We start from the raw sequence: 144,179 nt of genomic DNA on the forward strand, positions 1-144,179 counted from the left end.
CAGACAGGACTCGATGTCTCTCTCTCATCATGATCAGATTCAGATCGTCCTGCACATGTTCTCCTGCTCGTGTTCAGGATCTTCATCCTGGTCTTCCTCATCCTCTCTGTGCTCTCAGACAGGACTCGATGTCTCTCTCTCATCATGATCAGATTCAGATCGTCCTGCACATGTTCTCCTGCTCGTGTTCAGGATCTTCATCCTGGTCTTCCTCATCCTCTCTGTGCTCTCAGACAGGACTCGATGTCTCTCTCTCATCATGATCAGATTCAGATCGTCCTGCACATGTTCTCCTGCTCGTGTTCAGGATCTTCATCCTGGTCTTCCTCATCCTCTCTGTTCACTCAGACAGGACTCGATGTCTCTCTCTCATCATGATCAGATTCAGATCGTCCTGCACATGTTCTCCTGCTCATGTTCAGGGTCTTCATCATGGTCCTCCTCATCCTCTCTGTGCTCTCAGACAGGACTCGATGTCTCTCTCTCATCAGATCAGATTCAGGACCTGATGGACAGATGTGGGGTCACCGTCTGTTCACTTTCATAAACAGAACAGTGTTTGAATAAAGCTTTGTTTCATCTGTTGTTGACTTGTATTTATTCTTTTACTCATTTATTAATGTCTTCTGTTGTTGTCAGTAAATAAAATATAGTCTAATTGTTTCATTAACACATGCATTCATTCATTACTTGACTGAATATTTAGATGTATTCATCTTAGCTGCATTTGTCCAGTGTGAAGTCATAAAGCATATGAAAAAAGATAAATAAATAAATATATAATTATTAGTCACCATTTATGATTATTATTGTTGATAAGTGTGGGGGTGGGCTAGAAATGCGTTCTGGGGTAATCTTAATTTCTAATAATAATACTTGTTCAATTGTAAAATCAACAGTTTTCTCTAAAGAAGAGATCAAGCAGCTGATCGATGTGTCCTTTGTGCAGATATTATAACTTGCTGCCATCTACTGGAGACTTTATTAATCCATGACAGGTTTAAACCTGTTTTTATAGTCTATGGTTATACTACAATCACAATAAGGTGCAGACTTGCTGCCATCTACTGGAAACTCTAGTGTTATATCTATTTATCCATGACCGGTTTAAACCAGCCAAGGTGCTGATCTCACAAACACACTCTGCAAAATAAGGTCATCACTGTATATATTTTACTTGCATCAGACTTGTGTCTTCACACACAAATAGAATGTTTAATTCCTACGTTATTTTTCATTGCATTTCATTTTGTATCTTCTTTACAAAAGAACACAAACATTTTTTTTCTCGCCAATGTGAGCTGTTGACAGAGAATGGAGCTTACAATCAGCAAAACTGTTCGATGTGCTGAGTGTTTTGAGTCTGGTGTCAGTGACGTCACACAGCTTGGGTTCACAGGTCACGTGACAGCCGCAGAACGCTTTCATCTTTGAGCTCTGCTCCGCTTCATCAGTTTCATGTTTGTAAACAAAACAAGTAGGCTACAATCAAAACCCTAACTATTCATTTAATAATGAGAACATTTCATGTTTTTTTTTTCAGCCAAGATTTTTAAAAAGCCTGAAATGTGCGGTGTTTGTGTTGTTCACCTGTTGTTTTCATAATGATTGTAAGCTTGTTTGACCAATAGCATGCCACTAATTTTTTTTTAAAGATGCATGGGAAAGCTATTAATATTATCCATATCTTCTCTCAAGTTTCAGGCCTTCATTTGAATATTAATAAGCGTGAATTAATGTCTCTTAACTTTCTGATAACAGAGATGCAATGTGTTTGCTTCTGAATATAGATACATATAATACTAGATATGCCAGTAGTATTTCCCAATCAAACTTTTTTACAATTAATAAACATAAATGACGCTGAGCGTTCAGTGTAATCTTCCTCCACATGATCTTAAACACAAATCTCCAATTCAGTAACCTGCTACCAACAAATCATTTGATTACAATCAGTAAACAGTGAAGAATTACATGAATAATTCACTAATAAAAATCATCATCATAATGATAAACACACATATCCTTAGCATTATTAGCAGGCAACTCTTTCCCCAAATAAAACACAAGTATTAGTATAATAACACAAAAACAAAAGCTTTATAGGCAGAAGGATAAAAACTTACATTGTTAAAGTTCTGCGTGAGTTTTATATTCTGTCTGTCTAAATTTCATAAACCACAGCGTTTAGAGATTGAAGTAAAAACGAAAGTGAAAGTATAATTCACACACAGCTGAGAGCTTTCAGAGAGAAAATGGTTGAGTCTCGAGGTGTTTATTGTCCTCTGCTGGTTATTCTGTCAAAACAGATTGAGCTGAAGATGTGTGCTCTATCAGCTTTAATTCATACAAACCAATAAAACAAGAACTACAAAAATCTGTCTTAAAAATGCTTTTTTTAATATAGTTTTTCCCAATAAATACTGTTTCAAAGCAGATTTACCAAGAATAATGTGAATTCTCTATTAAACAAAAAAACTTTAAAACATATAGATTTAAATAGAAACTGTAAAAATATACATATTTACATGCACACTGTCTAATAGTAAATGCAGATACAGTTAACAAACAGAGATAGGCCCCAGCCCAAATGTGCATAAACACTAAAATTAAAAACATACTGCAGAAATATGTTGAGAGAATCTTCTGCAGATCTGTTGACTCTGAGGACAAATGACAAATAAGAGCTGAATAAATGTCATAATGTTGAGATGAAGTTATTTTCCTTCAGTCAGTGTGTGCTGCTAGACTTTGCTCAGATCTGACAGATTTACCAGAAAATCCTGAACTGTGTGATGAACACATGATTTCTTTAGTTTCAGACTTTGATTTCATCGAGTCTGAGGGATTCACACACGTCTGATATTTGAAGCCAGTTCTTGAACACATATTGTTTCTAACCGTTTCTACTGATGTTTCTGCTTCTTTACACATCTGTTGAAGTGTTGGTGAGTTCAGTGTTCAGCAGTGAGGTCACTAATGTCCTGCACACCTCTCCAGTTTAATCAGAGTCTGTGGGGCCCTCAGCAGACATCATTATGGGCCCTCAGTGCTTCTGGGGCTCTTGTCCTCCTCGAGAGACACCGCAGGTCACCTCTGAGCAGACGCTTGTGTAACGTGACAGCAGTCAGAATCAGAGCCAGCAGAAGCACAACCACAGTCAGTGCAATCCAAGAGACGACAGCTGAAGAGAAAAGTAGAGACAGAGCACTTCTTTTAGTTTCACATTCACTCTTTAACAGATTTGTAAGTAAGTAAGTAAAGTTTATTTCTAAAGCGCTTTTCACAGATAAAATCACAAAGTGCTGTACACAAGAAAAGTAGAACAAAACAATAAAAATGTATATACATAAGTCAAATCAAAGTAACACTACTGAAAAAACCCATCAACCAAAAGCTTTCTTAAATAAACAAGTCTTCAAATCTTTTTTAAAAGAGACAACAGAGTCTGCCAGACGCAGAGACAGAGGCAGGGCATTCCACAGTCTGGGGGCAACAGACTGAAAAGACAGGTCCCCTCGGGTCTTATAGCGAGTTTTTGGGACCATAAGCAGGTTCTGGCCAGAGGACCGAAGAGTGCGGCTTGAGGAGTACGGGGTCAAAAGGTCCTTGATGTATTGTGGGGCCTGACTGTTTAATGCCCTATAAGTCAACACTAAAATCTTAAAATCAATCCTGAATTTTACAGGGAGCCAATGGAGAGCTAATAAAACGGGAGTGATATGAGACCTTCTGGGGGCACCAGTTAGAAGTCTAGCAGCAGAATTTTGAACCATTTGCAGTTTGTTCAAGGCTGACTTATTCAAGAAGGTAAAAACAGAGTTGCAATAATCAAGTCTAGTTGATATAAAAGCATGAATAATAATTTCCAGATCCTTCTTTGACAACATTTTGCGTATTTTAGAGATATTCCTAAGGTGATAAAAGCAGTTTCGGACAAGCTGTTTTGAGTGTATCTCCAAAGACATGGCCTGGTCAAACACAACCCCCAGGTTTCTGAGACTGGATTTAACAGAAGAGCCAAGAGAGCCAAGGTGCTGTTTGATCAGCGGGATCTTGTGGTCTGGAGCAAAGATCAGTGTTTCAGTTTTACTTGCATTTATCTGCAGAAAGTTAGAGGCCAGCCAGTCTTTAATGGAGGACACACACTCTAAAAACAGTGATAAACGATGGAACTCAGCATCATTGAAAGAACAGTACAACTGGACATCGTCGGCATAGAGATGATATGAAACATCCTTAAAACAACCCATAATATGACCAAGTGGCAAAATGTACAGTAAAAACAAAATAGGGCCCAAAACTGACCCTTGTGCCACTCCGCAGGTCAAATTGGTCACATCTGACTGTACATTGTTTATAGCGACATTAAAGGTTCTGTCATGAATATAGGAAGAGAACCACTGGAGGACAGATCCAGATAGTCCCATCTCATTGTGAAGCCGTTTGATCAGTATACTGTGATCTACCGTGTCAAAAGCGGAAGTCAAATCGAGAAGTACAAGTACAGTGTAGCGGCCAGTGTCCGCTGCCATCATCACATCACTAGAGACTTTAATAAGAGCTGTTTCAGTGGAGTGCAATTTTCTAAAACCAGATTGAAAAATAACAAACAAGTTGTGCTGCTCCATAAAGGAGGTCAGCTGGCTTGCCACCACTTTTTCCAAAATTTTTGAAATAAATGGAAGTTTTGATATGGGCCTATAGTTATGAGGTTCTGAGGGGTCAAGATTCGGCTTTTTAAGGATCGGGTTTACCACAGCGTGTTTGAAGTAGTTGGGGACTGAGCCAGATGCAAGTGACAGGTTAATTATTTTTACCATACAGGGGCCAACAATATCAAACATTTTCAACAATAGAGGTGTTGGGACAATATCAGCAGGGCTTGAAGACGGTTTCATATTTCCTATTAAGGTCTTCACCTCCTGTAGGCTGACAGGAGTGAAGGACGACCAAGACAACACCATTGAAAATTCAGTAGAACACACAGTGATTATGGGAACTTTAACACTAATTAGAAAATCCTCCACACTCAGTTTATCAATGGTTAGGCCACAAGAGAAGACCAAATCTAATGTGTGGCCTTTTTTATGGGTGGGGGCAGAAACGTGCTGTACAAAATTAAACGAGTCCATGGTAGTCAACAATTCAGCTGCATTCAAACAATTGCATTGTGAAGCTCTCAATGCCTCCTGTTTCACTCACGATCATATTTAGTGTCAACAGTGTGCTCCAGTTTTTCCTTTGATTCTGTACAGAATATTGAAAGGTTAGTCTCACAGTTTAGTCTGAATTTGCTGTTTAAAGATAATATTTCTACACATCACTGAGCTTCTCTCACCTCTGACTGTGACTGTGATCAAGGTTTCTCCTGAAGGCTCCAGAACTCTGTATGATCCTGTGTCTCTGGCTGTAAAGTTACTAATGATCAGATTTCCATCAGTATCATCATTCATTCGGTCGCTCTGAACCCCGTGACCTCTCGTCCAAACCTCCTTCCACTCTCCACTAGAGTTTGTCTTCACTTTATCAGCATTAAACACCAGAACAGACATCTTTAGCTCCTCGCCTGTTTTCACAGAAATCTCATCTGAGGAGAAACAGAAAGATATTAATCATTATTATAATGCTGTCAATCAATCAAGACCATAAACACAGATTTATGATTGGTGACCAAATGTAATCATTTAAAGAAGCAGATGCTGATGTTTGATCAGTTTAGTCTTCACCATGAATATGAAGATGGTACGTCCACTGCTTTCGTTCCTTCGGCACTATCTGATCATTATTTGACTTCAGCTCTGTCTGATCATTATTGTAATCGATTCTCAAAGTGTATTTCCCAGCGTCACTGAAGATCAGATTCTTGATGACGACGTCACAGTTTCCTTCTTTAAACACTCGTCCTCTACATTCTTCAGTCTGACACACAGATATGATTTCTGACGGAGTGAATAACTTAATCTGAACAATATTACTGTCCTCATGTTCACATTTGAGTGTGACGTTTCCTCTGTTTTCTCCTGACACAGATATAGTGGAGGTTTCTGCAAATAAAGACAATAAGAATATTAATTTAATACAATACAAAGTTCAATACAAAGTATAAATATAGAAATAAATGTTGTTTCTCTCTTTTCTCTGTCATGAAGGTCATAAAATATTCTAGTAGTTATTTTAGTCAACAGAATATATGTGTGCGTGTGTGTGTGTGTATATGTGCTTCTATATGTGTGTGCGTGTGTATATGTGCTTATATATATGTGTGTGTGTGTGTGTGTGTATATGTGCATATATATGTGTGTGTGTGTGTTTGTGTGTGTGTATATGTGCTTCTATATGTGTGTGCGTGTGTATATGTGCTTATATATATATGTGTGTGTGTGTGTATATGTGCTTCTATATGTGTGTGTGTGTGTATATGTGCTTATATATATGTGTGTGTGTGTGTGTGTATATGTGCATATATATGTGTGTGTGTGTGTGTGTTTGTGTGTGTGTATATGTGCTTCTATATGTGTGTGCGTGTGTATATGTGCTTATATATATGTGTGTGTGTGTGTGTGTGTATATGTGCTTCTATATGTGTGTGTGTGTGTATATGTGCTTATATATATGTGTGTGTGTGTGTGTGTGTATATGTGCATATATATGTGTGTGTGTGTGTGTGTTTGTGTGTGTGTATATGTGCTTCTATATGTGTTTGTTTTTATTACATAGTGGGGTCCTCAACACGTTAGCACACTCACATAGTGGGGACCGAAAACATAGTGGGGACCAAATCCCCGGTCCCCACAATGTTTTGCTTGTAATCGGCTCAGGAGGCGGTGCTGATATGGCTAGTACAGTTTTTTTCTTGATCCCCTCCATGAACAAAAACCGGATTTCTGTGTGTGAGTGTGTGTGGCTGCGCTGCTCTACAGCGCCCCTGTAGCCGGGTCGCGGAACTGCACCTCTACACACACACATGACGTAATATATGAAGGTACACATTTTTTTCAACTGCTCTTGCGCAAGTCGCTTAATTAAACGACAAAACCAACTTTAAACAGTGTCTGTCAACGGGAAAAGTACATTCTTACAGGTAATTAACCTACTTATTGAATTATGTAATATAATATTAACAAATAAACATCACAAATTCGAATTATTTTAAGTATGTTTATGTGATGGAGTTTTCTAATGCGATTAATTAACGTTAAAGGTTTTATCAGAATCAGAATCTTTGAATGTGGCGAATGAACTATTGATAAACTTAAATTTCACGTCGTTATATAATTGAAAGTGTTTACTTGTGCGTGTAACTGGTATTGTAAAGTGTTATAAAGTGCGGCGTGGCGGGAGATTGTGAGACCGCGTGACCTCTCTGAGTCACTGGAACCGGAGGAGCGACTTGAGGCAGCCTGTTGAGATGAGACCGAGAAGAATAAAACCGTTAAAAGAAGCGGAAGATCATGTTCTCCGTTGCATTGACAAGACCGACGCACTGGAGGCCAAACACATAAACGATTATAAAGGTAGGTTTGTAAAGAACTTAGATGTTGTCGTGACTGATTGTGATTAGCACTATGGCGCTCCCCACATGATGCGGGAAATATAAATATATTTCATGGCCATGAATAGGAAGTCTTCCACGAATGAATTGTGAAACTGCTAACACCAGGGAATAAAACAGCAAATCGTGGCCACGAATAAACAAGGCAGCGAATGATTTCTTATTTTTGTTACCACGATATAGCAAAGAGCCTATAAGTTAGTACTGAATAGTAAGGCCTAGGTAACGTATTGCTAGCAAGACTGGGTTTCTGAATTGGCAACGTTATGAGTGGTACATTTACAGTAATCACATACGTTTTAACTATGATTTAAGTGGTTTAAAAACACTAAATATTGATTATATGAACCATGATTATTTTATGGGATCTGGGTCCATTGGGATATAAAGGATATTGTGTTTGTTTGTTTGTTTTAGCAGTTTTAAATTGCTCTTTGTGATAGTATCTAAATTAATGAAAGAAATAAGCATGAACTATGAAAGAATGTTGAATACATTGGTTAAACTATTAAAAAGCATAAAAGTTGTTTACAGTTGGCTAACCATCAATTTATTAGTTACAGGTCTACAAGGAATTGTATCAACAATTGTATTTACCCCCTTTTTTCAGGTCGTGGAGTGTTTGCCTTAATTCCTTTTATTAAAGGAGATTTTGTTGTCGAATATAGGGGTGAAATGATCACCTTAATTGAAGCCGAACAAAGAAGAGAGGCCAATCAAGAATTTTTTTTTATGTTTGACTTCATCTGGCAGAACAAGAAGTGGAGGTAGTTGTTTTTTGTTTGAATACATTTGAAAATTTACAGAAAAAAAAAGTAATTTTCATTTTGTTCAAATCCAAATTTTTCTTGTTGTAGTTTGTTAGGCTAAACGATCAATTTTTGTTTCCTGAAGCATTGATGCAACTCATGAGGATGGCACCCTTGGCCGCCTTATAAATGATGATCACATAAACCCAAATTGTACAATGAAAAGGATTATCGTTGAGGGAAAACCCTGTTTGTGCCTATTCGCTGCAAGAGATATCATTCCTGGAGAGGAACTCACATATGACTATGGAGGAAGTCACTGGCCTTGGAGAAAGGTTTGGCAAAATTTATTTTACTACTTTTATAATTTGTACAGTAGAGGAAATGGAAAGTTTCTAATTAAAGACCCAGTATGTGCATTTTTTTTTAGATTAAAATATATAAATAAATTACTAGAACAATGCTATATATTTTTGTTGACCTCCATACATTATCCCTAATGTTTCCAAGAATGTTTGAAACCAAAAGAAATCAGTTATTTTAACCAGTGTAGTGGTGTCATTGCATCACCTGTCAACAATGTCATACCTGCATGGAAACGTCAAATGAATAACTTTTTTTTTTCTTTTTGTGGTAATACAAATTTATCTAAGGGAATAAAAGCCTTTACAAAGGCTTAAAATACATATATAACAGCAATGAGGCAATAAAAATTTTGGTTCAATCAAGGATCAAAGCAAGTTATATAGTTTTATTGAACAAAAATGTTAGAATACATAATGTAATATTTAAAAAATATATAATCATAACTTAAAGGGATACTCCACCCCAAAATGAAATTTTTGTCATTACCATTGGTACAATGTTGTTCCAAACCTTTAAAAGCTCTGTTCATCTTCAGAAAATAATTTAAGATACATTTTATAATAAATCCGGGAGTCTTGTGACTGTCCCATTGACTGCCTGGTAAATAACAGCATCAGGGTCCAGAAAAGTTTGAAAGACATCGTCAGAGTACTCCATCTGCTATCAGTGGTTCAACCTGAATGCTAGGAAGTGACAAGGATTTCCTCTAAAATGTCTTAAATTGTGTTCCAAAGACGAAAAAAGCTTTTATAAGTCTGGAACGGCATGGGGGTAATTGATTAATTACTAAATTTTCATTTTGGGTTGGAGCATCCCTTTAAGTGTACTATCCCCTAGTTTCACAGACAAGGTTTAAGCCTATAGTAACAGAAATAAGATAAGGAAATCCTTTAAAGTACTTGTTTTGCGAGTACATGTTCGGTGCTATATGCACGGCTTGCAGCCAAAGTCCTTTAATAGTCTTTGTTGCAGCGCTTAAGTTAAAATACTGAATGTGATTTAATAAAATGATATGTTAAAATGTGTGCTTATTCTGTGGACATAACCCCGGTAACGCTCATCTGTTTTCAATGCAGCTGTAATAAAAGTATACAGAATATGTAACTTAATCAAATAAATGAATATATAGGCTACAACCAACTGTATTTGGTGTTTTGTGCCCAATAATTTTTTTTTATTTTTTTTAAGGTCATTACATTTTGGGCACAAAAAAAACAAATACAGTTGGTAAATAATAAAATAAATAATAGTATCAGAATACATTTTAACTGATAAGAGGAACACACATTTAACTCATGACTCATAGACTGCTTTTGATTTACAGTTAGTGCTGTCATAAAATTACGATTATGTGTGCACATTAAATTATCCTGACTCATTGAGCCTGGCTCAAATTAGTGAGACTGCGTGAGCTTAAATTGTCGTTTATGAAACAGCTTTAGTCCCAATTGATTTGTTAGGTTATTTCAAGTCAGATTTTGGACTTTAATCACCACTTTTCTTAGCATCTTTTATAAAACAGCCCCCCCCCCCGCATTGTCTTTTCTGTTGATGTGTTGTCAGTTTTCTCTTTGCTTTGCGATTGTATTTTTTTACTGCTTGAGAACGTGTGTAGTGTGAGGGGCATTGTTTGTCATCCATAGCAACAGTAACTAAGGGTGGGCAGGTATTGCGAGTGGTCAATTGAACTGTGGCCTAATTCTGGTTTAGTCTAAGCTCTGTCTGTGAAACTGGCCTAAGTTTTATCCAATCCTTATTTAATATTGTCTAACAACAATTAATTCAAATGTTCACTTGATCATTAACATTTGGCTATTTCTTTACAATAGAATTGCTACAGCTACTGTCACTTCTTGAACAAGAACATGTGGACATCAAAACATGCAAACTGCTTTAATTTAGTTTTTTTCAACGTGATGAATTTTCTATGAGCAGAATATTTAGGAAGATAATGTATTGTCCTGTGTTAGTGTAGGTTTAATTTATCTTTTATTTAATGGAATAGCAGCCTTAGTGAATTCACAATAGCACTTTGCTAAAGTAAGAGTTTTAAATGGTTTAAATGCATAGTGCAGCCTTAGGAAGTGGTTTAAAGCGTTTCATGGATTCTCATCCATGGAATGCACCACTTCGGATATTTTGCCAGTTAATCAACAGTTAAAATAGTAATCATACATTTTTAAAATGGAGTACTCCTTATGTAATCATGACATCCCTTCTGCCTATCAGTCTTTCTTTTCTTTTGTCTGTCTCTGTCGGTCGGTCTGTCTAGTAATTTATTACATGTGGTTTTGACTTGGGAAAGTCTTGCACACTGTTTCCAGTGTAATGTACGTAGTGGGGACCTGTAGTTTTAGGAAAGCCATACAAACCCTATGGTACCAAATACACACATTTCACAGGTTTAGCATAGTGGGGACCTTGTCTAATAAGTGATGACTTGTAACTATTTTTTAAACAACTTTAGCCTCCATGCAATGATGATGACAACATGACAGCCATAGAGAACTGCTCTGAGGATTCTGTAACTACTGCAGGCACTTCACGATTCACAGCTGAGGTATGTGTATTTATTATCTCTCTCTGTGTCTTTGTCTCTTTATCTGTCTGTGTCTGTCCGTCTGTGTCGGTCTCTTTATCTGTCTGTATTTCTGTCAGTCTCTCTATCTGTCTGTCTGTGCCTGTCTCTGTCTGTGTTGGTCTCTTTTATCTGTTTGTCAGTCTCTTTATCTGTCTGTCTGTTTCTCTGTCTGTCAGTCTCTTTATCTGTCTGTGCCTGTCTCTGTCTGTGTCGGTCTCTTTTATCTGTCTGTATTTCTGTCAGTCTCTCTGTCTGTCTGTGCCTGTCTCTGTCTGTGTTGGTCTCTTTTATCTGTCTGTCAGTCTCTTTATCTGTCTGTCTGTCTGTCTGTGTCGGTCTCTTTTATCTGTCTGTCTGTATGTCTGTGTCAGTCTCTTTATCTGTCTGTGCCTGTCTGTGTCGGTCTCTTTTATCTGTCTGTATTTCTGTCAGTCTCTCTGTCTGTCTGTGCCTGTCTCTGTCTGTGTCGGTCTCTTTTATCTGTCTGTGCCTGTCTCTGTCTGTCCGTCGGTCTGTCTATTAATTTATTATATGTGGTTTTGACTTGGGAAAGTCTTGCACACTGTTTCCAGTGTAATGTACGTAGTGGGGACCTGTAGTTTTAGGAAAGCCATACAAAACCTATGGTACCAAATACACACATTTCACAGGTTTAGCATAGTGGGGACCTTGTCTAATAAGTGATGACTTGTAACTATTTTTTAAACAACTTTAGCCTCCATGCAATGATGATGACAACATGACAGCCATAGAGAACTGCTCTGAGGATTCTGTAACTACTGCAGGCACTTCACGATTCACAGCTGAGGTATGTGTATTTATTATCTCTCTCTGTGTCTTTGTCTCTTTATCTGTCTGTGTCTGTCCGTCTGTGTCGGTCTCTTTATCTGTCTGTATTTCTGTCAGTCTCTCTATCTGTCTGTCTGTGCCTGTCTCTGTCTGTGTTGGTCTCTTTTATCTGTCTGTCAGTCTCTTTATCTGTCTGTCTGTTTCTCTGTCTGTCAGTCTCTTTATCTGTCTGTGTCGGTCTCTTTTATCTGTCTGTATTTCTGTCAGTCTCTCTGTCTGTCTGTGCCTGTCTCTGTCTGTGTTGGTCTCTTTATCTGTCTGTCTGTCTGTCTGTCTGTGTCGGTCTCTTTTATCTGTCTGTCTGTATGTCTGTGTCAGTCTCTTTATCTGTCTGTGCCTGTCTGTGTCGGTCTCTTTTATCTGTCTGTATTTCTGTCAGTCTCTCTGTCTGTCTGTGCCTGTCTCTGTCTGTGTTGGTCTCTTTTATCTGTCTGTCAGTCTCTTTATCTGTCTGTCTGTCTGTCTGTGTCGGTCTCTTTTATCTGTCTGTGCCTGTCTCTGTCTGTCCGTCGGTCTGTCTATTAATTTATTATATGTGGTTTTGACTTGGGAAAGTCTTGCACACTGTTTCCAGTGTAATGTACGTAGTGGGGACCTGTAGTTTTAGGAAAGCCATACAAAACCTATGGTACCAAATACACACATTTCACAGGTTTAGCATAGTGGGGACCTTGTCTAATAAGTGATGACTTGTAACTATTTTTTAAACAACTTTATTATAGCCTCCATGCAATGATAATGACAACATGACAGCCATAGAGAACTGCTCTGAGGATTCTGTAACTACTGCAGGCACTTCACGATTCACAGCTGAGGTATGTGTATTTATTATCTGTGTCTGTCTTTGTCTCTTTATTTGTCTGTGTCTGTTTGTTTTTCTGTCTGTTTAGTCTCTTTTATCTGTCTGTCTGTATGTCTGTGTCAGTCTCTTTGTTTGTCTGTGTCTGTCTGTCTGTTTTTCTGTCTGTCTGTATGTCTGTGTCAGTCTCTTTATCTGTCTGTGCCTGTCTCCGTTTGTCTATTATTTATTATGTGGTTTTGACTTGGGGAAAGTCTTACACACCGTTTCCAGTGTTATTATCTCTGTCTGTATCTTTGTCTCTTTATTTGTCTGTGTCTGTCTGTCTGTGTCGGTCTCTTTATCTGTCTGTGCCTGTCTGTCTCTGTCTGTCAGTCTCTTTATCTGTCTGTGCCTGTCTCTGTCTGTGTCGGTCTCTTTATCTGTCTGTGCCTGTCTCTGTCTGTGTCGGTCTCTTTTAGCCGTCTGTATGTCTGTGTCAGTCTCTTTATCTTTCTGTGCCTGCCTGTCTCTGTCTGTTAGTCTCTTTATCTGTCTGTGCCTGTCTCTGTCTGTCAGTCTCTTTATCTGTCTGTGCCTGTCTCTGTCTGTGTCAGTCTCTTTATCTGTCTCTGTCTGTCTTTGTCAGTCTCTTTATCTGTCTGTGCCTGTCTCTGTATGTGTCGGTCTATTTATCTGTCTGTGTCTGTCTCTGTCTGTTTCAGTCACTTTATCTGTCTGTGTCTGTCTCTGTCTGTCCCAGTCACTTTATCTGTCTGTGTCTGTCTCTGACTGTCCGTCGGTCTGTCTATTAATTTATTATATGTGGTTTTGACTTGGGAAAGTCTTGCACACTGTTTCCAGTGTAATGTACGTAGTGGGGACCTGTAGTTTTAGGAAAGCCATACAAACCCTATGGTACCAAATACACACATTTCACAGGTGTAGCATAGTGGGGACCTTGTCTAATAAGTGATGCCTTGTAACTATTTTTTAAACAACTTTATTATAGCCTCCATGCAATGATGATGACAACATGACAGCCATAGAGAACTGCTCTGAGGATTCTGTAACTACTGCAGGCACTTCACGATTCACAGCTGAGGTATGTGTATTTATTATCTCTCTCTGTGTCTTTGTCTCTTTATCTGTCTGTGTCTGTCCGTCTGTGTCTGTCTCTTTATCTGTCTGTATTTCTGTCAGTCTCTCTATCTGTCTCTGTCTGTCTGTCTGTGCCTGTCTGTCAGTCTCTATCTGTCTGTGTCTGTGTCGTCTCTTTATCTGTCTGTGCCTGTCTCTGTCTGTCCGTCGGTCTGTCTATTAATTTATTATATGTGGTTTTGACTTGGGAAAGTCTTGCACACTGTTTCCAGTGTAATGTACGTAGTGGGGACCTGCAGTTTCTTCATTTGTCTGTGTCTGTCTGTCTGTTTTTCTATCTGTCTGTATGTCTCTGTCAGTCTCTTTATCTGTCTGTGCCTGTCTCTGTTTGTCTATTAATTTATTATGTGGTTTTGACTTGGGGAAAGTCTTACACACCGTTTCCAGTGTTATTATCTCTGTCTGTATATTTGTCTCTTTATTTGTCTGTGTCTGTCTGTCTGTGTCGGTCTCTTTATCTGTCTGTGCCTATCTGTCTCTGTCTGTGTCGGTCTCTTTTATCTGTCTGTATGTCTGTGTCAGTCTCTTTATCTGTCTCTGTCTGTCTGTGTCCGTCTTTTTATCTGTCTGTGCCTGTCTGTGTCAGTCTCTTTATCTGTCTGTGCCTGTCTATGTCTGTCTGTCTATTAATTTATTATATGTGGTTTTGACTTGGGAAAGTCTTGCACACTGTTTCCAGTGTAATGTACGTAGTGGGGACCTGTAGTTTTAGGAAAGCCATACAAACCCTTTGGTACCAAATACACACATTTCACAGGTTTAGCATAGTGGGGACCTTGTCTAATAAGTGATGCCTTGTAACTATTTTTTAAACAACTTTATTATAGCCTCCATGCAATGATAATGACAACATGACAGCCATAGAGAACTGCTCTGAGGATTCTGTAACTACTGCAGGCACTTCACGATTCACAGCTGAGGTATGTGTATTTATTATCTCTGTCTGTCTTTGTCTCTTTATCTGTCTGTGCCTGTCCGTCTGTGTCTGTCTCTTTATCTGTCTGTATTTCTGTCAGTCTCTCTATCTGTCTCTGTCTGTCTGTCTGTGCCTGTCTGTCTGTTTCTCTGTCTGTCAGTCTGTCTCTGTCTGTGTCGTCTCTTTATCTGTCTGTGCCTGTCTCTGTCTGTCCGTCGGTCTGTCTATTAATTTATTATATGTGGTTTTGACTTGGGAAAGTCTTGCACACTGTTTCCAGTGTAATGTACGTAGTGGGGACCTGCAGTTTTAGGAAAGCCATACAAACCCTTTGGTAACAAATACACACATTTCACAGGTTTAGCATAGTGGGGACCTTGTCTAATAAGTGATGACTTGTAACTATTTTTTAAACAACTTTATTATAGCCTCCATGCAATGATGATGACAACATGACAGCCATAGAGAACTGCTCTGAGGATTCTGTAACTACTGCAGGCACTTCACGATTCACAGCTGAGGTATGTGTATTTATTATCTCTCTCTGTGTCAGTCACTTTATCTGTCTGTGTCTGTTTGTTTCTCTGTCTTTCAGTATCTTTTATCTGTCTGTATGTCTGTGTCAGTCTCTTTATCTGTCTGTGTCTGTTTGTTTTTCTGTCTGTTAGTCTCTTTTATCTGTCTGTGTCTTTCTGTCTGTGTCAGTCTCTTTATCTGTTTGTTTTTCTGTCTGTTAGTCTCTTTTATCTGTCTGTCTGTATGTCTGTGTCAGTCTCTTTATTTGTCTGTGTCTGTCTGTCTGTTTTTCTATCTGTCTGTATGTCTCTGTCAGTCTCTTTATCTGTCTGTGCCTGTCTATGTTTGTCTATTAATTTATTATGTGGTTTTGACTTGGGGAAAGTCTTACACACCGTTTCCAGTGTTATTATCTCTGTCTGTATATTTGTCTCTTTATTTGTCTGTGTCTATCTGTCTGTGTCTGTCTCTTTTATCTGTCTGTATGTCTGTGTCAGTCTCTTTATCTGTCTCTGTCTGTCTGTGTCGGTCTCTTTATCTGTCTGTGCCTGTCTGTGTCGGTCTCTTTATCTGTCTGTGCCTGTCTATTTCTGTCTGTCTATTAATTTATTATATGTGGTTTTGACTTGGGAAAGTCTTGCACACTGTTTCCAGTGTAATGTACGTAGTGGGGACCTGTAGTTTTAGGAAAGCCATACAAACCCTATGGTACCAAATACACACATTTCACAGGTTTAGCATAGTGGGGACCTTGTCTAATAAGTGATGCCTTGTAACTATTTTTTAAACAACTTTATTATAGCCTCCATGCAATGATGATGACAACATGACAGCCATAGAGAACTGCTCTGAGGATTCTGTAACTACTGCAGGCACTTCACGATTCACAGCTGAGGTATGTGTATTTATTATCTGTGTCTGTGTCTTTGTCTCTTTATCTGTCTGTGTCTGTCTGTTTCTCTGTCTGTCAGTATCTTTTATCTGTCTGTATGTCTGTGTCAGTCTCTTTATCTGTCTGTGTCTGTTTGTTTTTTCTGTCTGTTAGTCTCTTTTATCTGTCTTTCTGTCTGTGTCAGTCTATTTATCTGTCTGTGTCTGTTTGTTTTTCTGTCTGTTAGTCTCTTTTATCTGTCTGTCTGTATGTCTGTGTCAGTCTCTTTATTTGTCTGTGTCTGTCTGTTTTTCTATCTGTCTGTATGTCTGTGTCAGTCTCTTTATTTGTCTGTCTGTCTGTCTGTCTGTGTCAGTCTCTTTATTTGTCTGTGTCTGTGTCGGTCTCTTTATCTGTCTGTGCCTATCTGTCTCTGTCTGTCAGTCTCTTTATCTGTCTGTGCCTGTCTCTGTCTGTGTCGGTCTCTTTTATCTGTCTGTATGTCTGTGTCAGTCTCTTTATCTGTCTCTGTCGGTCTTTTTATCTGTCTGTGCCTGTCTGTGTTGGTCTCTTTATCTGTCTGTGCCTGTCTATGTCTGTCTGTCTATTAATTTATTATATGTGGTTTTGACTTGGGAAAGTCTTGCACACTGTTTCCAGTGTAATGTACGTAGTGGGGACCTGTAGTTTTAGGAAAGCCATACAAACCCTATGGTACCAAATACACACATTTCACAGGTGTAGCATAGTGGGGACCTTGTCTAATAAGTGATGCCTTGTAACTATTTTTTAAGCAACTTTATTATAGCCTCCATGCAATAATGATGACAACATGACAGCCATAGAGAACTGCTCTGAGGATTCTGTAACTACTGCAGGCACTTCACGATTCACAGCTGAGGTATGTGTATTTATTATCTCTCTCTGTGTCTTTGTCTCTTTATCTGTCTGTGCTTGTCTGTGTCTGTATGTCTGTGTCAGTCTCTTTTATCTGTATGTGCCTGTCTTTCTCTGTATCAGTCTCTTTATTTGTCTGTCTGTCTGTTTTTCTGTCTCTGTATCTTTTATCTGTCTGTATGTCTGTGTCAGTCTCTTTATCTGTCTGTGTCTGTTTGTTTTTCTGTCTGTTAGTCTCTTTTATCTGTCTGTATGTCTGTGTCAGTCTCTTTATTTGTCTGTGTCTGTCTGTCTGTTTTTCTGTCTGTCTGTCTGTATGTCTCTGTCAGTCTCTTTATCTGTCTGTGCCTGTCTCTGTTTGTCTATTAATTTATTATGTGGTTTTGACTTGGGGAAAGTCTTACACACCGTTTCCAGTGTTATTATCTCTGTCTGTATCTTTGTCTCTTTTATTTGTCTGTGTCTGTCTGTGTCGGTCTCTTTATCTGTCTGTGCCTGTCTCTGTCTGTGTCAGTCTATTTATCTGTCTGTGTCGGTCTCTTTATCTGTCTGTGCCTGTCGGTGTCGGTCTATTTATCTGTCTGTGTCTGTCTGTCTGTGTCAGTCTCTTTATCTGTCTGTGTCGGTCTCTTTATCTGTCTGTGCCTGTCTCTGTCGGTGTCGGTCTATTTATCTGTCTGTGTCTGTCTGTCTGTGTCAGTCTCTTTATCTGTCTGTGTCTGTCTGTGCCTGTCTCTGTCTGTCTATTAATTTATTATATGTGGTTTTGACTTGGGAAAGTCTTGCACACTGTTTCCAGTGTAATGTACGTAGTGGGGACCTGTAGTTTTAGGAAAGCCATACAAACCCTTTGGTAACAAATACACACATTTCACAGGTTTAGCATAGTGGGGACCTTGTCTAATAAGTGATGACTTGTAACTATTTTTTAAACAACTTTATTATAGCCTCCATGCAATGATAATGACAACATGACAGCCATAGAGAACTGCTCTGAGGATTCTGTAACTACTGCAGGCACTTCACGATTCACAGCTGAGGTATGTGTATTTATTATCTCTCTCTGTGTCTTTGTCTCTTTATTTGTCTGTCCGTCTGTGTCGGTCTCTTTATCTGTCTGTATTTCTGTCAGTCTCTCTATCTGTCTCTGTCTGTCTGTCTCTTTATCTGTCTGTGCCTGTCTCTGTCTGTGTCGGTCTCTTTATCTGTCTGTGCCTGTCTCTGTCTGTGTCAGTCTATTTATCTGTCTGTGTCGGTCTCTTTATCTGTCTGTGCCTGTCGGTGTCGGTCTATTTATCTGTCTCTGTCTGTCTGTCTGTGCCTGTCTGTCTGTTTCTCTGTCTGTCAGTCTCTATATCTGTCTGTGCCTGTCTCTGTCTGTGTCAGTCTCTTTTATCTGTCTGTGCCTGTCTCTGTCTGTGTTGGTTTCTTTTATCTGTCTGTCTGTGTCGGTCTCTTTATCTGTCTGTGCCTGTCTCTGTCTGTGTTGGTTTCTTTTATCTGTCTGTATTTCTGTCAGTCTCTCTGTCTGTCTGTGCCTGTCTCTGTCTGTGTTGGTTTCTTTTATCTGTCTGTCTGTGTCGGTCTCTTTATCTGTCTGTGCCTGTCTCTGTCTGTCTATTAATTTATTATATGTGGTTTTGACTTGGGAAAGTCTTGCACACTGTTTCCAGTGTAATGTACGTAGTGGGGACCTGTAGTTTTAGGAAAGCCATACAAACCCTTTGGTACCAAATACACACATTTCACAGGTGTAGCATAGTGGGGACCTTGTCTAATAAGTGATGACTTGTAACTATTTTTTAAACAACTTTTTTATAGCCTCCATGCAATGATGATGACAACATGACAGCCATAGAGAACTGCTCTGAGGATTCTGTAACTACTGCAGGCACTTCACGATTCACAGCTGAGGTATGTGTATTTATTATCTCTGTCTGTCTTTGTCTCTTTATGTGTCTGTGTCTTTCTGTCTGTGTCAGTCTCTTTATCTGTCTGTGCCTGTCTCTGTCTGTGTCAGTCTCTTTATCTGTCTGTGCCTGTCTCTGTGTCTGTCTGTCTATTATTATATGTGGTTTTGACTTGGGAAAGTCTTACACACCGTTTCCAGTGTTATTATCTCTGTCTGTGTATTTGTCTCTTTATATGTCTGTTTTTCTGTCTGTGTCAGTCTCTTTATCTGTCTGTGCCTATCTGTCTCTGTCTGTCAGTCTCTTTATCTGTCTGTGCCTGTCTCTGTCTTTGTCGGTCTCTTTTATCTGTCTGTATGTCTGTGTCAGTCTCTTTATCGGTCTTTGTCTGTCTGTGTCGGTCTCTTTATCTATCTGTGCCTGTCTGTGTCGGTCTCTTTATCTGTCTGTGCCTGTCTATTTCTGTCTGTCTATTAATTTATTACATGTGGTTTTGACTTGGGAAAGTCTTGCACACTGTTTCCAGTGTAATGTACGTAGTGGGGACCTGTAGTTTTAGGAAAGCCATACAAACCCTTTGGTAACAAATACACACATTTCACAGGTTTAGCATAGTGGGGACCTTGTCTAATAAGTGATGACTTGTAACTATTTTTTAAACAACTTTATTATAGCCTCCATGCAATGATGATGACAACATGACAGCCATAGAGAACTGCTCTGAGGATTCTGTAACTACTGCAGGCACTTCACGATTCACAGCTGAGGTATGTGTATTTATTATCTCTCTCTGTGTCTTTGTCTCGGTCTCTGTCTGACAGGGATTTTCTCCCTTCCACTTCATTTTCATATTTTTCTTTCTTTTTTGTCCTTAACAGCCTTTGGTTGATTATTCGGACAGCGAAGATGAGGTTTTGTGTTCTAAAATTATGACATCTTTTGAAAAGGTATTTATTTGTATATTTTCTTCCGTTTGTTTTTACCTGCCCCATACCTAAATTGCACTATTTTTAGCTCAATAATGTGAAGTAAATTTAAAAGGACAAATAAAAATTGAAAGAGGACCATCTTTTGGACCTTCTTAAAATCTGTTTTCTAAATGCAAGTTACTATTATGAATATCGTTTCACACCCATAAGACATTTGTTAATCTTCAGAACACTAATTAAAATATTTTTGATGAAATCCAAGTGCTTTCTTTCCCTCCATCTGAAGTTCGAATGGCAGGCAAAAGGTCATATTTCATAAAAATTATTATAATCTGTTTTCTGAAGATGAATAAGGGTCTTATGGGGATGAGTAATGTTAATGATAGAATTTTCATTTTTGGGGGAACTATCCCTTTAAATTGATAGACATGGATCGAGCATTTAACAAATGTTGATTTAATAGATACAGATTTTACACATTAATTATAAAGTGTAAAAAAGGCAACAGTTATTTTTCATTATATGATAAACATACTTTTTTCTAGATCATTTAAAACTTGTCATTCTGATGTTTTTTGTTTGTTTTTTTAGAGATCTGTGATTTGTGATGATTCGGATGATCTCTTTGAAAAGTCCAGTGTAAACAGTAAAGATGACCATACAGACATTAAAGATGACATCAGACAGAATCATGCATCATTTGCAATGAGTGAACAACATTCCGCTTGTACCACAGCATCCAAAAGAGCAAAAAACACCAGAGTAAGTGTTAATTACTTTAATAGCTTGGATAGAATAGAGTAGAGAATAGCCTATGATGGAGGATTAAATGAACTGAATGGTCATTGTCTTTCAAGGCTAGAGGGAAGATTGCTGAGTACTCAGATGGTTCGAGTGAAGATGAGTTATCTGTTAGTGAGGAGGAGTATATTCCTGACACATCAGAGAGTTACACATCAGATAGTAGCATGAGCTTTATTGCTTCACCAAAAGGTAAAGGAAAAAAGTTACAGACTTTGCCAGTCCGGACCAGTTCAGCTGTGAACAGAATCAAAAAGTTCAGCATTAAAAGCAGCGGTGACTTAGGGAGCTCCCAGAACCACGACATAGCCAAAGTTCCTGACACATCTTCCATTCTTGACAGCGCAGCATCAGTAGTTATCCCAGCTATAATTAAAAAGAGAGGTGGATTGAGAATGTACAGCAAAAAACAACAGTGCTTTTTTTGTGACGGTGCTTTTACAAAAATTTCTAGACACCTGGAACGAAAGCATAGAAATGAGGTAGAGGTAGCGAAAGCATTAAGTCATCCAAAGGGCTCAAAAGAAAGGAGGATGCAACTGGAGTATCTACGTAACAAAGGGAACTTTGCTTACAATAGTACTGTTATTAATACAGGTGCAGGACTGATGATTCCGCGGAAACTGCCCAAAAAGAACCTGGATGGGGAAAGTTTTATGCACTGCATTTACTGCAAAGGACTCTTCTTAAAGAAAACTCTGTGGCGACATGTCAAGGTTTGCAAATTCAAGCCTGGTGACGAGAAGCCGAAACCTGGAAAAACCCGTGTCCAGGTTCTTTGTGGCTTTGCACAACCTCCCCCACCAGGAGTAACTCATGGTGTTTGGAAGCTGTTAAATTCAATGAACCAGGACCGAGTGGCCCTTGAAACTAGAAATGACTGGTGCATTTTAGAGTTAGGAAAGCATCTTTACAACAAGTATGGATCAAGAGTTAAAATGCATGAACACATCCGCCAAAAGATGAGGGAGCTTGGAAGACTCCTAATATGTGCGAGAGAGGTTTCCCCACTTACATCTATTAAAGAGCTCATTCATCCCACAAACTTCATGCATACCATCAATGCAGTTAAAAGGGCTGCTGGCTACAATGAAGAGACCAATGTATTTGAAAAGGCTAGTGTGGCTGTGAAACTTGGACAGAGTCTGAACAAAATCGCAATGCTCATTGAGAGCCACTCTACTATTAGTGGAGATGAAGAGACAGGAAAAATTGCGAACAGCTTTATCAGTCTAGATGGCCTGAATACATTTCTTCAACAGCCTGGCGAACACTGGAGGAAGCAAAGTGGAATTCCCCACAATTACTTCCATTCACTGAAGATGTTAAACTCCTTCATATATATCTTGACGAGCAAGAGAAGACCTATCGCAAACTATTGTTAACACAGCCATCTTCTCAGCACTGGGCAAAACTGGCCAAGATCACGTTAACTCAGGTTATGCTTTTCAATCGTAGACGAGAAGGGGAAGTGTCACAAATGCCGTTGTCTGCATACATCTCCAGCAACCAATCGGAGGCTCATCCAGATATTAGCATGGCCCTCACAGATTTAGAAAATAAACTATGTCAGTACTTCAAGCGTGTAGAAATCAGAGGCAAAAGAGGCAGAAAGGTTCCTGTGCTTCTCACACCTTCCATGCAAGAATCAATCAGCCTGCTTATTGAAAATCGGAGTAGGTGTGGAATACCAAATGAAAATCCTTTCCTCTTTGCACGTCCATCTGCAATGACGTTTTTCAGAGGCTCTGATTGCATTCGAGAATTTGCTGTTGCATGCAGCGCAAAAAATCCTCAGACTCTTACTTCAACAAAGTTGAGGAAACAGATCGGGACACTTTCTGAAGTTCTTAATCTTAGCAACACAGAGCTAGATCAGTTGGCAGACTTTCTAGGCCATGACATTCGAGTTCATCGTCAATTTTACAGGTTACCCGAAGGCACCCTCCAACTGGCCAAAATTAGTAAAATTTTTCTGGCCCTCGAAAAAGGACGCTTGGCAGACTTCAAAGGGCGAAATCTTAATGAAATCAACATTGATCCAGAAGGTACTATACACTGTACACAACATGGGTTCAGATTTTGGGAATGCTTTGAATAACATTACCTTGTGTTTTAAATTATATATTTCTGTATTTTCTACCTTTAGAGGAAGTTACAGTGGACAGTGATTTGGAGGAGTCCCCTTCTAGTTTGAAAGGTAATGATTACATGTTGTCAGTTTGTTCCATTTATGTTTGCCCAATTAATGGGACATCGGTTGCCCATTTCTGAGTTCATGAGTTGGACTGATTCACGGAATGTCCGCAAAATACCCGTCTGCCGACTCTGAAACCCGGAAGCAGTTCAAGCGGATGATGTAGCACGTCGGCATTGTGTGATTATTGAGAGCGCAGAGAGAGAACAAAACAAAACGCTGTTTTGAAGCGAATTAGAAGCACAAAGCGAGGATTCAGCAGACGTGAGAAAGGCGTTTATAAAGCATATTGTGATGAGTGGGGCGGGGACCGAGGCGGGAACTGGCGGACAATCAAATAAAGACTTTAATTCCAAAATAAACACAAAACTCTTTTGTATCCTTCCAATCTCCTCCATGGGACTTGAGACCGGTGGGTTGAGCAAGTGTCGCTCATCTTCAATCACTCCACCGGCCTTGCTCCGTTCCCACGGCTCTCGGCCCCGCCCCACTCCTCACACATATTATATATATATATATACTTAGTGTTTATTGCTCTTTTGAAGCTGACAACTCAACCATCTGGAGTCTGTTGACGTACACTATATGCCGAAATTGTCACAGATGGGTCTGTTTCTTCCTCTTCTTATCACAGCACTCGCCCAAACCTGGCTCCTGATCAGGCACACCTGCACCCCATGAGCGCTCCAATTAACTCACTCATCAAGCCCCACATAAAAGCACACACCTCAGAATCATTCACCAACTGGTCTCGTAAACTCTACGTGGACTCTACCCTTGGTATCCTTATCCTAAGCAAGCTATTACCTACCTATGAATCTTACCACCTGTCTCCTTCCTCAGTGATCCCTTCCGTCTCCAGCTCAATTCTCCAGTCGAGGTGTCTGTTTCCCGTCAGTCCTGGTCTCCACTCTTCGTCTCTACGAGTCTCCTGTAAGGCAAGAAAGATCAAATTATTTCCTGGATCATCCTCTAGACGAATCTCAGTGCTGGCATACTCACCTGAACAATCTCCACTCAGCTCCTTTGCTGTCCTGTTGTTTAATAAACTTCGCTGTTGTTTACTTACCTCTTAGTCCGACCAGTGACCATTACAGAAGATCAAACCAATACAGAAGATGAGGCTTGAGCTGGCATCCATTAATGTGGACCCGAGGGATGGTGAGCATAGCCCTTCAGGAGCCACAATTTTTATCCTCCATGACGGCCAAGATCTAGAGGGTTTTGTGCAGGAGTTTGTGAATTATGGTCAACTCGCCGCATTAGGATGACCTTACCTTAATGGAGGGATTCTGGTGCAGGTTGAAGGAAGATATCCATCTCTTCATGCTGAGAGCTGATCCATGCTGGTCATTGAAGAATTACATTAACTTCGCGCTGTGGATCGCCAGATCAGACTTCACCGTGGACGAGGCGAATTCCCGTCCGCAGTCGTCACATGTGGCTGCCCCTCCGCTATCAGTTCCACCTGCTGTTCCCCAGCTGAGCTCGGATTTTCCAGCCGCCGGTGCCTCAAGTCCTGAATCACTGTCCGTGGCTCCGCTGTTCAGCCCGCACTCATGCCCGCCACCATCCATGGCCAACACGAGTCCGTAGCCGTCCACGGCTCTCTCAGGCTGGGTTCCATCTGTGGCAAAGTCTGTGCCGCTGACCAAAGCAAGATTAATGCCGCCAGAGGGTTCCATGGCAAGCCCCGTTAACATCAAGATGCCCGCACCTCGCAAGTCCCCTTTAAAGCCTGCTCCTCGGAAATAACCTCCCCTGTGGCCGATTCCCCAGAACTCACCCTAGTTTCTCCTGAGCACCCATCAGTTCCTGTAGGCAAACCAGGAGGGACACTTCTCCCGGAGTTCTCAGCTCCTCTCCTCCCCTCAGAGCCTTCATCTCCCTTGGCTCCACTGGTTCTGTCCAGCTCTCCTCCTCCAGAGCCTCCGCTGGTCCCGTCCAGCTCCGCTCCTCTAGAGTGTCCTTAAGTGCCAGCTTCTCCTGAGCGCCCACCAGAGCCCACTCCTCCTCAGCGCCCCCATGAACCTAAGACCCTGGACTTTCCCAAGAATATTTTTTTGGGGGGGGGGGGGGGGGGGCTATATAGCCATGGCTGAATTAAGGGTGGGTAGGCTATGGGCCAAGGTTATCATCCTTGAGCTGCCTGCTCCGCCATGGCCCCCCAGGTACCTGATCCGCCATGGCCTTCTGGATCTAGGCTATAGAATATGGATATAGGCTACATTATCCCATACATTTATTTATTTGTGGTGGTTGAAATTGCTAAATAAACACGAGCACTGCACATTTCAAAATTAATATTGATATCGGAATGATATCTTATAGACCGAAATTAAGAAATGTATTGTGATGTAAATTTTGGCCATATTGTCCTGCCCTGACCCTGACTGCACCTCAGGAACTTTGTATTCTTGAGATGACTGTCTTTTTGCTGCAGAGACTTGTCAATACTCAAGACTGGCTTAATTTTTACTTTCAGAATGCACCACAATATCATCACCGCAGCACACTGTTTGTGAGAACAGCACACTTCCAGAAGACCCAGTCTCCAAAAAAAAGAGAGGTATGATCATTTTACTTACACCTCACTTATTGCTGATTGTCCTGAAAAAAAATTTCCTTTTGCATCAGGATTCTATTTACAACATGTTTTTGACGCATTTTAGTATTCTAACTATGGGTGAGCCAATTAAAGGGATAGGTGCTGTTGATTTACTCTCCCTCAGTGCTCATGTATCCGCTGAGAGAGCAGCCTTAGCTCGGCTAGTGCTTCCCACATTTTCCGCTGACTCTGATGTCTGTGTAGTGATTAAGCAAGAGGTACACTTCGTTTTGGGTAGGCTATATCTAACATGCATTCGTGGTCTCATGAATCTATTAGTTGTTCCTGGTCGTCGTTTTGGCTGAGCACAAATTATGTTTAACTTTATATATTTATTCGGAATTTTACCAAATTAAAACTGACATTAACAAAAAGAGGCAGAGTTGTGCCTATGTCGTGCTTTCCCCCATACACCACGCCTACCAAGTAAGGGTACTATTGGCAGTGAAAGCACAAGCCTGATCAAGGTTACCTGTACCGAATCGAATTGAACTGTACTGAACTGTACTGTACCGTACCACTCATTTGCATAAGACCACTGGTTAATGCATTGTTGATGCAAGTGCTTCTCATGAGTAAAATGCTAATGTGTTCCCCCCACAGGTTACGTTAAGAAGACGGCCTGGAACAAACATGAGATACAGGCTGTGGAGAAGCATATGATGAGGTTTATTAACAACCGCAAAATTCCAGGAAAGGCGGACTGCATGAGGTGTAAAGAGGCGGAACCACTTGCACTTAAAAATAGAGAGTGGTCCACACTTAAATTTTACATCAAAAATCGAATCTCCGCTCTAAACAGAAAAGATCTGCCAAATTAATTGACACACTGGCAGATTTAATTGTTCACTGGTAGAAACAAGCTTTTATAGTTTTAAAACAAGCTTCCATAGTCACATGGTTATAACGCAATAGACCATCAGTTCCATATTATTGTATGGAAATGTAGATTGTTCTTTCGAAAATTAAGGTTTTAAATAACTTTTTTTCATCCTTGTCTGCTTCAAATGTATAATTGTTTTTCTATAAACGCAAGCATGGTAGACTTTCATGCTAAAGTTATTGTACTTGTTTTCAAAAACTTGAGAATGCAGTGTTTGTCATGAAGGGTTTTATTAATTAATATATTTTTTTAAACAACTAGTGTTTACTGTGAACATCTTCATGAAGGATTTATACTAATGTTTGTTGACGACTGAAACTTATGCTAATGTTTCTTGACTTGACTATTTTGACGTACTGATGTTATGAGTTTTGAAAATGTATGTCATATACTGTATAACACTTTTTTTACTAAACCTTTTAAAGTACTAACAGTTAATTTTGTTTCTACATATAAAACAAACATCGACAAAATCAATTAAAGCATGGAGCAAATTGTAGCTCCTGTTCTGTCTAAAGTACGCAGATTCTCTTTTGTGTGTGAGTTCGATCCCCACAATGACCAAAGACTGGTGTTGAGTGTGTTTAGATTCGATCCCCACAATGACCAAAGACTGGTGTTGAGTGTGTTTAGATGTGATCCCCACAATGACCAAAGACTGGTGTTGAGTGTGTGAGTCCAGTCCCCACAATGACCAAAGACTGGTGTTGAGTGTGTGAGTCCAGTCCCCACAATGACCAAAGACTGGTGTTGAGTGTGTGAGTCCAGTCCCCACAATGACCAAAGACTGGTGTTGAGTGTGTGAGTCCAGTCCCCACAATGACCAAAGACTGGTGTTGAGTGTGTGAGTCCAGTCCCCACAATGACCAAAGACTGGTGTTGAGTGTGTGAGTCCAGTCCCCACAATGACCAAAGACTGGTGTTGAGTGTGTGAGTCCAGTCCCCACAATGACCAAAGACTGGTGTTGAGTGTGTTTAGATGCGATCCCCACAATGACCAAAGACTGGTGTTGAGTGTGTTTAGATGTGATCCCCACAATGACCAAAGACTGGTGTTGAGTGTGTTTAGATGTGATCCCCACAATGACCAAAGACTGGTGTTGAGTGTGTTTAGATGCGATCCCCACAATGACCAAAGACTGGTGTTGAGTGTGTTTAGATGTGATCCCCACAATGACCAAAGACTGGTGTTGAGTGTGTTTAGATGTGATCCCCACAATGACCAAAGACTGGTGTTGAGTGTGTGAGTCCAGTCCCCACAATGACCAAAGACTGGTGTTGAGTGTGTTTAGATGCGATCCCCACAATGACCAAAGACTGGTGTTGAGTGTGTGAGTCCAGTCCCCACAATGACCAAAAACTGGTTGTGTGTTTGCCGGTCCCCAGATATACTCAATACCTGAAATGTCCCCACAAGTGACCACTGTGTCAGGTTTAGAATTTATTTAGTGAAATATTTGTAATCTGAAGAGATACTTTTAAAAAGGCTTTGTAGTTTTTGTCAAATATTTTTTTTTAGGTCTGTAGGATCATAGGAAAGGGTGGTCCCCACTATGTAGCAATCCTGACAGGTGACCCCCACAATGCACAAAAACAAGTGAGCGTGTGTGTGCGTGTGTATATGTGCTTATATATATGTGTGTGTGTGTATATGTGCTTATATATATGTGTGTGTGTGTGTGTATATGTGCTTCTATATGTGTGTGCGTGTGTATATGTGCTTATATATATATGTGTGTGTGTGTGTGTATATGTGCATATATATGTGTGTGTGTGTATATGTGCTTATATATATGTGTGTGTGTGTGTATATGTGCTTCTATATGTGTGTGCGTGTGTATATGTGCTTATATATATATGTGTGTGTGTGTGTGTATATGTGCATATATATGTGTGTGCGTGTATATATGTGCTTCTATATGTGTGTGCGTGTGTATATGTGCTTATATATATGTGTGTGCGTGTGTATATGTGCTTCTATATGTGTGTGCGTGTGTATATGTGCTTATATATATGTGTGTGTGTGTGTGTGTATATGTGCATATATATGTGTGTGTGTGTGTGTATATATATTTGTGCGTGTCTGTGTGTGTGTGTATATGTGCATATATATGTGTGTGTGTGTGTGTATATGTGCATATATTTGTGCGTGTGTGTGTGTATATGTGCATATATTTGTGCGTGTGTGTGTGTTTGTGTGTGTATATATATTTGTGCGTGTCTGTGTGTGTGTGTGTATATGTGCATATATATGTGTGTGTGTGTGTGTGTGTGTGTGTATATGTGCATATATATGTGTCTGTGTGTGCCTTGTGTCCGCGTGTGTGCACGTGTGCGTGTGTGTGTATACGTGCATAATATATAAATGTGTGTGTCTGTGTGTGTGTGTGTATATGTGCATATATATGTGTCTGTGTGTATATGTGCATATATATGCGTGTGTATGTGTGTGTTTGTGCACGTGTGTATATGTGAGTATATGTGCATATATACGTGTGTGTGTGTGTGTGTATATGTGCATATATATGTGTGAGTATGTGTGTGTGTGTACGTGTGTGTATATGTGCATTTATATGTGTGTGTGTGTGTGTGTATATGTGCTTATATATGTGCCTGTGTGTGTGTGCGCGTGTGTGTGTATATGTGTGTGTGTATATGTGCATAATATATATATGTGTGTGTGTGTATATGTGCATTTATATGTGTGCGCGTGTGTGTGTATATGTGTGTGTGTATATGTGCATAATATATATATGTGTGTGTGTGTGTATATGTGCATATATATGTGTCTGTGTGTGTGTGTGTGTATATGTGCTTATATATGTGTCTGTGTGTGTATATGTGCATATATGTGTGTGTGTGTTTGTATATATATATATATGTATATATGTGTGTGTGTGTGTGTATATGTGCATATGTATACGTGTGTTTGTGTGTAAATTAAGGCAACAGGTAGTCAATGATATCAGAAGAGACAAGATATAGTATAAATCTGAAGCAGATATATGAGTGCAGTTGTAGTGTTTAATGAATGAATGAACTGCACAGATACACCAGTGATGCAGTGTGTGTTATTTCTGTAATATGATTGTAGATTTCCATCATCAGTCACAAATACTCACTAAACTGAGCGCTGTAAGTGATCAAACCCAGCAGCAGCAGCAGATTCACCCTGATGAGAAACACAAGAGATGATGGAATGAGACAAACAGACTCTAGAAAGAGTTACAGCAAACTCTAAACATTCACTTTCACTTCACTTCAACATTTGTACATCTTAACTTAAATCTCACTAAACATGCTGTGGTTTAGGAAATTTAGACATACAGAATATAAAACTCGTGCAGAACTTATGATTTGGTTGTATTTGTGGTAAAACAATGTTTTTTTTGTAAAGGATATCTATGGAGGACGAGTGCAGTTAAACCAGGAAACGTGTTGGTAAAGTCAAGTGTTGCCAGGTCCACGGTTTTTCAGCGGAATTGAGCTACTTTAATTCTGTTACTTCGGGTTGAAGTGACCCCAATAACATGATATTTACCCCCGGAATGTGTTTTGGTCTCGTTTTGAGTGTTTTGGCAGAGTTTTTTTTTTTTGGGGGGGGGGGGGCGGGGGGGTCTTCCCTGAACAGCAAGAACTGATGAATCGTCGAGTGAAGACACGGTGTCAACATTCATCTTTCACATTAAGAACTAACATTTTTGAATAATACATTTTTATACATTACTAAAGTGTATCTAATCCTCAGATTGAGAATGGTCCAGATTCAGTCAAACCCAAAGTCCCAATACACAAGCAAGAGCTTTTAGAAGTTATTTTTCCTTCACCGATCCGAGTAATCATGGTAGAACAACTGAACATTTATATTAATAATCCCACTGTAAGATTATAATCATAATCATCATCGTATCCACATTAATGTTCATACAGCAGAGACAGACAATCCTTCACTAGCTTTAGTTTTACACAAACACAAAAACACTGCTATTACACAAAACACAAAAGTTGTCTCTCTATTAAAAAAAAACAACAACAACGAAAACGTACATGATAAATGTTCTGCATGTATGTTTCACAACTGTACCGCCAGGGATTTGTCGTTTACAAGATTGCGCCGACGAACCTGTGGTCTGCAACTTGCGCCGACGAACCTGTGGTTCTGCAACGAGGATGTGTGGGGCTGCACGAGGCTGTCTCCAGCTAGTCCATCGCCAGTTCCTTATTCGCCGAGCTATCCGTTCCACCTTAAAAATGCTGTAGTGACTTGTTCGCCATTGGTGGGAACGCTCACAAAAACGTCATATCTGTTTATGCAGTGGGGGGAAACAAACCATTCGAATTAACGCGCCGAGACCTTATATGGCGCTTGATCTTTGGGGGAAGTCGCGGCCTAGTGATTAGAGAGTATGACTCCTGACCCTAGGGCTAGGGTCCCGGGTTGGCGATACCACGACTTAGGTGCCCTTGAGCAAGGCCTTGAACCCCCAACTGCTCCCCGGGCACCACAGCATGAATGGCTGCCCGCTGCTCCGTGTGTGCGCGCGCACTTTTGGATGGGTTAAATGCAGAGCATGAATTCTGAGTAAGGGTCACCATACTTGGCTGAATGTGACGTCACTTATTTTACTTTTTGATTTTTGCTTGGTGTAGTAACAAAAAGTTGCTGTGTGGCGTTCTGTACCTCTAATAAGTAAAAAAAAAAAAAAACCTGAACTGAAGCTGTATATGACTGATAAACAGATGGGTACCACGGATAGACTACACTACTGTCATTAGTCCTGTCACCTGCACGGCTTACATCACCATCAAATAATCTCACTCCCTGATGATGTTGTAATCTATTAAAACATTTATTTCGTATTATTATATTCAATCCCTTACGAAAATTTGCCTTCATTGCTTTCAGTGGATAACTTTCTGCGTTAATATTCGGCCGCGAGGACACGAGATGTTTATCGTTATGAATTCACGTTCAAGAAGTCTCATTCGGCACACATCACGATACTTGCCATCAGTTCCACAGTTTGGGTGAGTAGTTGTAAATACGCCCTTTTATAACGCCGGTTATAAAATGTATTCTGTCTTCTTTATTAATCAGATGAGCGCCATATGTTTAATCGTTGTATTATATCGGTCATCCGCGGCTGTCTTTGAGTTTCATTGTGTTAACTAAATGAACACAGCTGCTAACTAGTGTGATTAAACTCTATCGGTCACGTGACGTGCCATAGACCTTCCATACGTTTAATATTAATTTCAGGTTCAATGATGTAAGTTGTATCTGTAGTAAAATCATGGTAATCACGACACTTACAATAGTAACAAATGAAATTTGAAGTTAAAACACAGTAAACGGGACATTTGCCATGTTTTTACCACAGTAACTGTAGTTTTACTATAGTATATTAATGGTACAATAATCACCAGACTATGTTTGTATCACTGTAATGTTAGTGTTTTTATGTGCTTTTATATGACAGATATCACAGTAATCATATGTACTGTACCATGCTTTTAATGTAAAAATAATTAAATAAAAAAAAAATTCATATCAGTTTATATCTTAAATATTTTGCTCACAGATCATTATTAACATTCTGTATATAATTCAATCTTATTTTCTCTCCCCTTTTTTATTATTTGTATTTTTATTTTAAGATGAAAAGACATGAAGGAAGCAGTCAGCCCAGTGGTGTTTCTGGAGAGGTATTCCTTCAGAAATGGAGAAGACAGAAAGCTGCAGAGGCAGACATTTGCAGCAGTAAGTTTGTGATATTTTTACCCTTTTATCAAAATTTCCTGCTGTTATTATTTGTCCAGCATTTGTTGTTTCTTAAACTGCTGCAGTGTCCAAATACCCACACATGCCATCTTTGCACTTGACCACATGATTACTTATTTGACGTATTTCCTGTATTTGGCCCAAGCGTTCTAGTGAGCATGATGACCACAAGTGTGTCGAACGTTTCATGACCTGATGACTGTGTTTCCCAATCCTGGTCCTGGAGATCCCCAACACTGCACGGTTTTGGTGTCTCTCTTATCTGACAAACACACTTTTGAGGTGTTGGAGACTTCACTGATGAGCTGATGAGCTGAATCAGGTGTGTTTGATCAGGGAGACATCTCAAACCAACAAATCTCTGTTGGGCAGAGATGGGACCAAGTCACACATGTGCAAGTCTCAAGTAAGTCTCAAGTCTTAACCTTCAAGTCTCAAGTAAGTCCCAAGTATTTTTTTCTTGGGCAAGTCAAGTCAAGTCACAAGTTATGTCAAGTCAAGTCAAGTCCTGTAGTAAGTCAAGTCAAGTCACCTTATTATTGTAATTTTACCTGCAGAATCTGATCTTAATAAAGTTAAAAGACAAGATATAAGTAACTGTCAGTAAATTAAAATAATTTGGATTTGCATCGTAAATACTCATGTTCAGTAAACATGGAATCAAACAAAATTGTAACTTCATAAAATTATTTATTTTTCACTTCTGCCAACAGTGTTTGAAATGTTTTCATGTACATTGAGTCCATAAAACAAATAACAGCTAAACATCCAACAGACTCCTCTCTGAACACCTCTCTCTCTCTCTCTCTCTCTCTGTAACACGACTGACATGACATTCAGCCAAGTATGGTGACCCATACTCAGAATTTGTGCTCTGCATTTAACCCATCCGAAGTGCACACACACAGAGCAGTGAACACACACACACACTGTGAGCACACACCCAGAGCAGTGAACACACACACACACTGTGAACACACACCCAGAGCAGTGAACACACACACACACACTGTGAACACACACCCGGAGCAGTGGGCAGCCATTTATGCTGCGGCGCCCGGGGAGCAGTTGGGGGTTCGATGCCTTGCTCAAGGGCACCTAAGTCGTGGTATTGAAGGTGGAGAGAGAACTGTACATGCACTCCCCCCACCTACAATTCCTGCCGGCCCGAGACTCAAACTCACAACCCTTCGATTGCAAGTCCGACTCTCTAACCATTAGGCCACAACTTCCCCTCAAACACAGTTTACATACAACATTAAACTTCCTTACATTTCTCCTCTCTCTCAAGTTCAAGTTGCTTTATTGGCATGACATTTGAGTTACAGTATTGCCAAAGCATTTAGATACAGAATAAAATATAAAATATGATTACAATAAAATACAATACAATCAAAATAGCAGCAGCAGATAATATTTCTAATATTAATAATAGTAATTATATACAATTAAGAATATCAAATAAAACAGTTGAATATAATAAATGATCCCTTTCGTATGGTGTGTATGGTGTATAAATATTTAGCAGCTATTGTGACTGCCGTCTCATTCTCTCCAAGTATATAGAGTAGTTTCTCTGAGTCATTTAGAGACAAGAATGAAGGATTCAAAGCTTCAAACTGTGGGAAGATTGTTTCTCTTGTAGTGCTGTATTTGGGAAGTGTTTCTCATCCTCTGTTTGATTCAGCTCACAGTGTTTGCACAGTCTCTCTTCTCTCGGTAGCCAGGATCTTTTATGTCTACCAATCTCTATTTCCAAATCATGATCACAGAGTCGATATTTTGAAAGGATTTGTCTTTCTTTTAATTGCTTGAGTGATAAGTAATTTGCCAGTTTTGTGGTTCTGTTTAGGGCCGAATAACACTGGAGTTTGGTTTGGAGCTCAAATTCATTTTTTCATTTTTCATCATAATTATACTTCAGATTTTTCTCAATTATTTTCTGAATGTTGGGGTTGTGATTGGAGTCAGACTCAGTTTGGGTTTCCTTCATCAGGTGAAGCACGAGTGTGTTTCTCTCTCTCTCTCACACACACAAACACACACACACACACACACACACACACACACACACTCTATCTCTCTCTCTCTCTCTCTCTCTCTCTCTCTCTCTCTCTCTCTCTCTCTCTCTCTCTCTCTCAGAGTATATCCGTAAGTCATTATCTCTATTACAAGGTATTGCACTTGCAAAATATAAGAATCGAGAGTCTTGTCTGCAAGCCGAGTATGATGTGGCCTATCCCACCATGTATGCGCCACCGGTATGCGCGCTCATAATGGAAGCAACGCGGTCGTGACGCACACGCGGTGCAACACACTCGTTTTTTCCAATCGCGTCCGCACCGCGTCGAGTTGAAAACATCTCAACTTTTCAGAGAGCCGCAAGCGCACCGCTAGTTATGTGACAAGAACCAACCAATCAGCTTCATCCTTTCCCGTAACAACGTTGAAAGCTCAGCCAAGATGAAGGAACAGTTGATCATAGCTGTATATGGATTGCCATTTTTAAATAAATTTAGTAGCAGAGCTACTGCAAGCGATTTTTAGTGCTGCAAATCCATTTATCCTTTGCTCGTCATGGAGAGAGCGCGTCATGGTTGCTTAGCAACAGCAGACACCTCAGGGGCGCAACTGCCCGAGCGCTTTGGAAACAAGGAGAAAGCGGCGCGCCTAGCGATTTCCACGCGTTTTTAGGCGCGAATTATTGACGACAAAAGCGATGACCCTCGGTACCCCTCAAGCTGAGATGTTGATGTGATGTGATATCTGATCTAAGTGGCCGTGGTGTGCGTAAGGTAGAGAGGGCATGACTGATGATAGTGTCCTGGTCCAGTCATGACAACGCGATTCTCAGCCTGCGCTCCAGCTGAGTAATCAATTTTATTTTTAAAAATAATTTATATATTTTATATTCAAACTGAAAACATGATGTGATTAACACTCAAGTCATTCAAGTCATCCTGTCTCAAGTCAAGTCAAGTCCTGAGTCTTTAACTTCCAAGTCCGAGTCAAGTCTCAAGTATTTTATTTTTTGTCAAGTCAAGTCACAAGTCCTAAAAATAGCGACTCGAGTCGACTCGAGTCCAAGTCACCAAGTCACAAGTCCCCATGTCTGGTGTTGGGGTTCTTCAGAATCAGGATTGGGAACCATTGCCTTATGGGACACACTTAAGTGTTTACAGAGATTTTTAATATCTAATTAGTATTATCAATATTTCACATACTGTACATTGGACAGCTTTCCGTGACCTCTTGTAAGATCTCGGCAAAAAGTCTGACGATTTATTCCAAAACATGATGCATGATGGGATACACTAAGCGTTGAATAGCGCTCCGGAGCAGTATTGGAGAGGTTTAATGTGTGTTAAGGACGCTGCGCTTTGGCATTATTAAGACTGAGAACAGTCTTGTGCACACACTCTCAAGTGGCCAAGACTGCAAGTATTTGGACAGGGTCAAAGTCTTAAAAATGAACCCTAAACACAGTCGCACATCACAGTCTTAATAATTCAGTTTAACACTTGTATGATATTGTACAAGCCCCAGGACTGTCTCAGACTGTCTCATCTGACACTATCAAAAAAATTCATATGAACATAGCTTGCTATTAATTACTTTCTTTTAATAATGGATGCATTTATCATTTAATGATACAGCATCTTTACAGAGGCTGCTTTTATGGTCTAAAAAACCCACAGTAATTTATAAGTTGCATGTAACGTAATATTTCCTTCCTTTCTGTCTTACAGGATTGTTTGCAGATAAAGCTGTCCTTCTTTTTCAGGTCTACAATATCGAGCTCAACAGCTCTTTTAAGAGCCATCCCTCACAAACGAAAATGTATAAAAGGCTCCATTACCTTGTATCTTACGTTGTGGCCCTGTAGAAGCAGTTTTTGTAAAAATAGGCTAACGATTGCATCATAACCAGCGACTCTCTGTTGCACAGTATAGAGATTACCATATGGACAGGAGGAGAAGCTCGCAGGCAATCTTTTACGGTCTATGAGGCTATCATGGGGACGTGGAGGCATGAAGTCAAGGGAGATAATTAATCAGAATACTTACCAAAATTTGCTCCTGTTCACGCTCGCTTTCTCTGCAAGATTCGGTGGGTGATTCAGATTTCTCTTGGCACAGTTGTCAGACAGGTTGCTCACGTGACCCACTTCACTTGTCTCTGTTGAATACAATGATGTCGCTGTGTCCTTTTCTTTTACTGTCTATGTATAAAATGGATAGAAGGTATATGGCACGTCACGTGATCGATAGAGCTTAATCACACTAGTTAGCAGCTGTGTTCATTTACTTAAAAACAATGAAACTCAAAGACAGCCGCGGATGACCGATATAATACAACGATTAAACATATGGCGCTAATCTGATTAATAAAGAAGACAGAATACATTTTATAACAGGCATTAAAAGGGCGTATTTACAACTACTCTGAATGAGTACTCTTCTCTGTGTGCTGAATAAGACTTTTTGAACGTGAATTCATAGCGATAAAACATCTCATGCCCTCGCGTCCGAATATTGACAACAAAAGTTTCCCACTGAAAGCAATGAAGGTCATAGTGCGTCGATATTGTGCCGCGGAGAGGCACATTTTGCATCTTCATATGACACTAGAGGCGCTTGACCATGCTTCAGGTTCCCTTTCATAGGTCACTTCGATGCTGCAATGAAGTCATCACCTTGAGAACACCTATGGTGTGACGAATGTCTGAAGCCCTTATATCATGACGGCAATTTATTGGCCGAATAGCGCTCAGCACCGCCCTAACACGCACGTGAGTGAGCTAAATCAGAGTGCTGCGCACTATTTCATCAGATTTTCATTCCTTCAGGAAGCGAATCATCTGTCACCCGTAGGAAAGCGTTTTTGTCATGTTCTCGGCTATCGTTATTACTTCTAAGAGCAGTTTACTCCTCTTCAGCGGACACGATGAGCTTCAGAAGATGCGTTGAGCCGTGTGACAGGTTCATCGCAGAAGGGGACACTCACGAAAGGGGCGTGCTATGTTTGGGCTTTCACCATGCTCAGGCAGCGCTTAGCGGCCTTTCTGACTGTCAACACTGCGATAGCCTATGGCTAAAAGTATTACGCTCGAGGCTCGCGGCCTTCTCTAGAGGAGTAGGCCCCGCGTCTAACCCCCTGCTACCCTGTTTCTACGGTTGCCGAGGCGCCGCATGAGACGGCTGCTTGGGGCGACGCATGCGAGCTGGCGCCCATGGTGAGTGGGACGACAGAGTTTTCTCCTTCTCTCTCACTCTCCCCAGGACGTGTGCAAGTGCTCGAAGAGCGTTTTAGAGAGCCCGTTGTCTTTATCAATGATGATATTAGGCCTACCCCAGAAGCTCGCGATGAGATGTCCTTCGGTTGTACACCATGTGATGAAGACATGCTCTCTACAGCGGCCTCCGATTCAGAGGGCTTTTTGGGCGAAGAGTGCAGATCTCTCCCTCCGAGCGGACAAGAGAAACGCACTTCCCCATCTTACAGCGAGCTTTTAGAAGTCGTGACACGTGCTGCGGATGAATTGGGGTTAGAGTTTGACTTTGATAGTTCACTTTTATTTTATATCCGTGAGTGCAGCACACCTGCAAAGCGTTAGCACTCGTTAGCTTGTCATTAGCGTTTTCATTCGAACCTATCGCTGTTTCCTTTTCTCCTCTCCCTCGCTCTAGTTTTTCACAAGTTCATCAAACAACCGCAGCAAGAATATTTCATCAAGCACAGTGAGTAATGGCTTCTCCCATCATTGTTACTTGCACCTCTTGCCACATGTACAGTTTATCTATCTCTGTCGCTGATGAGGGATTCACATGTGATAAATGTAGGGAAATAGTTAGGCTGACAGAGAAGATTTCAGAATTAGAGACACGCATCCAAACTTTAATTGAGGACAGTAAGAATGTTAGGGCTCTAGATACGGCTTTGGATGCGTCTAGCTCAGGGATTCCTGTACATTGTTCGGTTCCGGAAACAGAGCCCCTGCAGCAGGGCAACTGGGTGACGGTGAGGCAGCGTAGTCGTGGGTCAAAACACCGCTCTTCTGTTCCGATCAAAACATTAAACAGGTTCTCCCCACTCAGTGATGCACCCACTGAGAAACCTGATGAAAGTGCTCTAGTTATTGGTGATTCTATTGTACGGAACGTGAATATAGAGACACCAGCCACCATAGTCAAATGTTTACCGGGAGCCAGAGCGCCTGACATCTTGGCAAATTTAAAAGTGCTGGCTAATGCTAAACGTAAATACAGTAAGATTGTTATTCATGCCGGCGCTAATGATGTTCGACTTCGCCAGTCGGAGATCACTAAAAATAACATTAAAGAGGTGTGTGAACTTGCAAGCACGATGTCAGACACTGTAATATGCTCTGGTCCCCTCCCTGCTTACCGTGGTGATGAGATGCATAGCAGATTGTCATAACTCAATGGCTGGATGTCTAAGTGGTGCCCACAGAATAACATAGGTTTCATAGACAATTGGACGAGCTTTTGGGGCAGACCTGACCTGTTTAAAAGAGATGGTCTTCATCCCTCCTGGGGTGGCGCCACTCTTCTCTCTAGAAATATGGCAAATAGTCTTAGTGTTTATACTTGACTAACTGGGGCCCAGGTCAGGAAGCAGACAGACTGGCTAAACCGACCGTCTGCTAGCTGCCTCCCGTCACAGAGGTCAGTTAATTCTCAGCACATAGAGACTCTTTCACCTAGATATCACACTATAGAGACTGTGTCTGTTCCCCGAACTAGAAAATACAAAAAACGTCCAAACCAAGTTAAGATTAACAATTTAATTGAGGTTCAACAAATAAAAAACAGAAGCAATATGGATAAACAAATGATAAAGCTTGGCTTATTGAATATCAGATCCCTTTCTATGAAAACACTTTTTGTAAATAATATAATCACTGATCATAATATAGATGTACTCTGTTTGACAGAAACCTGGCTAAAACCTGATGATTACATTATTTTAAATGAGTCCACCCCCCAAGATTACTGTTATAAACATGAGCCACGTCTAAAAGGCAAAGGTGGAGGTGTTGCTTCAATTTATAACAACGTTTTCAGGATTTCTCAGAGGGCAGGCTTCAAGTATAACTCGTTTGAAGTAATGGTACTTCATATAACATTATCCAAAGAAACAAATGTTAATGATAAATCCCCTGTTATGTTTGTACTGGCTACTGTATACAGGCCACCAGGGCACCATACAGACTTTATTAAAGAGTTTGGTGATTTTACATCCGAGTTAGTTCTGGCTGCAGATAAAGTTTTAATAGTTGGTGATTTTAATATCCATGTTGATAATGAAAACGATGCATTGGGATCAGCATTTATAGACATTCTGAACTCTATTGGTGTTAGACAACACGTTTCAGGACCTACTCATTGTCGAAATCATACTCTAGATTTAATACTGTCACATGGAATTGATGTTGATGGTGTTGAAATTATTCAGCCAAGTGATGATATCTCAGATCATTATTTAGTTCTTTGCAAAATTCATATAGCCAAAATTGTAAATTCTACTTCTTGTTACAAGTATGGAAGAACCATCACTTCTAACACAAAAGACTGCTTTTTAAGTTATCTTCCTGATGTAACCAAATTCCTTAGCATATCCAAAACCTCAGAACAACTTGATGATGTAACAGAAACTATGGACTCTCTCTTTTCTAGCACTTTAAATAAAGTTGCTCCTTTACGCTTAAGGAAGGTTAAGGAAAACAGTTTGACACCATGGTATAATGAGCATACTCGCAGCCTAAAGAGAGCAGCCCCGAAAAATGGAGCGCAGCTGGAGGAAAACAAAACTAGAGGTATTTCGTATTGCTTGGCGGGAAAGTAACATATCCTACAGAAAAGCATTAAAAACTGCTAGATCTGATTACTTTTCTTCTCTTTTAGAAGAAAACAAACATAACCCCAGGTATTTATTCAATACAGTGGCTAAATTAACGAAAAATAAAGCCTCAACAAGTGTTGATATTTCCCAACACCACAGCAGTAATGACTTTATGAACTACTTTACTTCTAAAATCGATACTATTAGAGATAAAATTGCAACCATTCAGCCGTCAGCTACAGTATCACATCAGACAGTGCACTATAGACCCCCTGAGGAACAGTTCCACTCATTCTCTACTATAGGAGAGGAAGAATTGTATAAACTTGTTAAATCATCTAAACCAACAACATGTATGTTAGACCCTATACCATCTAAGCTCCTGAAAGAGGTGCTTCCAGAAGTCATAGATCCTCTTCTGACTATTATTAATTCCTCATTGTCATTAGGACATGTCCCCAAAACCTTCAAACTGGCTGTTATTAAGCCTCTCATCAAAAAACCACAACTTGACCCCAAAGAACTAGTTAATTATAGACCAATCTCGAATCTCCCTTTTCTGTCCAAGATACTAGAAAATGTGGTATCCACACAATTATATTCCTTCTTAGAGAAAAATGGTATATGTGAGGATTTCCAGTCAGGATTTAGACCGTATCATAGTACTGAGACAGCTCTCCTTAGAGTTACAAATGATCTGCTCTTATCATCTGATCGTGGGTGTATCTCTCTATTAGTTTTATTGGATCTTAGTGCTGCATTTGACACAATTGACCACAACATTCTTTTGCATAGACTTGAATACTTTGTTGGCATCAGTGGAAGTGCATTAGCATGGTTTAAATCGTACTTATATGACCGCCATCAGTTCGTAGCAGTGAATGAAGATGTATCCTATCGATCACAAGTGCAGTATGGAGTACCTCAAGGCTCAGTACTAGGGCCGCTACTCTTCACGCTTTATATGTTACCCTTGGGAGATATCATCAGGAAACATGGTGTTAGCTTTCACTGTTATGCTGATGATACTCAGCTCTATATTTCTTCGCAGCCCGGTGAAACACACCAATTTGAAAAACTAATGGATTGCATAGTCGATATAAAAAACTGGATGACGAGTAATTTCTTACTGCTAAATTCTGAAAAAACAGAGGTGTTAATTATAGGACCTAAAAACTCTGCTTGTAATAACCTAGAACACTGTCTAAGACTTGATGGTTGCTCTGTCAATTCTTCGTCATCAGTTAGGAACCTAGGTGTGCTACTTCATCGCAATCTTTCCTTAGAAAGCCACATTTCTAGCATTTGTAAAACGGCATTTTTCCATCTCAAAAATATATCTAAATTACGGCCTATGCTCTCAATGTCAAATGCAGAAATGTTAATCCATGCATTTATGACCTCAAGGTTAGATTATTGTAATGCTTTATTGGGTGGTTGTTCTGCACGCTTAGTAAACAAACTACAGCTAGTCCAAAATGCAGCAGCAAGAGTTCTTACTAGAACCAGGAAGTATGACCATATTAGCCCGGTCCTGTCAACACTGCACTGGCTCCCTATCAAGCATCGCATAGATTTTAAAATATTGCTTATTACTTATAAAGCCCTGAATGGTTTAGCACCTCAGTATTTGAATGAGCTCCTTTTACATTATAATCCTCTACGTCCGCTACGTTCTCAAAACTCAGGCAATTTGATAATACCTAGAATATCAAAATCAACTGCAGGCGGCAGATCCTTTTCCTATTTGGCGCCCAAACTCTGGAATAACCTACCTAACATTGTTCGGGAGGCAGACACACTCTTGCAGTTTAAATCTAGATTAAAGACCCATCTCTTTAACCTGGCATACACATAACATACTAATATGCTTTTATTATCCAAATCCGTTAAAGGATTTTTAGGCTGCATTAATTAGGTAAACCGGAAACACTTCCCATAACACCCTATGTACTTGCTACATCATTAGAAGAATGGCATCTACGCTAATATTTGTCTGTTTCTCTCTTGTTCCGAGGTCACCGTGGCCACCAGATCCAGTCTGTGTCCAGATCAGAGGGTCACTGCAGTCACCCGGATCCAGTACGTATCCAGACCAGATGGTGGATCAGCACCTAGAAAGGACCTCTACATCCCTGAAAGATCCCGCTGTCGCCTCTAGCTTGCTTAGTTGGGGACACTTCATCTACAGCGATATCGTTGACTTGATTGCAAATAAATGCACAGACACTATTTAACTGAACAGAGATGACATAACTGAATCCAATGATGAACTGCCTTTAACTATCATTTTTGCATTATTGACAAGGTTTTCCTAATGAATGTTGTTCAGTTGCTTTGACGCAATGTATTTTGTTTAAAGCGCTATATAAATAAAGGTGACATTGACATTTGTTAGTTTTGCTGCTGTTTATCATATCAGAACTTTTAACAATACATTTATCTATGAACTCCTCTTTATTTAATCAAGTTATGCCCCCCCCCCCATTTTTTTTTTTTTTTTTTACAAAAAATCTGTTATTTATTCCCCCGAAAAAGTGTTATACTTCAAGGTTATTTTATTAAGCATACTTAAGTAAAGTTCAAGTATATTTTTTTGTTTACTTTATATAGTAAATATACAAATATCAGTGTTCTAGTAGTATACTTGTAAGTGTACTGTTTCAATACTCCTTGGGACTAAATTGGCCCAATTTCTAGTATATAAAAGTATACCTTAAGTATAACAGTAGCAAACTTTGAGTACACAACTAGTTTACCTCTATGTTTGTAGTTTGTACTGCAGTTATACTAAAAGTTAACTTATAGGTACACTGATAGTTTACTAATTAAATACTTTGTACACTTTGAAGTATAGTCTAGTACTAGTTTAGTAGTTTTATATTGCAAGTATACTCATAAGTTTTCTTTAAGTGAACTTTACATCACACTTTAAGTATACTACTATACTTATTATATACTATTATATAATATACTATATTTAGGTATTAATATGTATATATATTCATATCTGAACATACAAAACATCCAAAAAAAACATGGTATCTGCTTTTAAACAAGAACATTTTATTCTAGCTTCATGTGTTATTTTTTAACTCTTTAATGTGTTTCATAAAAAAGAAAGAAAAATGTTTTTGAACAAAAGCTGAAATAAGACTATGAATTGAATTCAGAATGATAATCAAAACGTAGATGGAGTCGATCAACACCTGGGCTGAAAAAGCTGACACTTGTCAAAACAGTGTAAAAGTAGATCTGGCCAACAGGAAAAGCATTTAGGCATTTATTTTAGTTTGTAGTATAGTATTTCTGGTTTAGCTTGCAGTGCAAAGCTCAGACAGGAAAATAAAGCATACAAATGTGTCATTTAGCTGAATTGTGACGAATCAGAGATGAGCGTTTGGCTGCGCTCCATCCTTTCTGCCGGCCACGATAGTGAATGATTCCTCCAGCAATGACTGTAGCCAGAAAAAACACAGCAATCGCCAGACCAACACCACCAAACATCAACGCCCTCTCTTTCGTAGTCACTCCATCTACAGAGAGACAGAGAAGAATTGAAGAACCAGAAAGTGTTAACTGATAACTAGAATTAGTGTTGGATCTCCACAGCAGAGTTAGAAAATTAAATGAACGACAAAGATATCAACCAACGTGTTACCTGTGACATCAACCTCTTCTGGCACTTCTGTTATAAAAAGACCTATAAATATATGACCAAATTATTAAACACACACAAACACAAAACTGTTTTAGTTGTACATGGAAGAGTGGGTTAAGATGAGCTTCTGTAACTTTTTGTTCTTTATGCAACAGAGATTTTGCATAATGACATTTGAGGGTTTTTATCATTTGTTTTTCAGATCAAGAAGAAAACAATTCACTGCATCCAAACTTTTGTATTTTTGTGACTTAAAAATGTACTCTGATATCCAATTATATATACACACACATATACACTGAAATATCAAGAAAATATATAGAATAGCCTTTCTCTTGCCACCCATGTTCTGCTAATCTTTAGTTTGTTAAGACATGATTGAAGAACTGAAAAGTGTTACCCTCGATCTCTAGTCTGATGGGTTTGTCGAAGAACATCTCTGGAGCATCAGACTTTATTCCACAGAAATAAAGACCTGAATCTGACTCTGTTACTCCAGAAATCTCTAGAGAAACTGTGCTGATCCAGCTGTCTTTTGTAAGTTTTAGATGAGTATCATTTCGAACGTAGTTTATCAGGAGTTTTCTTCCCATTTTGTCCTTCTTCGCAGAAATCAGAAGAATGAGTCCTTCAGAACTGAGGTGATACCAGGCGATTTCATATCGTTCTGTCATGCTGCAGTTCAGACTGATTGTTTCTCCCTTCTGAACTCTTAACACGTCAAAAGACCCTTGCACTGATGCATCTGGAGTGGGATTATAAAAACAACAGGTTTCAGAGCAATGCAGAGACACTAAACCACAAAGTGTTTCCACTTCCTTTCTAGAGAATTACAAAGCATTTGACAGTCCAATATTTATTGCATCAAACCTCTGTGAGCTGTAATGAAAATCCTCATGATTTCCCAATGCAGTTTTCACTGGATGTGGTCTATATTAGATAGAGAGCTGGCTATCAAAACATGGTAAATTTATGAGAATAGATTTCTGAGTCTGTATTATAAAAATGGCAGGTACTTTATTTATTTATTTATTTATCTATCCATTGATTGATTCATAGATTGATTGATCGATTGCAATATTAGTTCTGTGAACAGCTGAACAGCTTCAGGGACTTGCATTTGATTAATTATTTATTTTGACCTAATTACAAAAAAAAAGTTATTTACAAAAATGAATATGGTTTGTTGAAGGAGGAAGTGTTTTTTTCAAAGGTAATGTGAGACAGGAAGCTGATGCTGCAATGTTGAACAAGTCACAGTCACTTTAGCTTTTAGCCCCATCACTGATAAATAAAAGATTTTCAAAACATTTAAAGCAGGTAAAAGTATTTATTAAGTTACACGTTTAAAAACAGAGATAAAAATGGAACAACATACTGTTTAAAAAGGGGTGGTGTTAGCGCAGTGGATAAGACGCATGCCTGTGGTGTGAGAGACCCGGGTTCGAATCCACTGTGAACCGCCAGTGTGTCCCTGAGCAAGACACTTAACCCCTAGTTGCTCCAGAGGCGTGCGACCTCTGACATATATAGCAATTGTAAGTCGCTTTGGATAAAAGCGTCAGCTAAATGAATAAATGTAATGTAAAAGAAAATAAAAATTCCTGTTATACCCTCAGCAAAACGATGTTAAACATGAGTGGGGTATAACTGAAACAAAACAGTCATTGATTACAATTGATTAATGCAGCAGATACTGTATGTAAATGGTGAAGAACATTGTCATATGTTTCATTCACATTCTATTAAAGGGATTACCGTAGTACCAGTCGGCCGTATAGAGTTTCACCCATATTCACTCATTCCCACAATAATCAACATTTAACAAATGTTATAGAGCTTGATTTGCAATATTGCTTCAATGCAACCAATTGCTAAACTCTCGAGGCTGTAACATTAGATCAAAAACTTCACAGCTTTTAGTGCCATATATACAGCTCAGAATAATGTTTAGAGCAGATGACGGTTTTTTGAATCCTGAATCATTTCAGATTGTTCTGTTATTTACATTGGGTAGAGGATAAAATTCATTATTATTTCTGATATAAATGGTTAAACCCAGTTAATAACACAAACACAGTGACATTACTTCATCATTAAAATCATTTAATCATTAAAAACAACAACACAAATTCTACATCAAAAGTGGTTTTAAAACATATAAAAAGCCATTGCATGTATCAGGGGTATGATTATTGCTTCAGGTGTGAGAGGACCCGGATTCAAATCCCCCAATTTATGTTATGATCCACTGTTTAGATCAGGGTTGGGCAGTGTTTATCTCCAACCCTAATCAAACACATACCTGTCTGTAGATTTCACTGATGAGCTTGTTCAGGTGTGTTTGATTAGGGTTGAAGCTAAACTCTGCAGGACAGGGGCCCTCCGGGGGTCCATTCATCGTACCTCACTTAAAGATGCCACATACTCGAAACCATGATCAGCAATGCTGCGACTGGCTGATTGCGGCGAGACAGCAACGTTATGACATCATATAAATAAAAAAGACACCTGACGAAAAACTTGAAATTCTGGACCTTCAAAATGAAACAGACAAGTGAATAAAACTACATAAATGTTAAAATTGATAAATTAAATGTGCACTGTTTTTATTTTATTAGCATATACTACTATATATATATATATATAATATATATATATTTATTTATTTTCTATTTTTATTTTTTCATGATTCCCAATTATTTATATTCACGATTTCTAGTATTTGTACAGGCTTTACATTTTTATTTCAGTGTTGTAACTAGCAATTCATGTAATTTTATCTTTAAAGCAGCATTAATTAAAGTTTCTTAAGGGTCAAAATGAAGTTATCTGCATCTCCTGCGTTCCATCAAGCCACTCCCATAATAATATCAGCACTCAAAATAATGCACAGCTCAGATTAACTGTATTTACTGTAAGACTCTAATACAATTATAAACACATTTTTATCACAAATGAATATTTTAGTAAGTAAAACTGGCAAAAATGTATATAGTATTATAGATTACACAACATTTTAATATTATTTTCAAATTAATTTTAAAATTATTATTATTTTAAATTATTGTCCCCGGATTAGTAGGATACTCTTGTAATAAAGTAGCAGTGGCTGGGACAGAATTCCACTTAAAAAGATGCAATCTAATCCTGTTTACATGAAATAAGCTGCTATTTCCTGAAAATAAATATTAAATCAATAAAAAGCAGTGGTGGACGAAGTACACAAATCAATTACTTGAGTAAAAGTACAGATATAGTAAAATATTACTCCAGTAAAAGTAAAAGTACTCCTTTTTCAATTTTACTCAAGTGAAAGTAAAAAAGTACTGAAAGATAATGTTTGCATTTTTATATAGGCTACTTAATTTAATTTTATATTAGCACATCGTTTTTTTATAATCCTAATGCTCAAAATACCTGGGATTTTTTCCAAAATAACCACTATATGGAGTCAAGATATATTTTTGTTGTTGATATGGACTATGTTGATGAGACTGATGTTAACTGTAAAGCTTACACTGTGATGTACTTGAGAGAAAACAGAGATGACCATCTTATCTTCACCAGTAAGTAAAAAGTATTTTAAAGTTTGTTGTTTTACAGAACATCACAGTTATATATGACACGATAATAAGGCCTGAAGTTAGGAAGAACATTTTAAGGAAAATATAATTATATTTTCATAATGATTTTTTCCTTCTCAAAACTTGTCTGTGGTGTAAAAACATCCCTGGCCAAACGGGGTGCATCGCAATCACTGTAGTTACCATGTTCTGAACATCACATCCTTTCTTTTCTCCCCAGATGTAATCTTTATATATATATATATATATATATATATATATATATATATATATATATATATATATATATATATATTTATATATATAGGTGGTTGAAAATAATATTTGGACATTATTTATAAAAATTACCTCAAGTTAGCACAAGCAAACTTGTTAGCTAGATAGTTAGCATCAGCTAGCAATATTTACTTATTTTCAGTACGGTTATGAATAAACATTTATGTCTGTCTACTCGTTTAGTTAATCCAAACAACGTTAATATAAAATAAAATAACGTTACTGTTGATAAACAATATAAAAACAGACGTCACATAGGACATGGTAGCATTTTAATAAAACTGTTAATATTACGGCAGCGGGGAATTTGAACATGCACGAGTTATTTTATTTAATTTTTACCTAAAACACAGAGACGCTGATTGATGTGTCTGCATCGTCTGCATTCGAGCATTTCAGTGGGCTTAAATAGATCACTCTTTTCAGCGGATTTAGTTCCCAAACAACTGACAATTTTGACCTAAATATGATTTTTAGTTACAATAATTAATCCTAAATTTCGACATTAATAACTTACTTTTAGCAACATCAGATGCACGCGCGCTCACAAGATCTCCCGGCCCTGCTGAAAAAAACAATAGAACCATAACAGAATTTGTAATTGTTTTAATGGTTCTAATTGGAATTCTAATGGTTTTAATGGACACTGTAATGGTCTCTGTGGGTTTCTATTGGTAATTTGCTTTCTTCTATTGGTGGCATGTGTTGTCTATTGGATACCATTAAGGACCAATAGAACACCTTTGGAAACTTCTGGTGGTATCTACTGGACACCAAATGTATTGTCTTGGATTGTCACCATACGTCATTTGGAAAGGTTATTTTTTATTTAATTATTTATTATGATTATTATTTATTATTATTATTATTATTATTATTATTTGTCTAAATCAACTCGGCTCGTCATGGACTTCAAAAATTGACGTTGAAAGTTGGTTCGTCGGATTTGGTCCAAATTTAGCCCCAAAATCAGCAATGGTCTTTGTTTTGTCTGTCCGATTTGTTCCAAATATAGCCCAAAAATAGATGTTGAAATAACAGTGAAATTCTGCGTGACTTCTACGTGCTGTAAAGGGCGCACGCGCTGAACTGGAGCGGAGGACGTCACCATGGAAACGAGGCGGCAGCCCAACCGTCAAGCAGCTGAACGCTGACACTCAATGTGGTTTCACTATTTTGTTTTAGGTAAGTTTATTCTATAAAATTACACAAATAGTACATTAAAGTGTTTCTGACACTTTATTTCATGTAAATTATACGCTTCCGTTTAATAATTACTTTATAGAAATGGTTTTAGTGTCGTCAGAAAAACTCCGTTAGCATCTCAACCGTAAGGCTAACTAACTTACAAGAGGTAATGATAGACATGAGCTCTTATTTATTAAGCAGTGTTTGGAATAACGGCGTTTAAAAGAACGGCGTTAGGTAACGACGTTATTTTTTCAGTAACGGGGTAATCTAACTAATTACTTTTCCAGTCGTTACAACGCCGTTAACGTTACTGAACGTTAAATGCGGTGCGTTACTATGCATTGATTTAATATGCAATCCGAACGCACCCCTGGCTCACACAGCGAGTGAGCAGGTGGGTTAATAACGAGATAAGCGATTATGATTGGCTAAGGCAGAGTCATGTGTTTCATGGTAGCCAATCAGAGCCAGTGTTTTTACACACACACGCGCCAGCGGCGCCAAACACACACAGTCACACACACGGAATAGCTACACAGAGATTCGCAGCAGCAGCAGAAATGGCGAGTCAGGAGCAATCCGATGAAAAGTTGGCATTTTCAAGGTGAAGATATAAGCACTACTTCAAATTCATTGTAGTCAAAGGCAAGAACGTGCATGTAATGTGTACATGTAATGTGTGACACACGCATCTACAAAGCTAGTGGCCAAAAACACTTTTCTTACAAAGAGTGCAGGATAAAACTCTTGCTGTCTGTTGACGTGCAATAAATCTCGAAAGTTATGTACGAACACCTGTCTATTCTACTTATTACTGTCTATTCTACTTATTTCAACTGACTTGTGAAAACTGCTAAAAAAACAAATTCTTTGACATATAGCAACTTTTTTTTTTTTTTTACAGTAATGCAAATAGTTACTTTCCCTGGTAACTAGTTACTTTTATTATAGAGTAATTTAGTTACTAACTCAGTTACTTTTTGGAACAAGTAGTGAGTAACTAACTAATAACTAATTACTTTTTTAAAGTAACGTTCCCAACAGTGTTATTAAGTTTGGGCTTTTAATGTCATCTTGTGTGTAGATGAGCTTTCTCTCTCTCTCTCTCTCTCTCTCTCTCTCTCCATATATATATATATATCAACGGATGAATAGAAGTAACCGAATTAAATTAACCCTAAAAGTATGCACTGTTTAATCCTAAAATGTGCACTAACATAACCGGATAACGTTACATCACTTACATAGAGCGTGAAAATAGGCTGAAACCTTCAGGTTTTGATCTTTCATGGTAAACACATAAATACATACACTTGTTCTGTGATTTCAGAAGTGCCAGAAAAAACCTCTATGACAGAGGAGAAGTTCCTGATTTTAACATTTCTGAAGGGAGCTGCTGACAGAGAGGATGAAAACACACACATTTTGATGTCCAAGCTGAAGGAGCATTACTAAATAAGTAAAACTAAAATGTTTATATATATATATATATATATATATATATATATATATATATATATATATAGTACAAACCAAAAGTTTGGACACACCTTCTCATTCAAAGAGTTTTCTTTATTTTCATGACTATGAAAATTGTAGAGTCACACTGAAGGCATCAAGGGCTATTTGACCAAGAAGGAGAGTGATGGGGTGCTGCACCAGATGACCTGGCCTACACAGTCACCGGACCTGAACCCAATCGAGATGGTTTAGGGGTGAGCTGGACCACAGACAGAAGGCAAAAGGGCCAACAAGTGCTAAGCATCTCTCGGGGAACTCCTTCAAGACTGTTGGAAGACCATTTCAGGTGACTACCTCTTGAAGCTCATCAAGAGAATGCCAAGAGTGTGCAAAGCAGTAATCAAAGCAAAAGGTGGCTACTTTGAAGAACCTAGAATAGGACATATTTTCAGTTGTTTCACACTTTTTTGTTATGTATATAGTTCCATATATAATTCCACATGTGTTAATTCATAGTTTTGATGCCTTCGATGTGACGAATGTCTAAAGCCCTATACCATCCCGCCAATCCTATTGGCCAAATAGCACTTGGCACCGCCCCACGCATGCGTAAGCATCGTATACCTGGGTGCCGTGCGCCATTTCGCTCAGATTTCATTCCTTCAGGAAAGCGAATCATCTGTGCCCTAGAATTCATCTCGCGTTCTCCAGCGGTTTTTACGAGCAATGTTAACTCCTCTTCGCGGACGCGATGAGTTTTCGAAAATGCAGGAGCCGTGTACCAGGTACATCACAAAGGGAGACACTCATGACAGGTGCGTAGTATGTCTGGGTTTACATCACGCACAGGCGGCGCTTAGCAGCCTTTCTTCCTGTCCCCATTGTGATAGCCTGCGGCTCAGAGTACTGCGCTCGAGGGTGGAAGTATTTTCCGATGTGGCCCCCGTGTCTAACCCCCGCCATGTCACTTCTGCGACTGCCGAGGCACTGCACGAGGTGATAGCTTGGGGTGACACATGCGACATGGATTTCGAGGACAGCGCAGCGCTGGAATATTCTCCACATCACTCGCTCTCCCCTACCTACCCTGGTGCAGAATAAGAGTTTTATTGAGCCTGTCGTCTTCTCTAACGAGGATTCACAGCCCACACCAGAGGCATGTAGTGCCATCTCCTTCGGTTGTGGACGCTATGAGGACGACGTTTTATCCACAGCGGCCTCGGGGTCTGAGGACTTCGCGGCCGACACTAGCCCTCTCCCTCCTAGCGGACAGGAGAGGCGTGTTTCCCCCTCCTACAGCGAGCTGTTGGATGGGGTTTCTCGTGCGGTGGGTAAATTGGGGCTGGATTGGGAGGTTGAGAAGGCCGAGGCCCAACCTTCCTCTAAGCTGGACGACCGTTTTTTAACCAGTCGTACACCTGCACAGCCCCGAAGGCCTTTATCTTTTTTCCCGGACCTCCACCAAGAGGTTTCGAGGTCCTGGAAACTGCCGTTCTCAGCTCGGATTACTAACGCTGCGGCTGAGGATTTCGCCACCATCTCTGACATGGCGAACCATGGCTATGCAGCAGGAAGTCTCGCCCCCTTCTTCCCTCTAAGGCGTGTCGAGTCACGTCTAGCCTAGTTGGGAAATCCTACATGGCCGCTGGCCAGGCAGCTGCTTCGCTCCACTCTATGGCGGTCCTCCAGGCCTACCAAGCGGAGCTATTAAAGGAACTAGACGAAGGGGAGGGTATCACACCCGAGGCAGTAAAGGAATTACGGCGAACAACGGATTTGGCGCTACGTGCTACCAAACATACCGCTCGTGCAGTGGGCCGTTCCATGGCCGGTTTGATTACGGTTGAGCGCCACCTCTGGCTTAATCTCACTGACATCAAGGAAAAGGACAAATCTTTCCTCATGGATGCCCCTGTTTCCAAGGACGGTTTGTTCGGAGAGGCTGTCACTTCAGTGGTGGAAAAATTCAGGGCAGTGAAAAAGCAATCAGCCGCTATCCGCCAGCTGATTCCCCGCAGACCCAGGGAGGTTGAACGCCGACACGCCTCGCAAGGACTGGGGCCCTAAGGTTTTCCCACCGGCTCACCAACGTCAGCGCAAGAGGTTAAACCTGAGTTTGACGGCTAATGCCTCTCGTTCTCGGGCACCGAATAGCAGCTCCTGATCTTTTCGCTGCTTGCCAGGGACTGTGCCCTCCGCTAGAGAGCGCTCTTGGACCGCTTTCGCGCATCCAACACTCTCATTGCAGTCCCCATGCTCAAACTCTGACTGTCTTGCCGCAAACAGCGCCTCGAGCAGCATTGGATCGAGCTGTAACGCCAAACACTCCCTCAGACACTCTGCGCAATCCTGCTTTCAGAATTCAAGGGGCGATTCAAGGGTCCCGCACAGACGACCCGTTTATGACGGCTCGCACAGCCGCCGCTTTTTCGCTAGCAGCAGAGCCCAATGTTCAATCTGTTGGCCTAATTCCTGCCATGGACACGTTTCAGGATTATACACAACGAGACGTAACGGCTCTTACGCATACACTTTCCCTGTGCACGAACGCCACAAGCTTTTCGGGCCCGGATGTTTTAACGTGTATGACACCGTTGCAGGAAACTGAAATTTTGAGACCGCTAATATTGTTTCGGGCCGCGTGGGAACGCTTGCCCGGCATTTCTCAATGGGTGTTACGCACAATTTGTCACGGATACACCATTCAGTTTCAAAGAGGCCTGCCTCCTTTCCGCGGAATTCTTTCCACGGGGGTGAAACCGATGGAAATAGCGGTGCTGCGACAGGAGATGTCAACTCTGCTGAGCAAAGGGGCTATAGAAGAAGTACACACCTCTCAGATGGAGTCAGGGTTTTACAGCCGTTATTTTGTGGTACCAAAAAAAAAGACTCTGGATTTACGCCGTCTGAATCTTGCACTCAGGCTGAGCAAATTCAAGATGTTGACGGTAAAGTCTATTTTGTCTCCGATTCAACCAAACGACTGGTTTGTCACGATCGATCTGAAGGATGCATACTTTAATATCCAGATCATCAAGAGACACAGGAAGTTCCTCAGATTCGCTTTAGAGGGCAAAGCGTATCAGTACCGCGTTCTTCCCTTTGGCTTAGCTCTGGCTCCCCGTACTTTCTCAAAATGCATGGACGCAGCTCTGGCCTCGTTGCGGCTCCAGGGCGTTCGTGTTTTAAACTACTTGGACGATTGGATGGTGTTAGCGCAATCGCAGACTCAAGCACACTCTCATCGGGATCTTGTGCTGAATCATTTAAGCAGCCTGGGCTTACGCACAAATTTCCAGAAAAGTGTTTTAATCCCCTCTCAACGGATAACCTTTCTGGGAATAGACTTGGACTCTCGCGCGATGACAGCAAAGCTTTCTCTCCCGCGCGCTCAGTCGATTGCGTCATGTGTGCGGCGCTTCAAAGCGGGTCGCGCAGTGACAGTGAGATTGTGCCTCAGACTTTTAGGTTTTATGGCAGCGGCATTTCCTGTAATTCGTCTGGGATTACTTCACATGCGCCCTTTTCAGTGGTGGACGAAAAGATGAAATATTTCACCCCGTTGTCTTCCGCATCGGACGATTTCGGTGACACGGAGGTGTGTGATGTCGTTAAAACTATGCATGTCAACCGAGTTTCTCCTAACCGGAGTTCGGCTGGGGATTTGTGCTTCCCGAGAGACTGTCACGACGGATGCGTCCTTGACCGGCGGGGGAGCTGTTTGTCAAGGGCGCCCAGCCCACGGAGTGTGGACAGCGGCGCAACGCAGTTGGCACATAAACAGGTTGGAATTACTGGCGGTTTTTCTGGATCTCCAGTATTTCTCGAACCTGCTGATCGGTCGTCATGTGCTGCTCAGGTCAGACAACACAGCGGTTGTGTCATACCTGAATCATCAGGGAGGATTATGCTCTCGCCCCCTGTGCAGGCTGGCGAGACATGTTCTTCTTTGGTCTCAGAACAAATTTCTGTCGATCCGAGCTGTTCATGTCCCCGGACGATTGAACTTCGGAGCAGATTTGCTATCCAGACAGACTCTGGAGCAAGGGGAATGGAGATTGCACCCCCAAATGGTGAATCTCTTATGGCAGATTTTCGGAGAAGCGAGAGTGGATTTATTCGTGTCGAACATGACTACGCATTGCCCGCTATGGTTCTCCCTATGCCCTCCATCACCCCTGGGCTTGAATGCGTTAGCTCACAGCTGGCCCAGGACCAGCTTGTATGCTTTTCCCCCTATTCGTATGATCCCAGCGGTATTAGGCAGAGTAAGGCTGGACAAAGTGAAACAGCTGCTGCTGGTGGCTCCGCGGTGGCACACGTGCGAGTTCCTTCATGGGATTTATCCATTGTGTTGCACGGTTTATCAGGGCATCCGTTTGAGCCCTTGGAAACTGTACCGGATAAAATCCTGACTCTGAAGACGATTCTTCTTATGGCTTTATCCTCTTTAAGAGAGTTGCGGATTTACAGGCTCTCTCTGTTTCACCTTCATGCATGGAATTTGCACCGGGCTCTGTGAAGGTGTTGTTGTGACCGAGGCCTAATTATGTCCCTAAGGTCGCATTTAATCCCTTTCACTTTCAGCAAGTGGTCCTGGAGGCTTTATCCCCTGCTGAGGCGGGGTCTGGAGATCTAAGTCTTTGCCCTGTGAGAGCTTTAAAGACTTATGTGGATCGTACTGCCCCATGGCGTGAGTCTGACCAGCTTTTTGTCTGTTTTGGACATAAGAATAAAGGCCATGCGGTTACAAAACAGCGCATGTCACATTGGCTGGTGGAGGCAATATCTTTAGCCTATGAGGCACGCGGACTCGCTTCGCCCTTAGGAGATAAAGCTCATTCCACGAGAGCAGTGGCTTCTTCTCGAGCTTTTCTCAGTGGATCTTCCTTGGATGGTATCTGTGCTGTGGCAGGTTGGTCCTCACCGAGCACTTTTATCAAGTCTTACAGTCTGGATGTGAGGATGGCTCCTGGCTCCCGGGTTCTCTCCGCTTGAGCAGATGCTTCCTTGGATCCCAGCTATCAGGTACGTCAGGCGTTATGGTATAGCGTTCCCATAGCAGGTGACGTCACCGCAGCATCGAAGTGACCTATGAAAGGGAACATCTCGGTTACGTATGTAACCATGGTTCCCTGAATAGGGAACGAGATGCTGCGGTCCTGGCCGTGCCGTACCTTGATAGCATTCTTCTTCTTCAGTCATGAAATCTGAGCGAAATGGCGTGCGACACCCAGGTATACGATGCGTACGCATGCTGGGCGGTGCCACGCGCTATTTGGCCAATAGGATTGGCGGGATGGTATAGGGCTTCAGACATTCGTCACACCGAAGGTGTTCCCATAGCAGGTGACGTCACCGCAGCATCTCGTTCCCTATTCAGGTAACCATGGTTACATATGTAACCGAGATGTTTTATTAAATGTAGAGAAGTTAAAAGTACGATCTTATGCTTTGGAATGTAGTGAAGTAAAAGTAAAAGTTACTCAAAATAAAACTACTCCAGTAAAGTACAGATACTTGAAAAATTTACTTAAGTACAGTAACGAAGTAAAGCTACTCCGTTACTGTCCACCACTGATAAAAAGTATCAATACCGAAAAATAAATAATAAAGCTCATCACTAAATATTTTATAGCTATTCATTTATATAATATTTTTTTAGTCAACTGTATTTTCCTTTGCTGAAGATTCATCAACTGATGGGGGAGTTTCTCTAATATTTAAGATCAGAAATGAATGTAAATATTAAGGATGTTCATTGCTCATCAGAGACATGATCTATTTTGTCTTTGTGCTCTTCATCTAGACTCTCAACCTCAGGTTACTTCATCGTCTCTACATGAAATAAAATCATTAAATGCTCGATCTCAAGCACTAATGACTAATGAGATCTGCTTCATGAATGAACAGAAAACAGCAGCTTCAGTCAGAATCTAAATGCAAAATACCAGATAGGATTTACCATGTAAACATAACTTGGTTTCACTTTATTTTGGTGTTTCTTTTGATACGATCTGTTGACTTTAACTAACATTGAACCTAATACCTCTGATTAGAATGTTAGTAGAATATTAGAGGGAGGGTTAGTGTAGAAATAAGTTGACATGAACTTTCAGAGTTACTTATAGTCAGTGAAATATCTGTTGGGAGACCACCGCAATAAAGAATAAGCTGATATTAAGCCGAAACTCTACTAATACTCTGATGAAAGTTAGTACACATCTAGGTGCGACATTAAAAAAAAAAAGACGAAGAAGAAAAACCACAACTGTTTATAATAAGGACAACATCATTAAAAAGTAACTTAAATAGCAGCAACTAGATATTTGTTTAAAATAATGAATTTAAAATATAAATGAGGGCAAAAAGAGCCAACAATATTTGCAGTTTCATATTTTAACATTTCAAATGTTGATAAAGCTGTAAAAGTATCTTCCTTTATCTCAAACTCAGATTTTAACAACGTACTGAATGAGACAGGATAAGACGAGATAGTTTGATACTTGACGTACCCCCCTCCCCCCTCATAGTTTGCATAAATTAACTATTGTTTAATCATGATTTGTGTATGCCTTGTATGCATGTTTTGTTGTGTCACTGCCTGAAATCACATAGCTGTTTTTTTTCTTACATTTCTTCTTTTTTTTCCCTCTTGTTTGTTGACACCTTTCAAATGTAAGACGATGTAACTACAATATTGTTGTATTACACTATTATAATTTTTTACATCTCAATAAACAGATGAAATAATAATAATAATATAAAGCTGTATCAGATGTAAGGTTCCAGCTGTAATGAATTCCTGAACAATGTTTATTTATAAATTAATTGGAGTGAACTGCAGATAAATCAGTGAAATGATTAATGTTAACAAAAGTCTTGGTTGAGTGACACACCAAAGAAATAATTCTGACACTGAACACCAAAAATAAATAGAGTTAATAAAAATAAAAGACACTGACCGCTGTGATAAACGAGGCAAAGAAGCAGCAACAGCAGATGGTTCAACCGGTTAAACCTGTTGAGAAATAATAAAGTGACTCTAAACCTTAACTTTCAGTTTTATTTACAGATATATCATATGGATCATATATGAAAAATTGCCCAAAAAGAAACATCTGAATATTTACTTTAATAAATGATTCCAGTATAAGACTCAAAATCACCAGTCAGACTCAAAGGCCCAATGAACACAAACAACGTTTACAAAATTATTTTTCCTCTCATCTGAGCTATCAATGTAGAACAATCAAATAATTATAATAAAAAATAACATTACAATCATCATCATGATAATCACAAACTTAGATACATTCCTAAATACATAAACGTTAATGAATTCCCTTAGTGTCACTAGAAGATTCAGTTTTCCACAAAAAGAAAACAAAACTGTTGATAGAGTAACACACACACACACACACACACACACAAACAAACATAGGTTGACTTTATATTTAAAAACACAAATACTTACATGGTAAAAGTTCAGCATGAATCTTTTGTTCTGGCGTAAATCACGGCACATTTAACCAGACAAAACTAAAGTGAAAGTATTTCACACAAGTGAGGACTTGCCAGGAAAAGTGTTTCTTCTCCCGTGGATATCTGAATTCAGATCAGCTGTTAGAGCTGAATAGGATATATGACTGGAATCACAACACAGATAAAATGTCATTCCTTCATTCTGCTTCTGTTCAAATATTAAAACATGTAGAAGTTTAAATTGTATAATAAGAACAAAATGCAGAGACACTAAACCACACAGTGTTTCCACTTCCTCTCCAGAGCAAAATAAAGCACTCAGTAATAGTTTCTTTATCAGATCAAGTGTTGCTTCCTTACTTTGATTTGTTATAAAACACTATAATGAAAATCCTCATCATTTCCTCTTGTAGTTTTTATTAAGATGTGCTCTATTAACTTGCATGGATACTTGGCCAAAATAAACTGTAGATTTGTGAGTCCAGATGTAAATATTTCAGGTTGGGACTTGCTTTTGATTAATACTTTTATATTTCATTTAAAATACTTTCCAAAATCTACAAATACAAATCATGTCTTCTTGTTTAGCATGTCATAACATGAGTTAAAAGAGTATATAACTTTACGCAGATTGCAATTTTATGATATTAGTCTGATGTTAACGTGTAATATTTAAGTGTTCTGATTCAGCTTTCATAAGAGTGATAAATAAAAAAATAATTTGCTGAAATAAGCTGTAAAGCAATTGCTGTATAAACCAGAACACAAAACATGAGACTATAAGATTATATCAGAAACTTCACATTCACAGTCAGGTAATCAGGACGACTAATAATAAGACAAGAAAGTCCATCAAACATTGTGCAGCTTCTGTCTGTTTGGTCCCACATAATGATGTTTGTCACATAATGATAATGATGATGTTTATCAGAATCTCTGATGATTTCAGTCTGATCTCAACAGTTTGAGCAGCAGATTTCAGCTCTGACTGTGTCTCAGTCTGTCATGCAGTTTTACATAATGGCTACTTAGTTTAGGAAATGCAGATCTAAATAGCAACATATGGATATCCATTTAAAAGATACTCATCATAATTCATACTTCATGTAAATCATACTTATGTAAAAAAGAAAAACCTAATACAAAACCTATACCACCAGAATGCTTCTTACAAAAGAGGTTCAAAAGTGGATTTGTTTAGTTTTTCACAGTATATAGTCTTTCAAGATTTACAAAACATTGATTCTTGAGAAGTGGGACAAAACGGTGCAATATTTAAAAAAATAAAACCTTGTACTCAGACAAATGAAACTATACATTTATGTGCCTTATATGTACCAGTGATGCGCGGGTCAATGTATTAATAACCCGCACCCGACCGACGTTTTCAACTAACCCGCCCGCAACTCGGACCGCAAAAAAAATACAAATACAATATTGTACCCGACCCGCTTCCTGACCCGCATTTTTTAAAAGCATTAAATGCTCATCGTAGCGTCATTGGGCCATAGGAACGTAGGCAAAACTAACCAGGCAAAAAAAAAAAAAAAAAAAATAGGCTACAACAAAACTTAATATATTATAATTTTGTCAAGATTTATAAAAAAAATCATAATTTGTACTAAAATATTCTAGTCTGGCTATGTCTATTTGTATGTTTCTGCAAGGTCAGCAGACATTAAGGCTCGGGTTTGTTCCGATCAGAGCTCGTGAGCGGAGAGCGCATTTCTCCATATATTACGCTCCGCTCGCTCATTCAATGGCCTGCTGGTTCCAAAATATGCAAGGAGACATTTAATTGTTTAGTAATAAACTGGTGTTTCTGTGTTGCTGCAAAGATGGCGTTGACGATGCAGACATGAACGCCAGAGAGAAATGCACATTTCATATGGATCACATCATCAGAGAGTAGCCCATTTATTTTGGTTTGAATATTTTCGTTTAAAAGAAGACATTTCAAGCTTTCTGTAATATATATCCTATATTTCTCAAATATGTGAGGCACACGTTGAGTTTAGTTCACATGCAATGCAAGTGATCGTGCCGGCACCTTGTTACATTGTCTGCTAGGCTATATTTGCTTCTTATTTATTAATTACAGGCAACCATAGGCGTCGATTTCGGGGGGGGACGGGGGGATGCGTCCCCCCCAGATTTCGTCATGAGTCATTTTGTACCCACCACTTTTTTTTTTTTTTTTTTTTTTTTTTTAAACCTCGAGCTCAATTTAGCCGTTCTGCTGCTGCGCTGGCTTCACGCTTTTCTGTTCATTAAAACTGCAACAACTGTAACATTGGGATACATTCTAGGTTGGGGGAGGGGGAGGGGGAGTCGTGTCACTGAGGCAGGTGCAGCTCAGCTGACTTGCCTGTTCACTTTCACTTCTTCTCCGGACTGGACCATTTTGTTCGTGGTGCTACTGGCCGCCTGCATGAACATGTGGAGGAGGTAACTTATTAATTTATTCTTGACAATCAGTAAAAACTCCTTTCTCGTAGTTTTGACAAAGAACAGCACGTTAGATTGATAGCTTTTAGCAGCTAAATTCTATCATTGACGTTAGCCGGCAACATCAGCTTCTAGAAGCCAAGTAGCTGCTAACTGTCACAGTAAAGTTGCAAACTCTGGTCACAAATAAAAAAGGAAATAAAAAAAAGAGTACAAAGGTCGGTAGAGCGGTTATCTATTCTTCTCACACTCACACATGCGCAGTTCTAATTTTTTTTTACCTCAGGTTAACATCAAAGCACAAAGTGAGTTCAAAATGAATTATCTATGCTACCCTCTGCCAGTCTTCCCATGTGTTGTATTTTTAACAAAGTAAAATTTATTTCCACTTGGTGAAACAGCCGTCTCACTTCTGGCACCATGGTCTTCAGGATCTGACTGACCTCCTGGCAAGAATGAAACTGGTAGCTTGCTTTCAGCATAGCCAGTTGCATTTGCAGCACCTCTTGGTCCAACTCTGGGTACAGCTCCACTACCTCACTCGACTCACCTGTCCGAAGGTGTTCCTCCAATTTGGCCAGGTGGCCAAGGCCCTCTTGGCTAAATCTGTCATCTAGCTGAGTGACAGCTGTATCGGTGGCACAGAAAAACTGTACTTGAAAGAACTCCTCTGCAGAAGATGTGATGTGACTGTTAGCTGGCCCACCATATCGGTTGGATGGTTTCCTAATATGTGGCAACTTTATTGCCTCGAGATCATAAGATAAGGCGAGTTCTACCGCTCTCGAGTAAAGACTCATAAATGACTCACTTGTTCTCTTCGCCAGGAAGGCTTTCTTGGTGCAATCCACAGCCTGTAACATCCCGCCAATTGATACTGCTCTCCCTTGCAAACTTTTATTGAGACCTTCCAGCTTCAGTAGGATATCCTGCCCCATTACAAGGCCAAGGACGGTGGTGCCTTTGTGAAAATGGCCAAGAAGGCCTCTTGCACGAGGAGCTGAGACACTCGCTTTGTCTGAAGCAATCTCCTCCAGTGCAGCCAGGACTACCTCATACTGTGTGAGGACCGACTTGATGGCTGGTGTGCACACAGTCCATCTTGTGGCACACAATGGCTTAATGGTGGTGAACGAGCCATTTTCAGATATGGCTATCTGTTTGAAGATGGACTTGAACTTCCCAGACTGGCCAAACAAACAACCCAGGTCATGGATCCATGTGAGGGCATCACTCACAACTGGTGCGGATGAGGAGACTGCCTGAGTGACCAGGTTCACACAATGCGGCCCACAGTGGACGAAAATGGCAAGCGGCTGTACTCTGCCGACCAAAGCTTTCATCCCAGCTATGTGCCCCGACATGTTTGCCGCTCCGTCATAAGTTTGGCCACGAAGACCTGAGAGTGGGAGGTTGAGGCGGAGCAGCACATCGGAGGCAATTTTCCAAAGATGTGTGCCAGTTGTGGAAGAGGCCTCGTACATCCCCACAAACTCCTCCCTTGGCTCCAGGTCTTTGTCGACATAGCGGAGGCAGATGGAGATCTGCTCCGTTCCACTGATGTCCTGGGTTCCATCCATTATGAGGGAGTACTGCAGTACAGGTAAGGCAGAAATTTCTTCAGCAACCCCCCTAATGATGGTGTTTCCCATAATGCTCAACATTTGGTTTTGTATTTCAGGGCTGGTGTAGGTGTGATGCTTCTGCAGCTAGCTTGCCAGGTTGGGGTCATCCTCTGCCGTATCCCTGAGATAAGTCTGGAAGTTTCCCTCTTCGTTTGAATGGCCTCTAAGAGCCAAGCCCTGTTTGGAGAGATACCTCAGAGCACCTACAATTTGTAAGAGAGCAGACCTGGCTGCCTCTTGAGCACTTGCTGATGGGCTGCATAATTGCATTCTTACAGAATTTTGTAGATGCGTATGTGTGTTGACAGCTATAATGTGTGCCTTGCTGATCTCATGCCTACTGAAAGCATCCCTACCCTTTTTCCAGTTTCTGAAGCCTGCCGATATAAAGGTTGGTTCAGCACTTTTGGCCAAGGTGGAGGTTTTCTGCGCAAAGGTATTCATGCAATGAATACACAAAACCCCCTTTATTTGATGGCTGTAGTGTAGCCAGGGGAACGCTTTGTACCAGCTGTCCTGGAACCTTAGCGTCCGGTTTGATTTGGTAAGTGGCTCAATATCCCTTGCACTGGGCTGGTGCGGGCAGTCTAAACGATGGAGGTGGATCCCCTCATTATGAGTAGCTGGCTGCTCCTGAAATGTAATTAGTTCATTGGATATGAATGAAGGAGTAACTGAGTAGTAGTTTAGTTAATGGCATCATTTTTGTAAATAGTTATTTGTGTAAATAATGTAGTAGTTTAGTAAGTGGAATCATTTTTGTCAAACAGTAATGTTGCTTGTTTTAAGATTATTGTTGCTGTCTGTTTATTTGAATTGTATAGGTTTTTTTCTCCAATTATATGCAGACCTCACCTTGTCATGCTCATCGGTCTGTTCCTGCCTGTCAGTCTTTCTTTCAGATGGACCTGGGACCTGTTCCTGATATAAACCATATGTAATGCAACTTGTTTTGCATTATTTTTGTTCATTAACCTGTACCTGTCATTTTTTTCAGTTGTGTGTTGACCTCACCTCTCTATTGTGCACCAGTTCCTGACGTTCAGTAAGTTCTTGTCCCTAATAATGTAAACAATACAGTGAAGATGGATGGTAACTTGACTGATTTTGCAGTCTCATTTTTATTGTGCTTTTTTAAACAAACACTTTTTTATAATGCCTGGATTTCTCCTTTTAGGACTTTGTTTCTGTTTTTGAATGTGCTACCTCACCTCGTCACTGTCTTCCACCAGTTCCTGGCTTTCACTTAGTTCCTGTTCCTAATAAAACAAATTTTAAAAGATTGATAACCCCATTGATTTTGGCCTGTGTCATTTTTATTGTGGTTTTATGTTGTGTACGCCCAACAGTCTACAGCAGTTCTTGTAATATCTTCTCTTCTTTTCTCCAAACCGTAAATGTAATAATTAATATTAAGTAATTGGAAATTGAAGGCATGATTCGAACAGGCTAAGTGGTCGTACAAAAAATTGTCACACTTTTGCTCTTCGAACCGACCATAGGAAATGAATGGGAAATTGACAAAAACACAAATATTCTCTACAAAAAGGCCTCGATGCAGAAAATAAAATGCTCCGCAATGAAGGGGTGACCCTTTAAAACATCAATAGTAAAAAACATAACATAATAATTATAATTAATATAATTATAAAATTAATATAATGTTTAATAATAATAATAATAATAATAATAAGCTGTGATAAAAGCATTGCTTTTTATTTTATTTTTATTGAATTGTAATTACCTGTAACAAAATGCTTTCTCTGTATTCAGGTTTGACTGTAGTAATAATGCAAAAAACGTGTACACTTCACATCAAATTTATTTAAAAAAAATGTATAAACCTTGGCAAAAGTATTATTTGGGAATTTATCTAAAAAAATACATTCAAATCCACATCTTAAAAGTAAGTAATTGGGTTCAAAAACAACTAGATTTCACAAAACTTTCCATAGAGAGCTATACAGGCATCTAGTGGTAAACCCATGAAATAACAAGTTTTATTTAATTTTCTATCAACAGATGGCACCGTTTTTAGGTGTGCGGTCACTTCTGACCGGGAAGTTAACAAGTGGTACACCCACATGAAGAGCAAAGCAAACTGTGCGCTGCAGTAACTGCATGGGTAACTGCTAGCTAGCTAGCTAGCTTATAAAATTGTTTGTCAAAAAGAGTGACAGAATGGGTTATTCATTTAGCCGATAAGATACCGGCACTTACTGTGCATGTCTGCTTGGCTTTAAAAAAAGCTCTGATGTCCTGTCCACTTCTTTTTGACATAATGCTGTTATTATTTTCTCTATATGACTATCGCGCTTCTTTTTTTTAAAGAATGTTTTCAAATGAGTTGACAGTTTGGAATGGACAGTGAACGAGCGGGAACGAGGCTACCTAGTCTTTGCTGGGATTGGCCAGAATTTCTGGCGAATGTATCATAGACGAGCAAGTCATTTAGCCTTCATACAATATCACAAGGTTGCATCCTAGTGCCATAGACTATAACATATCAAAGTGATAACTTGTAGAACAAATGGATGTTGTTGTACACACAGCATGGGTCTGCAGACCATTGACACAAAGGTAAGACGCGATAACTTATGTTTATTAAGATTTGCTGGTATTATGGCTAGGTCTTGTGCATTTGCACACAAGGGATCGGCTGTTTTAATTCTTCTTTTGCAATTAATGTTACGTTAGACTTCCTTAGCCACCAACTTAATTAGCTAGTTACGGTTTGCGTTCATACAGCAAGTATTGGGGGAGATGATTGTTGAGTAGTCAGTATCTTGTTTAATTATTGCTTGAATCTATTGCTGAATTATGGAATAGTTGTGATGATGATGATGATGATGAGGAATGGATCAAGTTTTAGTCAAAATGCCTGATGTAGATTGGATGGATGCATGTTGTTGTGAATTGAGAACAGTCAGATCATGGTGTGATAGTCAATAGTGTTCATCTGTGCTACACGTATTTTTGCTTTTTCAATCTTGATAAAATTTGTAGTGCTTAAGTTGTGTGTAAGTTAAGTGTTGTGTGTAGAAATGGTAAATTGTACTGGGAATTAAATCAAATTATTACATGGCTTGGTTGAATTCCACTGTAGAATGAAGTCTGTTATTTCTTGATAATAACACCGTTGCCATGAAAAACAGAGCGTTGCTATGGACGCGGCAGGATTCTAATCGTAGAGACGGAACTATTGTCTTTAGCGGAAGCAATACAATCGTGTTTAAATCAATAAACTCTTTTTTAAATCAATATTTTGTGTCAAATTATTGATTTATTTGGTGGGTAGCCATGTAATAAGCGGGATAATGTAGAGCGAGGCCCGATTTTGGGTTAGATTTTTTCCCCGTGTTCAGTGGTTATAACAAAGCAACATGAAAGAGAAATTTGGTAATCATTGTTTAGGTACATTAAACCACGTCATGGCCATGTCATATTGTCAACATGGTACTTATATGATGATATGAAGCAGATTAGTGGGTCATATATCATATGTCTAATGCTTTGTACGGCTTTCTTCTTCATAAAACGAGTCGGACATCATCACATTTTTGTATACATTTTTATTTATTTACATTAATAAGATACAGGACGTCTTTCAAAACATGACCTGCGCGAAAGAGAAAAAAAAATGCATCATTGTACCCAGCACTTCTGAAAATGCACTTCTGAATGCGTCTCTGTCCCCACCACATTTCAAACCAAACTGACGCCCATGCTCAAATGATTCGCGAACCAGCTCCGAAATCCCGAAATGACTCAAATGATTCAGGCTCCGAACTCCCAAACTAACTCAAATGATTCGCGAACCCGCTTTGAATTCCCGAACTGACTCAAATGATTCGCTAACCTGCTACGAACTACCAAACTGATTCAAATGATTCACGAACCCGCTCCGAACTTTCGAACTGACTCAAATGTATGGGGTTAGAATTGTTGCATTATTCCAAATAAATAGATTATGATCCACAAATAAATGTAACGAGATTCACAAAAATATATCAAATTCACAAATGAATATAAAGAGTTTCACAAAAAAATTTAAAACTCACAAATAAATAAAATGAGATTTGCAAATAAAAAAAATATATTTACAAATGTGTTTAATGTCACAAACACAACTCTACCTGGTATTTATTTGTGAACCGCTGTCTGTGCATTTGTAAATCACTGCACGCATTTGTGGATCGGTTCCTGTGCATTTGTGGATTTGAAACACTTCTAGCGTCGACGTGCAGATAAATCCACAAATAAGTGGACTCCACCCACCGTTTACTCAAGCCAATCAAATAACGGCCACATTGAGCTGACCAATCGTAGCACGTTATCGCTTCAACCAATCACGTTTTGGCTTACAGCCAGGGGAACTGCGGGAATAGACACCGAACTTGAGACCAACAACAGACAGTCAAGGGCATTTCTCAATACCAAGTTCGCAGAGTCTGGACTTCCGTCCTTCCGAGTTTGGACATGCCAAGTTGGACTCAGAAGAACGAACTCTCGAGGACGCGAGTCCAGTCATTCTACAAATGGAACGGCAGCGTACTTGATAGCTTCACTCAGCATGCATGTTTTACTGTTTAATGTTTAAAAACTAATATTTACCTACTCTGATTATTTTCACTTTATATTTATAATGAAATTGAATATAATATTAAACGACTGTCTCTTTTTTATTTTAAAAACTATTAAACATTAATATGTGGTTCAGGTAACATTAATACTGTGATTATATTTACGTCGTTCAAAATAAATAAAATATGTGGAAACAACTGCCTCTTTTCATTAAGAACAATCTAGCAATAAACCCACTCAGCTACAATTTAAATAATACGGTTGAAAAGTGTAAATCAATTGTAAATAAGTGTAAATCAAAATGGAACAGCTTAGGATTGCCATTGCAATTGCTATTTATCAAGATGCTGAAGAGGAGGCTGCCGAACGGAGGAGACAAATCCTTCAAAGAAAAGCCAGGATGCAGCGGAGGATGGCGAAGAGACGTGCCATATTAGCATGTCTCTCTAGCATTGTACGTTTTTCTAATTATTCTTTCTTCATAAACTGCCCATATACTTATGTGGACTTAGTTAGGTATATCCAAATGAAAAGTCATAATAAAAATTTATTATAATGTATCATATAGGCACCCTATCAACAGACTACAAAGTACTATCTCACAAAAAGTTATGTAAACTACTGCAGGGATGTAATGAGACTACATTAGATTTTTCAGTATACCAAATAAACTGACAAGTACAATAGGTTTGACAGTTGATAACATTTAAATTAACTAGCTTACACTTCACACACCTTTTATTTGTCTTTGTGGTGCTCAAATAAGTTTATAGTTTATCATCTTTATATAGCTAGGTGCACATCATATTACTGCATTAACACAAACAAACACACAGACAAAAAAAAAAAAAAATTACAGGACATTTACAAATTGGCAAATAAATAAGTGTATAAACAATTGTGCTATAAATGATAATGGAATAGGATTGAGTGAGATGCAGGAATGTTCTAGGATGGAGGGGTAACAAATAAATATAAGGATAAAAGGATTTAATATCTATAAGGATTTAATATCTATAATAATCATATAGGCTACAACTTTTAGACTCTGGGATGAATGTTGTGCTAGAGCTTATCAATAAATGAATGAAACCGAAATAGAGTATAAAGAAATACTTCACGAAAAGAGCAAATGTTAGAGGGAGATTTAATTATGGCAGATTTTAGTAAATTTTAGACAAAATCCTTAAAACAACGAGTATATAGCTTATATTAAATCCAAAAATATAATAAATACAATGCAACGACAGTACATATAGTAACAACTTTTTAAAAGCAATACATATAACAAATACATAATACAACAAAAGTAAAAACATTCTTAATATATTATCTATATATTTTAACAGGAACAAAGTCCCACTCGCAGGTATTCACAGATCAATGACCAGGTACCAATCCTGGTCAAGTTTTTTTCTGGAGAGGATTTAAAGCCAGCTTTCAGGCTCTCCAGGAACAGCATCAACATGCTGGTACAGATGCTGCCCCGTCAAAAAGCCCATGGATGGAGCCGTGAAATTGAAGTACTTGTTACGGTTTATTGGCTTGCCTGTTGAGCATCCTACAGGGTCACATCAGATGACTTCAGCATGCCACTTTCAACAGTTTGTAGGACTGTTCACAATGTTGTGGAGGAGATGATGACCATCCTCCACAAAATTATTCATTTTCCAAAAGCAGAGGAAATGGATGAGGTGGGGGGCCTTGCTGGCCATGAGGCATTCCTCTGTGCTGCTGGTGCCACATCAGGATTGTTCCTCCTGCAATGCCACAAAAAAGATGCTACATAAATAGAAAGATCTTCCCTTCCATCATTCTACAGGGCACCTGTGATGCTAAAGGCATATTTATAGATGTGTATATTGGCAATCCAGGCTCTGTACAGGATGCCCTTGTGCTGCGCAGATCACCAATGTACCAGCAGGCTTTGTATTCACCAGCTGGATACTATCTTTTGGGAGATGGGGGATACCCTTGCTTGCAGCATCCTATTGCAATCATGACCCCATACCGCCAGCCTGTCGCAAGTAAGAACACTTTTTATGTCAGACAGACAGACACACACACACACACACACGATAAACCAAATTTTTACTGTTATGAATTTGCAATACACTACAAATTTTCTACACGATTTTTGATTAACAGGCCAAGTTGAAGCCCGATACAACAGGCATTATGCACAAGCACGGAACATCATCGAGCGCACTTTTGGGATGTTAAAAACTCACTAGCGTGCAATTTTCTTGCGGGCCCTAGGGATCAGGCCACTGTTCGCCCCAAAGGTGATTGGTGCCTGTTGTATCCTCCACAACATCTGTGTGATGGGAGGTGATCTCTTGGAGGAGGAGGAGGAAAGCCAAGGACAAGAGACAGCGAGGATGGTGAGAATGCAGCAGTGGGTGAGAGGGACCTATCAGGGAACCATCTCAGAGGACGTCTGGCTGCTCAGCTTTCTTCTCCCGTGGAACTGCCTGGGTGTCTAACTGAACAGTACTACATCTAGACAGTAAACCTTTCCAGATGTTGTCATGTTCATTAAAAGAGCAACATAAACAGTTGAAATAGCTATGACATTAATTAGAAAGATAGGTATGAATAAATGTGCAAGTAGATGGGTATAGATACATTTATACGTTTTCTTAATGTTGGTATGTTCTTCTTGAGATTTAACTGCATGATTGTAAATAATTGTATACCACTATAGACATTGGATATTACATTATTTTATATTATTTGTGTTTTTGTTGTAAATATAAAGAATACACTGTTGCTATAACAATGATTTACCAGGGTTGAAATTGAAACATTCATTTTTATTTTTTTTTATTCAAATAATCTATATAAAATCATTTATCATTAAATACAACATTAATTTAGAATTTATTAAGTTTTTCAAAAAGAGACATATGTCTCTGCTCTGGCTGTTGCTGCCCTCTCTCTCTCCTCTTCTCTCGCCAATGCTTCTCTCTCCCTCTCCTCTTCCCTCTCTGCCTGTTCTTTTAGAAACTAAAGAAGAGCCTGGCTGTCCCGTCGCCTCTTTCTTGACTGCTGGCTACTCCTGGCTTCCACAGAAGGGGCTGAACCTGGTGTGCTGACTGAGCCACCTGTAGTGGCAGTGGGTTTGATGCAACAACTACGGGCATAGTAACTGAGTGCTGCCCCTGGAGTGCAGCATCCATTGCAGTGTACCACTGCCAGGTGGCAGCAGTCACACTACCGGCCTCTACCCCTTTTCCTGTGGGTGGGTCCCTAAGCTCCTGAAATAAAGCAAAATGCTGTCATGTTCTCACCTCACGTTGTTCCACACTTTTAGACATTTTTTATTTTTGCTCTACACAGAGGAAGATATTCTTAAGAATTTTTGTAACCTAACAGTTTGAGGCACCAAAAAATTACACATGTCAGTGGTGCCCCAGAACTCTTAGGTTACAAATATTCTTCCTTTGTGTAAAGCAAAAAAAAAAAAAAAAAGAATAAATAAATAGTGTATACAGGTGTGAAACAACTTAAAATTGTAGGTGAATGGCAGAATGTTCATTTTGGGGTGAACTATTCTTTTTACAGTCTCAGAGTAAACAATGTAAACGGAGTAAACTACATTTTACAAAATAAAATGTAAGGGCCAATGCATCTATGTTAGGTTTCAAATATGACCGGAAAGTCTTTACACACATCTTGGTAAGCCTCTTTCAGTAACAGAAAGTAGAGAAACAGGCAGATTACCTTGTATTTATCTTTTAGGTTATTCAATTTTTTCTTTGCCTGTTTGGCAGTTATGGCCAAACCAGAAGTGGAACAAAATGCCTATAGGCAAAACAAAACCATAAAGATTTACATGATTCCACTTCAATAACGTATTCATTTTTATGGATGAAGACTGTCCAAATCTAGCTCCAAACCTTCAGACATGCAGGGAATTATACAAGCACTCAAAATGAATACTCACTCCCATCAACTTTTGGAGGAATTGCGCCTCCCGGTGAAAAGCCTTTCGTTGGCCGCCCGCCACTCTATCAAGGCCCGAGTTTCCTCAGCAGTCCCTTGATAAAAAATAATGCTTAATTTAAGTTGATGAAAAATAATACAATTATAAAAGAATTTGTAAAAAAAATGTAAATAAAGACAAGCAAACTATTTGGTTAAAATGACAAGAGCACTCTAAAATAAGGTTTGCATTTGATATAAGTATCGTTAGGCAAACGTTAGTTAGGAAACTTTTCCCTCAGGCAAAACAATTGCCCATTAGATATACCCAAAGCAAAATATATCAAATGTTTATCCACTACAGAATCAACACAGGCAGCCCCATATTTTACAAAATGTTACAGGGCCTAGCTACTTTTTAGGAGGACTTGCCGAGGGTTAGGCTACTTTTCAACTCGTAACGAAATCGTCTGAGCAAATTTTCAAATAGTTCCTTAAAATTCGACGGTAGCTTTGAAGTTTAAACAACATTCTGGCATCAAAGCTCTTACAACTACGTTACATTTTGTGATAAAACAACAATAGTATTTCGAAATGTATAACTTACAGTTGTGAGTTTTCTCCTCCGCCATTGATGCTAACCTGGTTCGAGCTGAATTCTGGGTTATGGCCCGTATCAAGTCCGCACAAGTCACCTCTCCATGCATCCTCGGTAAAAGGAGCGGAGCAAGAACACATCCGGGGATTTGAACTGGACTTGGCTAGATGTGAACTTTGAAAAGGGAAACAGTACTTGGGCAGCGACTGATGACATTTCACAAGTCCACAAGTAACGTTACAGACAAGTACGCACAACATGGCCGATCAGGCAAGACGCCTCCCCCCGCCCCCCCGGATTTAAGCCAAAACGTGATTGGTTGAAGCGATAACGTGCTACGATTGGTCAGCTCAATGTGGCCGTTATTTGATTGGCTTGAGTAAACGGTGGGTGGAGTCCACTTATTTGTGGATTTATCTGCACGTCGACGCTAGAAGTGTTTCAAATCCACAAATGCACAGGAACCGATCCACAAATGCGTGCAGTGATTTACAAATGCACAGAAAGCGGTTCACAAATAAATACCAGGTAGAGTTGTGTTTGTGACATTAAACACATTTGTAAATATATATATTTTTATTTGCAAATCTCATTTTATTTATTTGTGAGTTTTATATTTTTTTGTGAAACTCTGTACATTTATTTGTGAATTTGATATATTTTTGTGAATCTTGTTACATTTATTTGTGGATCATAATCTATTTATTTGGAATAAAGCAACAATTCTAACCCCATAGTAAACCTGTTCCCTGAAAAGCATGAACGAGATGCTGAGAACGTTCTTTGTTCAACCGTTTGTTGAAGCATGTGTGTCAAACATGCCAAAGTTTGTCTTAATTAACCTCGATTAGGTGATGTCACTCGATTACGAACACCTGGAGGTTATAAATAGGCATGAAATGGAAACATCCTCAGGTCAGATTTTTGTCTGAAAGGACGTCCAGTCACGCTTTCAGTGTGGCATTGAGGAGCAGCATCTCGTTCCCACTATTTCAGGGGAAATGACCCGAGACATTCCCTTATCAAAAGCTACTCTCGATGCTGTGCTCAATAGCACTATTGGGAACGAGAATACCAATGTAGTCACACTGGAAGTGTTTGGATCCCCAGTGTTGTGTAGTGTGTGCGCACAAAGATTGAAGAGGTGTCAGATGTGACTTTGGGATGTTGACTGGAGGACACGTGAGACAGGAGTAGCATGGACATCCAAACTATAGAATCTGAAAAATGTGTGTGGAAAGGACCAACCTCCAACATCACACACTTGCTGTACGGGTGCACCTCTTGCTAAAGCCACTGAAGATGCAACTCCCCTAGTTGAATGTGCCCTAACTCCTAGAGACGAGGGTTTGACCAAGCACCTTGTAGGCTAGGGCAATAGCATCTGTCACCCAATGTGACATGGTTTGCTTAGTGGCAGTCGCCCCTGTTTACAGCCCCCATAGAATATAAAAAGCTGCTCCAACTTACGCCACTGGCAAGTGCGGTGGACGTTAATCTGAAGAGCATGTACTAGACACAGCAAGTGATCCTATTTATTAAGAATAGGAATTATTCTGAACACAACTCTGCGTATGTATATATATAGTTTTCTCTCCAAGGCCTGACGCCACACCCACGGTGTTTGTGAAAACAATAATGGAATCCACATTGAAGAGATGTTCCAAACTGAAGTGCTCAAAACTGGCCACATCAAAGAGCTCTTTGGAATGAAGGATTCCGAAGGCTACAACTGATGGACACATTGGGATCCCATGATCTTTTGCGCAGATTCTTTGCATGATAAAGCTGAGGGTTCTTTGATCACCCCCTGGTGGCGTGTTGCAGTACAGGTCATAAACTCCACACTCTCCATGTAAACAAATAGGACTTGAGTCAATTTTTTTTAAAATAAATTACACTTCCAATACAGTTTTCCAAAAGATGGTTTCGGTCATGCGGTAGCTGTTATCACTTTGATATATGTTAAATTGTTCGTTTTTGTGATAAGTTAGATTTCAGATAGTAATTTGATGCTATAAAAACAGAGCATGTCGTTATGGATGATTGGGTCTGTGGGAGTTTGGGTGGGAGTTTTTTTTTGTTTTCTTTTTTTTTTTTTTTTTTTTTTTTTTACAGTCTAAGCATCCAACACTATTGGGAGATGAAAGGGTCTGTATTAATTATCAATGGAAAAAGCGTAACCTCAGACAATCACCTCAGACAATCATAGATAAAATCACACACAATTATGGTAAAATGCCATAAACTTGAGGTGAAAATGTATTCAATAGAGACATCGGTAGCAGTACTGGTATAAATAATACTGGCCTTCATTAATAATAAGCTATTTAGTAAAAAATAAATAAAAAATGACCTTAAACAGATATACTGTATAAAACAGACCATCTTCATTTTGTTTCTACATTAATTGCAGCTTCAAAGTGAAATGACAATATGAATATATTTAATTAATATGGAATTAATTAAAATATATATTATTATATGCAATTAGTTAGGTAGTCTTTAATCAATTGACAGTGTTAATATATATATATATATATATATATATATATATATATATATATATATAGTACATTTACATTTAGCATATAAAATAATTTTTCCTTAAAACAAAAATATTGTACAGATCTCGTCTTTGCTGGCTCATCTGACCCACTGCCCTCTACAACGACAAGTTTGTGAAGATATGATGGAAGAACTGAAATGTGTTACCCTCGATCTCTAGTCTGATGGGTTTGTCGAAGAACATCTCTGGAGTGTTAGACTTGGTTCCACAGAAATAAATGCCCACATCTGACTCTTTTACTCCAGAGATCTCTAGAAAGACTCTGGTGATACTTGTGTCTGCAGTAAGCTTCAGTTTTGATCAAAGTTCTTCAGGATATTTCTTCCAGTTTTGTCTTTCTTCACAGAAATCAACAGATCTAGTTTTTCAGAATTGAGGTGATACCAGGCGACTTCATATTTGTTTTTCATGCTGCAGTTCAGTCTGATGTTTTCTGCCTTCTGAACTTGTCACACATCATAAGACCCTCGCACTGATGCATCTGAAGAGACATCAGTAAAAACAGACCCTTTTAGACCATGCTCATAATAATAGTTATTTATGTTAATTTCATAATGTCTGAAATAGAGTATATTTACCATTGGATGTGATTTGCATAATCCAACATGAAAACACACAGAGGAAAAATATGACTTTGTCCATCGTGTCTGTCGATCGTAACGGGTCGATCAAAATACAGGTTTGCAGAGACACTAAACCACAAAGTGTTTCCTCTTCCTTGACAGAAAATTATAAAGCATTGAATTATAGCCTCTGTAATGTTTACTGAGATAAAGTGCGACAGGAAGCTTACGCTGCAATTCTGAACACGTCACATTCACTTTTATCTTTCAGCACATCAGTGATGAAGGAAAGAGTCACAGAAGTTTTAAAGCAGGTAAAGTCATTTATTAAGATATATTTAAACATACAGACAGTAGAATAGAATTACATACTATATAGAAAATCTTATTCTCCTTTTTATACCCCGAACAAAGCAATGTTAAACATGAGGGAAATACATCTGAAAGAAAAGAAACAATAAAAACGTAAAAACATTGATTGATTCACCAGATACTGTAGTCAGTATCATACTGTAATGATGAAGAACAGCGTCTCATGTCACATCCTTCTTTTAAAGGACAGCTGTATAGAGTTTGATCCATATTCACTCAGTCCTACAATAATATGATCTCACAGATTTCACAGAGTTTGATTGTTTCTTCACTGCATTTACCAACAACAATTACCAAACTCACAAGACTGTCACATCAGATCACAAGCGTCACAGTCACAGTATTATTAGGTCTTAAGACCCTGAATTTCGCTGCGAGAGGCTGATTAGAGGAATCTAACTAGTTTGACTCGCTTGCTGTTAATGATCATGGATCCAAAGACTGCGTTCTGTAGATTTATTTGCATGAGAAACAAACAAGGTTTTGCGTCCAATACATTCCATAATTTTTTCACTGACATACTGAATGGTGTCCAAAAGTCATGACAAATGGCATTAAACAGCATTAAAACCTCTTTAGCGGTCTGTCTCCCCTCTCTTACACCAAACACACAGGTGAACACCTGATAGATTCTTACTACCTCTGTACCACCAAGTGACACAATTGACACAAAAATCTGTACAAAATAATAGAACTATACCTCTTTCACACAGCTTTCAGTAGCACGTTTAGAGCAGATTAAGTTTCTTTTGATCCCTAACCATTTCAGCTCGATCTGACATACTGTTGTTCCTCTAAAGATACACTTTCTGCACATTTTTGTCTTGAGAGAGTATAATTGTTCAACACATAAAACCTTCACATTACTTCAGTATACCAATTTAAATTTAACGTTCATTAAGAATATCTCTCTGGAATTGAGACTTTACTCTTTGCAACTTTACAGATCTTCTTTATGAACCAAGAGTTTGTAACGCTCCAAAGAGAAAGTAAAAATTTTAATCGCATCAAATGACCCCTTTAAGTCATTCACAGAGAAAGGTATAACTGCAGCCTGGAGATCTCCAAAACGTGGTGGGAGCTCCAAAATGGGGCGTGGCTTCATGGGCGTCAGTTTGGTTTGAAATGTGGTGGGGACAGAGACGCATTCAGAAGTGCATTTTCAGAAGTGCTGGGTACAATGATGCATTTTTTTTTCTCTTTCGCGCAGGTCATGTTTTGAAAGACGTCCTGTATCTTATTAATGTAAATAAATAAAAATGTATACAAAAATGTGATGATGTCCGACTCGTTTTATGAAGAAGAAAGCCGTACAAAGCATTAGACATATGATATATGACCCACTAATCTGCTTCATATCATCATATAAGTACCATGTTGACAATATGACATGGCCATGACGTGGTTTAATGTACCTAAACAATGATTACCAAATTTCTCTTTCATGTTGCTTTGTTATAACCACTGAACACGGGGAAAAAATCTAACCCAAAATCGGGCCTCGCTCTACATTATCCCGCTTATTACATGGCTACCCACCAAATAAATCAATAATTTGACACAAAATATTGATTTAAAAAAGAGTTTATTGATTTAAACACGATTGTATTGCTTCCGCTAAAGACAATAGTTCCGTCTCTACGATTAGAATCCTGCCGCGTCCATAGCAACGCTCTGTTTTTCATGGCAACGGTGTTATTATCAAGAAATAACAGACTTCATTCTACAGTGGAATTCAACCAAGCCATGTAATAATTTGATTTAATTCCCAGAACAATTTACCATATCTACACACAACACAACTTAAGCACTACAAATTTTATCAAGATTGAAAAAGCAAAAATACGTGTAGCACATGAACACTATTGACTATCACACCATGATCTGACTGCTCTCAATTCACAACAACATGCATCCATCCAATCTACATCAGGCATTTTGACTAAAACTTGATCCATTCCTCATCATCATCATCATCATCACAACTATTCCATAATTCAGCAATAGATTCAAGCAATAATTAAACAAGATACTGACTACTCAACAATCATCTCCCCCAATACTTGCTGTATGAACGCAAACTGTAAGTAGCTAATTAAGTTGGTGGCTAAGGAAGTCTAACGTAACATTAATTGCAAAAGAAGAATTAAAACAGCCGATCCCTTGTGTGCAAATGCACAAGACCTAGCCATAATACCAGCAAATCTTAATAAACATAAGTTATCGCGTCTTACCTTTGTGTCAATGGTCTGCAGACCCATGCTGTGTGTACAACAACATCCATTTGTTCTACAGGTTATCACTTTGATATGTTATAGTCTATGGCACTAGGATGCAACCTTGTGATATTGTATGAAGGCTAAATGACTTGCTCGTCTATGATACATTCGCCAGAAATTCTGGCCAATCCCAGCAAAGACTAGGTAGCCTCGTTCCCGCTCGTTCACTGTCCATTCCAAACTGTCAACTCATTTGAAAACATTCTTTAAAAAAAAGAAGCGCGATAGTCATATAGAGAAAATAATAACAGCATTATGTCAAAAAGAAGTGGACAGGACATCAGAGCTTTTTTTAAAGCCAAGCAGACATGCACAGTAAGTGCCGGTATCTTATCGGCTAAATGAATAACCCATTCTGTCACTCTTTTTGACAAACAATTTTATAAGCTAGCTAGCTAGCTAGCAGTTACCCATGCAGTTACTGCAGCGCACAGTTTGCTTTGCTCTTCATGTGGGTGTACCACTTGTTAACTTCCCGGTCAGAAGTGACCGCACACCTAAAAATGGTGCCATCTGTTGATAGAAAATTAAATAAAACTTGTTATTTCATGGGTTTACCACTAGATGCCTGTATAGCTCTCTATGGAAAGTTTTGTGAAATCTAGTTGTTTTTGAACCCAATTACTTACTTTTAAGATGTGGATTTGAATGTATTTTTTTAGATAAATTCCCAAATAATACTTTTGCCAAGGTTTATACATTTTTTTTAAATAAATTTGATGTGAAGTGTACACGTTTTTTGCATTATTACTACAGTCAAACCTGAATACAGAGAAAGCATTTTGTTACAGGTAATTACAATTCAATAAAAATAAAATAAAAAGCAATGCTTTTATCACAGCTTATTATTATTATTATTATTAAACATTATATTAATTTTATAATTATATTAATTATAATTATTATGTTATGTTTTTTACTATTGATGTTTTAAAGGGTCACCCCTTCATTGCGGAGCATTTTATTTTCTGCATCGAGGCCTTTTTGTAGAGAATATTTGTGTTTTTGTCAATTTCCCATTCATTTCCTATGGTCGGTTCGAAGAGCAAAAGTGTGACAATTTTTTGTACGACCACTTAGCCTGTTCGAATCATGCCTTCAATTTCCAATTACTTATGTGTAATCGGAGTGGCGCCGATACAGGATGGCTGCCTCCGTGACGTGCTCTGCAGTTGTTTTTGTGTTTTTGTTAGTTTGTCCTGTCTTTAGTTATATTCCTGCAATCAGTTTCACCAGGGACGAATTGCTGGATATTCGGCAACACACATCTCCCGATATTTCACCGGTTTTCGACTATTCTGATGTTTTGCTGGACATTCTTGTCGGCGGAGCGGCTGCCCTGATCACACGCTTCAAGAGGACGCGCAGGCGGGGAAAGCGAGCGGGAGCGCTCGTGAGACTCAGAAAACGCGGATTTCGAACGCCGTTGCCTAGCATCCATCTGGCAAATCTCCGCTCTCTACCCAACAAAACGGACGAACTGCTTCTGCTCTCTCGGACAAATAAAGATTTCTCCCACTCTGCTGCTCTGTGTTTCACGGAAACTTGGCTGAATGACACCATACCGGACAGCGCGCTCCATCTGCCGGGCTTTCAGCTGTTTAGAGCGGATCGCGACGCAGAATCAACGGGGAAATCGCGCGGCGGCGGGACATGCTTTTACATCAATGAACGGTGGTGTACAGATGTAACTGTGTTAAAGAAGACGTGCTGCTCAAATCTCGAAACGCTCTTCATTAACTGCAAGCCGTTCTATTCGCCGCGGGAGTTTCATTCGTTCATTCTGGTGAGTGTTTACATCCCTCCTCAAGCGCACGTGAGCTCAGCTTTACAGAAACTCGCTGAGCAGATCACAGAGACAGAACAACAACACCCAGACTCTGTTTTAATCATTCTTGGGGACTTTAATAAAGCCAATCTCTCCCGTGAACTGCCAAAATACAGACAGCATGTTACTTGTCCCACAAGAGACAGTAATATATTGGATCACTGTTACACAACAATAAAGGATGCATTTCACTCTGTTCCACGAGCAGCTTTGGGACATTCTGATCACCTTCTGGTTCATCTTATACCGACCTACAGGCAGAAACTAAAATCAGCTAAACCTGTATTAAGGACTGTAAAAAGATGGACTAATGAAGCAGAGCAGGATTTACAATCTTGTTTTGACCTCACTGATTGGAGTGTTTTTGAAGCTGCTGCCAATGATCTGGACGAACTCACAGAGACCGTAACATCATATATCAGTTTCTGTGAGGATATGTGTATTCCTAACAAGACTCAACTAAATTACAACAATGACAAACCGTGGTTCACTGCAAAACTCAGACAGCTCCGTCAGGCCAAAGAAGATGCTTACGTGAAGGGGGACAATGTCTTGTATAAACAGGCTAAATACACACTGGAAAAGGAGATCAAAGTGGCAAAGAGGAATTATTCTGAAAAAATAAGGACTCAGTTCACTTCGAACGACTCCGCATCAGTGTGGAAAAGCCTAAAGAAGATCACCAATTACAAGACACCACCCCCCAGCACTGTGGAAAATCAACGACTGGCAGACGATCTGAACGAGTTTTACTGCAGGTTTGAAAGAACACCCATCACCTGCCCTGAACACCTCTCCACACAACCGTTCACACCAATAACAACTCCTGCAACCAACCCTGAATGCCTCTCCAACCAAACGTTCACACCATTCACAGCTCCTGCAACCAACCCTGAATGCCTCTCCACACAACCGTTCACACCATTAACAGCTCCTGCAACCCATCCTGATCACCTCTCCAATCAACCGCTCTCACCATTCACAACTCCAGCAACCAACCCTGAATGCCTCTCCAAACAACTGTTCACACCACTCACAACTCCTGCAACCCACCCTGAACACCTCTCCAATCAACCGCTCTCACCATTCACAACTCCAGCAACCAACCCTGAATGCCTCTCCAAACAACTGTTCACACCAATAACAACTCCTGCAACCAACCCTGAATGCCTCTCCAACCAAACGTTCACACCATTCACAGCTCCTGCAACCAACCCTGAATGCCTCTCCACACAACCGTTCACACCATTAACAGCTCCTGCAACCCACCCTGAACACCTCTCCAATCAAGCGCTCTCACCATTCACACCTCCTGCATCCCCCCTCTCCCCCACACCTGCAATACAGATCAGCGAGGATGCGGTGCGCCAGGTCTTCAGGAAGCAGAAAAGGAAAAAAGCACCAGGCCCAGATTGTGTTACACCAGCCTGTCTGAAATCCTGTGCTGACCAGCTGGCCCCCATCTTCACAAAGATCTTCAACAGATCGCTGGAGCTGTCCGAAGTCCCTTCATGCTTCAAACGCTCCACCATCATCTCCATCCCAAAGAAATCCAAAATTAAAGGACTAAATGACTACAGGCCTGTGGCTCTAACGTCTGTAGTCATGAAGTCATTCGAAAAACTGGTGCTGGCCCACCTGAAGGACATCACTGGACCCTTGCTGGATCCTCTTCAGTTTGCCTACAGAGCAAACAGGTCTGTAGACGATGCAGTAAACATCGGACTGCATTATGTTCTGCAACACCTAGACAGACCGGGGACCTATGTGAGGATCCTGTTTGTGGACTTCAGCTCTGCCTTCAACACGATCATCCCAAACCTCCTCCTGCCCAAACTAACTCAGCTCTCCGTGCCCACCTCCGTCTGTCAGTGGATCAACAGCTTCCTGACAGACAGGCAGCAGCTAGTGAGGCTGGGAAAATACACATCCAGCACCCGTACAATCAGCACCGGAGCTCCCCAGGGCTGTGTTCTCTCCCCACTGCTCTTCTCCCTGTACACTAATGACTGCACATCTAAGGACCCCTCTGTCAAGCTCCTGAAGTTTGCAGATGACACCACACTCATCGGCCTCATTCAGGACGGTGACGAGTCTGCTTACAGACAGGAGGTTAAAGAGCTGGCTGTCTGGTGCAGTCTCAACAACCTGGAGCTTAACACGCTCAAAACAGTGGAGATGATCGTGGACTTCAGGAGAAACCCCCCTGCACTCCCCCCACTCACCATCATGAACAGCACTGTGACTGCAGTGGAGTCATTCAGGTTCCTGGGCACCACTATCTCTCAGGACCTGAAGTGGGACATTCACATTGACTCCATTGTGAAAAAGGCCCAGCAGAGGTTGTACTTCCTTCGCCAGCTGAGGAAGTTTAACCTGCCACAGGATCTGCTGAAACAGTTCTACTCCACCATCATCGAATCCATCCTCTGCACTTCAGTAACTGTCTGGTTCAGCTCAGCTTCTAAATCGGACCTCAGAAGACTACAGAGGGTAGTCCGGACTGCTGAGCGAATTATCGGTACAACCCTCCCATCTATTCAAGAACTGTACTTATCCAGAGTGAGCAAAAGGGCTGTTAAAATCACTCTGGACCCCTCACATCCAGCACACTCCCTCTTTGAACTGTTGCCATCTGGTCGACGCTACAGAGCACTGAGCACCAGAACGACCAGACACAGGAACAGTTTCTTCCCTCAGGCAATCCATCTTATGAACAGCTGATAATAACTGTGGGACACACTACTCTATTTATATTTATATACACTACACTTTTTATCCAACACACATACTTAGCGTACACGTAAATCTTTTGCACATAATATACATGTACATACATGGAACACACTATACTACTTATATTTATATTTATATAGACATACACTTATTTATCCAAACACACATACTTAGCGTACAGTTACAATTTTTCCACATAATATACATGTACATACATAAATGCTCTTTTTAATATACCTGCCATACATTGTCAATTTGTATATTGTCAATCCTTACCCACCTATTTGTATTTTTTTGTATTTTTTATTCCTTATTGTGTTTTTTGTTCTGTCGCTGTTATGTTGTACTGCGAAGCTCTGTCACGAAAACAAATTCCTCGTATGTGTGAACATACCTGGCAATAAAGCTCATTCTTAATATTAATTATTACATTTACGGTTTGGAGAAAAGAAGAGAAGATATTACAAGAACTGCTGTAGACTGTTGGGCGTACACAACATAAAACCACAATAAAAATGACACAGGCCAAAATCAATGGGGTTATCAATCTTTTAAAATTTGTTTTATTAGGAACAGGAACTAAGTGAAAGCCAGGAACTGGTGGAAGACAGTGACGAGGTGAGGTAGCACATTCAAAAACAGAAACAAAGTCCTAAAAGGAGAAATCCAGGCATTATAAAAAAGTGTTTGTTTAAAAAAGCACAATAAAAATGAGACTGCAAAATCAGTCAAGTTACCATCCATCTTCACTGTATTGTTTACATTATTAGGGACAAGAACTTACTGAACGTCAGGAACTGGTGCACAATAGAGAGGTGAGGTCAACACACAACTGAAAAAAATGACAGGTACAGGTTAATGAACAAAAATAATGCAAAACAAGTTGCATTACATATGGTTTATATCAGGAACAGGTCCCAGGTCCATCTGAAAGAAAGACTGACAGGCAGGAACAGACCGATGAGCATGACAAGGTGAGGTCTGCATATAATTGGAGAAAAAAACCTATACAATTCAAATAAACAGACAGCAACAATAATCTTAAAACAAGCAACATTACTGTTTGACAAAAATGATTCCACTTACTAAACTACTACATTATTTACACAAATAACTATTTACAAAAATGATGCCATTAACTAAACTACTACTCAGTTACTCCTTCATTCATATCCAATGAACTAATTACATTTCAGGAGCAGCCAGCTACTCATAATGAGGGGATCCACCTCCATCCTTTAGACTGCCCGCACCAGCCCAGTGCAAGGGATATTGAGCCACTTACCAAATCAAACCGGACGCTAAGGTTCCAGGACAGCTGGTACAAAGCGTTCCCCTGGCTACACTACAGCCATCAAATAAAGGGGGTTTTGTGTATTCATTGCATGAATACCTTTGCGCAGAAAACCTCCACCTTGGCCAAAAGTGCTGAACCAACCTTTATATCGGCAGGCTTCAGAAACTGGAAAAAGGGTAGGGATGCTTTCAGTAGGCATGAGATCAGCAAGGCACACATTATAGCTGTCAACACACATACGCATCTACAAAATTCTGTAAGAATGCAATTATGCAGCCCATCAGCAAGTGCTCAAGAGGCAGCCAGGTCTGCTCTCTTACAAATTGTAGGTGCTCTGAGGTATCTCTCCAAACAGGGCTTGGCTCTTAGAGGCCATTCAAACGAAGAGGGAAACTTCCAGACTTATCTCAGGGATAAGGCAGAGGATGACCCCAACCTGGCAAGCTAGCTGCAGAAGCATCACACCTACACCAGCCCTGAAATACAAAACCAAATGTTGAGCATTATGGGAAACACCATCATTAGGGGGTTGCTGAAGAAATTTCTGCCTTACCTGTACTGCAGTACTCCCTCATAATGGATGGAACCCAGGACATCAGTGGAACGGAGCAGATCTCCATCTGCCTCCGCTATGTCGACAAAGACCTGGAGCCAAGGGAGGAGTTTGTGGGGATGTACGAGGCCTCTTCCACAACTGGCACACATCTTTGGAAAATTGCCTCCGATGTGCTGCTCCGCCTCAACCTCCCACTCTCAGGTCTTCGTGGCCAAACTTATGACGGAGCGGCAAACATGTCGGGGCACATAGCTGGGATGCAAGCTTTGGTCCGCAGAGTACAGCCGCTTGCCATTTTCGTCCACTGTGGGCCGCATTGTGTGAACCTGGTCACTCAGGCAGTCTCCTCATCCGCACCAGTTGTGAGTGATGCCCTCACATGGATCCATGACCTGGGTTGTTTGTTTGGCCAGTCTGGGAAGTTCAAGTCCATCTTCAAACAGATAGCCATATCTGAAAATGGCTCGTTCACCACCATTAAGCCATTGTGTGCCACAAGATGGACTGTGTGCACACCAGCCATCAAGTCGGTCCTCACACAGTATGGGGTAGTCCTGGCTGCACTGGAGGAGATTGCTTCAGACAAAGCGAGTGTCTCAGCTCCTCGTGCAAGAGGCCTTCTTGGCCATTTTCACAAAGGCACCACCGTCCTTGGCCTTGTAATGGGGCAGGATATCCTACTGAAGCTGGAAGGTCTCAATAAAAGTTTGCAAGGGAGAGCAGTATCAATTGGCGGGATGTTACAGGCTGTGGATTGCACCAAGAAAGCCTTCCTGGCGAAGAGAACAAGTGAGTCATTTATGAGTCTTTACTCGAGAGCGGTAGAACTCGCCTTATCTTATGATCTCGAGGCAATAAAGTTGCCACATATTAGGAAACCATCCAACCGATATGGTGGGCCAGCTAACAGTCACATCACATCTTCTGCAGAGGAGTTCTTTCAAGTACAGTTTTTCTGTGCCACCGATACAGCTGTCACTCAGCTAGATGGCAGATTTAGCCAACAGGGCCTTGGCCACCTGGCCAAATTGGAGGAACACCTTCGGACAGGTGAGTCGAGTGAGGTAGTGGAGCTGTACCCAGAGTTGGACGCCGAGGTGCTGCAAATGCAACTGGCTATGCTGAAAGCAAGCTACCAGTTTCATTCTTGCCAGGAGGTCAGTCAGATCCTGAAGACCATGGTGCCAGAAGTGAGACGGCTGTTTCACCAAGTGGAGGCTCTGGTTAGGCTGTTGCTTGTAGTCCCTGTGTCTTCTTGCGAAGCTGAGCGGAGTTTCAGTGCCCTGCGACGTTTGAAGACCTGGCTCCGCTCCACAATGGCACAGTCACGGCTCAACAGCGTATCAGTCTGCCATGTCCACAGGGAGAAACTGCAAAAAATGGGCAGAAAAGAAATGTCCAGCTTGTCACTTACACAAGTGCATTTTGTGTTCCATTTTGTGTTCTGCAATTAAAAAGCAATACTTAATTTTTTTGCAATTATTAAAAAATCTGCTGAATTCACATGCACTTAATTTTTTTTTTCTTTTATTTCTTTACAATCAACACACACACACACACACACACACACACACACACACACACACACACACACACACACAGTGTTCTGCTAGAAATAGTAGCCTAATTAAAAAACAGCACTCAAATTCTGTTTAGCAAACAATTCAAAATCTGCTGAATTCACATCCATACCTGGTCAGATTTGGCCACCTCTTTTCAGTCCAGTCCACACACAAAGGCTGGAGCTCAACACTGGCTGGAATGCATAAAGAAGGAAGGACCATAATAAAATGTATTGGATTGGCATCAGTGACAGAAATATAGGCAATACACACAGCAATTAACCGTACATGTTTGAATCGACCGCCTGATCCTACCTGGTTTAAGTTAACCACTAATAAATCACTTTTTACATAAAATAACATGCAAATGCCGCAACTCCATAAATTTTACTTTGTTAAAAATACAACACATGGGAAGACTGGCAGAGGGTAGCATAGATAATTCATTTTGAACTCACTTTGTGCTTTGATGTTAACCTGAGGTAAAAAAAATTAGAACTGCGCATGCGTGAGTGTGAGGAGAATAGATAACCGCTCTACCGACCTTTGTACTCTTTTTTTTATTTCCTTTTATATTTGTGACCAGAGTTTGCAACTTTACTGTGACAGTTAGCAGCTACTTGGCTTCTAGAAGCTGATGTTGCCGGCTAACGTCAATGATAGAATTTAGCTGCTAAAAGCTATCAATCTAACGTGCTGTTCTTTGTCAAAACTACGAGAAAGGAGTTTTTACTGATTGTCAAGAATAAATTAATACGTTACCTCCTCCACATGTTCATGCAGGCGGCCAGTAGCACCACGAACAAAATGGTCCAGTCCGGAGAAGAAGTGAAAGTGAACAGGCAAGTCAGCTGAGCTGCACCTGCCTCAGTGACACGATGACTCCCCCTCCCCCTCCCCCAACCTAGAATGTATCCCAATGTTACAGTTGTTGCAGTTTTAATGAACAGAAAAGCGTGAAGCCAGCGCAGCAGCAGAACGGCTAAATTGAACTCGAGGTTTTCAAAAAAAAAAAAAAAAAAGTGGTGGGTACAAAATGACTCATGACGAAATCTGGGGGGGACGCATCCCCCCGCCCCCCCCCCCCGAAATCGACGCCTATGGTTGCCTGTATTTAATAAATAAGAAGCAAATATAGCCTAGCAGACAATGTAACAAGGTGCCGGCACGATCACTTGCATTGCATGTGAACTAAACTCAACGTGTGCCTCACATATTTGAGAAATATAGGATATATATTACAGAAAGCTTGAAATGTCTTCTTTTAAACGAAAATATTCAAACCAAAATAAATGGGCTACTCTCTGATGATGTGATCCATATGAAATGTGCATTTCTCTCTGGCGTTCATGTCTGCATCGTCAACGCCATCTTTGCAGCAACACAGAAACACCAGTTTATTACTAAACAATTAAATGTCTCCTTGCATATTTTGGAACCAGCAGGCCATTGAATGAGCGAGCGGAGCGTAATATATGGAGAAATGCGCTCTCCGCTCACGAGCTTTGATCGGAACAAACCCGAGCCTTAAAGTCTGCTGACCTTGCAGAAACATACAAATAGACATAGCCAGACTAGAATATTTTAGTACAAATTATGATTTTTTTATAAATCTTGACAAAATTATAATATATTAAGTTTTGTTGTAGCCTATTTTTTTTTTTTTTTTTTTGCCTGGTTAGTTTTGCCTACGTTCCTATGGCCCAATGACGCTACGATGAGCATTTAATGCTTTTAAAAAATGCGGGTCAGGAAGCGGGTCGGGTACAATATTGTATTTGTATTTTTTTTGCGGTCCGAGTTGCGGGCGGGTTAGTTGAAAACGTCGGTCGGGTGCGGGTTATTAATACATTGACCCGCGCATCACTGGTACATATAAGGCACATAAATGTATAGTTTCATTTGTCTGAGTACAAGGTTTTATTTTTTTAAATATTGCACCGTTTTGTCCCAATTCTCAAGAATCAATGTTTTGTAAATCTTGAAAGACTATATACTGTGAAAAACTAAACAAATCCACTTTTGAACCTCTTTTGTAAGAAGCATTCTGGTGGTATAGGTTTTGTATTAGGTTTTTTTTTTTTTACATAAGTATGATTTACATGAAGTATGAATTATGATGAGTATCTTTTAAATGGATATCCATGTGTTGCTGTTTAGATCTGCATTTCCTAAACTAAGTAGCCATTATGTAAAACTGCATGACAGACTGAGACACAATCAGAGCTGAAATCTGCTGCTCAAACTGTTGAGATCAGACTGAAATCATCAGAGATTCTGATAAACATCATCATTATCATTATGTGACAAACATCATTATGTGGGACCAAACAGACAGAAGCTGCACAATGTTTGATGGACTTTCTTGTCTTATTATTAGTCGTCCTGATTACCTGACTGTGAATGTGAAGTTTCTGATATAATCTTATAGTCTCATGTTTTGTGTTCTGGTTTATACAGCAATTGCTTTACAGCTTATTTCAGCAAATTATTTTTTTATTTGTCACTCTTATGAAAGCTGAATCAGAACACTTAAATATTACACGTTAACATCAGACTAATATCATAAAATTGCAATCTGCGTAAAGTTTTATACTCTTTTAACTCATGTTATGACATGCTAAACAAGAAGACATGATTTGTATTTGTAGATTTTGGAAAGTATTTTAAATGAAATATAAAAGTATTAATCAAAAGCAAGTCCCAACCTGAAATATTTACATCTGGACTCACAAATCTACAGTTTATTTTGGCCAAGTATCCATGCAAGTTAATAGAGCACATCTTAATAAAAACTACAAGAGGAAATGATGAGGATTTTCATTTATAGTGTTTTATAACAAATCAAAGTAAGGAAGCAACACTTGATCTGATAAAGAAACTATTACTGAGTGCTTTATTTTGCTCTGGAGAGGAAGTGGAAACACTGTGTGGTTTAGTGTCTCTGCATTTTGTTCTTATTATACAATTTAAACTTCTACATGTTTTAATATTTGAACAGAAGCAGAATGAAGGAATGACATTTTATCTGTGTTGTGATTCCAGTCATATATCCTATTCAGCTCTAACAGCTGATCTGAATTCAGATATCCACGGGAGAAGAAACACTTTTCCTGGCAAGTCCTCACTTGTGTGAAATACTTTCACTTTAGTTTTGTCTGGTTAAATGTGCTGTGATTTACGCCAGAACAAAAGATTCATGCTGAACTTTTACCATGTAAGTATTTGTGTTTTTAAATATAAAGTCAACCTATGTTTGTTTGTGTGTGTGTGTGTGTGTGTGTGTGTATTACTCTATCAACAGTTTTGTTTTCTTTTTGTGGAAAACTGAATCTTCTAGTGACACTAAGGGAATTCATTAACGTTTATGTATTTAGGAATGTATCTAAGTTTGTGATTATCATGATGATGATTGTAATGTTATTTTTTATTATAATTATTTGATTGTTCTACATTGATAGCTCAGATGAGAGGAAAAATAATTTAGTAAACGTTGTTTGTGTTCATTGGGCCTTTGAGTCTGACTGGTGATTTTGAGTCTTATACTGGAATCATTTATTTGTTTCTTTTTGGGCAATTTTTCATATATGATCCATATGATATATCTGTAAATAAAACTGAAAGTTAAGGTTTAGAGTCACTTTATTATTTCTCAACAGGTTTAACCGGTTGAACCATCTGCTGTTGCTGCTTCTTTGCCTCGTTTATCACAGCGGTCAGTGTCTTTTATTTTTATTAACTCTATTTATTTTTGGTGTTCAGTGTCAGAATTATTTCTTTGGTGTGTCACTCAACCAAGACTTTTGTTAACATTAATCATTTCACTGATTTATCTGCAGTTCACTCCAATTAATTTATAAATAAACATTGTTCAGGAATTCATTACAGCTGGAACCTTACATCTGATACAGCTTTATATTATTATTATTATTTCATCTGTTTATTGAGATGTAAAAAATTATAATAGTGTAATACAACAATATTGTAGTTACATCGTCTTACATTTGAAAGGTGTCAACAAACAAGAGGAAAAAAAAAGAAGAAATGTAAGAAAAAAAACAGCTATGTGATTTCAGGCAGTGACACAACAAAACATGCATACAAGGCATACACAAATCATGATTAAACAATAGTTAATTTATGCAAACTATGAGGGGGGAGGGGGGTACGTCAAGTATCAAACTATCTCGTCTTATCCTGTCTCATTCAGTACGTTGTTAAAATCTGAGTTTGAGATAAAGGAAGATACTTTTACAGCTTTATCAACATTTGAAATGTTAAAATATGAAACTGCAAATATTGTTGGCTCTTTTTGCCCTCATTTATATTTTAAATTCATTATTTTAAACAAATATCTAGTTGCTGCTATTTAAGTTACTTTTTAATGATGTTGTCCTTATTATAAACAGTTGTGGTTTTTCTTCTTCGTCTTTTTTTTTTTAATGTCGCACCTAGATGTGTACTAACTTTCATCAGAGTATTAGTAGAGTTTCGGCTTAATATCAGCTTATTCTTTATTGCGGTGGTCTCCCAACAGATATTTCACTGACTATAAGTAACTCTGAAAGTTCATGTCAACTTATTTCTACACTAACCCTCCCTCTAATATTCTACTAACATTCTAATCAGAGGTATTAGGTTCAATGTTAGTTAAAGTCAACAGATCGTATCAAAAGAAACACCAAAATAAAGTGAAACCAAGTTATGTTTACATGGTAAATCCTATCTGGTATTTTGCATTTAGATTCTGACTGAAGCTGCTGTTTTCTGTTCATTCATGAAGCAGATCTCATTAGTCATTAGTGCTTGAGATCGAGCATTTAATGATTTTATTTCATGTAGAGACGATGAAGTAACCTGAGGTTGAGAGTCTAGATGAAGAGCACAAAGACAAAATAGATCATGTCTCTGATGAGCAATGAACATCCTTAATATTTATATTAATTTCTGATCTTAAATATTAGAGAAACTCCCCCATCAGTTGATGAATCTTCAGCAAAGGAAAATACAGTTGACTAAAAAAATATTATATAAATGAATAGCTATAAAATATTTAGTGATGAGCTTTATTATTTATTTTTCGGTATTGATACTTTTTATCAGTGGTGGACAGTAACGGAGTAGCTTTACTTCGTTACTGTACTTAAGTACATTTTTCAAGTATCTGTACTTTACTGGAGTAGTTTTATTTTAAGTAACTTTTACTTTTACTTCACTACATTCCAAAGCATAAGATCGTACTTTTAACTTCTCTACATTTAATAAAACATCTCGGTTACATATGTAACCATGGTTACCTGAATAGGGAACGAGATGCTGCTGTGACGTCACCTGCTATGGGAACACCTTCGGTGTGACGAATGTCTGAAGCCCTATACCATCCCGCCAATCCTATTGGCCAAATAGCGCGTGGCACCGCCCAGCATGCGTACGCATCGTATACCTGGGTGTCGCACGCCATTTCGCTCAGATTTCATGACTGAAGAAGAAGAATGCTATCAAGGTACGGCACGGCCAGGACCGCAGCATCTCGTTCCCTATTCAGGGAACCATGGTTACATACGTAACCGAGATGTTCCCTTTCATAGGAACGCTATACCATAACGCCTGACGTACCTGATAGCTGGGATCCAAGGAAGCATCTGCTCAAGCGGAGAGAACCCGGGAGCCAGGAGCCATCCTCACATCCAGACTGTAAGACTTGATAAAAGTGCTCGGTGAGGACCAACCTGCCACAGCACAGATACCATCCAAGGAAGATCCACTGAGAAAAGCTCGAGAAGAAGCCACTGCTCTCGTGGAATGAACTTTATCTCCTAAGGGCGAAGCGAGTCCGCGTGCCTCATAGGCTAAAGATATTGCCTCCACCAGCCAATGTGACATGCGCTGTTTTGTAACCGCATGGCCTTTATTCTTATGTCCAAAACAGACAAAAAGCTGGTCAGACTCACGCCATGGGGCAGTACGATCCACATAAGTCTTTAAAGCTCTCACAGGGCAAAGACTTAGATCTCCAGACCCCGCCTCAGCAGGGGATAAAGCCTCCAGGACCACTTGCTGAAAGTGAAAGGGATTAAATGCGACCTTAGGGACATAATTAGGCCTCGGTCACAACAACACCTTCACAGAGCCCGGTGCAAATTCCATGCATGAAGGTGAAACAGAGAGAGCCTGTAAATCCGCAACTCTCTTAAAGAGGATAAAGCCATAAGAAGAATCGTCTTCAGAGTCAGGATTTTATCCGGTACAGTTTCCAATGGCTCAAACGGATGCCCTGATAAACCGTGCAACACAATGGATAAATCCCATGAAGGAACTCGCACGTGTGCCACCGCGGAGCCACCAGCAGCAGCTGTTTCACTTTGTCCAGCCTTACTCTGCCTAATACCGCTGGGATCAAACGAATAGGGGGAAAAGCATACAAGCTGGTCCTGGGCCAGCTGTGAGCTAACGCATTCAAGCCCAGGGGTGATGGAGGGCATAGGGAGAACCATAGCGGACAATGCGTAGTCATGTTCGACGCGAATAAATCCACTCTCGCTTCTCCGAAAATCTGCCATAAGAGATTCACCATTTGGGGGTGCAATCTCCATTCCCCTTGCTCCAGAGTCTGTCTGGATAGCAAATCTGCTCCGAAGTTCAATCGTCCGGGGACATGAACAGCTCAGATCGACAGAAATTTGTTCTGAGACCAAAGAAGAACATGTCTCGCCAGCCTGCACAGGGGGCGAGAGCATAATCCTCCCTGATGATTCAGGTATGACACAACCGCTGTGTTGTCTGACCTGAGCAGCACATGACGACCGATCAGCAGGTTCGAGAAATACTGAGATCCAGAAAAACCGCCAGTAATTCCAACCTGTTTATGTGCCAACTGCGTTGCGCCGCTGTCCACACTCCGTGGGCTGGGCGCCCTTGACAAACAGCTCCCCAGCCGGTCAAGGACACATCCGTCGTGACAGTCTCTCGGGAAGCACAAATCCCCAGCCGAACTCCGGTTAGGAGAAACTCGGTTGACATGCATAGTTTTAACGACATCACACACCTCCGTGTCACCGAAATCGTCCGATGTGGAAGACAACGGGGTGAAATATTTCATCTTTTCGTCCACCACTGAAAAGGGCGCATGTGAAGTAATCCCAGACGAATTACGAGAAATGCCGCTGCCATAAAACCTAAAAGTCTGAGGCACAATCTCACTGTCACTGCGCGACCCGCTTTGAAGCGCCGCACACATGACGCAATCGACTGAGCGCGCGGGAGAGAAAGCTTTGCTGTCATCGCGCGAGAGTCCAAGTCTATTCCCAGAAAGGTTATCCGTTGAGAGGGGATTAAAACACTTTTCTGGAAATTTGTGCGTAAGCCCAGGCTGCTTAAATGATTCAGCACAAGAACCCTGATGAGAGTGTGCTTGAGTCTGCGATTGCGCTAACACCATCCAATCGTCCAAGTAGTTTAAAACACGAACGCCCTGGAGCCGCAACGAGGCCAGAGCTGCGTCCATGCATTTTGAGAAAGTACGGGGAGCCAGAGCTAAGCCAAAGGGAAGAACGCGGTACTGATACGCTTTGCCCTCTAAAGCGAATCTGAGGAACTTCCTGTGTCTCTTGATGATCTGGATATTAAAGTATGCATCCTTCAGATCGATCGTGACAAACCAGTCGTTTGGTTGAATCGGAGACAAAATAGACTTTACCGTCAACATCTTGAATTTGCTCAGCCTGAGTGCAAGATTCAGACGGCGTAAATCCAGAGTCTTTTTTTTTGGTACCACAAAATAACGGCTGTAAAACCCTGACTCCATCTGAGAGGTGTGTACTTCTTCTATAGCCCCTTTGCTCAGCAGAGTTGACATCTCCTGTCGCAGCACCGCTATTTCCATCGGTTTCACCCCCGTGGAAAGAATTCCGCGGAAAGGAGGCAGGCCTCTTTGAAACTGAATGGTGTATCCGTGACAAATTGTGCGTAACACCCATTGAGAAATGCCGGGCAAGCGTTCCCACGCGTCCCGAAACAATATTAGCGGTCTCAAAATTTCCGTTTCCTGCAACGGTGTCATACACGTTAAAACGTCCGAGCCCGAAAAGCTTGTGGCGTTCGTGCACAGGGAAAGTGTATGCGTAAGAACCGTTACGTCTCGTTGTGTATAATCCTGAAACGTGTCCATGGCAGGAATTAGGCCAACAGATTGAACATCGGGCTCTGCTGCTAGCGAAAAAGCGGCGGCTGTGCGAGCCGTCATAAACGGGTCGTCTGTGCGGGACCCTTGAATCGCCCCTTGAATTCTGAAAGCAGGATTGCGCAGAGTGTCTGAGGGAGTGTTTGGCGTTACAGCTCGATCCAATGCTGCTCGAGGCGCTGTTTGCGGCAAGACAGTCAGAGTTTGAGCATGGGGACTGCAATGAGAGTGTTGGATGCGCGAAAGCAGTCCAAGAGCGCTCTCTAGCGGAGGGCACAGTCCCTGGCAAGCAGCGAAAAGATCAGGAGCTGCTATTCGGTGCCCTAGAACGAGAGGCATTAGCCGTCGAACTCAGGTTTAACCTCTTGCGCTGACATTGGTGAGCCGGTGGGAAAACCTTAGGGCCCCAGTCCTTGCGAGGGGGCGCCATAGGTGAAGGCTCCACCCGAGAGGCTACTTGCTGGCGGTGAGAGGAGGTTGAATGAGAACGCGCGGGCGCCTGTCGGCGTTCAACCTCCCTGGGTCTGCGGGGAATCAGCTGGCGGAAAGCGGCTGATTGCTTTTTCGCTGCCCTGAATTTTTCCACCACTGAAGTGACAGCCTCTCCGAACAAACCGTCCTTGGAAACAGGGGCATCCATGAGGAAAGATTTGTCCTTTTCCTTGATGTCGGTGAGATTAAGCCAGAGGTGGCGCTCAACCGTAATCAAACCGGCCATGGAACGGCCCACTGCACGAGCGGTATGTTTGGTAGCACGTAGCGCCAAATCCGTTGTTCGCCGTAATTCCTTTACTGCCTCGGGTGTGATACCCTCCCCTTCGTCTAGTTCCTTTAATAGCTCCGCTTGGTAGGCCTGGAGGACCGCCATAGAGTGGAGCGAAGCAGCCGCCTGGCCAGCGGCCATGTAGGATTTCCCAACTAGGCTAGACGTGACTCGACACGCCTTAGAGGGAAGAAGGGGGCGAGACTTCCATGCCGCGGCCGAATTAGGCGCGAGGTGTTCAGCGAGAGTCTCTTCCACCGGAGGCACTGCTGCATAGCCATGGTTCGCCATGTCAGAGATGGTGGCGAAATCCTCAGCCGCAGCGTTAGTAATCCGAGCTGAGAACGGCAGTTTCCAGGACCTCGAAACCTCTTGGTGGAGGTCCGGGAAAAAAGATAAAGGCCTTTGGGGCTGTGCAGGTGTACGACTGGTTAAAAAACGGTCGTCCAGCTTAGAGGAAGGTTGGGCCTCGGCCTTCTCAACCTCCCAATCCAGCCCCAATTTACCTACCGCACGAGAAACCCCGTCCAACAGCTCGCTGTAGGAGGGGGAAACACGCCTCTCCTGTCCGCTAGGAGGGAGAGGGCTAGTGTCGCCCGCGAAGTCCTCAGACCCCGAGGCCGCTGTGGATAAAACGTCGTCCTCATAGCGTCCACAACCGAAGGAGATGGCACTACATGCCTCTGGTGTGGGCTGTGAATCCTCGTTAGAGAAGACGACAGGCTCAATAAAACTCTTATTCTGCACCAGGGTAGGTAGGGGAGAGCGAGTGATGTGGAGAATATTCCAGCGCTGCGCTGTCCTCGAAATCCATGTCGCATGTGTCACCCCAAGCTATCACCTCGTGCAGTGCCTCGGCAGTCGCAGAAGTGACATGGCGGGGGTTAGACACGGGGGCCACATCGGAAAATACTTCCACCCTCGAGCGCAGTACTCTGAGCCGCAGGCTATCACAATGGGGACAGGAAGAAAGGCTGCTAAGCGCCACCTGTGCGTGATGTAAACCCAGACATACTACGCACCTGTCATGAGTGTCTCCCTTTGTGAGGTACCTGGTACACAGCTCCTGCATTTTCGAAAACTCATCGCGTCCGCGAAGAGGAGTTAACATTGCTCGTAAAAACCGCTGGAGAACGCGAGATGAATTCTAGGGCACAGATGATTCGCTTTCCTGAAGGAATGAAATCTGAGCGAAATGGCGCACAGCACCCAGGTATACGATGCTTACGCATGCGTGGGGCGGTGCCAAGTGCTATTTGGCCAATAGGATTGGCGGGATGGTATAGGGCTTCAGACATTCGTCACATCGAAGGCATCAAAACTATGAATTAACACATGTGGAATTATATATGGAACTATATACATAACAAAAAAGTGTGAAACAACTGAAAATATGTCCTATTCTAGGTTCTTCAAAGTAGCCACCTTTTGCTTTGATTACTGCTTTGCACACTCTTGGCATTCTCTTGATGAGCTTCAAGAGGTAGTCACCTGAAATGGTCTTCCAACAGTCTTGAAGGAGTTCCCCGAGAGATGCTTAGCACTTGTTGGCCCTTTTGCCTTCTGTCTGTGGTCCAGCTCACCCCTAAACCATCTCGATTGGGTTCAGGTCCGGTGACTGTGTAGGCCAGGTCATCTGGCGCAGCACCCCATCACTCTCCTTCTTGGTCAAATAGCCCTTGATGCCTTCAGTGTGACTCTACAATTTTCATAGTCATGAAAATAAAGAAAACTCTTTGAATGAGAAGGTGTGTCCAAACTTTTGGTTTGTACTAATATATATATATATATATATATATATATATATATAAAAACATTTTAGTTTTACTAATTTAGTAATGCTTCTACAGCTTGGACATCAAAATGTGTGTGTTTTCATCCTCTCTGTCAGCAGCTCCCTTCAGAAATGTTAAAATCAGGAACTTCTCCTCTGTCATAGAGGTTTTTTCTGGCACTTCTGAAATCACAGAACAAGTGTATGTATATATGTGTTTACCATGAAAGATCAAAACCTGAAGGTTTCAGCCTATTTTCACGCTCTATGTAAGTGATATAACGTTATCCGGTTACGTTAGTGCACATTTTAGGATTAAACAGTGCATACTTTTAGGGTTAAATTAATTCGGTTACTTCTATTCATCCGTTGATATATATATATATATATATATATATATATATATATATATATATATATATATATATGGAGAGAGAGAGAGAGAGATAGAGAGAGAGAGAAAGCTCATCTACACACAAGATGACATTAAAAGACCAAACTTAATAACACTGTTGGGAACGTTACTTTAAAAAAGTAATTAGTTATTAGTTAGTTACTCACTACTTGTGTCAGGATCCTGCCCTGACAGTCCTGTCCATCTTGTCTCTGTTCCATGTTTCTTTGTTTGTTTTGTGTCTAAGCACATGGTTCTGTCTTTGTTCGTGTCTGCCACGTGCTCCCCTTGTCCCACCCCCTTGTTACCCCTGGTCATGCCCCCTTGTTTAGCCCTTGTCTGCTTGATCGTTTTCACCTGATCCTCATGTGTACTGCTCTATATATCGGGTTCTCTTTCCTTGTGTCTCTGCTGGTTCGTTTTTGGTGTTTACCTGCTTCTTGGGCCAGAATTTATCCTTTTGATCTTGCTCAAGTTGTTTTTGATCTCTTGTCTAGTTAGTCTATATCCTTGGTTCCTTTTTGGGCTTTTTTAGTTTTATCTAGTTCTTGTTTTTTGATTGTGCACATCCTAATCTAGTTTTTGTTCTTCTCTTTTTGGTTTAGGGTTTCATTTACTCAGTTTGAGAGTGCAGTTCCTTTTTGGATCCTGGCTTTTTGTTTTAAACTGGTTGATTTCTTTGGATAGTTTTGTTTATTTTGCCTTTTGTTCACTCTTTGTTTTCTATTGTCTGTGTGTCGTTTTGAGTCTAGTCTAGTCTTGTTTTGTGTATTGTCCTGTCTTGCCCCCACTCAGATTTCCTGGCCACTGAACCCCACTGCCTGGAAGCAGCTCTACTCTCTCACGTGTCAAGTCTCGTGAGTCTCTACCTGGCGACTAGACTGGTGACATTTGAGTTTCTCTTGAAGCTACGGGTTTCCTGTGTCTGCCTGGCCCTTCCTCTGGAGCTGCCTTTTCTGTGCTCAAGCCCGTGGTCATTTTGGACTCTCTCTGTGGTCATCCCTCCTGCCCGTATTGTCTGCCCTGCCCATCTGTTTGATCCGTTTCACTACAAATTCCCCCAGCTGTTCCAGTCTGTTTTGTTAATAAAATACCCTTGACTGCTCATTCTGCATTTGGGTCCCATTTATTGCAGATCCCTGACAGAACGAACCAGCCAACTCAGGACCCAGCAATGAGCATCCGTATTGTTCCTCCCAGTACCGCTAAGGGGAGACTGGCACTCCAACAGGCAGTGCCATCGCTCTGCCAGCAGGGGCGGGAGGTTGTTTCATTTGCCCAGTTTTTCTGGACCATGGCAAGGGGCTTGGAGTATCCGGACTCCACTCTAAAGGAGGCTTTTAATCTCTGCTTGGATGATCCCCTACCACAATGGGAGATGGAGCAACTAAGAGGCATAGATTATTGGACATTTTCTAAGTATTTGCACCATCGTAAGGACTGGCAGATTCTTACACCCCCAGAGTCAGCCTGCAGGGACCATGCCACCTTCCCTCCCATGCCGAGTCAAATTCAAGACCCTATTCCATCTCCTACGTTGAAGCGTAGACTGAGGAGGAAGAGAGCTGCCCAGAACGCTGCATCAGTAGCAGAGCCAGTTAGATCTGCCCTTGCCACGCCAGAGCCGGTCGTGCCCACACCAGAGCCGGTCTTGCCCACGCCAGTCAGTCTGGAGCCGGTCGTGCCCACGCCAGTCAGTCCGGAGTTGATTCAAAGTGTTGAAGTCACCCCAGAAGCTGAAAGTCATGCACATTTGAGCCCTCAAAGATGTAAGATGAGGAGGGCACCCATTGTGCAGCCAAACACTCTTCTTTCAGAGGCAGCCGATAACACACTGCTGTGCCCCCAGAAGCTGAATCAAATGAGGGCCTGTGTTGTGCAGTTCGACATTCCCTCCCGGGGGTCGCTAGTCCTCTGGTCCAGGAGGGCCTAAGCCATGAGACCCCAAGTCCAGAGGTCCAGGATTTCTCATGTCAGGATGCCCTACCTCCAGTGGTCTTGGAAGACCAGTTTCAGAATGTCCCTAGTCCTGTTATCCAGGTGGACCCTAGTCAGGTGGCCCAATATCCAGTGGTCTCAGAAGTATGTAACCTGGTGGAACCACACCCTCAGATGCCCACTTCACCAGTTGTCTCTCCCCTAGAGAAGGAATCTGTTACTGTCTATGTAACTTCACCTGAACCACCAGTTAATCATGTCATGCCCAAGAAGGGCAATCATATAAGTCATGTCATGTTCCCAGAGCTTGCTGTTGAGATGGCACCCCCTGAGCCCGTGTCCGCTCAAACCTCTGAGCCCATTCCAGTGTCTGTGCCGGTCCAGGAGCCTCTAGAGTCCAACTCTGCAGCCCCGGAGGGCACGTCAGAGTCAAGCCCAGTGCCTGCCCTTCCTGCCCAGGAGGGCATGCCAGAGTCCAGCCCAATGGCTGTCTCCGAAGCCCTGGAGAGTGCTTCCAAGTCCGTATCGGAATCCATTCTTGCATCTCCGGAACCATTTTCCCAAGGATGCACCCTCTCTGCCCATGTGGCCATGGCACCTGAGTTTGTCCCAAGGCCCTTCACGCAGCAAGAGTTGGCCCCAGAGGCCATAAAGGCTACTTCCAAAGTTCCTTCAGTAAAACAAGTCCACCTCCCTAGAAGGACCACCAACAAGATCCCTATCCCACCCACCCTATTAGCTAGTCCTTTTGGATCCCATACACCAGAACCTCCCTGGTCCACCTCAAACTATTCCCCAGGATTATTTTCCTCCCTCCCAGTCCCACCCCTTAGGTTTCATGGCTATCCTGGAGTTCCAAGCTTTGTTCCCAAACCACCCCCCCAGTTGGTACCTCCCTGTACTGTTTTGCCCAGTGTGGACGCCTGGGGGTGTCCATTGGGGGGAGGGTACTGTCAGGATCCTGCCCTGACAGTCCTGTCCATCTTGTCTCTGTTCCATGTTTCTTTGTTTGTTTTGTGTCTAAGCACATGGTTCTGTCTTTGTTCGTGTCTGCCACGTGCTCCCCTTGTCCCACCCCCTTGTTACCCCTGGTCATGCCCCCTTGTTTAGCCCTTGTCTGCTTGATCGTTTTCACCTGATCCTCATGTGTACTGCTCTATATATCGGGTTCTCTTTCCTTGTCTCTGCTGGTTCGTTTTTGGTGTTTACCTGCTTCTTGGGCCAGAATTTATCCTTTTGATCTTGCTCAAGTTGTTTTTGATCTCTTGTCTAGTTAGTCTATATCCTTGGTTCCTTTTTGGGCTTTTTTAGTTTTATCTAGTTCTTGTTTTTTGATTGTGCACATCCTAATCTAGTTTGTTTTTCTCTTTTTGGTTTAGGGTTTCATTTACTCAGTTTGAGAGTGCAGTTCCTTTTTGGATCCTGGCTTTTTGTTTTAAACTGGTTGATTTCTTTGGATAGTTTTGGTTATTTTGCCTTTTGTTCACTCTTTGTTTTCTATTGTCTGTGTGTCGTTTTGAGTCTAGTCTAGTCTTGTTTTGTGTATTGTCCTGTCTTGCCCCCACTCAGATTTCCTGGCCACTGAACCCCACTGCCTGGAAGCAGCTCTACTCTCTCACGTGTCAAGTCTCGTGAGTCTCTACCTGGCGACTAGACTGGTGACATTTGAGTTTCTCTTGAAGCTACGGGTTTCCTGTGTCTGCCTGGCCCTTCCTCTGGAGCTGCCTCCTCTGTGCTCAAGCCCGTGGTCATTTTGGACTCTCTCTGTGGTCATCCCTCCTGCCCGTATTGTCTGCCCTGCCCATCTGTTTGATCCGTTTCACTACAAATTCCCCCAGCTGTTCCAGTCTGTTTTGTTAATAAAATACCCTTGACTGCTCATTCTGCATTTGAGTCCCATTTATTGCAGATCCCTGACAACTTGTTCCAAAAAGTAACTGAGTTAGTAACTAAATTACTCTATAATAAAAGTAACTACTTACCAGGGAAAGTAACTATTTGCGTTACTGTAAAAAAAAAAAAAAGTTGCTATACGTCAAAGAATTTGTTTTTTTAGCAGTTTTCACAAGTCAGTTGAAATAAGTAGAATAGACGGTAATAAGTAGAATAGACAGGTGTTCGTACATAACTTTCGAGATGTATTGCACGTCAACAGACAGCAAGAGTTTTATCCTGCACTCTTTGTAAGAAAAGTGTTTTTGGCCACTAGCTTTGTAGATGCGTGTGTCACACATTACATGTACACATTACATGCACGTTCTTGCCTTTGACTACAATGAATTTGAAGTAGTGCTTATATCTTCACCTTGAAAATGCCAACTTTTCATCGGATTGCTCCTGACTCGCCATTTCTGCTGCTGCTGCGAATCTCTGTGTAGCTGTTCCGTGTGTGTGACTGTGTGTTTGGCGCCGCTGGCGCGTGTGTGTGTAAAAACACTGGCTCTGATTGGCTACCATGAAACACATGACTCTGCCTTAGCCAATCATAATCGCTTATCTCGTTATTAACCCACCTGCTCACTCGCTGTGTGAGCCAGGGGTGCATTCGGATTGCATATTAAAACAATGCATAGTAACGCACCGCATTTAACGTTCAGTAACGTTAACGGCGTTGTAACGACGGGAAAAGTAATTAGTTAGATTACCCCGTTACTGAAAAAATAACGCCGTTACCTAACGCCGTTCTTTTAAACGCCGTTATTCCAAACACTGCTTAATAAATAAGAGCTCATGTCTATCATTACCTCTTGTAAGTTAGTTAGCCTTACGGTTGAGATGCTAACGGACTTTTTCTGACGACACTAAAACCATTTCTATAAAGTAATTATTAAACGGAAGCGTATAATTTACATGAAATAAAGTGTCAGAAACACTTTAATGTACTATTTGTGTAATTTTATAGAATAAACTTACCTAAAACAAAATAGTGAAACCACATTGAGTGTCAGCGTTCAGCTGCTTGACGGTTGGGCTGCCGCCTCGTTTCCATGGTGACGTCCTCCGCTCCAGTTCAGCGCGTGCGCCCTTTACAGCACGTAGAAGTCACGCAGAATTTCACTGTTATTTCAACATCTATTTTTGGGCTATATTTGGAACAAATCCGACAGACAAAACAAAGACCATTGCTGATTTTGGGGCAAAATTTGGACCAAATCCGACGAACCAACTTTCAACGTCAATTTTTGAAGTCCATGACGAGCCGAGTTGATTTAGACAAAAAATAATAATAATAATAATAATAATAATAAATAATAATCATAATAAATAATTAAATAAAAAATAACCTTTCCAAATGACGTATGGTGACAATCCAAGACAATACATTTGGTGTCCAGTAGATACCACCAGAAGTTTCCAAAGGTGTTCTATTGGTCCTTAATGGTATCCAATAGACAACACATGCCACCAATAGAAGAAAGCAAATTACCAATAGAAACCCACAGAGACCATTACAGTGTCCATTAAAACCATTAGAATTCCAATTAGAACCATTAAAACAATTACAAATTCTGTTATGGTTCTATTGTTTTTTTCAGCAGGGCCGGGAGATCTTGTGAGCGCGCGTGCATCTGATGTTGCTAAAAGTAAGTTATTAATGTCGAAATTTAGGATTAATTATTGTAACTAAAAATCATATTTAGGTCAAAATTGTCAGTTGTTTGGGAACTAAATCCGCTGTAAAGAGTGATCTATTTAAGCCCACTGAAATGCTCGAATGCAGACGATGCAGACACATCAATCAGCGTCTCTGTGTTTTAGGTAAAAATTAAATAAAATAACTCGTGCATGTTCAAATTCCCCGCTGCCGTAATATTAACAGTTTTATTAAAATGCTACCATGTCCTATGTGACGTCTGTTTTTATATTGTTTATCAACAGTAACGTTATTTTATTTTATATTAACGTTGTTTGGATTAACTAAACGAGTAGACAGACATAAATGTTTATTCATAACCGTACTGAAAATAAGTAAATATTGCTAGCTGATGCTAACTATCTAGCTAACAAGTTTGCTTGTGCTAACTTGAGGTAATTTTTATAAATAATGTCCAAATATTATTTTCAACCACCTATATATATAAATATATATATATATATATATATATATATATATATATATATATATAAAGATTACATCTGGTGAGAAAAGAAAGGATGTGATGTTCAGAACATGGTAACTACAGTGATTGCGATGCACCCCGTTTGGCCAGGGATGTTTTTACACCACAGACAAGTTTTGAGAAGGAAAAAATCATTATGAAAATATAATTATATTTTCCTTAAAATGTTCTTCCTAACTTCAGGCCTTATTATCGTGTCATATATAACTGTGATGTTCTGTAAAACAACAAACTTTAAAATACTTTTTACTTACTGGTGAAGATAAGATGGTCATCTCTGTTTTCTCTCAAGTACATCACAGTGTAAGCTTTACAGTTAACATCAGTCTCATCAACATAGTCCATATCAACAACAAAAATATATCTTGACTCCATATAGTGGTTATTTTGGAAAAAATCCCAGGTATTTTGAGCAGTAGGATTATAAAAAAAAAGATGTGCTAATATAAAATTAAATTAAGTAGCCTATATAAAATTGCAAACATCTATCTTTCAGTACTTTTTTACTTTCACTTGAGTAAAATTGAAAAAGGAGTACTTTTACTCTTACTGGAGTAATATTTTACTATATCTGTACTTTTACTCAAGTAATTGATTTGTGTACTTCGTCCACCACTGCTTTTTATTGATTTAATATTTATTTTCAGGAAATAGCAGCTTATTTCATGTAAACAGGATTAGATTGCATCTTTTTAAGTGGAATTCTGTCCCAGCCACTGCTACTTTATTACAAGAGTATCCTACTAATCCGGGGACAATAATTTAAAATAATAATAATTTTAAAATTAATTTGAAAATAATATTAAAATGTTGTGTAATCTATAATACTATATACATTTTTGCCAGTTTTACTTACTAAAATATTCATTTGTGATAAAAAATGTGTTTATAATTGTATTAGAGTCTTACAGTAAATACAGTTAATCTGAGCTGTGCATTATTTTGAGTGCTGATATTATTATGGGAGTGGCTTGATGGAACGCAGGAGATGCAGATAACTTCATTTTGACCCTTAAGAAACTTTAATTAATGCTGCTTTAAAGATAAAATTACATGAATTGCTAGTTACAACACTGAAATAAAAATGTAAAGCCTGTACAAATACTAGAAATCGTGAATATAAATAATTGGGAATCATGAAAAAATAAAAATAGAAAATAAATAAATATATATATATATTATATATATATATATATATAGTAGTATATGCTAATAAAATAAAAACAGTGCACATTTAATTTATCAATTTTAACATTTATGTAGTTTTATTCACTTGTCTGTTTCATTTTGAAGGTCCAGAAATTCAAGTTTTTCGTCAGGTGTCTTTTTTATTTATATGATGTCATAACGTTGCTGTCTCGCCGCAATCAGCCAGTCGCAGCATTGCTGATCATGGTTTCGAGTATGTGGCATCTTTAAGTGAGGTACGATGAATGGACCCCCGGAGGGCCCCTGTCCTGCAGAGTTTAGCTTCAACCCTAATCAAACACACCTGAACAAGCTCATCAGTGAAATCTACAGACAGGTATGTGTTTGATTAGGGTTGGAGATAAACACTGCCCAACCCTGATCTAAACAGTGGATCATAACATAAATTGGGGGATTTGAATCCGGGTCCTCTCACACCTGAAGCAATAATCATACCCCTGATACATGCAATGGCTTTTTATATGTTTTAAAACCACTTTTGATGTAGAATTTGTGTTGTTGTTTTTAATGATTAAATGATTTTAATGATGAAGTAATGTCACTGTGTTTGTGTTATTAACTGGGTTTAACCATTTATATCAGAAATAATAATGAATTTTATCCTCTACCCAATGTAAATAACAGAACAATCTGAAATGATTCAGGATTCAAAAAACCGTCATCTGCTCTAAACATTATTCTGAGCTGTATATATGGCACTAAAAGCTGTGAAGTTTTTGATCTAATGTTACAGCCTCGAGAGTTTAGCAATTGGTTGCATTGAAGCAATATTGCAAATCAAGCTCTATAACATTTGTTAAATGTTGATTATTGTGGGAATGAGTGAATATGGGTGAAACTCTATACAGCCGACTGGTACTACGGTAATCCCTTTAATAGAATGTGAATGAAACATATGACAATGTTTTTCACCATTTACATACAGTATCTGCTGCATTAATCAATTGTAATCAATGACTGTTTTGTTTCAGTTATACCCCACTCGTGTTTAACATCGTTTTGCTGAGGGTATAACAGGAATTTTTATTTTCTTTTAAACAGTATGTTGTTCCATTTTTATCTCTGTTTTAAACGTGTAACTTAATAAATACTTTTACCTGCTTTAAATGTTTTGAAAATCTTTTATTTATCAGTGATGGGGCTAAAAGCTAAAGTGACTGTGACTTGTTCAACATTGCAGCATCAGCTTCCTGTCTCACATTACCTTTGAAAAAAACACTTCCTCCTTCAACAAACCATATTCATTTTTGTAAATAACTTTTTTTTTGTAATTAGGTCAAAATAAATAATTAATCAAATGCAAGTCCCTGAAGCTGTTCATGTCACGGCTGGGATCCAATGAAGCACGGAGATAGAACCAATTGCAAGTAAGTCTTTTATTAAGGGGTAATCCAAACAGCATAAACAGTCCAGGCAGGGGTCAATAGGAAACATCCATCCAAAACAAACTAAACAAGAAGACAAGGCAAGGGCACGATCTGACGGACATGAATAAACAACGACTCCGTGACACATACTAAGACAGACCGGGTTATATACACAAAAGGATAATGGGGAAACAGGAGACAGGTGGGGAACAATCAATTAACTAAACAAGGAGGAAGGTGACCAAATAAGGAGACAGGAAGTGATAATATGATAAACACCGTGGGAACTGAGGACACCTAGTGGAACCCCAGGGAACACAACCCAGACACTGTGACAGTACCCCCCTTCTACGGAGCAGCTCCCAGACGCTCCAAGACAGACACAAAACAAAGACCAGGAGGGAGGTGGACAGGTGGAGGCTCAGGGGGAGGGACGGAGGGCCAGAAAAGAAAAACATGGGGAACAGGCACCAGAATGTAAACACAACACAGAAAGACCAGGAGGGAGGAGGACAGGAGGAGGTTCAGGGGGAGGGACGGAGGGCCAGACTGACAGAAAGGAACAGGGACAGACATTAACACAAAAACCAAAGGAAAAAACAACATGAAGCCCCCCAGGGCGGAGCAGAAGACCACCACACCCTTGTGGTCAAGGCCAGAGCCCCCCAGGGCGGAGCGGAAGACCACCATGTCCGTGTAGTCAGGGCAAGCGCCCCCCAGGGCGGAGCGGAAGACCACCATGTCCGTGTGGTCAGAGCAGAAGCCCCCCAGGGCGGAGCGGAAGACCACCATGTCCGTGTGGTCAGAGCGGAAGCCCCCCAGGGCGGAGCGGAAGACCACCATGTCCGTGTGGTCAGAGCGGAAGCCTCCCAGGGCGGAGCAGAAGACCACCACAACCTTGTGGTCGATGCACAAAGCCCCCAGGGCGGATCAGAAGCCCACCACTTCCGTGCGGCCGGATCAACGGGAGGACGAGACTCTGGTAATTCCATGGTGTCTCTACTCCAGAAGATCGGTGCTGGCCTGACACTGCTCATGAAGATCACCGGTGACTTGACTCAGTCCTTGAAGATCACCGGTGACTTGACTCAGTCCTTGAAGATCACCGGTGACTTGACTCAGTCCTTGAAGATCACCGGTGACTTGACTCAGTCCTTGAAGATCACCGGTGACTTGACTCAGTCCTTGAAGATCACCGGTGACTTGACTCAGCTCTGAAAGGTCAAAGGTGACTTGACTCAGCTCTGAAAGGTCAACGGTGACTAGCCCTGACTCTGGAGCATCAGCGGTGACTAGCCCTGACTCTGGAGGGTTAACAGTGACTAGCCCTGACTCTGGAGGGTTAACAGTGACTAGCCCTGACTCTGGAGGGTTAACAGTGACTAGCCCTGACTCTGGAGGGTTAACAGTGACTAGCCCTGACTCTGGAGGGTCATCTGGAACCCGACTCGACTCAGGAAGGTCATCGGTGACTGGCACCTGACTCGACTCCGGAGGGTCCACGGGCACCTGACTCGACTCCGGAGGGTCCACGGGCACCTGACTCGACTCCGGAGGGTCCACGGGCACCTGACTCGACTCCGGAGGGTCCACGGGCACCTGACTCGACTCCGGAGGGTCCACGGGCACCTGACTCGACTCCGGAGGGTCCACGGGCACCTGACTCGACTCCGAAGGGTCAGCTGAGACTCTCATCCTGTGCAGCGGCACTGGGCAAGCAGCCATCTTGGGCCATGACTCTGGACAGGCGGCCATCTTGTACTGTGGTGCTGGTCTGGCGGCCATCTGGGGTTGTGGTGCTGGACTGGCGGCCATCTGGGGTTGTGGTGCTGGACTGGCGGCCATCTTGTACTGTGGCGCTGGACCGGTGGCCAATTTGGGCATTGGCGCTGGGTTAGCGGCCATCATGTGCGGTGGCGCTAGGCTGACGGCCATCTTGGGCTGTGGCACTGAACCGTTGGCCAAAGTGGGCATTGGCGCTGGGCTGGCGGCCATCTTGTACTGTGGCGCTGGACTGGTGGCCAATTTGGGAATTGGCGCTGGGTTGGCGGCCATCTTGGGCTGTGGCGCTGGAACGGTGGCCAATTTGGGCATTGGCGCTGGGTTAGCGGCCATCTTGTGCTGTGGCGCTTGGCTGGTAGTCATCCTGGGCAGTGATGCTGGACTGGCGGCCATCTTGGATGGTGGCGCTTGGCTGGTAGCCATCCTGGGCAGTGGTGCTGGACTGGCGGCCATCTTGGGTTGTGGTGCTGGAACGGTGGCCAATTTGGGCATTGGCGCTGGGTTAGCGGCCATCTTGTGCTGTGGCGCTTGGCTGGTAGCCATCCTGGGCAGTGGTGCTGGACTGGCGGTCATCTTGGGTTGTGGCGCTTGGCTGGTTGCAATCCTGGGCAGTGGTGCTGGGCTGACGACCACCCCGCCGGAAGAGACAGAAGTGGCTGGGGCATCCCACCGAAGCCGATGCTGCAGGTAGCGCACGAATTCCCAGAATTCCAGTGTCTCTAACTGCGCCATCTCCTCCTGAGACACTGGATCATCCAGCCCGCCATTGAAATAGTCCTTGAGGGCCGCATCATTGTAGCCCATGCCCTCGGCCAGGGACCAGAACACCTGAGCCAGGGCACCCACTTCATTTCCCTCTTGGCGGAGGGCGATCAACCGAAGATACTTGGCTCGCCGCTCCGCCATCTTGGCTGGGGAACGGAAAGACGACATACCGCTGGTTCCTAGATGGACGGAGTCGTTCTGTCACGGCTGGGATCCAATGAAGCACGGAGATAGAACCAATTGCAAGTAAGTCTTTTATTAAGGGGTAATCCAAACAGCATAAACAGTCCAGGCAGGGGTCAATAGGAAACATCCATCCAAAACAAACTAAACAAGAAGACAAGGCAAGGGCACGATCTGACGGACATGAATAAACAACGACTCCGTGACACATACTAAGACAGACCGGGTTATATACACAAAAGGATAATGGGGAAACAGGAGACAGGTGGGGAACAATCAATTAACTAAACAAGGAGGAAGGTGACCAAATAAGGAGACAGGAAGTGATAATATGATAAACACCGTGGGAACTGAGGACACCTAGTGGAACCCCAGGGAACACAACCCAGACACTGTGACAGTTCAGCTGTTCACAGAACTAATATTGCAATTGATCAATCAATCTATGAATCAATCAATGGATAGATAAATAAATAAATAAATAAATAAATAAAGTACCTGCCATTTTTATAATACAGACTCAGAAATCTATTCTCATAAATTTACCATGTTTTGATAGCCAGCTCTCTATCTAATATAGACCACATCCAGTGAAAACTGCATTGGGAAATCATGAGGATTTTCATTACAGCTCACAGAGATTTGATGCAATAAATATTGGACTGTTTAATGCTTTGTAATTCTCTAGAAAGGAAGTGGAAACTCTGTGTGGTTTAGTGTCTCTGCATTGCTCTGAAACCTGTTGTTTGATTGACACTCTTACGAATAACAGATACAATGGAGAAATGTGTTTTCTTCTTCTGTGTGTTTTCTTGTTGGACTACGCAACCCACATTCAGTGGTAAATATATTCAATTCCAAACATTATGAAATTAACATATCAACCTCAAATAGATATTATTTTAACAAATGACCTGTTTTTATAATCCCACTCCAGATGCATCAGTGCAAGGGTCTTTTGACGTGTTAAGAGTTCAGAAGGGAGAAACAATCAGTCTGAACTGCAGCATGACAGAACGAAATGAAATCGCCTGGTATCACCTCAGTTCTGAAGGACTCATTCTTCTGATTTCTGCGAAGAAGGACAAAATGGGAAGAAATCTCCTGACCAACTATGATCGAAATGACGCTCGTCTAAAACTTACAAAAGACAGCTGGATCACCACAGTTTCTCTAGAGATTTCAGGAGTAACAGAGTCAGATTCAGGTCTTTATTTCTGTGGAATAAAGTCTGATGCTCCAGAGATGTTCTTCGACAAACCCATCAGACTAGAGATCGAGGGTAACACTTTTCAGTTCTTCAATCATGTCTTAACAAACTAAAGATTAGCAGAACATGGGTGGCAAGAGAAAGGCTATTCTATATATTTTCTTTATATTTCAGATGTTTGTGTATATATAATTGGATATCAGAGTACATTTTTAAGTCACAAAAATACAAAAGTTTGGATGCAGTGAATTGTTTTCTTCTTGATGTGAAAAACAAATGATAAAAACCCTCAAATGTCATTATGCAAAATCTCTGTTGCATAAAGAACAAAAAGTTACAGAAGCTCATCTTAACCCACTCTTCCATGTACAACTAAAACAGTTTTGTGTTTGTGTGTGTTTAATAATTTGGTCATATATTTATAGGTCTTTCTATAACAGAAGTGCCAGAAGAGGTTGATGTCACAGGTAACACGTTGGTTGATATCTTTGTCGTTCATTTAATTTTCTAACTCTGCTGTGGAGATCCAACACTAATTCTAGTTATCAGTTAACACTTTCTGGTTCTTCAATTCTTCTCTGTCTCTCTGTAGATGGAGTGACTACGAAAGAGAGGGCGTTGATGTTTGGTGGTGTTGGTCTGGCGATTGCTGTGTTTTTTCTGGCTACAGTCATTGCTTGAGGAATCATTCACTATCGCGGCCGGCAGAAAGGATGGAGCGCAGCCAAACGCTCATCTCTGATTCGTCACAATTCAGCTAAATTACACATTTGTATGCTTTATTTTCCTGTCTGAGCTTTGCACTGCAAGCTAAACCAGAAATACTATACTACAAACTAAAATAAATGCCTAAATGCTTTTCCTGTTGGCCAGATCTACTTTTACACTGTTTTGACAAGTGTCAGCTTTTTCAGCCCAGGTGTTGATCGACTCCATCTACGTTTTGATTATCATTCTGAATTCAATTCATAGTCTTCTTTCAGCTTTTGTTCAAAAAAAATTTTCTTTCTTTTTTATGAAACGCATTAAAGAGTTAAAAAAAAAATAACACATGAAGCTAGAATAAAATGTTCTTGTTTAAAAGCAGATACCATGTTTTTTTTGTTTTTTTTTGGATGTTTTGTATGTTCAGATATGAATATATATATACATATTAATACCTAAATATAGTATATTATATAATAGTATATAATAAGTATAGTAGTATACTTAAAGTGTGATGTAAAGTTCACTTAAAGAAAACTTATGAGTATACTTGCAGTATAAAACTACTAAACTAGTACTAGACTATACTTCAAAGTGTACAAAGTATTTAATTAGTAAACTATCAGTGTACCTATACGTTTACTTTTAGTATAACTGCAGTACAAACTACAAACATAGAGGTAAACTAGTTGTGTACTCAAAGTTTGCTACTGTTATACTTAAGGCATACTTTTATATACTAGAAATTGGGCCAATTTAGTCCCAAGGAGTATTGAAACAGTACACTTACAAGTATACTACTAGAACACTGATATTTGTATATTTACTATATAAAGTAAACAAAAAAATATACTTGAACTTTACTTAAGTATGCTTAATAAAATAAACTTGAAGTATAACACTTTTTCGGGGGAATAAATAACTGATTTTTTGTAAAAAAAAAAAAAAAATAAAAAAAATGGGGGGGGGGCATAACTTGATTAAATAAAGAGGAGTTCATAGATAAATGTATTGTTAAAAGTTCTGATATGATAAACAGCAGCAAAACTAACAAATGCAATGTATTTGTGCATTCCCTGATCTTATAAACCTCTTCAAACACAATTGTAGTGTGGTTTAATGATGTCAGATTTGTTCTCACAGTTACAGAAGAACAACAACAAAAAAAGTTTCACATCAAGTTTCACAGTGAGCAATCATTTCCTGAGTGACAGCATTAAAATCATACAACTAAAATATGAGGGGAAAACAAGTCTGTCTGTCAGGCACGACACTCACTTACACAAGAAAGGGTTACTTGTGATAAGAAATCACTATTTTTAGACAAGTCTAATAAAATGAAAACATTACTAAGAGTTTAAATCATTGGATATATAGGAAGATGAAGGAAGATGCCCTTTTAACAGCGTGATTTACAGCTACACTGTTTACTAAGGAAGTCCTAAGAGGCCATGGATTATTAAAATTTTTTCTTTCTCATTTTGTCGTGATAACGTCTTAATTATCTTGGGATCTTGACATAAGTTATTTTCACGACATAACAAAAGCTGATTTCTCGTTATCACGACTTATCACTTGTAAAAGCTTTGTTTGTCTTCCGAACACAATTAAAAATATTTTGGCTGAAAACCGGGAGGCTTGTGACTGATTCAAACATAACGTTATAAAGCGATGACAATACGTTTTGCATATAGCTCAGATTTGCAAAAAATGGCATTCTCTAGCCCTCCTCCAGGTGCGGTGGCACCTCTGGACAAAGGCGTGAACAGAGGGGACTGCGACTTCGGATTCCTCTGAAAGATAGGTGGCTGGTAACCTATGCTACACTCAAACGGAGATAGGCCCATGGATGACACTGGTAAAGAATTGTGTGCGTACTCCACCCATGAGAGTTTCTGGCTCCAAGAGGATGGGTTTTGAGACACCAAACACCGCAACATACGTTCCAAATCTTGGTTGGCCCTCTCCGTCTGACAAATACTCCGGGGATGAAACCCAGAAGAAAGACTAACAGTCGCCTCTAACAAACGAAAAAATTCTTTCCAAAATTAGGCCCCCTGTCAGAGACCACGTCTACTGGGAGGCCATGAATACCAATGAATGAATGATCAATGACAGCAACCGCTGTTTCTCTGGCTGAGGGTAATTTGGGCAGAGGAACAAAATGAGTTGCCTTCGAGAACCGGTCCACCACAATCAAAACTACCATGTTACCCTGTGATGGCAGGAGTCCCAAACAAAATCTAGTGAAACGTGGGACCAGGGTCTCGAAGGAACTGACAGCGGCTGAAGGAGTCCAGCAGGGGGTCGACTGGAAACCTTAGAAGTGGCACAGACAGAGCAAGCCAAAACAAAATGACGTATATCCCGGGCCATAGAGTGCCACCAGAACTGCTGTTTGACAAGAAATACTGTACAATTTATCCCTGGATGACAAGCTACTTTGGAACAATGGCCCCAACGGATGACCTCGGACCATAATTCTTCTGGCAAAAATAAACTACTCTGTGGGCATCCAGGCGGAGCGTTACCCCTTCTAAGGCCCTACGGACCTTCGACTCGATCTCCCAAGTCATACCAAATACCACGATGTCATGTGGCACGATAGACTCGGGAGACAACGCGCGTTCAGATTTATCAAAAATACGGGTCAAGGCATCAGGTTAACGTTCTTAGAACCTGGACAATAAGAAATTGAAAAACGAAAACGACTGAAAAATAAGGCCCAGCGAGCCTGCCTAGAATTTAACCTTTTAGCAGAACTGATGTATTAGAGGTTCTTATGGTCGGTCCTGACTAAAAAAGGTTCCTCCGAACTCTCCAACCAATGACGCCATTCTTCCAAAGCGAGCTTAACTGCCAGCAACTCTCTATTACCAATGTCATAATAACATTCGGCAGGAGAAAAATTATGAGAATAATATGCGCAAGGGTGAACCTTACCATCCGTGGAAGAACGCTGGGAAAGAACTGCACCAGTCCCCACCTCTGATGCATTGACCTCCACCATGAACTGACGGAAGTGGTCAGGGGTCACCAGAATGGGAGCTGAAACAAAGCAACTCTTTAATCTGCAGAACGCTGTTTCCACCGCGCTGGACCACCTGAACGTCATCTTGGCGGAGGTCAAGGCAGTCAAAGGGATGGCTAGCTGGCTGTCATTGCGAATAAAACGCCGGTAAAAATTGGCAAAGCCCAGAAACCAAACAGCATAAGATACTCAAAATGCCCCCTGGAGGTATTAAAAGCGGTCTTCCATTCATTCCCCTTTCTTATGCAGACCAAATGATAGGCATTGCGAAGATCCAATTTTGTGAAAAAGGAAGCACCCTGCAGACTCTAGAAGGCTGTAGACATCAACGGCAAAGGGTAGGTATTCTTTACCGTGATACTATTCAACCCTCGATAGTCAATACAAGGACGCAGGGAACCATCTTTCTTTTCCACAAAAAAAAAATCCCGCACCTGCAGGAGAAGAAAGATGGATGATCTTGGCTGCAAGAGAATCAGAAATATATTTCTCCATGGCCTCCCTCTCCAGTACGGAAAGTGAGTATAATCTGCCTTTATGCGGAGAAGTACCTGACAATAAATCTATTGCACAATCATAAGGACGATGCGGAGGAAGAGAAGCAGCCCGGGAATTACTGAACACTCCCTTCAGGTCAAGATACTCTGCGGGCACGTTTAACAGATACATATGTTCATCCTGCAACACAGAACAAGACACAGAAGAGCAAGCAGACAACAAACATGATGCATGACAATATTCACTCCAGGATGAGACTGTGCTTAGTTGCCAGTTTATATTGGGGTTGTGTAACGCTAGCCAGGGGTGACCAAAAACCACTGGAGCCAAAGGGGAACCAGTCAAATAAAAAGAAGTGGTCTCAATGTGGTTGCCCGAAGTGATAAGACTCACCGGCTCAGTGGCATGGGTGATGGGTGAGAGCGACTGACCACAGAGGGCACTGACTGAGATAGGTGGACTAAGTGGGACTGCACGAATACCCAGCTTAGACGCTGTCCCACAATCCAAAAAATTACCTTCTGCTCCAGAATCCACCAGGACATTACAAGAGAAAATGTCCCGGCCCTTCCATATTTTAACCGAGAGCAGAGTTACCGTGGAAGTGGACTTCTGAGTGGTAACTCTGACCGTCAGTAGCCTCCTTACTAACGGGCTCTGGTTTTTACCGGGCACTGCGCAGCGATGTGACCCGCGGCACCACAGCATAGGCACAGCCCCAGGTTCCTTCGCCTGTCCTTTTCCTCTGGAGAAAGGTGAGCTCTGCCCACCTGCATGGGTTCAGGATCGAAGCGGTGATCGGTCATCTTCGCCATGGCTGCAAACTGGTAACGCTGATGTAGTCTGGTGTCCACTCGGATGGCCAGATCTATCAATCCGTCGAGTGAAGTGGGTAATTCCAGGGTGTAAATCTCCTTAACGATCCGGTCGGCCAATCCATGCCTAAACATGTCCCACTGCGCTTCTTGATTCCATTTGCATTCTTCCGCATATGCGCCAACTCAATAAAATAATCCGTAACTGATCGTTATCCTTGACGTAACTGCCAGATGCAGCCAGATCAAAAACTTCCTGAGCTCCTCAGAAAATAATTGGAATGATGAACAGCAATGGTGTCCTTGTTCCCACACCATTGTTCCCCAGAGAGCTGCTCGTCCAGACAGCAGAGTGATGATAAAAGTGACTTTGGACTCCTCTGTAGGAAAAGACGAAGGCTGGAGAGCAATGTGAAGAGCACAAGTGGTCAAAAATGAATGACATAAAAGGGGCTCACCGCAATACACAGTCGGAGGCAGTAGACGGGGCTCAATGCGTCGGTTGGTGAAATCCACTGGTGAAACCGTCGGAGGATTAAGCGCAGTGGGTTGCTGGGCAGATTCAGGTTTTAACTGTCTGACCTGAGTGGTGAGATCTGAGACCTGCGTGACCAGTAGCCATGATTTGCTCCTTCTGCGGTGCAAAACGACTATTGCTGCTGGTAAGAATGTCTCTCAGCTCCACCATAGTTGCTGGATGCATCTTGGTCAGATCATTCTGTCACATAAAGAACACGAAATACAATTGCAAGTAGAACAGTTTATTTGCCACAACGCAATACAGCACGGTACAAGAAAATAGAGCAGGTGTGCTGGTGAACAGGTGAGCTGGTGACCTGTCTCTGTAACACAGAGACTATGAGGCACTGACCCAAACCAACCCAGAGAATATTCCTGGGAACAGGCGTGGAAGCACACTGGGTGATCTCCTCAGCTGAGAGCAAGAAGAGAGATCTGAGGACTGAGAGCAAGACCAGCATCGACAACTACGAACAACGATCTGACAACATGCAGTAACAACCACAAGACAGATAAAGACAGGACAGAACCAGCATCAGGTGCAGCCATGCTGATTAGCTCATCAGCCCAATGATTGCCGGAGCAATGCTGAATGAGCAATCAGACAAATAACGAGAAAACAGACATGCAGAATGAACACACAGATCTATGAACTGTGACAGATTGTGAATGAGGTAGTTAAAAATTGCATTTGTAAGCAATGTGAAGTCAGCAACACAGTCACCACCAGTTAAACCGTAACACCAGTATGCCTGAGCATTCACTCTTGAAGCTCTGCCCTCTTCTGAGAAGGGAGGTGGGAGCAACAGCTCATTTTCATTTAAAGGAACAAACACAAAAACGGCATGTTTTGTGTTTCATGAATATGTGGCAATTTCAACACGCTATAAAAAACTTATCTGCAGTGCATTTTGAGCTAAAACATCACATACACATTCTGGGCAGCACAGAAGAAAAGGAAAGTGTCAGTGATTTATTTGATTGAATATGAAGTGTTAGCTTAGTTTAATTACCATGATTTAAATGTTGACACCTTATAATGTATATCTCACTGATTATTTTAGTTAGAGCATTCCATTTCATTACATTACATTTCATTAAAGCCATTACTGGGAAACCGCTGTATTTCTGTTGCTTCAAAAGTACTTTCTGCTGGCAGAGTTGCTGTTTTTGTTCAGACCAATGTGAAAATCAACCCATATATGAAGGTAAAATGATGTCAAAAAGATTTGCATACGCAGGGTAATATTTGTGGAAGTGTACATACTGTAAGCGTAAATTAAAGAGAAGCTTTGTAAAGTTGTAAATCATGTTTCAAGTGCAATAATTTGTAAGTGTAATTAATGTATTGTGAAACGTTTTAATGCAAAATAAATATGATCTGCATTCTTCTGACTTCCATTCTTCTACACTTATACTTTTAGCACGTTGTTTTTAGGTCATTAAGTTATGTGTTCATACTGAATTTCGAGCTATAGTTTCCTTCTCCTCCTCAACAAGCGAAGGAACAGTCAACAGTCAGACAAGCAGGAGTCGAAGTGATGATGATTAAAAAAGACAACAGTTTATTGCATAATCTTAGTTGCATATGTTTCAATGCTCAGACCAGTACAAATACAAAAAGAGTTATTTCAGCACAAGCCATAACAATGAAAAATTACTGCTTCACAACAACAACCTCCGAAATGGAGACATTCTCTGATTTCTTACTTGTGAAGACAAAACCAGACAATCACAAGACTAAACAACAATGGAAAAATAATATTAAAAAATAAAAATTATAAATGAATAATCAATAAAATCAGTATATAAATGGTTTAAATGATTATTGTAAATGATTAATGGAATAATAAGATGATTATATGATAAATGATGATGCTGTTGTTTTTGTCATGCCATTATTGCATTGTTTTGTTCCATATTTCTCATATGTTTCCTAATGTTTATCATAATGCAGTCTTGCCAGGTATATCTAGAATCTGATGTATGAATAAATGATGCACAAGATCTGATTTTAACAGTTTCAATGTTTGACTGACATGCAACAGTTGTTACAAATGTAAAACATTAGCGATCCACAGTGGACACACACACACACACACACACCCAAAAAGTCCACAGAAAAGTGTTCAGCAAATTTATATAGAGAAGAATAAACATTTTTTATCCCACATTAACAAGTCTTTTATAAAAAATGTAAGTGTTTCTACATAGTGCAAATAAATGTAAAAAAAAACTATACCACAGTTAAGTTAAAAAACATCAAAACTCAACAAATGTAAAAATCCCTGAGAACTAGGGATGTGCCCAAATGTAAATGCCATGGTCAAAAAGGAAATGACCCATTCTACAGCGCCCCTAAAGGGACATGGTGAATTGTTGAATTAAAGAAAACATTTTTGAATATATGCTTGTTTTTCCTTTCACTTTCCGATTTGTAATTACATGCACTCTGTGTGTATAGAGGGTATACAATGACTGGGAATGAGTGCAAAACATCCTGCAATGTAAATGGTTTAGTAGGGGAAACCATGAAAACGGGAGTAAAACAAACAATTATCTGCTGCACTTAAAGGCAGCTGGAGTTGACAGTGGTCCATACAAATTACAGAAGAACCAGTTGTCTGTGGACACTGACACGTGGCCAGGAATCTAGTTTCCTGACATTTATAGCCTATACATAAGCACATAAAAAAGCAAACCTGTGAATGTTTTATCTGCTAGAAAACACTATAAATGCAATTTAGCTAGATTATCACTAACATAAATGTTATATATCATCATAAACATAGTCGTAACACCCAGCCCTAAAATTAAAAGCAATGAGGACATCAATAGATATTCTGGTTGTTTCAGTCTGTCTGTCTGTCTGTCTATCTATCTATCTATCTATCTATCTATCTATCTATCTATCTATCTATCTATCTATCTATCTATCTATCTATCTAACGCTTTACAGCTATGCATAATATAAAATAATAAACATTTAATTAATAAGTTGTAAATACATTATATAACCTAGGGTATGAATTTAGGAGGTACTGATTTTACAAGATATTTGTCAGTGACACTCAGGACCTGTTCTGCATCAAATCCTTCGACCTCATCCTGTCAATCCTCTCTCTCCTTACTATCCTCAAGTGATAAGTGAAATCTGAAGTACTGTAATATGACTGGCTACCACAGCAAGACTAGCCATGTCCCTTTAGGGGCTCCGTAGAATGTATTATTCGTTATCCATGATTTTTCTCATTCATAATTAGGATTTGGGCATCCCTACTGAGAACCTTGCTTAGTGCAGTTCTTAATAATTATGAAAACATTTGCATATATTTCAGGATTAAAGAGAAAACGTTTATTAAGTCTTTAAAATGTGTGCAGTTGTCATTATTCTGTCTCATTTAATTGATTTTACAAGCAGAATTATGCATGAAACAACCATATGCATGAAAAATTGTATTAAGAAAACAAAAAGCAAAAAATTAGTTTGCACTTGCAGGTTTGATCTGTGGTTGTCCAGCCTATGATATTTAAGTATAAAGGTGTAGAAAAATTCAATATGTAATCCTTTTAAACAAAAAAGACCGACCCATCCAGATAATTTTTTGTGTTATTTCTAAATTTTAAGTCAGTCATCCAATTAACAGTAAGGTGTTTATAGTGGTCCTCTCAGTGATCAGTATACCTCATCACTAATTGTTTTGTGTGAGCATGAGATCGAGGCTAGTAACATCAGATTCGTGTGTAGCCCGATGTCCTCTTACAAGCACAATCAACTGCGAAAATGAACAGCAGTATAACAATTCCAATGGGTATGAAGGCAATGTGTAAATTGTAGAATGAATTGCCCAGAGGTACACCCAAGCCCATTAAAACAGTCCTGTGGAGTAAAGAACAGTTCAGAGTTCAGACAACCAATGTAGAATTTCTATAAACTCTTTTATGTTTTAAACACAATCTACTAAATACATACTTAATTATAAAGAGAAACAACAAATGAAAAAAAAATAGCATTTAAGAGTTTTGCGTAATTCCAGTTTTCTCTTTCTCTTGTTTAGAAAACTTATTTGCTAGTAAGGAGGATTCATTCATTTACTGGTTTTTGTATTTAACATTTGATGCTGATTGTGCATGTTTTTTTGCAGTTAGCTGTTATTAGTATATACCAAAAGACTTATTGCTACCTGTTAATTTGTGCTTAAGTGGCAAACTGTACCACAGTAGTTTTGCCCTCTCTTCCATTTCCACATATTTCTCATTTTTAGATGTGCATTGTGCCATGGATATATTATTCTCTACCCTAACTATTTGCCTAGACAATACCTGTGCTATTCCCTCCAGACCAGCATAGGCTACTGCCTCCAGCCCTTAATTATCAGATGACCTCTGTGAGTAATGCACTAAACACAGGGCAGTGGAGAGAAAATGGTGCAAATCAAAAGATTCAGCTAATCTCAGCAGGAACCATTCTAGTGTTGTCACGGTACCAAAATTTCAGTATTCGGTACCGATACCAGTGAAAATCCACGGTTCTCGGTACCAATTTCGGTACCAAAGCAAAACACAAAAATAACAATAAATAATTATAATAAATAATAATAAAAAAAATAACTTTTTAGCACTAAAAATAAAACCAATGCCATTCTTTATACTTATTTACAATTTTGTTTAAAGTTTTTCTACAAGTTATATAGTTATGAAAAACAGTAAACAAGTTTCACCCAAATTTAATTTGTCTTTCAATTTATGAAATTTAAACACATTTTATTGTTGGTAAATAAAGGGGATTTGCTATTAAAATTAAAACATGGAAGAAATATTGTGATTTACTTCTTTAAAAAATAATTTTTTACAAATTTTTCCAACAGTAGTAGCAGTATCACATACATTTTACTAAATAATAGTAATATTTCTAGCACAATGCCTTTATGTAAAAATTAACTTTTAGGCCTAATGAATGCATATTTGTAATTTTAACTGAACTTAAGACTGGTGGTGATGCTTAAGATATTTTTGGTCATTGAGGGTTTCTGTAAAAAAAATAGTAATAGATCATATTAATTATTATTAAAAGATAATACTACTACTAATTCTACTATCATACTAATGTATATACAATGCATTATGAATTGATGAGCTGCTGGGTTCATGAATATTAATCACGTTGTCTGCGTTCGGTCAAACTGATTTGCTGAAATCAAAACAGGGACGGTAAAAGATCAGCCCCAGCCAATGAAATTGTCATTTGTGCATTAGCTCCGCCCACTACCGGAGAAACCGGTATGACTTCTGCTTGTTCGAAAATGAATATGAATAATTCTAAATGAACTCCATTATTTTGACAGGAGAAGACAACAAAGAATAGTTTACATATAGCGTGTCGATTCAGCGTGGTAAGACTCTCGCTCTCTCTCTCTTTGCATGTGTGAGAAACAGCGCTATCAGTAAAGCGACGGTGAGTCGTGCTCCTTCACAAAGAGTTTACAGAGCATCAAATACAGGTGCGCTGTGCGTCCATTGAGATGAACTGAAAAGTTCAGATCGCTTGATGGAGAGAGAACTCTGAAGCTCAGATGCTGAAATCAACGCAAGCGTCATGCGCTTCAGTCTATCCCCTCTTTCACACCGCAAGCGAGAGCGGTGCGTGAGCAGCGCGTCCGCGTAACTACATCGTCACTGCAGCAGCAGACTCTCGCGAGTATTCACAATGGAAGCGTATAAGTACAGCATCACAGCAGCGGCTGCAAAGCGTGTTCGGCAGACAGTATAACCATTTCAAACATCTCGGTTACGTATGTAACCTTGGTTCCCTGAATAGGGAACGAGATGCTGCGGTGACGTCACCACGTATGGGAACACCTTCGGTGTGACGAATGTCTGAAGCCCTATACCATCCCGCCAATCCTATTGGCCAAATAGCGCGTGGCACCGCCCAGCATGCGTAGGCATATATATACCTGGTGCCGCGCGCCATTTACCTCAGATTTCATGACGAGAAGAGAAGAAAGCTATCAAGGTACGGCACGGCCAGAACCGCAGCATCTCGTTCCCTATTCAGGGAACCAAGGTTACATACGTAACCGAGATGTTCCCTTTCATAGGTCACTTCGATGCTGCGGTGACGTCACCACGTATGGGAACGCTATACCATCACGCCCGACGTACCTGATAGCTTGGATCCAAGGAAGCATCTGCTCAAGCGGAGAGAACCCGGGAGCCAGGAGCCATCCTCACATCCAGACTGTAAGACCTGATAAAAGTGCTCGGTGAGGACCAGCCTGCCGCAGCACAGATATCATCCATAGAAGATCCACTGAGAAAGGCTTGAGAAGAAGCCACTGCTCTCGTGGAATGACCTTTTACTCCTAAGGGCGAAGCGAGCCCGCGCGCCTCATAGGCCAAGGAAATAGCCTCCACCAGCCAATGGGACATGCGCTGTTTCGTAACTGCATGGCCCTTATTCTTATGTCCAAAACAGACAAACAGCTGGTCAGACTCACGCCATGGGGCAGTGCGATCCACATAAGTCTTCAACGCCCTCACAGGGCAAAGACTTAGATCTCCAGACTCTGTCGCAGCAGGAGAAAAGGCCTCCAGGACCACCTGCTGAAAATGAAAAGGATTAGACGCGACCTTAGGAACATAATTAGGCCTAGGTCGCAACAACACTTTCACAGAGCCTGGTGCAAACTCCATGCACGAGGGTGAGACAGAGAGAGCCTGTAAATCCCCAACTCTTTTAAGGGAGGATAAAGCCATGAGAAGAAGTGTCTTCAGAGACAGGAGCTTATCCGATACAGTTTCCAGGGGCTCAAACGGATGCCCTGACAAACCCAGTAACACAATGGATAAATCCCATGAAGGAACTCGCACAGGGCGGAAAGGCCTCAACCGTCGCGCACCCTGTATAAAGCGAGAAACCAGTGGATGACGACCCACTGAAACACCACCTATATGCTCATGGTGAGCTGAGATAGCTGCCACATAAACCTTCAGGGTGGCTGGTGTCAATCCCTCCGAAAAACGGTCTTGAAGAAACTCCAGTACTGAAGCCACAGGGCAGTAAACTGGATCCACATCATGAGTTTCACACCATGTCATAAACAGTTTCCACTTGAAAGCATATAAGCGTCTCGTAGAAACTGCTCTAGAGTTCAGTATAGTCTCGGTAGTTTCAGCAGAAAGACCGGGACATATCAACTCACTCCGCTCAGAGGCCACGCCCACAGGTTCCACAGATCTGGCCTCGGATGCCAGATCCGTCCCTGTGCTTGCGATAATAAATCCCGTCTGAGGGGAATCTCCACCGGAGAGCCCGCTAACAGATTGATGAGATCCGCAAACCACGGCTGTGTGTGCCATCGCGGAGCCACCAGCAACAGCTGTCCCACTCTGTCCCGCCGTATTCTGCATAATACCGCTGGGACCAGCCGAATCGGAGGAAACGCATACAAGCTGGTCCTGGGCCAGCTGTGAGCTAGCGCATCCAGACCCAGGGGTGATGGAGGGCTTAGGGAGAACCATAGCGGGCAATGCTTAGTCGTGCTCGACGCGAATAAATCCACTTCCGCTTCCCCGAAAATATGCCATAGGTGATTCACCGTTTGGGGGTGTAATCTCCATTCCCCTTGTTCCAGAGTCTGCCTGGATAATAAATCCGCTCCGAAGTTCAGTCGTCCGGGGATGTGAACAGCCCGGATCGACAGAAATTTGTCGTGAGACCAAAGAAGAATCCGCCTCGCCAGTCTGCACAGAGGGCGAGAACGTAATCCTCCCTGATGGTTCAGATAAGCCACGACCGCAGTGTTGTCCGTTCTGAGAAGCACATGACGGCCGGTCAGTAGACTCGAAAAATACTGGAGAGCCAGAAAAACCGCCAGTAATTCCAATTTGTTTATGTGCCAGCTGCGTTGTGCCGCTGTCCACACTCCGTGGGCTGGGCGCCCCTGACAAACAGCTCCCCACCCGGTCAAAGACGCATCTGTCGTGACAGTCTCTCGGGAAGCACAAATTCCCAGCCGAACCCCGGTGAGGAGAAATTCGGCTGATGTCCATTGTTTTAACGACATCACACACCTCCGCGTCACCGAGATCGTTCGATGCGGAGAACAACGGGGTGAAATATTCTGTCGTTTCGTCCACCACTGAAACGGGCGCATGTAAAGCAAACCCAGATGAATCACGGGAAGCGCCGCCGCCATTAGACCTAGTAGTCTGAGGCACAGTCTCACTGTCACTGTGTGACCCGCCCTGAAGTGCTGAACGCATGACGTAATCGACTGAGCGCGCGGGACAGAAAGCTTTGCTGTCATCGCGCGAGAGTCCAAATCTACTCCCAGAAAGGTAATCCGTTGAGAGGGGATTAATACACTTTTCTGGAAGTTTGTGCGTAAACCCAGGCTGTGTAAATGATTTAGCACAATATCTCGATGAGAGTGTGCTTGAGTCTGAGATTGCGCTAACACCAGCCAGTCGTCCAGATAGTTTAACACATGGACGCCCCGGAGCCGCAACGGGGCCAGAGCTGCGTCCATGCATTTTGAGAATGTACGGGGAGCTAGCGCTAAGCCAAAGGGAAGAACGCGGTACTGATACGCTTTGCCCTCCAAAAAAATCAGGAGCTGCTGTTATGTGCCCGAGAACGAGAGGCCTTGGCCGTCGAACTCAGGTTCAACCTTTTTCGCTGGCGTTGTTGAGCCGGTGGAACAACCCTAGGGCCCCAGTCCTTGCGAGGGGGCGCCATAGGTGAAGGCTCTTCCCGAGAGGGCACTCGCTGGCGGTGAGAGGAGGTTGAGCGAGAACGCGCGGGCGCCTGACGGCGTTCAACCTCTCTGGGTCTGCGGGGAATCAGCTGGCGGAAAGCGGCTGATTGTTGTTTCGCTGCTGTGAACTTCTCCACCACTGAAGTGACCGCCTCTCCAAATAAACCGTCCTTAGACACAGGGGCATCCATGAGGAAAGATTTATCCTTTTCCTTTATATCGGTGAGATTAAGCCAGAGGTGGCGCTCAACCGTAATTAATCCAGCCATGGAACGGCCCACTGCTCGAGCAGTATGTTTGGTAGCACGAAGCGCCAAATCAGTTGCTCGCCGTAGTTCCTTGACCGCCTCAGGTGTAATGCCGTCCCCCTCGTCCAATCCTTTTAACAGCTCCGCTTGGTAGGCCTGAAGGACCGCCATGGAATGAAGCGAAGCAGCCGCTTGACCAGCGGCCATATAGGATTTTCCCACTAAACTAGACGTGACTCGACACGCCTTCGAGGGGAGGAGGGGGCGGGACTTCCACGCCGCGGCCGAATTAGGCGCAAGATGTTCGGCGAGAGTCTCCTCCATCGGCGGTATCGCTGTATAGCCATGACTCGCCATGCCCGAAATGGTGGCGAAATCCGCGGCCACAGCGTTCGTGATGCGCGCCGCAAACGGCTGTTTCCAGGACCTCGAAACCTCCTGGTGGAGGTCCGGGAAAAAGGGTAAAGGCCTCCGGGGCTGCGCAGGTGTCCGACTAGTTAGAAAACGGTCGTCCAGCTTCGAAGAAGGTTGGGCCTCGGCCTTCTCAACCTCCCATTCCAGCCCCAATGTACCCACTGCACGGGAAACCACATCCAACAGCTCACTGTAGGAGGGGGAAACACGCCTCTCCTGTCCACTAGGAGGGAGAGGGCTCGTGTCGGCCGCGAAGTCCTCGGACCCCGAGGCTGCAGTGGAAAGAACGTCGTCATCATGGCGGTCACAACCGAAGGAGATGGCACTACATGCCCCCGGTGTGGGCCGTAAATCCTCACAGGAAAAGACGACAGGTTCAAAAGTTTTCCTGTGTATTAGGGTAGGGGAGAGCGAGCGATGTGGAGAGTAATTTTCCATCGCTGAACTGTCCTCGAGCTCCATGTCACACGTGTCACCCCAAGCTATCACCTCGTGCGGTGCCTCGGCAGTCGCAGAAGTGGTGTGGCGGGGGTTAGACACGGCGACATCGGAGAACACATCTACCCTCGAGCGAAGGACCCTGAGTCGCAGGCCATCGCAATGGGGGCATGAAGAAAGGCCGCTAAGCGCCTCCTGTGCGTGGTGTAAGCCTAGGCAGACTACGCACCTGTCATGAGTGTCCCCCTGAACGATGTACCTGGTACACGGGTCCTTGCACTTCTTGAAACTCATCGCGTCCGCGGAGAGGAGTATACTGCTCGTGACGATCGCTGAGAACGCGAGACAATAGGGCACAGAAGATTCGCTTCGTACTGAAGGAATGAAATCTGAGGTAAATGGCGCGCGGCACCAGGTATATATATGCCTACGCATGCTGGGCGGTGCCACGCGCTATTTGGCCAATAGGATTGGCGGGATGGTATAGGGCTTCAGACATTCGTCACACCGAAGGTGTTCCCATACGTGGTGACGTCACCGCAGCATCGAAGTGACCTATGAAAGGGAACAATGGGTATAATTCTTTCAACATTTGTTTTAATAACAATACACCATACTTTCACCCAAAATGATTAATTAAAAAGTTTATATGGGTAAATACATATTTGTTATACTTAATTTTCTTTTCTGGCATAATTGTTAAACACTAAACATTGGCATTGTTGTTAAAACTATTGACATGCTTATTCTGTGCATTTTGAACACGTTTTGTGTTAAATCATATTTATTTTGTCCATCAAAAGTGTGCTTTCACTTTAATTGAGCGTGAGCAGCACAGCAAAAATAGACCGGACGCCGAAACCCCCCCGCTGCACTGCGGTTCAAGCGATGCTCCTGCTTGACGCTCACGCGCGGCTCCTGCTCCCGGTGTGAATGCACTCATTGATTAACATGGACGCCGAAAAAAATACTCGCTGCTCGCGCGCCACTCACGCTTGCGGTGTGAAACAGGGGTAAGTTGTAAACAAACCCGCATGTCTCTGCCATTCATTAATTTACACAGACACGCGCAGAACACGGATTCATATTTCAAACAACTTTTGCGGCTTAACATTTACAGATACTGGTCCATATGGAGATTTGATTTGATTAATTTATGCTAACTTTGACAAATTCCATGACTGTCCATATTAAAATGTAAGTTTCATTTTAATGACTGGATTTTGAGATTCCATCCTCGTTTTCTACTTCGCGACAATCATAGCGCTGAACTGGGTTTGAACGGGACCTCGGTACTACCGGTACTTAAAGAAACCTGGTACCGTCACATTTAAATTTTTTTAGTACCGATTTGGTACCGAAGTACCGGGTCTTTTGACAATACTAAACCATTCACTGCTATCCACGTTTTCCACTGCAATTCACGCTGCCAAAACTACCTTCTTCCAAAACAAGATCAACAGCACATCAGACACACACAAACTCTTCAAAGCATTCAATACTCTCCTCAATTCTCTCAACACTTTAACTGCTGATGATTTTGCTAATAACCTCACAAACATTAATAATAACCTCCCAGCTGATCATCTTCACTCCTCCTCCTCTCGTCTTTCAAAAGAAGAATTCTGTAAACTTATCCTCTCCAGCCACCCTACCACCTGCACCCCCTCACATCTCCTACAAGCTACGTATTTCCCCTGAACTTCTTACTTCACTCACATAATCAACACATCTGTTCTCCCAGGCATTTTCCCCACTGCATTCAAGCAGGCTCGGGTAATAGCACTGCCTAAAAAATGACACTAGACAGTGCACTTGTTGAAAGCTACAGGCCAGTGTCTCTCCTCTATTTCATAGGCAAAATTACTTGAACAAACTGTTTAATCAAAAGCTGGACAATAAACAATCAACATCAATCTGGATTTAAATGTGGCCATTCAACTGAAACTGCCTTGGTGTCAGCCACTGAATCACTACGGAGTGCAAGGGCTGAGTCCAAATCTTTAGTTCATGGCACGGTTAATCATCAAATCCTTCTGTCCACCTTCTCATCTCTGGGCATCACTGGAACTGCACTCTGGTTTGAGTCTTACCACACAGATAGGTCACAGATAGGGGGAAGTCATGGCCTAATGGTTAGATAGTCAGACTCGCAATCCAAGGGTTATGAGTTTGAGTCTCGGGCTGGCAGGAATGGTAGGTGGGGGGAGTGCATGTACAGTTCTCTCACCACCCTCAATACCACGACTGAGGTGCCCTTGAGCAAGGCACCGAACCCCCAACTGCTCCCCGGGCGCCGCAGCATAAATGGCTGCCCACTGCTCCGGGTGTGTGTTCACATTGTGTGTGTGTGTGTTCACTGCTGTGTGTGTGCACTTTGGATGGGTTAAAAGCAGAGCACGAATTCCGAGTGTGGGTCACCATACTTGGCTGTAAGTCATGTCACTTTAACTTCACGTTTTTCACTTTCATTCAGGGTGGGTTGGGGAGGAGAGGTATCCAAATCACATCAACTGGTCATTGTGGTCCCTCAGGGATCAGTCCTTGGACCACTCCTTTTCTCTATATGCACTACATCACTCGGGTTCCTCAGGGATCAGTCTTTGGACCACTCCTCTTCTTTATATACACTACATCACTGAGGTTCCTCAGGGATCAGTATTTGGACCACTCCTCTTCTCTTTATACACTACATCACTGGGGTTCCTCAGGGATCAGACCTTGGACCACTCCTCTTCTCTTTATACACTACATCACTGGGGTTCCTCAGGGATCAGTCCTTGGACCACTCCTCTTTTCTATATACACTACATCACTGGGGTTCCTCAGGGATCAGTCCTTGGACCACTCCTCTTCTCTATATACACTACATCACTGAGGTTCCTCAGGGATCAGTCTTTGGACCACTTCTCTTCTATATACACTGCATCACTGAGGTTCCTCAGGGATCAGTACTTGGACCACTCCTCTTCTCTATATACACTACATCGCGTTTGGCCAGGATCAGCTAACCTTTAAAGATCATTTTGCAAAAACAGCACGATCATGCAGGTTTGCACTGCACAACATCAGGAAGATCAGGCCCTTTTTAAAAGAACATGTGACACAGCTTCTCGTCCAGGCCCTTGTTATTTCTAAGCTAGACTACTGATATACTCTTCTTGATGCCTCTCAATGCTCTTCTCTTCTTCTTCAATGATTAAGAATGCAGCAGCACATCTTGTTTTAAATGAGCCCAAAAGAGTCCAAGTTACACTGCTTCACATTTCTCTGCACTGGCTTCCAGTCGCAGCTTGCATTAAGTTCAAGAGATTAGTGTTTCTCCATCCACTCACTCTTACAACTCTACATCCCCTCCAGAAGCCTGCGGTTGGTCTTGTGGTCTCATCACAGAGACGCTCAAAATCATTCTCAAGTTGCTTTCCTTCACCATTCCCTGCTGGTGGAATGGTTCTAACTTCATCCGGACAGCCGAATCCCTCATAATTCTCAAGAAACAACTGAAAACTCTTTTCTTCCATGAGCATCTAAATTCATCCTCCTATTAAAAATAAATAAATAAAATAAACATTTTCTTTGCTTTCACTTTTTCTATGATTTCATTTTCCCTTAACCCCTTAATCCCTTCCTGTTCTTGCTTTTACTATTTTGAACGATGACTGAAACTTTGTATAATGGGCACTTCTCGTGTTTACTGCCATCCTATGATTAATCACTTCTTTTATTCCTCAATTGTAAGTTGCTTTGGATAAAAATGGCTGCCAAATGAATAAATGTAAATTTAAATTTGTAGATTTCCAATATTTCAAGCGTTAAGACACAAACAAATCCACAAATAGGTGGATGATTCATATGAAATAAAAGTATTTTGTATTTTAAGAAATATGAGCAGTTGATGTACTTTTAACTGCACATCTTCAAATGAAAATACAAAGTAGGTGAAAACATGGGCTTTATTGTTGTTCTCAGTTGGAATTAATGTGAAACTGCAGGACACTCAGACCCAATAAAAAAATTAATGAAATGTAATATTTATCTCATACAAATATTGCATTTTTAATATTTTTTAAATAATTTAAATTTAATAATTTAAATTTAATAATTTAAATTTAATAATTTAAATTTAATAATTTAAAGGTATGGGGGAAAATTTACTCACCATTTTGAAAAATAAAATAAAATGTATCATCTAAAATAACTGGTTTTATTCAAGTAAAAAATATTGTTTAATATAACTGAACCAGTGTTTACACAATAATTTATACCAGTAAAAAAAATTAATTTCTTGAAGGTAATAATTGCAGGTTACCACTTTTTACAGTGTACATTTGTCCCTCAAAGACTAATTTTTATTCATTTTCTCAGTTCAGCCTCTAATGCTCCTGATGAGAAATGTCAAATTAACCCCCAGTATTTGACTCACCAGCTGATGTATTTGGTGTCATTGTAAAAAACTGGGTCTCCAGGGATGCCGAAGCTGATGTTCAGGCCGTAAGTCTGAGGATCTTTTATGAAATACGCTTGTACCAGATGGGACTGAGGGATCTGGTCCACGGACACAAGCTCGGAGTGTGTGCAGGGTGTGGGGTCCGGTTCTGGTTTACGATACGCCACAGGTTTCCACTGATTATAACCCCACACATTGTCACCATTTACTGGAACCGAGACCCAATTAGACACCTGACAGAAGAGATGGGATAAACGCCTGCTTTATAAAGGAAAACATCAACATACATTCATAATAACCATGTACACTCTGGGGAAATGAATTAATAGTAAGGAAAATAAGATTTCTTTTAATTTTTTTTTACAAAAAAAACATAAAAAAACAACACTAGAAAAAATTGCATGTGTTTTTTAATGCTTTGTATATATATTTGATCCATCGGGATTGTATGGCTAATATATTAGGATATGGTGAGAACATGGAGGAAAAAATAGTATTTTTTTCCAGAGACTCAAAGAGGCGTAAATGCTGATATTTACTGTATATGATGAATGAATTCTGATGCTTGTCATATAAATAAACAGTATAGCAGATACTTACATACAATTATATAAATAGCAGTGGTAGCTCTATATCTCCATTAAAAAAGGTCAAAGTAAAATGAGATTTAAATAATCCAAACACAATGCAATGGAATCCAGTGCTTATTGAGAGCTGAAGAATTAAAGGCTCCTCAGAAGATGTGAGATGTTTTGGAGGCTTGTGAAGATCATTCCTCCGCTGAGGAACAGTGAAAGTAAAGCTTCTGGAAACAAACGCTCCTCAAAAGATCCTGAGGATCAGATTTGAGACTCTAAAACATGATTGATGGAGAATCAAGTAAAGCTGAGCTGCATCAGTAAATGTTCACACGCTTTTACATGATTAAAAAAGTCTAAACTATCAGTCAGACAACAGAAGGCATGGAGATTGTGTGACAGGTTTAACTGTAACTGATCATTGATCATTTTAAAACCTTAGAAGTGTGTGTATCAAATATGATGCAGACAAAAATCTGAGACATTGTCCAAGTTTGCTTAAGTGTTTACCTGAAAGAAATAGGGTTTGTACTCATCGTCTATGCAGGTGCTGTCATAAGTTCTTTCCCGGAATACTGAGTCTCCAACAGACTGAAACTCCAGAGCGAATCTGGAGTGGTTTCCTCGCGGCGTTACACTGTCCATCCACATACGCAGCTGCGAGGAGTTAGCGTTATGACGGAGATTTGGCCACATTTGATCACGTCCCACTGACTCAAACGCTGAGAACTAACGATAGAAGAGAAATCAGACCCAAATCTACACAGAACCTGCTGTTTGTTCCTGTAGTTCTGCTCACCTGCAGACAGAGGGAGCCGTTGACGAAACTCTCCATTTTCACTCCACCGCACAGTGTTACCGTGATACCCGACTGATTAACAGTGATCTTTGGGTCAGACCAGATGAAGTTCTGGAGCTCGTATGGAGGGTAAAAGCTGGACTCTGTGGTCTGCTGGGGGTCGGCGGTGTTACGGACATCATCGTACTCCCACACCTGAGAAACACACACAGAAGTCTTCATGTTTTGATTTCTAACCATCATTTCTTTTTTATTTATGCTCTTTTTTTCTTTAATGTCGACATCATTTCATCCATTCATGTATCCATTCTATCCATCAGTCAATCCATCATTCATCTAATCATCATCCACATTTAAAGGAATCAGTGTCCCAAAGACACAATGGCAATGTTAGATTAGGCATATTAGTGCATTTCTAGTAATAATAAATGTATTCATATAATATTGAGTGTATTTACTCTGGTGAACATTAGTGCTCTGCTGTACCGCACACTGGTCTGCGGCTCCACCTTCAGGCTGCTGGGTGAACTGCGGTTGATGAAGGAAGGCCAGTCCACCTGCACTGATGACTGTGGGCTGTAAGTGTTGACCATCAGCAGTGCTGGAGCTCCATGATTACACAGCAGGAAGTGAAGTGTGTCACTTTGCCCCAGACCTCGCACATGAACCAGATTCACTCCAGGAGGAAGAACCCACGGAGGAGTCAGACCGGGATTCAACTCTACAGACACCTGACAAATCAAGAGAGATGAGATGTTATATCAGATCGACCACAAACGAACTCCATGCTCGTTACCCCGGAGCGCATCCCAGAGGATACGGGACACTCCTCCTCTCCCAGCGACTAGAAGTAGCTCCGCACAGCTAATGGAGTGTTTTCAGCCGTAATTCACTGCCGCATTGTCAGCAGAGTATGTGGAGATGATATGGATGATGAGTTTGTGTTCCTTTAATTTATTCAGTAAGGTGTCAGTGACAGCATCTGCGCTCTCGGCTGCCTGTTCAAAGAAATCAAGAACTCTGTTCTGGATGCCCTGCTCAGGAGTCCAGAATCTCACAGAGATCGAGATTGTTTTCACATTGCCTTTATTAGAGGCATCTGTTGCAATGGAAAAGAATATGTCTTTTGACTCGAGGCTCTGGGAGAAGTCAGATACAAGGGGTGCCAGGACGTTTGTGACCAGTGCTTCAGCTTTTGTGCGACGGCAGGTGACGAGTTTAGCTATAGCTAAATTGCTGATTGTTGGTGTGACACACAGTGGAACACGGAGGTCAGCTCAGCAGCAGCTATTTTATTATACATGGAATCATCCTGCTTCTTAAAGAAGGACGAGACCAACGTCTTGGTCTGTACTATCGCGGTGTTGGTACAGTTTAGTTTGCTGCTAGCTAGTTTTTTAGAACTTAGAAAAAAGATGCTGCAGCCAATGAGCAGCCGGCGGGGGCTGGTTGCACGATCAGATTTCGGGACTGTCCCATTGAAAATGTTTTAAAAATTTATTTATAGTCTCCAATGAATTACAGTCCTATACCCTAAATAAAATAAAATTGTTAACACTTCAGTCCTCAATTAACTTTATTTTAAGCGCAGACTTTCAAACACAAGCTGTTCAACACGAAATACGTTTCTTCTCATTGTTTTTTATGTTCGGGCCACAAAAGAAACATTAAGGGAATAAATTAAAACAGTTATATATCGCATATTAAATGGGAGATTCTGAAAATCACCATCGTCTCTGAGAGAATATGTGGCATTAATGTGAGTGTCGTCAGTTTTTCAGACATTCACCAGCATTAAGTCTTGAACAAAGTTTGCACGTTGCTTATGTGATATTCACTTGCTCGCCTTGACTATTGCTGTATTCATTTTCAAGTTAAATCTATTATACAATTTCTGTACATTTTAAAGGTAAATCACTCCAAAACTCAATGTGCACCCTTTTCTCATAAAAAGCACTTTCCTTAACAGGTTTGCTCATTTTTCCAATTGATTACTTTTAATAGTGACCCTGAATATTACTGAATTAATTTTCATGTCATTTTACTGTATAGTTTTGGAGAAAATGAATGGCAAAATCACTCCAAAAAAGTGCATTCTAGCAGTTGCACCATTAACCATTTTCAAACACTCATAAAATATCTTTGCTTTATAGGTTTGCTTCTTAGTGATCCTAATTATTACTGTTTTAAGTTTTCAATATTTGTACTGTGTAGATTTGGAGAAAATTAATCGCAAATTCACTCCAAAAAACAAAGTGCATTCTAGCAGTTGGACCATTTCCCATTTTCAAACACTCATAAACTTGTTTGCTTTATAGGTTTGCTCGTTCTTTCCGTTGATTCCTATTCACAGTGATCCTGATTATTACTGTATTAAGTTAAAAGTGCGTCTGGCTTGATCGTGTAAACCGCGGCTGGCTTGACCGCAGTCAGATTTGCGCTACGCCACTAACCACGTTCAAAGCCCAGGAAGGTAGTGACATCAGTAAAATAGTCCATGTGACATCAGTGGTTCAATGTTCTGATGCTACGAGAATAGTTTCTGTGCTCTGCGTCAGCAGCACCAGGCGCGTGCGCAGTGGGACTCTTTACGCGGATCGAAGACACAAAAGAAAACCAACAGTTAAAAGAAGTTTTTTTTTCCTTGCGTAAAACATTATTCTTGCAGTTTCATATGTCACACGGACGTTTATAACGATGTTCTTACTACCTTTCTGTGCCTTGAACATGTTAGATGTATTTGTTGAAAATGTATTTATTTATTTTGTTGTTGTTGTTACAATTACTCCACTAAGTCAATTTTCTCAGTGTATACGAAAACGGCATTTTCTAAACTGTCTATTATGTTCGACAGATTTTTAAAGATTAGCCTATTGTTCTTGTTACACTCGTATGTAGGCTAGTTTCATTTCTGCATTAGCTATGATTTCTTCTTACCTTCCGTTGAAACATATCACCGCGTGTCAGAAGAAAAACTATACAACTAGCCACACCGAATAAAACAGAAGTTATAATTTTTCCTAAACACCCAAACATGTTTACACTCTGAACAAAAATGGATGGATCTTCTTTTTTTTTTTAATGGCGGGTGGTAAATGACAATGCATTTACACAACTACTGTACTGGAGTATATGGGCAAGAGATTTGCATGGTCATGACTTTTGCCTGTTTGTTATAAACTGTGGTTTAGGAAGGTATGTGAATGCTCATTTGTGCAGCTGTACAGCCATGAGGTGTTAAATGTGGTCCTACTGAAATAAACAGAATAAAATATACATCAGTAAATCTGCCAAATGTTAGTTAAAGACAAGGAAATAACTTGCCACTGACAAGTTATAACTGAACTGTGATGTCCTGCAAAACAAGCTTTAAATCACTTTTTTCCTTACTGTTGAAAATTAGATAACTTATGGTAAAAATACATTTTCTCTCAGGTGCATGCAGTGTAAGCTTCACGGTGAATACCTCTACATTACTCTTATAATATATATATATATATATATATATATATATATATATATATATATATATATATATATATATTGTTTATTAAATTTCAATTTCAATTTATGCATTTAGCAGACATTTTCATCCAAAGCAACTTACATTTCATTCATGCTAACATTTTTTCTCCTAACATGTGTTCCCTGTATGTATTATATATATATATATGTGTGTGTGTGTGTAATATATTTTTTATATATTTATTTTTTATATATTTATATATATATATATATATATATATATATATATATATATATATATATATATATATATAAATACAGAATAAACATTCATCAATCAGTACTTTTTTTTACTTAAGTACATTTAAAAACAATTACAAGTTAATTTCTTCAAGGGGTTTCTTCCAACATCAAGTTTTTGATGTCAGTTTGATTTTGGCTTTTTCAGCATCAATTGCCCAATGGTCAATGCAGCCGTTGCATTCTCTGCTATTTTGTTGTTGTTGTTCCGTCTGTTTAGTTTAGTTTTCTACTGTGACACAACGGACTGGGACAGTGTTGCCACCTTGTGGATCATCTGATTACTGGAAAAAAAAAATAATAATAATGATAATAATAATGTGATGAACGCTGGGGATTTGTCTTCCTGGTGTGGTTCGGTTCATCTGAAACTTTCTGCGGCACATTTCATTGATGGCCTGAAGGAAGGGAGATCTCGCCTGGAGTGAAGAGATTTAAGGAGAGTGAGAGAAGCGGAGAGGAGGCAGCACGGGACTGGCTTGTCGCGCTCGGGAATGAAAAGGGGACGTTTTGTGTTGCTCGAGACCGTTAGGGTTTGTCCGGCAACGAAGATAGCTAGCTAGACCGACCTGTGTAGTTAGATAATAGTGGGGCTGGGGTGTAGGAACGCTGGCCACACGTTCCAGGAGAAGGGGAAGGGGAAGTGTTCTATATTTTAATTATCATTGTGAGCATGTGTGAGTGAGTGAGTGTGTATGTTGTATTTTAAGATTGAGGTTTACAGCCATTATAATTCGTGTATGCTGGACTAGGGACGTGCTGATTTTCCACTTAAAAACTTGATTGCTGTGTGATCACGATTTATATTGTGCTGTGCTGGTCTGAGGTTAACCACTAGAGTGCAGTGGAGTGACGTGTTTGTAGTTTCACTTGTGCATCGCCGTTTTTCCTATGTTTGATGCTGTTTCACATAATGACTACTTTTCTAAATTGAACATTGTCAATAAAATAATACTTTTCATTGAAGCCTGTGGTGTGGTGTACCCTCTGTCGTCCATTGAAATCTAATTAAACCCCCAGTTTAGAGGTTTATTACAATAAAAATAAAATGCTAGATCATTGCAATTCAGCGCTCCACTCATTCATCCCACAGGTCGCTCTTTTGCGACTAACTTTCTCAGTTTGTCGCAGGAGCACATGTTGCTACAACATGGGATTATTCAATGCATGCCGATGAACATTTAAAGTAGTTTATACTTGGGCTATATAGAAACGAAAGTGGTTAACATTCAACCCATTCTTTTTCATCAGTATTATTTGTGATTTCAATTTTGTGAACAGGAGTTCATCTTTTGCTGCGTTATAAGCCCATTTCGCGATCTTGTTGTTTTTTTGTTTTGTTTTGTTTTTTTACAATAAAATATAATTGTCTGTTTTGCTTAGGCTTCATCTATGCACCTTTCACTTTTTAAGATTAAATAAACAATGGATTCATTGTTATTTTTCATTAAAAAGCACAACAACATTAAAACAAGATACAATTACAAACTAGCTTATAAAACGTTTATTAACAAAAACGAATAAGATGAGGCATGGCATACACCACATGTTGTATTATATAATTACTGATAAATTACAGAACGTTTAGCAAACACAGAGGAATCAAATAAAAATAAATAAATAAAAGAGAGCCTCCATAGCATAATGTGAATAAGTTTTCAAAAAGAAAAGAAAAGTAAAACTAAACATGCTGACGGTGACAGTGCTTGAATGTTTAAAAGAATACCATGTTCACCTTCTCTGGTTTATGAAGCAGGCTTTTCCTTTCTTTAGCATATTCGTGTCATTTTCGCTGATGCAGCGAGTATAAACCAGGCTCTACACTCCAAGCTCTGCACAGTTCAAACGAGTTGTCTTTGGTTGTTTCTGAAATGCAACACAAATGGCAGCGTTTTTGAGTCGATCAACACGCACTTGGATGGGTTAAATGTAGAGCACCAATTCCGAGTATGGGTTACCACACTCTTAGAAGAAAAGGTTCTATATAGAATATTTAGAACCCTTTTTAAGGGTTCAATCAAAACCAGGAAAAAGGTTTTATATGGAACCTTTTTGGGGGTTCATTCATGATTATTTATTTTGTCCTTTCCGGATTAAATATTTCATATAATTGACACATCAAGACCCTAAATAGTAAAAAAATTCACTTAAAAAAGTCACCCATGAATACTGAAAAAAGCACACCCAAAGTGCATAGAACTAGTCATTTATTTATATGAACAAAAATTATTATTACTGAAAGAATGCTATTGTAATTTCAAATATTCAGGCTTTAAATGTACAAATCAACATTAAAACACCAACCATTTAAATCTCATAAATAATGAAAATAGATTTTCACCTACATCTACATATTACAAAATAAGTCCATTATAAAATTACATTAATCTATCACTAATAAATAATGCAAATATACAGATTAATCTAAATTCCCATCAGGGTTAGAACAACATCAAGTACCTCAAAACTACAAATCCAAATTAAAATAACTCACAATGGAAATATACAGATATAGAAGTACTTCAAATCTACAAATTCATATTAACATCACTCATGTGAATACATAGATTAAAAAAAAAAAGATCAACATTTCAGAACATCAAGTACTTCAAATCTACAAATTTACATTCATATCACTCATAAAGAATTGTAATTACAGATTCAAATTCAGATCAGCATTTCAGAATAACATCAATCGCCTCATATTTACAAATTAACATTAGCACTATTCACGAAATATCAAATTATTATGATAATTGATTATACATTTTGAGCACTGGGACAGAAAGTTTTTTTTTTTTTTTAAACAGGTATTGCTCAACAAAATTCATCATGTGAGTGATGTGCTTGGGGTATTCCACACTGAATATGAAAGAAGTAGCAAAGAGGCACTCCATTGCCTCCATCACATCCATTTCTGCGCTCACAATGTTGACACCCTCCATATTGATGCTGGCTCTTCTTGCATGGAGGAGTTTTGAAGCTTCATGAAAAACTGTAGTCGGAGTTGGCTTTACTGAATCCTGCAAGTTGGAAAAACATATAAATTATATGTGAAATAACTTGAATCTTGCATACTTTCTTCCAAACAATTAGGGATGTGACTGACCATTTTTTACCACAGTGGAAAGGGCCAATTCACAAACAATCATGACCACAGAAACTTCAAGATCAATGCAATATTCATTAATAAAATAGCTTGGATAGCATACTGAAAAACTAAAAAGCAACAATGTATCTGTTTTTGATGTAACTAAACTTGCAGCTTGATTATTGAAGAGACACTACACAAACATTATTCACACATGCAGTTTCTCACTTTCTCTCGGTTGTTAATTTAAATAAAAATGCTATTCGTTCAAGCTACATCATTTCTGTATCTGATTTAAAGCATGCAGAATGCTAGATCTAAAGACCGGTTGCTGTCAATTCTTTAAAATGATGGCATCTCAAATATCTGCTCATCACAATGAACGTCATACAGTTTGGAACTTAAGTTCAGATAATTTTCTGAATAGAATACAAGATTAGAGAAGCTAGATTTCAGAGCAGTTGTTCAAGAATGTTAATTCTCTAGGAGTTTGGATGGGTTGAGGACACTCAAACACCTGCTGAATTCAACTGGTGCTAATTTTCCTGTCAAAGAACTGGATTTGCTTTGTCAGGTTTTTTTCTACAAATATGGGGTAAAAAAAAAATAAAATAAAAAATAAAAATAAATCACAGCTATGACCCAGTCTAGATATGGCTCTTTGATGTCCTGAAGATTTAGCAGTTAAATACATAATTAAAAACCCACTTAGATTAACACATAAACAGCAGTGTGCTGAAAGGGTAACTAAAAGAGGGTCACTGTACCTCATATCTATTCACCTTTGATTATGGACACTTTTACCAGATATGAAACTATGTTGGTCCGTGCCTCTTGAAGAAAACATGAACCTGGCGATCTGTGCATCCTCCAGTCCTTGCTCTCCCTTGACCCTGGTTTAAAGAAAATTCAAATTCATTTTTTTCTTTACTCTACTTGCCTTGAAAAGTATGCCAAATTTCTGGACTGCTTCTGAGAATAATTGGTATGATGTCGAGACCCGGTTGTTATTTGCTGCATTCATGTACACAACCTGCAATTACTAAGGGAAAAAAAATAATGCAACAAAAAGAACATAAGTAAATACATTGGGATTAAATGTATTACAAGTTTCTTTTCAATAAACAGGAATCAATTTTCATAAACATCATAGTGAATGGACTGATCTTGATTGTAGATGACTAGTAACACTGTAAATCAAATGCAATCATGATGAAACTTGCGTTTTATAGGAACACAGACTAAACTAACCTTCAAATACACGTCACTGTCATTCCTTTAGCTTCATATGTGTGTGCATCATTAGATGTATGCAGAATAATGTAATATATGAATGAATAATAGCCTAAAGAACCGTTTTGCCAAAAGGGTTCTTTCTTGTCATTATAGAACCTTTTTAGCATAAAAGGTTCTTTGAAGTTGAGTAAAGAACCCTATGGTTCTATATAGAACCCCAATGAACCCTTTTTTCTAAGAGTGTTGTCCAGTGTTGGGCAATAACGCGTTATTAGTAACGCGTAACTGTAACGCAGTTACAGCAATTAATACTGTAACGCATTACTTTGTAAATAAATTAACTCCGTTACCGTCACCATATGGTGCATTGTCCGTTACTTTTTTAAAAATGAATTAATTATGACTGAAGTGCAGCCTAACCTGTTTGCAGCAGCGACGCATTGTAGGATTGGTGGATGCCAACCACTGTAAACACGAAGACGCACTGTGGGCGTGTTTCCGTTTATTCAAGTATGTGCGGCCATAGACATCATATCTTACATCCTATATGATGTCTATGTGTGCGGCAGTCATGGCGAGTCAAGGCGAGAGCAACACGAGTTTCTCAAAGTGGAAATATGCTCATTATTTCACTTTAGTTGAGCATAAAGACAAAAACCTTTGTCAAATGTAAGCTGTGTCTTTCTGGTTCGAATGTCCTATCCTAGTCCACGAATTTCCAAACCGTGCGCTCAGATTTTGTAAACCGTACCCTCGGTTTTTGAATCTGTACCCACGCATTCATAATCTGCGCGCACACTTTCGCAATCCGTTGCCATGGATTTGTAAACTGTAGCCTACTCACGGATTCATGCAGGAAGCTCCTACGTGTTAACATACAGTTTTAATGAATATTATTATGTGCAATGGGTCTACAGCAAAGTGTCTTAAGTGATTCTCTGTATGTTTTTCTCATACAGGTGAAACATTGTTGAAAACATGCAGCCTGTCTCTACTGTATATATATGTGTGTGTGTGTGTGTGTATGTATGTATGTATGTTTCTCGAAATTGATTCTGAATAATTCAGATTGCTTTCATTTATTTATTTCAAAATGTTTTGTGTTATGTTGTCCATTGTTGATAGTTTTCATACTTAAACTGTGAAAGGAACATTTTTAAGGGCTCAACACAACAGCTTTTATGATGCAGAAGCCACTTTAGTTTTTGATTCTGAATATATTATTCAGGTGTTTTGTTATTTATTTCAGAAATCCTTGTGATATACAATATTCAGTTTGTGCTGGTCTGACTTAATCAAAATAGTGTTTAAAAATTACTTTCTGTTTTACTTTGTGTTTGTATAGACCATAACGCATAAAAGCGCATTAATGGGAACATTAAAGAAAGTTCGGAGCGTGAATCATTTGAGTCATTTCGGGAGTTCGGAGCGGGTTCGCGAATCATTTGAGTCAGTTCGGGAGTTGGGAGCGTGAATCATTTGAATCAGTTCGGGAGTTCGGAGCGGGTTCGCGAATCATTTGAGTCAGTTTGGGAGTTCGGAGCGGGTTCGCGGATCATTTGAATCAGTTCGGGAGTTGGGAGCGTGAATCATTTGAATCAGTTCGGGAGTTAGGAGCGTGTTCGCGAATCATTTGAGTCAGTTTGGGAGTTCGGAGCGGGTTCGCGAATCATTTGAGTCAGTTCGGGAGTTGGGAGCGTGAATCATTTGAATCAGTTCGGGAGTTAGGAGCGTGTTCGCGAATCATTTGAGTCAGTTCGGGAGTTCGTAGCGGGTTCGCAAATCATTTGAGTCAGTTTGGGGATTGCGAATCATTTGAGTCAGTTTGGAAGTTCGTAGTGGGTTCGCGGATCATTTGAATCAGTTCGAGAGTTCGGAGCGTGAATCATTTGAGTCATTTCGGGAGTTCGGAGCTGGTTCGCGAATCATTTGAGTCAGTTTGGGGATTAGGGTGACCAGACGTCCCGAAAAATTCGGGACAGTCCCGAAATCTAAGCTGCTGTCCCGAATCCCGAATCCCGCTCTAATTGTCCCGAAAATTATATGAAGCAAAATCTTAATCCCAAATCCCACCGAAAATTATACTGAAGCAAAATCTTAAATAGTTATTGTCTGATAAAACATAAAAAACTGTCCGTGGAGCGAGGTTGAATCATCCTGCAGCCTGGCAACCAGCCCCCGCCGGCTGCTCATTGGCTGCAGCATCTTGTTTTTTTTGTTTTTTTTAGATATACCGTAGGCACGCATTAAGATATGCACTGATAAGCTAATTTTCATTCATGAAATTGACATGGCTGGTGTACCGGAACCCCAACACGCTGTAAAAAAAGCTAAAACGTCTCTGCAGGTACCGGGAGGAGTGGGTGGGCAGGTATCCATGGATTGCAAAAGCCCTACATGATGAAAGTAAAGCGTTCTGCAAAGTGTGTAGGAAAGAGTTTGGTGTCTCTCACGGGGGGGGAGGCAGATGTTAGGCTGCATGCTAGCAGCAAATTACACTGTACCAACACCGCGACAGTACAGACCAACACGTTGGTCTCGTCCTTCTTTAAGAAGCAGGATGATTCCATGTATAATAAAATAGCTGCTGCTGAGCTGACCTCCGTGTTCCACTGTGTGGCCCACCAACAATCATACAGATCGCTTGACTGTGCGATGAAGTTAACACCAAAACTGTACTCGGATTCGGGCATAGCTAAACTCGTTAGCTGCGGTCGCACAAAAGCTGAAGCACTGGTCATAAACGTCCTGGCACCCCTCGCATCTGACTTCTCCCAATGCCTCGAGTCAAAAGATATGTTCTTTTCCATTTCAACCGATGCCTCTAATAAAGGCAATGTGAAAACATTCCCGATCTCTGTGAGATTCTGGACTCCTGAGCAGGGCATCCAGAACAGAGTTCTTGATTTCTTTGAACAAGCAGCCGAGAGCGCAGATGCTGTCACTGACACCTTACTGAATAAATTAAAGGAACACAAACTCAGCATCAATAATATCTCGGCTTACTCGGCTGACAATGCGGCAGTGAATTTCGGCAGAAAACACTCCATTTACCAAAATCTAAAAAAAATCAACAGCAAGATCCTTCCCGCAAACTGCCCAGCTCACATAATACACAATGCAGTAAAACGTGCCAGCAATGCACTGCAAATAGATGTGGAGACTATCGTCATAAAATCATTCAACCATTTCAGCTGTTCTGCGAAGAGAGTTTCCACCCTCAAAGAAATGTTTGAATTTGCTGACATGGAGTACCAAACACTGTTGCGTCACGTCCCGACACGCTGGTTGAGCCTGCACCCTGCAATTGACAGACTTGTCAACACCTGGCCAGCGGTGCGCAGCTACTTCTTGTCACTGGGACAGGAGGAGTGCCCCCGTGTCCTCTGGGATGCGCTCCAGGGTAACGAGCATGGAGAGGAAGATGAATGCAGTGAGCTGGAGGTCACACTCTTCTTCTTGCAAAACACTTTAAAGCTTTTCACTGGTGCTGTGCTGAGTCTTGAGAGTGACAGTCTCACCTCAGTTGAAGTATATACACTTATGAACGGCCTCCGAACCAAACTCCAGCAGCGCAAAAAAGATGCTTTTTTCGGAGCAAAAGTTGACCACGTCCTCCTCTCCTCCGTTAATCTTAGGGTTGACAGGCTCAAGAGAGAGTTCACAAATTTTTATGATATCGCGGAGCAATACCTTGAGAAATGGTTCAACTTCTCAGAATCTGGGCACCTGTTCAACATCCAGTGTTTCAATCTTAAGGAAAAGCAAGAAATCAGCTACAGGGAATTAACGGCCGCTGTATCGGCCCTTCAGATGGATGATGAACTCTACCTGGATGAGCTCTACAACGAGAGCTGTGTTCTGAAAGAGATATTGCCTCATCTGGAAATACACAGTCACCCTGTAGGTGCGCTTTGGGCCCAAGCACTCAGGAGCACGTCTGCGTTCCCACAGTATGCCAAGCTACTGTCTTTCATTTTGAGCATCCCCGTGAGCAATGCTTACTCGGAACGAGTGTTTTCAATAATGAAAGGTGCCTGGACCGATGTGAGAAACAGGTGCTCATTTAACCTGGTCCGCAGCGAAATCAAAGTAAAAATGAATTTAATGATGACTTGTGCAGAGTTCCATAAATGTAATTTTATTAATAAGATTCGGGAGGAGCGCGTCAGATACTTAGCCTAATCAACACAGGTGGACCATAATCAAGTAATCAATCCCATAGTATAAATATCGCTGACTTACCTCTATCCATTGACGGTTTATCAGCATGATGGTTCGCTTCGTCCGTCATCTTACCACAGACCCAATTTTCGTACCAACGAAGAGAGCTACACAGGGGATTTATAAGACCTGCTGCTGCTTTTCTCGGACCCGAGATCATTTCTACCCAGCCAAACACGGCCGTTGAGCAGCATTAAGCGTCATCGTGACAGCTGCTCTCCTCGCCAAGCCACACGTCGTGGCCAATAGACCGTGCAAGCTCCGAGCTCGCCTTGCTCGACACAACAATCGTGCCGCCCGAGACCGAGCCCTCCCCGAGCGCTGGATTGCAGCAGAAAGAACCCAACCAGCACGGGTCGAACCCCAGTTCTCACCGCGGCTCAGCCTTTCACCCCGGCGTACCTCTAGCGGCGCAGACCGCGCGACGTTAACCAATACATTTTCAGGCGAAGACGCTAAAAACAGGTTCTTCTTTTTCTTCATTGGATTTTTACGGCAGTTGGCATCCAAAGTGTTGCATCTAAAAGCAGGTTCGCGGCAAAAGTTTGTTAAACGACGTCATGACGCAGTTCCGTCTTCTTCTGCTAGTGTTTTATGGCGGTTTTGGCAAACCAGCGTAAAGTTGCATTACCACCACCTGCTGATTTGGAGTGTGGATTGCGCATAGATTTGGACTACAGATACAAACGTTCCGTCGGACGAAGGTGCCACTTAACCACGAAGCAAAGGCATTACATTCGCCTTACCGCGCACGTTTAAACCTCACGGAAATGATACAGACATAAGTTCCATGAAGGAGAAAGAGAAAAAAAAAAAAAAAAAAAAAAAAAAGCTCGTAAGTCTCTGGATAAAAGAGTCTCTGCTAAATGCTTAATTTAATTTTAAATTTTAATTTCTATGCAAGTTTTCTGGTAGGACCAAATCATTTAGGGACCTATTTCACCATTCACAGGTGTGATCACTCAAAATTCATCTAAAACGTATCCGCTATAGTGTTTCAACGCAGGATAGCAAGTGTGAGTAAAATAACTGTCGCCTTTTAAAGTCCACATGAAATCAAAATTGACTATATTTACTTTGTTTGCCTAAATTGATCGTTTTGTGCTGAACAATTCATCCATGCGAGCCAATCCACACACAAAAAAAAAAAAAAAAAAAAAAAAATTCTGCCTTCATAATCTTTAATCAAAATCTGAAAATGCCCCCCCCCCCCTCTGCATTGGAGGACCTTCACTGATGATGTAGGCTTGAGGAATTTGGTGTCTGCTTAATCCATAACCACGCCCCTCAAACTGACACTGACAGGCTGCCTGTGTGTAGCGAGCATTGACAGCGTGTGAAAGGAGAGATGGCAAGGAGGTGCATTTTTGTAAATGATCCTCGGTGTGTTCCTGTTCTCATCTTCCTTTTCCTGCTGAAACTAAATTGTGGTGATTCAGGTGGCAAGTAATCCTCAACAACCGATTGTAAACTTGCATTTAGATCTGCCTCTATTTTTCGAATTAAACACCTACTTATCTAGATCCAATCAGGTGCTAGTTGGAAAATAAGCCACGCCCACTACTTTCCTCATTTATTATTCCGTTTCTCTCGGAAATACGTCACAACACTGGAGAAAAGTCGTTTGCAACTTCCGTTTCACGGGGACTTTAAGGACCGTAATACGAAAAAACTGGCAAATAAACATCTTTAGAAACCACTTGGAAGCGAATAGCACATAACTGCCATTAACCCATTTGCTTGCAAGCATCGCCAACCGCCCCAGTTTATTATCGTTCATTTTCACAGCACGTTAAACATCACTCCCTTACTTGATCTGGATAAACCCGGCATCAATTGAAAGCCAATTGACCAATATTTCGATAAAACATCATTTCAGTGACAGTTATTAAGTAATTATGTCAGGAAAACGATTCCTATTCCTGAACGAGTTTCAGCAGGAAAAGGAAGATGAGAACAGGAACACACCGAGGATCATTTACAAAAATGCACCTCCTTGCCATCTCTCCTTTCACACGCTGTCAATGCTCGCTACACACAGGCAGCCTGTCAGTGTCAGTTTGAGGGGCGTGGTTATGGATTAAGCAGACACCAAAAAAAAAAA

General features: G+C 40.7%; 2 protein-coding genes and 3 long non-coding RNA genes across 5 annotated transcripts; 2 read left to right on the forward strand and 3 right to left on the reverse strand.

Moving 5' to 3' along the window:
• Nucleotides 1–5,765: 5,765 nt before the first annotated feature.
• Nucleotides 5,766–58,020, reverse strand: LOC132104602 (uncharacterized). Its single transcript, XR_009423556.1, has 3 exons — nucleotides 57,869–58,020; nucleotides 57,357–57,412; nucleotides 5,766–6,047 (listed from the first exon to the last, which is right to left on the reverse strand). It is a non-coding gene; the product is annotated as an uncharacterized LOC132104602 (long non-coding RNA).
• LOC132104600 (uncharacterized) lies at nucleotides 7,473–11,230 on the forward strand. Its single transcript, XR_009423554.1, has 4 exons — nucleotides 7,473–7,517; nucleotides 8,166–8,322; nucleotides 8,450–8,639; nucleotides 11,138–11,230. It is a non-coding gene; the product is annotated as an uncharacterized LOC132104600 (long non-coding RNA).
• On the forward strand, nucleotides 22,110–23,757 carry LOC132104807 (uncharacterized). Its single transcript, XM_059510342.1, has 3 exons — nucleotides 22,110–22,927; nucleotides 23,029–23,079; nucleotides 23,711–23,757. Exons 1-3 carry the CDS (start codon nucleotides 22,321–22,323, stop codon nucleotides 23,755–23,757), a joined length of 705 nt encoding a protein of 234 aa, XP_059366325.1. The 5' UTR covers nucleotides 22,110–22,320.
• On the reverse strand, nucleotides 43,486–44,652 carry LOC132104601 (uncharacterized). Its single transcript, XR_009423555.1, has 2 exons — nucleotides 43,877–44,652; nucleotides 43,486–43,751 (listed from the first exon to the last, which is right to left on the reverse strand). It is a non-coding gene; the product is annotated as an uncharacterized LOC132104601 (long non-coding RNA).
• A 58,983-nt stretch (nucleotides 58,021–117,003) lies between the features above and the next one.
• On the reverse strand, nucleotides 117,004–132,833 carry LOC132103875 (glycosylated lysosomal membrane protein-like). Its single transcript, XM_059508941.1, has 6 exons — nucleotides 132,697–132,833; nucleotides 130,218–130,490; nucleotides 129,760–129,954; nucleotides 129,471–129,689; nucleotides 128,359–128,615; nucleotides 117,004–117,953 (listed from the first exon to the last, which is right to left on the reverse strand). The coding sequence occupies exons 1-6, from the start codon at nucleotides 132,793–132,795 to the stop codon at nucleotides 117,806–117,808; spliced, it is 1,191 nt and encodes a 396-aa protein (XP_059364924.1). The 5' UTR covers nucleotides 132,796–132,833; the 3' UTR covers nucleotides 117,004–117,805.
• Between the last annotated feature and the right edge of the window lie 11,346 nt (nucleotides 132,834–144,179).

The sequence above is a fragment of the Carassius carassius genome, chromosome 25 (genome assembly GCF_963082965.1).
Source record: "Carassius carassius chromosome 25, fCarCar2.1, whole genome shotgun sequence".
NCBI classification, from domain to species: Eukaryota; Metazoa; Chordata; class Actinopteri; order Cypriniformes; family Cyprinidae; genus Carassius; species Carassius carassius.

Coding starts and splice junctions, on each gene's coding strand:
- LOC132104807 (XM_059510342.1), top strand. CDS start 22,321: ATGCTTTTCAATCGTAGACGAGAAGGGGAAGTGTCACAAATGCCGTTG. Junction 22,928..23,028: donor AATCAACATTGATCCAGAAG/GTACTATACACT, acceptor TTCTACCTTTAG/AGGAAGTTACAGTGGACAGT. Junction 23,080..23,710: donor GTCCCCTTCTAGTTTGAAAG/GTAATGATTACA, acceptor TTCTTATCACAG/CACTCGCCCAAACCTGGCTC.
- LOC132103875 (XM_059508941.1), bottom strand. CDS start 132,795: ATGTTTGGGTGTTTAGGAAAAATTATAACTTCTGTTTTATTCGGTGTG. Junction 129,690..129,759: donor ACGGCTCCCTCTGTCTGCAG/GTGAGCAGAACT, acceptor TTCTATCGTTAG/TTCTCAGCGTTTGAGTCAGT. Junction 117,954..128,358: donor GACACCAAATACATCAGCTG/GTGAGTCAAATA, acceptor TTTACTCCACAG/GACTGTTTTAATGGGCTTGG.